General features: G+C 46.1%; 1 protein-coding gene across 1 annotated transcript; it reads left to right on the top strand.

Annotated features, from left to right (window-relative positions):
* Positions 1 to 7301: 7301 nt before the first annotated feature.
* On the top strand, positions 7302 to 78006 carry LOC308641326 (guanine nucleotide-binding protein G(i) subunit alpha-1-like; the record flags this gene model as incomplete). The annotated part of the gene is made up of 4 exons (XM_081279804.1): positions 7302 to 7691; positions 59904 to 59946; positions 60040 to 60181; positions 77848 to 78006. The coding sequence occupies exons 1-4, from the start codon at positions 7574 to 7576 to the stop codon at positions 78004 to 78006; spliced, it is 462 nt and encodes a 153-aa protein (XP_081135930.1). The 5' UTR covers positions 7302 to 7573.
* Positions 78007 to 144179: the final 66173 nt, after the last annotated feature.

Genomic DNA, 144179 nt, shown 5'->3' on the forward strand with positions numbered 1-144179 from the left:
CCTACTGCATATTCAATTACTAAATTCTGGGTTCCTTGAGGAACTAGGAACTAATCAGGCTAACTTCAGTCCTACCCTAGGGACTTTGCCCTTGCACTCTGTCTGTGAGAGAGGTTGAAATCTTTTTCACGCAAAATCTGTTTCCTTCTTGTTATCTAGTTTCAGCTCAAACATGTCATCTCCTTAGAACAACCTCCATGAACATTCAGGTGAAGTTGCCTAACTCTTCCCTCAGAATGACTCCTTACTGTGGCCACTTAGGTGCATATTCAGTTCACTACTTAGGATAGTATAGGTGGCCTACAGGCTCCAAATGCCCATCTTTAGACCCACCACAGAGTTCACAGCTAGGCCAGAGGCCTCACTCCAGGGAGGCTGCCTCCAACCCAAGCCTGCAAGCCAGGGACACTAGACCTTGCCCATTTTATCCATTTCTGCCCAGTGAATAATACTGCCCTTCATGAGCAATATTCATTCAAGATAGGCTGTGCAGACATCCCTATAGGCCTTGCTAAGACCTTCTCAGAGTGGCACCGGGGTCAGAGGCTCTTACTACACAAAATGTGTTTCCTTCTCTCTTGCCCTGGTTTCAAAGCTGTATCCCTGGTTTCAAGGCTGTATTCCCTACTCCTGTGCACTTTCTCCTTTGTGTTTCGTGACCATATCCCCCAGTAAATAAGAATCTCATCAAAATCTGCTTTAACATCCACTTCTCAAAACACTAAACTGTTATACTTTCTTGTGAGTTTTATTATCTTCATAGCATGTAGAACAATTTTTATTTTATCCCATTTAATGAATCTACTTACATGTTTATTCAGTATCTTCCTTGTACACTGCTATCATCTCCATCTCAATTTAATCTTATTCACTCCCTTATTCTCAGTGTTAAGAACACTTCCTGGATCATAATAGGTCTTCAACTAATATTGTTGAGTAAGTGTATTAATAAATTTAGAAAACTAATTTATACTCTAAATCCTGTTCCTCCTCTTTGTTCATGTACTATAAATTTTACTGTTTTAGGCACTGGACACAAAATAGTACACAATGGGAGCAAATCCTCTGACCTTTTGAATTTATACTCAATTAGAAAAGATAGGCAATAAGTAATCACAAAAATAATATGCTTTATGATGAGAGTTATAAAAAATCATAGTGCATAGTAAAGGAATAAAGAAGGATGAGTGGGTGGAGAGACTATACCTCTCTGATAAGGTGACATTTGAACAGAGATCTGAATGAAATAAGGGAGTGAGTCAAGCAAGTATCTGGCTGAGTAGTGTTCTAGGTACGTGGAACTTAAGTGCAAAGGCAAGTTCAAGGAATAGTCTAGGGTCAAAGAGGCTGACCATAGAGAATAAGAGGGAGGGTGATAGTATATAATATGGGTAAAAGGGGTGGGCATGTTGAATCAGGTCAATCCTTTTATGACATCATAAGAACTTTGGGATTTTTTCCAACATGTAAATAAATGAATAACTCTGATATTTTGAAAGGATGACTCTGGTTACTATGTGGAACATAATAAGGGATAAAGGTGGAAACTGAGGGACCTGAAATCAGGCTATTACAGTATTCCATAAATGTCTTGAACTCAGGTATATTAGTCTAGATGGATAAAATTCTGGATATATTTTAAGATGGTGTTGACAGGAGTTTTTGACAGCTTGAATGTATATGCTTTGAAGAAAAGGACACAATCAAAGATGACTTGAAGTTTTTAACCTGAACAAATCAAAGGGTGGAGTTGTTGATTACTGTGTTTTCCTCCAGTGAAACTTAGCTGTATAGGTACAGACACAGATAAGCAAAGAGTAGATTCAAGCAGATTTTAGGTATTTCCTAGTGACTACAGTGGCAGAGATGTTTTGAAGGTATATATAAGGGAATGATTATCCTGATGAAAAAATGGAAGATAAGCTGAATAAGGAGAAAAACTAGCACATGAGAAGGCATAAAGCTCAGGGAAATGACCTATGATCACTAGATGGAAGGTCTCTTGGGATTAAAGAAATAATAGTGATGAGGTAACAGGAGTGAGATGAACAGGTCAGAGGTGGAGGAAGAAAGTGGCATAACTATATTCTTTCCTTTGTACCATAATAATATTTTCTCCACCTGCATGACACTAGAGAAGAGTAGTCATGACAGAAATAGAACAACCCCCAAAACCACCTCCAGACCTACAACCCCATGAGTCTAACACATTCTGTGGTTAAAATTTAGTACCCTTATCAACCTTCTGAATTTTCATTATTTACTTACTACTGAATCTTATATGGGAAGGCTTCTATTCATACAAATGTTTCAGTATATTTGCCAACCATCTTGTCTGGTTGATATGACAACCTCATACAAATTCAGAATTATTGGAACTTTGTTTTGATGATCTAATTCAATACATTCATGTTTATAGATAGGAATATAGCAATTAGAGATTAAAGGACTTCAAAAGACAGATACAGAGTTAAAGACAGAATTCTGAATTGCTATAAGCGTGCCTGATTTCTGGTCTAGAGTTTCTTCCCTATACCACAACCACCATTTCCTTTTCTTTTTGTTTGTTCGTAGTGATCTTCTCTTGATGCATTGGAAACCACATATTTCTTTTTTTTTTAAACTTCTCCCACCTTTACTTATGAGGCCATGTTGCCCTCTCTGCCTCCTGGCCCCATCAACAGTGACTTCAAGACTTATCTGCTTCAGTAGAAAATTAAATCTCTCCAGCCTATTCCCTAGATATTTCTGAGTCCTCCAATGTGGTATCATGTTTACAAGTGCTCATGAACTAGTCTATTGGTTGGTGTCACTGCCTAGTATTTTCCATTTCCCCCTCTTTTACAGTTCTTTTTTTTTTGTGGTAGCCACTGTCTATGAAGCTACTTGAGGGAGACTTGAGTATTGCTGATGGTGTAGGATCCATCAGCAGAATGCAAATGTCCATACTCAGCGTGTTGTCTTTAGATGTTTTCCTTCAGTTCATCAATGCTTGGATGCCTGAGTGGTTATATGTTACATGCAGGGTCAATGGCTACACATGATTTCTCTGCCAATGTGATATATTAACCTGAGTACTCAAAGAATGCTGTTTGTTTTGCAAAGTTGCTCCATGGTTTTTGGCTTTTCAAGCTTTACCTAGAATCTCACAATCTCTCTAATGAAAATGCTTTGAGTTTGGGGCCTTATATCATTCTACAGAAGGTTATAGATGCCATGATGCTCCCTCTATCTTTCTAAATATGCCTAGCTTGTGCCAAAACATTTTTCTCCTTTAGAAAGCAAAAAAACGTCAATGCAGTAATGAAGAGGTGTGAACATGCCACATTGGTTAGCAGTTTAACTAGCCAAAGATATGCAATGCCCTTCTGATCTTGCTTCCCCTCCACCTACCAGGTCATATCCTCTTTCCAGTGTTCCTCTTTATTCTCATGCTAATCCATCAAAAGATCAAACCAAGATATCTCAAACTATCCTTTCCCACTTCTGCGTGTTTATCTGAGGATAGTATGAGTAGGGAAAACACTTGAGGCCAGAGGAGTTTACAAGTAGTACAATCTCAGCCTCTGACACCAGTCTCTTTTGATGTCTGAATAATACAGAATCTCATAGTTGGGAGTCATCCTAAGAGTTCACCCAGCTCTAGATTGTGTCCAATATGAGAGTTTTACATCTTAGTCAAATGTTTTTGAGATTGCCTATTTCACATGTGCACATACACTAGTCTATTGGTTGGTATCACTGCCTAGAAATTGTGTAACATTTTTCCTCACATCAAGATAAAATTTTGCTTGTCATAACTTTCCTTTAGTACTTCTTAAGTCTATGTATGACCTTGAAGCAGGACAGAAAGTGTGTCTTTCCTCTGACTTGTGACATCTTTTCAGTCATTTGGAAATAACTGTCAAGTCACTTGTATCTTCTTGTTCCTTCAATAAATATCCCCAGTTTCTCCAATTATTCCTTATGACACAGTTTGAATTACTTAAAGCCTGATGCTTTCAGCTGAATGTGTTCCAATTTGTCTCTTAACATATGTCTAACTCTCTTAACATATGATGCTCAGTATTATTCAGCAATAAAAAGAAATGAAGTAATGAGACCTGCTCAACATGAATAAACCTTAAACATTTTATGTTGAGTGAAAAAAGTCAATTACAAAAGACTACATCCATATTATCCCTTTTATATAAAATGTCTAGAATATGCAAATACAGAGGCAGAATTTAAATTGGTAGTGTCTAGGACTAGCAGAATGGAAGGATGGGGAATGATAGGGATGGATGCAGGGATTCCTTTGGGGGTGATGAAAATGTTCTACAATTTGGTAGTGGCTCCACAACTGTGAATATACTAAAGCCATTGAACTGTATGCTTTAAATAGGTAAGTTCTATGGTATGTGATTTATGTCTCAATAAAGAGGTTATGATGTTCAGAAGGGAAAACACTATTCTGAAGTAGAATGCTTTAACCTCTTCAATTTAAATTTCTCTCTTTCACTCTCTATAAAATAGATGAGTTATTAATGTCTGCTCCACCTCCTTGAAAAGGTTGTTGAATCATATTTCACAACCTCATAACTATGTAAGTTATTAGTCTGAATGACTCTCTTACCACCCCATGTTTGGATTACTAATACCATGCACTTGTTGGTAACTCATTTGTTTTACACATATGGTAAGAGGGTTTTTATTTTTTATTAAACATCTATTACCCAACTCAGGAGAATGTATGGGACACTTAGTATTCACTGTGTCAAGTCCAACTCTTCACCTTAAGATGTAAAGCTCTCTTTCAATATTGCCCCATATATCTTATCATTCATCATAGCCAAACTACCTTTAAATTGTTAAATAATCACTATTTTTGTGTACTTTGTCATTCCTCTGAAACAAAAATTCACTATTCTGGACTGAATGTGTATGTCTCCCCCAGATTCATATGTTGAAGTCCTAAACCCCAATGTGATAGTAGTTGGAGGGAGAACCTTGGATAGTTGATTTAGTTTAGTGGTCCTGATAATGGAGTATCTATGACAAGATTAGTGACCCTATAAGTAAAGGAATAGAGAGCAAACATGGCTTTTCTCTCCCTTTCCCTTCTTTCCCTCTCTCTCATACCTCCCCAACTTCTTCCTTTCCACCATGTGAGGACACAGAAAGAAGGCAGTCATCTGCAAGCCAGGAAGAGGGGTTTCACAAGAGATCTCAATCAGTTGACACCTTAATCTTTGGCTTACTGACCTCCAGAAACACAAGACATTATTCCCATCCAGTCTATGGTACTTTGTTTTGGCAGATGGTATTGACTAATATATTCTCCTTCAAACTCACCTCTAATATCCTGTTATTACTTCCTTCAGTATTTTTTTTTCAAACTTTTTTCTCCTGGAATTTCCTTCCATACTGATTATTTTATTACTTTGTATCCTCTTAGAAGTTTTGTTTCACATAAGATTAATTTGCAGTTCTTAATTGTCTATGTACTACATATAAGCTACTCAACTACTTGACAAGCTTTTCAAATTGATAGAGATAATGTGTATAATTTCATTACAACTTAATTTCTCCAAAACACAAGTTCTGTAGTGGTTTCTACCAGTACTCAGTCATAATTGATTCCTCTTTGGCTAAAACTGTTGATCCTACACTCCATCTGGCCTGAAGCTTATAGGAAAGACAGTAACAGATCAGCCCAAATGACTAATACGAAAATACTGTGTTGAAAGTTGATTTCATTAAATTTAATTTCAGAGTTCCTGATGGACATGTAATGTGCCAGGAATTATAATGAGGGTAGAAGGTGATTAGGTACCATTGAAGATTGCTCCTTTTTGTTGTTATATTACAAAAGGCCATAGGAAAATTTAGGCAGGTTTTGAAATCATTTCGCAGGTCTGACTTCGGGGAAAACAGGAAAGGGCAGGTCCCATATAGAAGGAATTGACAATTCAACTCGCTCTGATGGTTTGGAGCACAAGCATGGCCAGTGGGGTGTAGAGCAGAACTAGCTTACAGGCCTGGTCTGAATGACCCAACCTAAAGTTATTCTGCCCTCTACCCGTGCCATCAATTCAATCTCAATTTCTTAGAAAAAACTCAAGCCCGGTTTTCTCAAATGATTTTTAGAAAATAAGACTTCTGAATGGAAACCTAAAAGCAATAAAAAAAATAATACATCAAGGAAAACATCTTTCTTTGACACTAGTTTCATCTTTCCATCAGTCAACGTTTTTTTCCTGCGGTGTTTGTAAGGAAAAACCTAGAACAACAGGCATTGAGAAATGAGACCTTAAATCTATCCTCATCCATTTGGTGTTGGGTGGATGAATGCATCATCCCTGCCTGCCGGAGTTGGAAGGAGGAAACAATATCGCACAACTCCTCATTTTCTGTGCAAGGAAGCCATTGCTTCCAAAAAAGAATGGCATGCCCATTGGCACAGGAGTTAGGAACATGGTCATAAATACTGGTTCAAAACTTGGCATGGGAGCTTACATGTGCCCTAGAGGAGATCTGCTACCGCTGTGGAGCAGACTTGTTTGTGTGGGTGTGTTTTATTGCTCTTGTCATTTTTAAATATACTCTTTGATTTTTGGTCTCACATTTTCTAAGGTTATGAAGAAATCCTTAAAATTATAATCTGTTTATGAAAAGGAAGGCGACAAAGGAAGGAAAAAGGGAAAGAAAGAAAAATGGAAGGAAGTTGACCTTGGTGCCCACTACCACCACATCTCCTGACTTCTATTTCCCACTGTCCCCACCTCTGGTCCCACCGCGGCTCCATTTGCAGCTCCCTGTCTTTCCCACCGCCCCGAACGCCGGCCGACACCGTTTTACATTTTAAAACCCTTGTTTGTTTGCGGGCGCTGGGCTTGCTCAAACGCCCTAGACAGGCTTTTCTGGGCTTCCAACTTTGGCATCTCTCCCATCCCCATCGGTAGAGGGACAGGTACGCACACATTCCTTGGTATCAGTAAACCCGGAGAAATTACCCCATTCCCGCCGCGGGCGCAGGGTTAGGGAGCGTATAGGGCCTGAGGCCACAGCCCCTCGGGCAATTACTCGCTCTCTGGCACTTCCAGGGGGCGCGCGGGGGCGCGGGGCCCTCGCGGGGTGCGCGGCCCCGTGGTCGGCGGCCACGCGGGCGCGCGGCCCTTCGGAGGGGGCGCTGTCCGAGGGCACGTGCGCGGGAGCGCGCTCTGGGAGTGGTCGCGGGGTGGCAGGAGAGGCGGGCAGGGGCGGGGCCGCGGCGGCGCGCGGACGCGGAGCTCGCCTGAGTTTTGCGAGGCTGCGGCTCGGCCACCGGCTGGAGGGCGGTAGCCTCTGAAGCCAGAGCCTTCAAACCTGGGTCTCACGGCGCTGAGCGGCGCCAAAAGCGGAGCCGGGCCGGGGAACTAGTCGCCCAGGGCTGTTTGCTCGTTTGCGGAAAGCGTTTCTCTGGACTCCGTTTAGGACGTAGTGGGGGTGGTGTGGCCGGCGTTGGGAGGTATTCGACAGAGAGCTTTCACCTGTGTTCCGAGGCAGCAACCGGGCGCGGAGGGAGCGGCGGCAGGCTCTCGCTCTAGGCACCATGGGCTGTACGCTGAGCGCCGAGGACAAGGCGGCGGTGGAGCGGAGTAAGATGATCGACCGGAACCTCCGCGAGGATGGCGAGAAGGCGGCGCGCGAGGTCAAGCTGCTGCTGCTCGGTGAGGCTGGCCGAAGGGCTAGGTGCCGGGGCGGGCGAATGAGCGAGTGGGCTGGGCGCGGCGGGGGCCGCTGTGGGCCCCTTGGCGTCGGGAAACCGGAGGGAACGCGTGACAGCAGGCGAGGGCGCGTCTGGCAGCGCCCGAGGTTGGTTCGGAGTGCGAGTGTGGCCCTTGCGGTGCGGAACCGAGGCGGGTCCCCTCCTAGGTCCCCAACCGCCCTCCTGCCAGGCGCTGAGATCTCCCCGCGGTAGGGCAGGCATTGCACTGCGCTCTGTGCTTTAATGACTCCACTGGAAGCCAAGCTGCATTTTGAGGCGGCAGATCCCTTGTAAACCCTTTTCTTTGAAGTTTAGCTGAGCCTTACAAATGTGAAGGGGTATTCATGTCAAGAAAATAAAAGACACCCCCCCCCCTTTCCCGGAAAACCTTTCACCCAGAGGGTGGTTTCTCTTTGGGGGTTTTTCTCACACCAGGAGTGCCGCTTTTGGTGAAGTCAGTGCACCTTTCCTGGGGCCTCTGTAGGGTTGAAATGTGTCTTTACTGTCAACTTCCCATGGAGACTCAGTGAGTGTTAAAAAGCACCGATTATGTTTACCCTGCGTAAGGAAATAAGCTATGCTGGATATTTGATTTTTATCACTGTGGGGGTAGGGAAACCACCAAAGTTGGGTTGCGTTTGCTCCAGTAGTAGGTAAGGAAGATACTTCAGTGGTGGAACCACTGTGAAAGGTGCAGAGGGGTCACCAGAACAACAGGATTTTCTCTACTGCCATGGTTTCTGATGAATGAGGTTTGCCAGGTGCACGCCAGGCTTTGATTTGTTCTTAGCCCTGTTCTCTTGCTGAAGTGCGACGTGGAGATCTTTTTCCAATTGTTTGAAGGGGAAGAGAATAATAAGAGTAACCCAGGGACACTTGACTGAGGGAAACATTGTGATAATATTCACAGTTTAAGATCTTTAAATCTCTGAGTTAGGGGTTCCTTTTGTTTGGTTTCTTCCCACACTCTAAGTATTAGATAGATGAAAGATTTCTTGAAATCTTCATTTGCACTTTCAGCTTGTATTTTTTTATATAAGTTATAATAAAAGAAATATTGCCTAAATCCGTTTTCAGTAAGCTCCAGTTTTATTGGTTTAATGACTGCAGGAAAAAATGGTGGGCTTTTTTTTTTCTTTCTCCATTACTAGTAGGCTTAGAAGCAAACTTGGCATGACTAAAAGTAATAATGATCTGAGTCATTTTGCAAGCAAACTGTGAAATAACTTTGCATTTTAAAGACCTGGTGTCTTTTTCACCCTCCGCAGCCTCCAGCATAAATCTTTCTTTGTAAATACTGTTAACCTAAGTTTTTAATTAATAAGGTATATTGTATTTTGAGACGCCAGTGAATTTTCAGAGTATTGGCTATAGAAGACACACAGCTTGATAATGGAACCATGTAAATGCTCCTCTTGTAAAGTGAATCGTTCTAGACAGAAATGAAATGAAAAGATTTAAAAGTTTTTTTCTGCTTTTCTGCTCTGATACATTACCTCTATTTATTTCGGTGTGACTTTTAGTTGGAACCAACCATCCACCAGGTTTAAACCAAATGAAAAATGGGTCTTTGGGTGGTGGTGGTTTAGTCCTTTAATTGACTGTTAGACATGGGCTAGGATAAAGGTCCAAGAAGTAGGTTGTTGCTTGAACTGTATTCAGGAGAGATCAGTGTTTCTTAACCTAGTACTGTTGGCATTTTGAACTTGATAATTCTTTGTGGTCAGGTTATCTTGTGCACTGTAAGGATGTTTAACAGCATCTTTAGCCACCATCCATTAGATGCCAACAGCTGCCCCCCATACCAAACTGTGACCCTTAAAAATGTTGTCATATGTCTCCTGGGGAAAAATGTAACCTTCATTGAGAACTACTGTTCTAGATTAACATATATAGTTTAATACAGTGTAGACCCTAAAGCTGAATTGGTACAGTCATCTATGGTGATTTATGAGGAAGTTGAAGGAGAGTCCTGATTTTCAGAAGAAATTATGGAATTTTTATTTCTTCTTACCAGTGACATTAGAAAGATTCCAAAAATATTTTTTTTAATTAGGTAACTGATTTCCTTCAGTTGTCTAATCTAGCTTGGGCTTTTGCATTTCCCTACATCTCTTCTTTGTATAGGAATCCAGTTACTTCCCTTTCTTGTTGGTCTAACACTCTCATCTGTCTTACCCCACTCCACTCTACCCTTTGCCCAGACTTCCAACACCCTATAAACAGAATGCTGGCTTACTTATTTCATAAATCTTAATTCTTGGAAGGCTTGAAAACATTTTTCCCCCCTAATTTGACTTTAGGAGTGAATTGCGACCTTTGGTTCATTTTTGGATGTTTAAAGGCTATGTGTAAGCAGCTCAATGGAATCATTCCATTTAAAACATAGCAATTGAATCAACTAGAAATTTAAAATGGATTCTAGGTAATCTATAACAATGTCACTTACATTTACATCAGTAGTTCTTCCTCATTAATTATTTTGTTTTTCCTCATTAAAGATTTTTCAAATTTTATTTAAAGTACAATATCTTTAGAGTACCTTTAACATGGTATATTAATAGTTCATTATGTTGTATTTTTTGCTAGAGAATAAATGGTCTTTATATATTGGGTCTGAAAGATTAAAGAATAAGATTTGCACATTATTAGTAAAGATTTGGTGTTGGGATGTCTAATATATATAATTTATATCAGAGGCATTTCACTATCCTAATTAAGCACAGTAAATTAGGGCTTGAAAAAGAGAGGACCTCATCTAATCATTGACCTAAAGGAAATTAGGTCATGGTTTGGGTGATTTAAGGCTTTCAGGTCTAATTTTCAGGTTTCACAGTGTTATAATATAATCCTAAATAGAGAAAAATTAATGAAAGAAATAAAAAGAAAAGTTTCTTTCCATTATATGTGGGTACTTGTTAACAAAGGAAAATATTTTTATTGTTGTATCTTTGAGGATGTAACTTATCATCTTTTTAAGGTCAATATCATTAATCTTCAAATGCTTTTCAGTAAGACTATGGTGTACTACTGATTTTATAAAATTACAATTTTCATGAATTAGCTTATTCCTAAATCACAATATCACTTCAAATGTTTGTACTTCATTATACTAGTCCTTTTCTTGACTCTATATATCTCCACAACCAGACCAGCAAACAAAAATCTATACCTTCATCATCTTCTCGAGCTTAGTTTAATATCCCAGGGTTGGGCAAAAATAAATGAGAAGTTACACCTCTTCTGTTTCCTGCATATTTTTCCATTGCTACCACAAACCAGCTATTTGGGATGCTATGTCATTAATCTTTTCACTCTCTTTGAACTTGCCCTGTGACTTCCCTAGTTGAGAAATTATGGCATTGCAGGACTTATTTCATTGCTTTAGCTTTTTCCTTCCAATTGGCTGAGGATCTTAAGTAGCGCAAACCTATTTCCTTGAACAAATGGATCTGGTATTTAAACATGGGTTGTGTGCTTCTCTCTGCCTGGTTTACCTTGAATTAGTAGATACTTTTGATAGAAGCCACAGGTGGTATAAAATTATGTGCTGAGATTCGAGATTTTTCTGCATCTTCTGTTTTTCATTCTCAAATTCATAGTTCAGGTTCTCTCCTTCTGACAGCCTAATTCCAGTAGGCTCTCCTGCTTCTAGTCTTTCCTTTTAGCCTGTTCTTCTGGTATCATAATACTAGCTTGATCAAAAACTTTCTTTTAGACCTGGCTTTCCTGAGTCTTACACTGTTTTCCTCAGGGTGCTCTCCTCCAAGCAGGAGCAGTTAACATATGTTAAAGCTATTTTGGTCTTGGTTCCTAGCGGTTGAGACTTAGGCCCTGCTTGTTTCACTATTACTGTGAGCATTTTAGCAGTAGAATCTTCATCTTTGTGTTCTTAGCAACACTTCTACTTTGTCATGTGTAAAATGTGCTCTAAATGATGTAAAATTATCTTTCTGCTTTCTGGAATATAAACCACATACTCTGCCATTTTCAGTATTTATCAGAATAAATAACTACTCAAACAGTGTTTAAAAAAAAGAAAAGTAAAGAAAGAAAGAAAAAGGGAATAGAAGAACATGTATGATGACCAAAGTTAACGCATGGCATTTAAAAGCAAATAGAAACAAAATAAAAATAAAAGCAAGCAATTTGGTTTAGTATTTTATTTTCCATATGTAATAGTTTTTCATAGTCATTATATTCTTTGACAAAAAATTAGACAAAATCTCTATTGATGGAGAATCTTCTATGTCTGTTGAAGCTGTGATGTTTTTCCTTAATTTTTTTTTGGGGGGGTGAAGGTACATCTCATTTTCTAGCATTTATTTTGGCCTCTTTTATAAAGAATTTATCAAGGATAGCAAACATAATGCCTACCTTTTAGGATTTAGTGGAAAATAGTAGGAAATATAATTGCTTACAGGATTTAGTAGATGTTATTTAAACATGAAAAAAATTGCTATAATTTTTTAAACCAAAATGAACTATCCAGCCACAATTCTTATTTTGTTACACACTTCTCATTGCCCTGGAAAACTTAAGATAGAGCAAATTCATGTAAGGGGACTTGAGTGTATTGGCTGCATTTCTAGGTCACGTATTTCTTAATCACATGTCCTGGCTTGCATTTTACTCAGTGTGTGACTACCCAGAGTATGACATTGGTGAAGTTCAGATCCCAGATGGCATTTGAGCCTGTGAACTAAAGTTAACAGTACCTAATCTTAGGCTGTTTTCTGGTATAATTTATTAAATGATAATTAAAAACCCTAAGATAAATAGCAAACTAATTTTAAGATGAATATTTATTACTATATGCTTAGCAACTTCTGAAAAAAATATTATTATATAGTTAGAGGTTAGAAATCCACAGAGGGTATGCACAGGGCTAAAAATCAGGGCTTTTCTTCTGCACTTTCTAGGAGACTCCCTTTCCCTTCCCCAGGCTCTGTCAAGGGGCTGCCTGCTTTCATTGGCTCATGATGCCTTTCCCCATCTTCAGAGGCAACTGTGGTTGGTGGTTTTCCTTCTTTGGCTTCCCTCTCCTGCCTTCTGCTTTCATTTATGAGAACCCTTGCAGGATAACAGCCCCACATCGAAATTCTTAATCAATTTATACCTGTAGTATTCTTTTTACCATGTAAGGTAACATATTCACAGGTTTCAGGGATTGGGGGATATGTCTCTCTGGGGTCTATTATAGTGCCTACCATAGTTCACCATCTGGATCCTAAAGATTCAAGTCCATTTTTCATGAAAAATGCATTCACCACCTTCCAACATCTGCAAAAGCTTTAACTCATTATAGAACCTACTCAAATTCCAAAGCTCCGGATGGGTGCAATTTGGGGTCTAATCAGTACTAGGATAAATCCTTTTAATCTGTGAACTGGTGAAACTATAAAACAAGTTATCTTATCCCAGATTATAATGGTGGGACAGTCACAGGTTATCAATTACAGACATTGTCATTTCAAAAGGGAGAAAATGGAAAGGAAAAAAGAATTATCTATCTCAAGTACAGCCAAAACTACGTTAGGTTTCAAGAGCTGGGAATAGACCTCTGTGACTCGACTGCGCCTTTGCCACCCTGGACTCTGCCCTTGGGTGCTTGTCTTTCTAAAGAAGAGTAGGATGTGTACTCAGCTGGTAGTCTGTCAGCCTAGTACTTACTCATAGCAGTTTGGTGGTCTTACAGCATTTCATTTTGTAGTGTCATAATTTTTTTCCCATTTTAATATAACCAGCAAGGAAAAACCACATCTTTAATACCTAACTTGGAAACGTCTTCATTCAGTATCTGGGTTCATGGGTCATAAGGTTTGATTTCACATAATAGCAGGACACAATTTATCTAAGCTTTCTGCGTCTGAATAACAAGTGTTCCCTTACTTCTGGTTTCTAGTAAGATGTCCTTCCTTTCTCACCAGCAGCACATTTAAAGCCTGTGTTTCTTTTCCACAGTCTTTCATTGTAATTTAGGTATTTTCTAGGATGAAATAAATTTCCTCCATCATGCTTCTCACTTCTTTCTGAGTCCTCGCAAGGAGAGGCATTAATATCAGGTCTCTCCTAACAGTTATGGAAACAGCCAAGGCCTTTTCTATCATGTTCCTTAATATTCTTTCAGCCTTTACCTATTTCCCAAATCCAAAGCCATTTCAACATTTTTAAATGTTTGTTATAGCAGTGCCCCCTCTCCCAGGTATCTTTATTGATATCACATGAATTATACTTTAGGGAAAGCATAATGATTATAATTTTATATTCTCTAATCCTTCATACTTTATGTAACTATGGTAACCCTAAAATCACCAGTTTCTGGCATTTAATATTGAACCCCTGGTATTTTACTCAAGTCATAATGTAAAAGAGAAAGGCTTTTGTTTGTCTCCTCTTCAGTGAAGTTTTTCTTGATCATCCAGCCAAAATTACTCTTCCTCGCCCTTCCTGCTTACACCATACTAAAATCATTCTGTGCATTTACTTGTTCTAATCATTTGTCTCTATGGCATCAGCTCCCTTAGAACATGAATCCTGTAGAACTTGTTTATCATCTGATGGAATGGCACATAGTATCAATTTCATAAATAAATGTTGGTTGAATGAATGAATACCATAGTGAACACTAATTTTGTCCTTCAGAAGTAGAGAATTGATTTTTTTTGTACTTTGAGTAATTAAGTGAATTTTGCCACAATATATGCACTTTTAAAACAAAATCTTGGTTGTTAGAGTAACTAAAGCCTATATTATTCCTAACATTCATTCAAAAATTAAGTTAATCAGCATGACAAATTATTGCATGATCAGAAAACAATTGTGATTCAGCTAATTGAAAGTAGGATTTTCATATGTGCCATTTGAGTACTTTGTTTTCTTCAGTATTATTTCATTGCTGCTTCACATTTGAACACTTTCTTAAAATGCCCAATTCTATGTGGCGTGTGCTATGTTCTCACAGCTGTGTATATCACACAGGATGGTGTGATTATTGGTAACCTTGTCTTTCAGGAGCTCATCCCCAGTGTGTTTTATGTCTTGCTAGCCTTTATGTGGTGGAAATCCTTGGCTGCATTTGTAAAGTGTGTTCTGTGCTTTGGGGAGGTCCAGCTATGCCTTAGGCTTACCAGATCATTAAGAGAATGTGCAGTCTACTTAGGGAAGTAAACCAGATGCATGAAAATGATTCATCATAATGGCAAATGGGGAGGTAATAAAATGATAATAGACGCTAAGAGAGATGAGATTCAGTATTGGGTACCTCAGTGTTGGTCCTGTGGGGCAGGGGTAGAGGTGGACATAGAAAGACTCTCAGGAATTATTGTGGTTCTAAATCTGTCAGTTTCCTTCATGTATTTCTGAGCTGCTTCTTTAATTCTAATTGACTTTAAACTCTATATTGTATAGAAATACAATTTAGAAGAGACCCTGCTGTTAGTGAATGGTGAATTTAGTTTTCTTCTATTCTTTCTGCATAAGGAAATTTATCCTCCAAGGTTTATTCAGTTCTGTAGGGAGACTCTCCCGATAGGGGATAAAGCAGTTGACCTATAACTCTAGTGGTAAAATGTTTTTTCTTAGGACCTTGGACAGGTTATCCAAATTATTTAAGCTTCAGTTTTCTTTTCTGTAAGTGTTGGATAATAAATGTATCTACCTCACAGGGCCAGGGACAGAGTAAGCTAATGTACTGACGTACTGAGACTAGAATGTGGCACATAAGTACTTAATAAATATAAGCTGTTATTATAAACATTTTAGAGACTTTGAGATCAGCCCTCCCTGCAGTTTGATCCATTTTTTGTCATAGACGTTAATCCCTTTGTTGGCTTTTCTTAGCAAGGGTGTGTGTATAGCATAGACTTCAAGAAGTACAAAATCAATTTTAATTACTAGTGTCTGTTCCCACCCTAGATTACTTGTGGAATTTGAATTTCTGGTAACAGGCTCCTTATTAGGACTAGACCATGTAAATATCTGTACTATATTAAGAATTATATACAGAGTGAATTTTAAGCAATCAGAAAACTATACAAATCATTTGAAAGTAATTTTCTCTATATTTTATTACTCATTGTTGGAATAAATTCAGTGATTTCTTCTGAACTTTTCATTTGCACTTTCTTGCAAATAAAAGCTATTCGTTTTTTAAATATGAAACATTATTTGAGTTACTTAAAAAGAATGTGCCTTTTCTCAGGCACAAGATTTTAAAATCTCACAAAATTTAAAATCTTACTGAAGCTTTCCATATTGTTGGCTCAGGAGATGCCTAACAAAACTCTAGTTACCATGATTATACTTTTAAGAGAAGTGTCTCTTGAAAAGCGGTACCAACCTTGACTTAGAAACACTGAGGCATTAAATCCATGATAGTGTTTGTACCTTTTAATAAAATTTAAAAGCAGTCCCTTAAGACCTAGCCTTGAGTTGTCCGGGCCTCTTTCTGTTGCCTCATCTTTCTAAGGTACTGTCCAAGAGCTTTTTCTAGTTATTTACTTGTCTAATCCATATTATATTTTTTCTTTCTTGGACACATACCTTTTATATGACAGCCTTTTCTTATGGTTTACTAATGTTGTTCTTCATGGTATTTAAGAGGTATGGAACTTGTCAATAAAGTTGCAGGTAAGTTCAATATTAAGAATTAGAAAAAAATGCTGTTTTTAGGCTGTTTTTCTTTTTTTAAAAAACTTTTTAGTCACTTGAAAAAATGTTTTACTATAAATTATATGTTTTTTTTTATAGACACAGAATAGACTTTAACATGTAGACTTTTTTTATGGAACTAGATGTGTTGAGAAATATAGGGAGACAATCATGTAACCCATACCTGTTTGTATTTATTTAAAGAGGTGACATCTTGAGTCTGTTCTTTCTCCTCTCCTTATGGAATACTTTCGTATGTAGGTTGGGCTTCTTATTTTACCTTCTATTTAACCTCTGTTTTATTTCTTTTTAAACTTCTTTATCTTGTGTGCTATTTCTTATATATCTTCTAGGTTCATTTGTCTCTTTGCTAATAACTTAATCTGCTTTTAACATATTGACCTTTCAATATTAATGGTGACATTTTTATATCTGGAAGCGATTTCTAATCCATCTTTTAACATTCATTTACCATTCTTTCCCCTTATTTTCTAGTTACTTTCGTCTTACTATGCCTCTTATCTAGTTTGAAGAGTGTATCCTTTCAGGTGGTTGTGTTCGGTTGGGTGTCTGGACCTCTCAACGGCAGTATCCTCTTGTAATTCCTCATTGTGAGCCTATGTTAAGCAGTGAATTGTCTGTGTGACCCTGTGCACACTGGGTTGGCTGCAGTTTTCCTATCAGTCCCTTGGGGTAGGGGTGGAAGACAGGTCTATTTCTAACTTACCCTAACACAGCATAAAAGCTGAAAGCATCATTTCTCATCCTTGGGTTAACTACTTTCTCCATGCTTCATCTGTGTTAGTTGACACCCTCCATCCTTGTCATCTCATTTATCTTAACACCCGATAAATCAAAAGCCTCATTTATTCTAAACATTTTACTCATTTTCCTGCCTCACATTTCATGATCCAGTAACACAGAACTGATGGTTTCCTGTGTGTGTTTGAGAGAGAAAGTGCGTGCGTGCCCTGAAGGGTTTCCTAATACTCTTCTGGGTGTCTTGTGGACTTTGATGGTGTGCTTATAAGTCAGCTTATTTCTTACCTGCTGGCATCTGCTCCTGAAGTGTGAGTGTACTTTTTAGCCCATTGTCTCTCATTTTTATCACAGCCAGGACCAAGTCTCTTACTGTCTTGGCACTATTGTGTCTGGTGAGTGCTATGGCCCTCCTAGTCACAATTTTCTCCAGGCAATCCTTTGCTGCAGAGCCACTATGCGGGAGCCAGGCTTTGAGCTATCTTGAGTCCTCTGCCTTCTCAAGTCTTTTCAAGCATGAGGAAAATTCCGCGTTGCATTAGTTGCACAGAGGTGCCAATATGCTAGGGTGAAACGAGCTCAGGAGTTCCTTCTGCTTAGCCAACTTCTCCACCAGGCCCCTGGGAGACTTTCTTACCCCAAATCGGTACCTCTGCCTCTAGCAGTCTCTTCATCTTCCCCAACCTACCATTTACCTCCGGAACTTGGTTCTGCTCAGAGAGGCAATCAAGATAAAGAGTTCTGCATCTCTGCTTCCTTCGGCAGTTGCTGCTTACTGATTGCCCAAGTGCCTCCCAGTTTCTTAGGCTTTGCCAGGGGATCCCTGGGGAAGTAAGTCACTTGTATCCTTCCATTTCTATCTGGATGACACTGATGTGACTTTTCTACCATTATCCATGCAAGTACAAGAGAGCAAAAAGCACATTAGTAGGCTTCCAACTATGTCTCACTTTCCATCTTTGTTGTTTGCTCTGAAGTTATAGTTTTAAAATTTTTTTCTCCCCAGTTGTTTGCCTTGTCTTTGGTTGTCTCACATTTGTGAAGTTTACTTTTTCTAGCGCTGCTCTTCTTTAATGTAAATTTTACTATGCATAGAAATAATTTGGAATTTTTAATATGCAGATTCTTGTTCAGTTGGTCCAGGGCAGGGCCTGAGATTTTGCATGTCTCACAAGCTCCCAGGAGATGAATGTGCTGCTAGTTCACAGTCTAGTCCACACTTTGAGAAGCAACATGGTGGTGATCCTCCTGGCTTTTTTTTTTTTTTTTTTTTTTTTTTTTTGTATTTATCAACTTGTGAGCACTTTTCACTGGTTTTTTAGCCACATTCACGAAACCTCCCATAATCTTACCAAAAAAGTGTTTGAAATGGTGCCTTGCCCGAACTAAGCACTCCTTATGTTTTATACATTCACATATATGCCCTCACACACACGCATGTAATGCCTGTCACACGTGATTTTGTTGCTCTATAGTAAAGCTTCTGATGTTAATCTGGAACCTTGTTTCAGCAGTGCGTTTTGAGAAAAATTTTTCAGTATTATTTTATATGGAAACGTGAACTGCCTGAGGTGTGACCAGAAGCTGTGAGTGATAATGAATCTTCTAGTATTTCTATGTATGCAAGAATTTTGTAAGTGGAGTTCTTTTGATGACAGGATTATTCAGGCCAGGTTGAAAGTGTACCTAAAATAGTGTTTTTGTGACTATTTTTAATCTCCGAATGTTCATGATAAAATTTCTTTGTCAGAAGTAAATAAAGTGTGGTTGCTTGCCATGGACTGAATGTTTCTATCTTCTCCAAAAGTATATGTTAAAATCCTAATCAACCCATCTCCCACACCCCAAAAACCCTAATCCCCAATATGGGGACTTTGGAAGGTAATTAGGGTTGGAATAGATTATGAGGGTTGGGCCTTTGTGATAGGATTGAAATTAATGGTGCTGGCACCCTGATCTTGGATTTCTAGCCTCCAGGACTATGAGAAATAAATGTTTAGTTTTTAAGACACCTGATCTATATATGCCATTTTAGTAGCCCGGACTAAATGAGGTATGTAAAGTGTGAAGATGCTAGAGAGAACCATTTGATAACATTTTATAGTCATTGGACTTGAAATAATTGATCATGTTATTTTATATAACCTCAGCTCTCCTAATCTAAAGCCACATGCAGTGGAATTTCCATTGCCTTTAAAAGGGAATTACAATCTTAGAAAATTCATCTTCCTGTTAATATTTAGTGATAAGTAATCACAAAAATGTTTTGTGATTAAACATGGCCTAAGTGTCCCACAGCTTCTTTCTTTCATTATAGTATCCTTTGCTGGTTGGGCTTACTTGAAGTTAGTCATAACATCTGGTTCTTATGAAACATGTGTAATTCATTCAGCAAATATTTATAGAATGTCAGCTCTATGGACTACATGTTCTAGATATCTGGATATGGAACAGTCTTTGTGACGCTGATATAAATTAAACAAAATATTCTTTAAACATTTGTCATTAGGTACAACAATGTGGTTATTTTGGATTGTTGAGTTATAAATACTAAAAAAAAAAAAAAGGGGGGGTTCTTGTTACTTTCCTATCCCATTTATCTCAGTATGCCTTTGTAGTAGGTTATTTTAACTTTGTTTTGAATGACTGCACTTTGTAGGTCAGGTTAAATTTTATTTCTATTTGCTAAAAGCTACTCCAGGATTCTCGGAATAAAAACTAAGTAGTGACATCTCACAGAAATTTATACTGTGCACATGGTGATACTTAGAATTTCAGAATTTCCTGAAAAAGTTACTAACCAACAAAGATATAGTCCATTTTTGTCGACTTATTGGTGACATCTAAAATAACTTAAGCCCCCGTTTAAAAAGTAATTAATGTAGAGAGTGATTCTGAATAAAATATAAAACTCTTAATGAGATCTCAATAGTGACTTCTTTTGGAGAATAGGATTTATGTTGTATAATTCATTGACTTGTATAGATTTGAATTGTATTTTGCTACTTGTGTACTTTTTTTCTTCATCAGTGAGCAAATGTTATTTTAACATTAAAGCATGAAAATAAGAGCTCATAAAATTCAAACATCTGAATGAGCTAAAAAAACAATATTTTCTGAATATAAGTAAAAAATGCTATGAAGCATTTCTGGAATTGGTTCATATACATAAGCAAATATGTAAGTTGAGAGCTAAACTTTAATATTTTAGAATTATATAGTGCTATTATTCTGTAAACAATTTATTTTTAAGACTTTCCTGTATTTCTGAAAGTTAAGATTGGGTATTTTGATTTATGACAATTTTAGTCCTTAAATACTATGTGGATAATATTTAATATGTGTATGTGTATGTATTATTGTCTGTGTTCCTTATTATTTCCTTAAGTTACTGATTAAAAGTTCTTAAGTGTTTTAAGGCCTACCATGTGTATAAGGAGATCAGGAAGAGGCATCCATTGTACTGTAATGTTTAATTATTAAGCATGTTGCTGGATGCCTAGATCTTTATCATCTTATTTTTCCAGGACAAAAATATTTCATAAACAAACAAAAAATTTATTAATGTAGGCCAGTACATGTCAACTTTGTTATCTTCTTTTCCTGTGCTTTCACATCTAATTATTTCCTAAGCCTCATCATTCTTAATTTAGATTGCCTTGACCATCATCCTCCTTCTTCCATTTTCACGTAAGTCAGTCTGTTGAAATATCCTCCTCCTTGGTCTTCCTACCTACATAGTTTTCCACCCTTCAGTCTATATATGCCTCCTGAATGATAGCTTTGATCTTATCAGTAGTTCCGATTGTAACAGAAGGGCCACCCTGTTCATTAACATGGTGTTTGGGAACCTCTGTGATTTGGCTTCCACCCAGCCTTTCTGTATTTCCCATCATCAGTGCTTCCCTTGGTTTCCCATCTCAGTAACCTTACTCACACTATTCCTTTTTGCTAGGAATGCCTTTCCACCCTTATTTGTCCTCAGTTCTTTCCATGTGTGTCCATGATCAGAGTTTGGGACATTTTTTCTCAAAACTCAATAATATCTGGATCCCACATAAAGCAATTTTTATCAATTCCTAATTTTAAATGTATTTCAGTATCTCTTAAAGGTATAAAATTATGTAAGATATAATTAGACAAGTTTCTCAGCCCTAGTCTCCACTTAGATAACCACAGAGTTCCCCCCAAAATTATATACAAGACCCAAACAAATTCAATTCTCATTAACATTAGTTGTTTTGTGGTCCTTGTGATGCCAGCCAAGTAGAGTGCTTTGCATTGGGCATGTCTACCATTAAATGCCAAAAGATGTCTCATTTCTCCCATCCTCCTGCTCTAATTGCAAAACCATCATTCTTGGAATGGTCCCACCTTCAACAGAATGAATTCTTCCATGAGGCATTATCTTTGGTGTCATGAATCATAAGGCTAATTAGTGTGCCCATTAAGTACCTGCTTTTATATGTGAAAAAAATAAAACAACTGGATTAGAATTAGAATTAGAATTTAGCATTGCCTAAGTTCAGGTAATTGTTCATTAAATATTAAATTATCTTCTGTCTGTCTGCTAAGGCCTGTGTCAAGGATTATATGCATCCAAACATGAATCTAACATGGATCCTGCCCTCAAGAGGCTTCACAGCAAAAGAAAAAAATGAAATATTTATTGGAAGGTTGAATGCTGGGAATGAGATTTGGACTTGCATAGGGAGCAGTGAACTTCAAGTTGAGAGCTGTTAACTATTTAGCCCTTTCAGCTATTAAAGGGCACAATCAAGAATAGGAGATCTGTTTATTTTGAGTTGTCTTTTCTATTTTTATGTTTTGTTCTTCGTTTATTGCCTCTTCTCATTACTTTTTCATAGACTCTATTTCCTTGAGTTGTCTAGAACTAAAGTAAGTAGTATTAATCTCATGTTACAAATCAGGAAATCCAGACTTTGATAAGTAAGTTATTTGCTCAAGGACATACAGTTAGTAAGTGGCAGGCTGGGTCTTCTTCTGCCTCTTGTTGTTTGGTTTCCATTTAACTCTCTTGATTATATTGCCTCTTAGTACTTACTTATACTTGAATCCAAAGAATACTTCTGTCTATTATTTCATGTGGACCTTTGCACCTGTGAAATTAAATAGAGCCTGATAGAATAGACACCAAATAAATATTGTTGAGAATGTGAACAATGATAGGCTCAGATAATAAATTAACTATAACTTATCTTGCCAGCATTATCCATTATACATAATCAGGTGTTTTAACCAAATATTTTTAAAAGTGGGGCTGAATTATACATATATGTTAAAATAGTGTATTTCTATTTTAAAAATTTATTATTTATTTTGGTACCAAGGGGTACTTAAGCACTGAGCCACATCCTCAGATCTATTAAAAAACTTTTATTTTCAAACAGGGTCTTGCTAAGTTGCTTAGGGCCTCACTAAATTGCTGAGACTGGCTTTGAACTTGGAAGTCTCCTGCCTCAACCTTCTAAGTCCTGGGATAACAGCATGAGCCACTGTGCCTGACTTACTATTTTTTTTTTTTTAAGAGTGTAAGATACCAGCTTCCAGATATAATCTGGGATTAGTATAAATTCAGCCTCATCTCTTACATCTACTATGTATAGGCCTGAAATATTTCAAATGGAAAGTGAAATTTATTAAAAGGAGGAAAAAAAAAAACCTGAGGCAATTAGATGTCCTGAATCTTTCAGGGGAGACTTAATTATACTTAATACACTATATTTACTGAAGAAAGGATGTAGATGGTTCTATTTTTACAAAGTTTTTTTTTCCTTTTTAACATCAGTAACTTCCATTAAACAAGCTAACTAAAATATTAAATTTGAGAGGTCTTACCAGAATGTAGAAGAGTCCCTGTCATTGACTTGCCAGCTGCTGCAAGATTATGATAGAATCTCAAAGAAATTTTGTGTCTTTTTTTTCCTTTGACATATCTGTAGCATAGTTTAAAACCCTTTGTTTAAATTTTTCATTCTAAAATGACTATCTTAAAAATTAGTAAACTGAAATTAATGCTTATATTTTTCCAATAGCTTTTTATATGTGTTTGAGCACTGATTTGTCTTGGTTATTAAATAGAAATTAAAAACCATTTCTAACACTACAGGTTAACCAGGAACTTGTTGAGGGTGTTTTTCTGTGATAAGGTAGGAGACAAACAGTAAGGCTATTAATAAATTTAAGTCAGGGTGGCTGGGATAGGATGTTGTTAATCTCCAAATGCTCACTTAGTGTAATTATTACAAAGAAGTGTTCCTGTTCAGTGTATTTTGAGGGGTCATGTTTGTTAATGGCTTTCACATTCTGAATCATGGTCCTGAATGCTTTTCTCCAAAATCCATAAAGAAGAGATATAATCTTTGTTCACAGTGAAGAGAAGGAAAACATTTTAGTGGACAGAAAATAGTACTATTTTTTTTCTTGCAAGTCAGCGATTATGTTGTTTTCTTAATCTTATCTCCTGTCACTTCTATTTTATATTCTTTAGAATTCCTCCTGCAAGTATTTTAGGCAGTCAGGTTACATAAATTTCAGTGGAAATTAGGCTGATATACTTAACAAGTTGATATTTTTTTAAAGAAATAAAATAAGGGCACACATTTATTTCAGTTGTTAGCATCATGGTTAAAATGTCTTGTGTTTAATTGATTCCGGGTTGGAAGCATTTTGTTAAGTGTTTAATTTTAAGTAACTGTGTGGTTTTGTGTTTTCTATAGTTGAGGAAAACTAGGATTGTACTTGGTATCAGGAACTTTAGGAAGAAAGCCCTACACCATTTCCAATTTGTAGAATTTTATGTCCCCTCCCCAAAGAGTGGCAACATGTTTCTGCACACTCTTTGCATATATTAATTTCCAGACCAAAGTTATTTTGCATTCCAGTTTTTATTTGGTGTTTCTTACACAAAAAAACCACTAACATAATTTGTATTCTTTACTAGAATAATTTTATTTAGGTTCATGGTTACCAATAACAAAGCTCAATTTTTATGTCATTTTCAAGGTTTGTTTTTCTTTATCCAGATTGTAGGAAATGAAAAATACATTTGACATTTGAGGAAAAAAATGTAAGATTCACTTGAAAATAGGGTTGTCCCTGAGTTGCAAGAACTTAGAAGGGTTTCGATTATTGTAACTGGAGCTTTGGGATCAGCAATAGCTTTCTGGGCTGTATTCCAGCATTATATGAGGGATATAATTGTGAAAGACTTGGATTTACAGTTTACTAGGTTACAGGTACAATATTTTAAAAAGTAGTTTATTGTTGTATGAAATGTAGTCTCATCTTCAATGAAATGTGTTACTACAGGACAGATACCTTATTACATGCTACAAAAAAAAAATAAAATAATAGATCAGTTATTCCATACTACCTTGCTTTGTAACTTCTTTTTAATTGTGTGGTTTATATTATAAATATTGTATCTCTAAAGTGCAGATTATTAAAAATCATTGATTCAATATGTGGGATTGTACAGTGTTTGAATTATTGAGCTTTTCTTGGAAAAAGAAAGTTTAATGATATTTATAATTATGTTACATGACTAAGAACAAAAAATTTTGAGTTAATATTAAACACATGAATTATTTTATCTTTGGATATTTTAAGCATTGTCAAGTGCTTTTTTCTTACATAAACAAGGAAACAAACTTTCTTTGATACCTTAACACTTTTAAATAGTTTACAATTCTGTATTTCTATTGAACAGTGCAATTATAATGCATAAAATGATTTTTTAGGGTGTGCAAGGTTTATGAAAATTGAAAGTGATTTTAGAGTTTGGTCATTAAAGGTTTTGTTTTTATTTACTCAGGAATCAAATAATTTCATCAGAATTAAGCAAAAACTCCTATGCGCTTACCTTCTTTAAATATTTTATGTAGTCTAGTTTTCAAGACTTTGCACTCGTAGTTATTAAGGTGTCAAAGTCAATGAGTAGGCTGGTGTCTTTATTATTAAAGATCAGTGATTATAATTGAGGTTTTGAAATTTCAAGTAGCAGTGGTATTCCAGGAGGAATGATAGCAGAGCTGTGCCAGTAGATGTTTAACAACAACAACAAAAAAAAAGTGTGTCACTGAACAGACTATTAGGAAATGAATGTACGTGTCAGCAGGTGAGTCTGCCCCTCTTGCTTGTGACATTAAAAACCAAAAACTGTTGGAGAAGGCCTTAGTTGTCTAAGGATGCTGTATTTGTTCCTCACTTAAAAAACTTGTATTCCTTAAGTTTATTGTGCACTTACCATGTGCCCTGTGTCCTGTTATTAGAAGAAGTAAAAGAAAATAAGGAAAGAGAAGATCTGGGACTCTGGATCTAGCAGTGAGAGATTTAAGATATTCTGCAGGGTGGAACAAACTCCCCAAGTGTCTATTATATGTCCTCTTATTTTAAAGGAGAGAGTTTGAGCAGTGTACTGAAATGGAATCATTGCTTTCTAATTCCATCACTTTTTAAAAGAAAAAAAACTTTTTTTTTCCAGAGTACTTTCAGGTTTACATCACCATTGAGCAGAAAATACAGAGTTCCCATTTGTCCCCAACCTACATGTGCAGCTTTATGTATCTTTGGCATTCTCTACTGGAGTGGGACGTTTTTAAAAATGGATGAACCTATATTGACACATCATTGTCATCCTAAGTCCATAGTTTACATTAGGGTTCACTGTTCATATTGTTCATCTTTGGTATTGGTGAGTTTGGACAAATACATAAAGGAAATTTTCCCACCATTATAGACTCATACAGAATAGTCACTACCCTGTACTCCTTCTGTTGTACTTCTGTTGCACCTAACCCCTAAAAATCACTTTTTAACTTGTTTCGTAATTTTGCCTTTTCCTGAATGTCATATGGTTGGCATTGTACAGTATGCACCTTTTCAGGTTGGCTTCATGTTCTAATATGCATTTAAAGTACCTCTGTCTCCTTTACGGCTTGGTGGCTCATTTCTTTTTAAAGCTGAATAATATTTCATTGTCTGAACCTACCACAGTGCGTTCGCTTACCTGCTGAGGTGCATCTTGGTTGCTTCCAGGTTTTGGCAGTTATAAATGTTTGTGATGCAAACATCCATGTGCAGGATGCTGTGCAGATGTGCAATTGCTGGATGGTATGCTAAGAATAGATTTAGTTTTGTAAGGATCTGACAAACTGTTTTCTAAAGTGGCTGTGTCATTTTCCGGTCCCACCAATACTGAATGGGAGTCCCTGTTGCTCTGCATCCTCTCCAGCTTTTGGTGTTGTCAGTGTTTGGGATTTTGGACATTCTGATGCCTGTGGAGTGGAATCTCATGGTGGTTTTAATTTGTATTTCCCTAATGATACACAATGTCTTTTTTAGTTTTAATTTTTATTTGTTTTAATTAGTTATACATGACAGTAGAAGGCATTTATGCACTTTGACATACATAGATAGGATATAATTTCTTTCTTTTCTGAGTGTACATGTTGTAGAATCACATTGGTCATGCAGTCATATATATACATAAGTAGTAATGTCTGTTTCATTTTACCATTCTTCCTATCCCCCCGCTCATCCTCTTCCCTCCTCTCCCTTCACTTCCTTCTACCTAATCTAAGGTAACACTATTCTCTAGTGCCTCCCTTATTGTGAATTAGCATCTGGCCTTTGGGGATTGGCTTATTTTGCTTAGCATGATATTCTCTAGTTCCATCCATTTACTGGCAAATGCCATAATTTCATTCTTCTTTAAAGCTGAGTAATATTCCATTGAATATATATACACCACATTTTCTTTATCCATTCATCTATCGAAGTACACTGAGTTGTGTTCCATGGTTTAGCTATTGTGAATTGAGCTGCTATAAACATTTACATAGCTACATCACAATAGTATGCTGATTTTAAGTCCTGTTGATAAAAACAAAGGAGTGGGATAACTGGGTCAAATGGTGGTTCTATTCCAAGTTTTCTGAGGAATCTCCATACTGCTTTCCAGAGTGATTGTACCAATTTTCTGTCCCAACAGCAATGTATGAGTGTACTTCCCCTGCACCCCAATCCTTGCCAACATTTATTGTTGCCTGTGTTCTTGCTAATCCAACTGGAGTGAGATGAAATCTTAGTGTAGTTTTGATTTGCATTTCTGGAAACTTGCCATCTATCTTCTTTGGTGAGTTATTTGGTGTTACGGTCTCTGGCCTATTTTTTAATTAGTGGTTTATATGTCTATTGTTGAATTTTAAGAGTTCTTTGTATATGTATTTTTTAATTTTTATTTTTTAAATTGACAAAACCCTTGTGTATTTTACATAGTAGTTATTTGTTAGTATATCTTTTGCAAATAATTCTTCTAATTTTGTCTTTTCATTCTCTTGACAGTGTCTCTTGACAGTGTCTTTTAGAGAACAGAAGTTTTTTTTTTTTTTTTTTACCATTCATGAGGTCATTTACCAACTCTTTTATGGATCATGCCTCATGCCTTTGGTGTAGTATATAAAGCATTATCTTAAAACCCGAGATCATCTAGGTTTTCTCCTCTAGAAATTTTGTTATCTTCTAGAAATTTTGTAGTTTTGCATTTTTTTAGGTCTGTATTCTATTCTGAGTTAATTTTTTGAAGGCCTGTGTCTAGATTCTTTTTGTTTTATTTTGCATGGGGATGTCTGGTCGTTCTAGCACCATTTTTGAAGATTGTCTTTTCTCCATTGTATTGCCTTTGCTCCTTTGTCAAAGATCAGTTGACTGTATTTGTGTGGGTCTATTTCTGGACTCCATTTCTGGACCCCATTCTGACCCATTGTTCTGTGTGTTTTTTCACCACTCTTGTCTTGATCATGGGAGCATTATAGTAAGTTTTGAGGACAGGTGATGTCAGACCTCCGACTGTATTCTTTTCCCTATGTCTTCTATTCTGTCTTTTGTCTCTGGGTATAAACTTTAGAATCAATTTTTTGATAGCTGCAAAACAACTTGCCTGCTAATCGCATAACTCTTAATGAGGTGTTTGTATGCTTAAATCGGCATGCTAATGTTTAATAGTGTTTCAATATATTTACTAAAATTCTTTCTTACCAAAAAATGACCTTTAAATAAAAAGTCTCACAGAGACTTTTGTGAAACAGTTCTTTTGAGGTTTACTTGGTGGTTTACTGCAATACTTTCATGCTCAATTCCAATCCAAGTCCAGATGAGTTGGACTGGAATGAGTGAGACCAGGCTCATACCCTTAGTTCTGAGGCTGCTCCTCTGCTTTTGAGTCAGCTGGTATGGACTGGCACTGCCCCTTCCCTAGAGAGGTGTGTATAAAAGTCTCATTCCGAGGTGAGCAAAGCTGAGTGCAATGGCCCAAGGCCGAAGCATGAGAATTGTGAGTTCATGGCCTACCTTAGCAAGCAACTTGGGAAGACCCTGTCTCCAAACAAAACAAAACAAAACAAAAAACCCCACAATAAACCAGTTACAGTGCAAATGGAAAAATACTGTTCTCTCATTTTGCATCAGGCTTACTCATGCTATCCTGGAAATCCATCTCTTTTGAATGCTTTCATCTTGGGTTTGTTAGGGAGGATCTCACAATAGTAATCTTTGACCTCTTGACTTCAATGAACACTCCATCATTTTCACCCCTCTCTCTCACTGTGGCTCACAGTGGCGATCTCTTTTAAAGCTCAAGTTGAGGTTAGAGAATGTTGTAGGTGTTGCTGCCACTGCCCTCCATTGACAAGCTGAGACTGCTGGTGCTTGGGTTGGGTTTGCTGTGTTTGTTTTGTGGCCTCACAAAGCCCCTTGTCATACTCTGCATGTGAAGCCCAGAGTTCTATCCTGGGCCACATGATAAATAAATAAACCCTGTGTTGCTAGAACACATTCTAGTGCCTTGTGCTCCCACAGGCCCACAAAGACTTGTGAAACAGTTCTTTTGGGTTTACTTGTTGTTTATTGTGATACCCTTGTGCTGTATATCAGTCCAAGTCCGGTTGGGCTTGGCTGGGTTGAGTGACACCATGTTCAGAACTGTAGATTTTAGGCTGCTTCTTTGCTTTTGAGTCAGGCTATGTGGATAGACACCCTACCTCTCTTGAAAGATGTCTAAAAAAAACTTAATTCCTAGGTGAACACAGCTCAAGTTCAAGCAAGATGTTTCTATTTAATGTTTTCTCTTTCAGTCATTTGTTAACATAAAACTATTCTTTGTTTTCTCTTTGAAAAGTGGAAAGTGTTTGGTTGTGATTACATCTAAGTAGATGTCTTTTACTTTTTTTGTGCTGAACGAGTCCAGTGTTCAGGCAGGTAGAATTCATTTTGAACTTGAGCGCTCTCATTTTAACTGCTGGTGTGATTGCAGCACTTCTCTAAAATTCTGGGGAACTCAATTTCCTCATCTGTGAAGTTGGCAGGAAACTCCTGTCTCATGGGAATAGTGGGAGGATTAGAGACTAGTGTCTGGTCCAGGGCACATGCTGGGTGCTCATTATGTGGTGCTGATGTTACCTTCTCTAAGTTGGTTGGATCCCTCATTAACCATCAGTAAATAAGTGGGTTACTTCTGCTCCTTTTTTTTTTAATTGATCTGTGCTTATAGGAAGCCCTCCTGCCTTTAATCTGCTTATATGAATTCTCAGAAAGTATAGTATACACTTCAGGGGACTGATAACTTATCCACACAGCACCTGTTGGCATTCTTCATATTAGTGTTCCAAGAATACAGTTGTCAAGAAGTTCCTCATATAGCACTTTGCAGTTTATCAAATAGTGATATATTTTACCTCATTTGATGCTCAAATCCCTGTTTTTGGTGTTGTACTGGTCAGGTATGCAGGCATCTGAGAAATTGTGACTACCTTATGAAAGCACATACTCACTTACTTGGAGATTAGATTGTGCTGAAAAGGGAATTAGATCTTAAATCAGCAGCAGCATGTTGTTTTGAGAAGTATTTGAGAAGTTAATTGAGTACAGCTTTGGTGATTAAAGAGAAATCTGTTAGAGGATGTTGATTTGGAGAATTGAGAGTTTAAGAATGTCAGCTATTTACCACTGGGCATGCTAGTGAAATTTTCCACTCCTTAATTCTGTTTGTAAAAACAAGAAAGAATTTCTTTAGATGTCATATATTTTTAGAATTGCATTATGACTCTGCAATGTAAATGCTCTAGGTTCCTATTGAATTAAATTTAAATATGCATTAATCTATAATGTTATTGTTGCATAAGGCTATGTTTGCTTCTAAAGTGGAAGCTCCACAATCTAAAATACCCTGAATCATGGACTGGTAGCAAACTGAGACCAAAGAGATTTCTGGCATTCCTTGGTTCATTCTCCTATTCAAAAAAAAAAAAAAAAAACTGAAATAATCCTTGAATCTACTGGACCATAGAATTGTATAGCATGATTGAAAATCACTATAAAGGTGCTCAATTGTTCTCTATATTACCGTTTGCCAGACGGTGTCCTAGGGAGTTATAGATATCAGATTCTTTAGTTGACATGAGTATCTGTTCTATAAACTGAATACTTAAATTCGCCAAAATGCTGTTGATGCGTGGACCCACAGTATGGTGGTATTTGAAGTTGGGAACCTTTGGGAAGTAATTGCATTTGGATGATGTCATGGAATGGAGGCCCATGATGGCATTGGTGACCATATCAGGGGATGAAGGGACCAGAACTCTCTCTACCATGAGAGTTAAGTAGCCATCTATAACCAGGAAGAGGGCTCTCACCAGGAACCTGACCATCCTGGTGATCTTATCCAAGACTTCAAGCCTTCAAAACTAGGTGAAATAAATGCTTGCTGTAGAAGCCACCTTATCGGGTGGTGTGTAGCAGCCCCAACTACAACAGCCTGCTAATGTGCCAGGGAGTTTGTCTGGTTCTTTATCTCAGGCATTTTATTTAATACTATAGCAACTGACTAAGGAAGTTTGTATTATACTTTTTCTAGATGAGGAAACATACTTGACTAATCTCATGCTTCCCAAACTGATGGCACACAGCCATATGTTGAGGATAATACAATCAGCAGGAAAAGTACCATCCTACATCTTTATAATTTGTTGAGGCACAGGAAAATTAGCTGCATGCTTTTCAGTTTTATGTTTCAAAGGGGAAGCTCTACTCTCTTAGCTTCTACTTCAGGAGAAACAGAAAATCACCCAGAAAGAAGCCCTTCACGGTCATGAATACTTTGAACAACTCCTTGAGACCGGGTAGGGGGACATATTTGAGACACTTACCTGGGAGAAGTAATAAGCAGTCCTTGTTCAGGCACACAGTAGGACTTCTTGGCTGAGCACAGTGGGTAGGTTTTGAGATACTGTGTGGGAAGAGATTGAAGAGAATTGTGGTGAATTTGGTGGAGAGCAACCATTAGGAAATGTGGATATGTGTGGGTAGTATTGATAGATTTCTGCTCAGCATTGTGTGATGTAAATGTAATTCCTAGTCTCCCAACGAAATCTTTATTATAGATTTGTTTTAAAAAATAATTTGCAAAGCTAGATTTGTTTTAGGGAAGGTGGCCAAAGTCTCCTGCAGCTTCAAGGGAGACTCAGAAGACTCGCCAAGGCCACCTAGGGAGGCTGACATGTCTGCCTTTCACTTGACTTGTGTTTATTTCCCCTGGCACCATACCCCGGCATCAGTTCTCTTTTGCTCTGCATCTGAAAGAGTTTAGATATTAGAAGTACAGAATGGTTCTTATTGCAAAACCTCCTCAATATTTTAAGCTAAATAACTTTAGTTCTATGATCATCCTTATTGCCTTACCCTGGAACCCTCAGTACTGTGCAGGCCCTTCTGTAGGTAGGATCGTATAAAATCCAAATGCATACTGAATAATGGCGAGCATTTTCACCTTGCTTGGTCTCATATAGAGTCCTCTTAGTAATATGGTCTGTTTATAGTAAATTCTCCATTGTTCTGTTTTGTGTTTATCAGGCTCTTCACTGTTGGCACCCTAGCTGTATTCAACTGGAATTTACTTATGTAACTACTTAGTTAAGCCAGTAACACACATTTGAGAGATTGGGCATTTTGAATATGTTTGAGTATGTACTTGAGCATTTGAGTGTATTTTATATTAATTTTAATACATGTAAAGATAGTTTATTTTAGCCAAATAGTACTGATTTTTGAGTAATATTACTGATTAGTCCTCCTTCCATCTTTTGTCTAACTCATAGTCAGAGTATAAATTCTTTAGCACATCATCTATGTGGTGGTATCAGCTCATTAAACCACATTTGTTAAATAAAGTTATCCCACCAGATACAGACTTGCCTGAATGAACTAGTCTCACCTTGTATTCTTATCTAAAATGCAGGAACGTCATGCAAAATATAGGAAAGCCTTGCTGAAGTCAGGCTGCTCTAGCTCTCAGATGCTCTCACACTGTTTCCTCTAAGCATCCTAGCTGATCTGGTCTGATAATTTTTAGTGAACCTATTGCTACTTCCAGTGCTCTCTTTTGAGCACTCAGAATGTGCCTTTTAATGAGGTGTCTTCAAAATTGCCAGAACTTGACTCTAGGCTTTAGCCAGTTTGACCCCTCCCTTTTAATTGGGGGCATTTGTTCATTTTTTTCTTCTGTAATGTGCTCCATGACTTTTCTGATTCCATTTGATGAGTTTACTAAGGGACCAGTCAATTCAAGAAGCAGGAATGATGACTTAATAATAGCTGGTTGACATTTCCGAGCATTAGAGCACCACCTGCTTTTTTATTTGGCCTGGAAACAATAAGGGAGAGACATCAGAGAAAAGCAGTAGTCTCAGAAAATAAAGCTTATGAGAAAAAAGCTCAAGAAGGCATTATTTTTCCCCCAAGGATGGAAAGTTTGAGACTTTAGATGTGAGAATGTAGTGTAGTGTAATGGCCAGCTGTTTTGCACATTCCACAGAGACCAAACAAAAGGAAATGGATTTAAGTTGTATTCAAGGATTTATATTGAATATAAATGGAATTTTGTGATTCTAAATATTGTTCATCTCTGAAGTGACTTTTTGGAGGAAGTTGTGATTTTTCTCCTCTCCAGAGTCTCTAAAAATAACACAAATTTTTATTTCTCAGTAACGTTGGAGTCTTAAGTGCTCCCAGAGGCTAGCAGATACTAGGTGACCTTCACAAGCCCTTCCTGGCTCAGTGATTTTTCTCACAAATCTCCTGCACATCTAGAGCTCTGTTGCATTAGGTTCACTTTTGTTCTTTATCTTCTGCCTTTTAAAGTACTGTTAACATTCTGTCATGAATCTGCTAATGGAAAAGTGACCATGCAGTTTAGTGTGCTGTTTTCAGTGTAAAAATAAAACCCTATTTCGTATGTTTATAGAAAACATAAATACTTCATGCAGTATTGCAGTAATTTAAAAAGCATGAGATACTTGATAAATTATTTTAAAAGACAGTCTTTGCAATTTGCCTTTAGAGTTTTGGCAGAACATTTTTTTCTGTTGTGAAATTGAACATGCCATGCTTTTAAATTTTCTTTTAAACAGTTCATTACTAGTTAATTCTTTTGATTAAAATATTCAGTAGCTAGGGGTTATTTTTTACTGTAATACTTTTAAGTTAGGTTATTACTGAGCATGTCATCCTATCTATCCCAAAAGAAAAATGCTGTTTGAAAATATCATCCCTGAAAGATTCTGATTTGGAAATGAAATGAAAATATAGAGAAAGTATAATATAAAGTATTAAAGTAATTATTTCCATAACAGTTGCTGTGCCATTTGGATTGCATCATCCCATTTCTCTTTACTTTGTACTTTAGTGTGAATTAATGACCAACAATGTAAATTAACATAAAAATTGACTTCTAGATCTCCATTTATAAATGGTGTGGCTTTGGACAACTTGTTTAATCTTTAAGATTCAGTGTTACCATTTATAATACAGTGAAGTAAAGGCAAGATGCTTGTTAAGATTAATGAAAAATAAATGCAAAATACTCAGCACAGTGCTTGCTACATAGTTAGAGCTTAAAGGTAATTATTTTTAGGCATTAATTAAAACAGGTGCATTTTGCTTACTTCTGTTCACTGGGCTTTTTCTGTGAGGGAGCTTTCATGCTTGCATCAGGTGTTTAACTGGAAACTTGTAATTGTGAGGAAGGAAGGAGCATACATAGAACTACAACTTTTCAGAAAGTAGGGTTGGATAATAACTTCATTATTGGGTGAAACAGAACTTCCAAATTGGTTTATTGAAAAAGAGAAGGGTATTTTTTTTAGATTATTTCCCGAGCACAAAATAGATGATACATTGTTCCTATAAGTAATCATAAGGTTAATAGTGGAAATGAAGTTTTCATTTGCTTGAGTATAAATGATTGTACATAGACCATTGTTGGAAGAAGAGGAGAGACTGTCAGCTCCATTGTGAATTTACCTACAGATATTAATTTAATAGTTTTGGTTGACTTTAGGATTAAAGTCTCATACTGAATTTTGATTCTAATTTGTTTCTTTAACTTTATGTTGGATAATTTTATTGTAGTCTCTTTAAATTACACAGATAAATTACTTTTAAATATAGTTTTGACAGTATTATCTGTATTTATAAGGCTATTTTCAGTTTCTTCCTCCCCACAAAATAATCGGAATATTGGGGATGAAATGTTACAAATGAATCCACTCCTATGCACAAGGCTCTATGAATAGTGTAAGCTGTGGTTCCTGAATTGGATTTGTTCTAGTTTTCCAAGCAGGTTCCATGTGCTCTTTACTTTTTAGTGTTCAGGTTTATATGTTAACAAGATCTATAGAGCATCTTCGTCATGGCAGATTTTTTTTTTTTTTTTGTCCTCATAAGGGTATTTTACCTGGGGGTGTCATGTTGCCTGGAGAGCTGATGGGTAGATGGAGCTTTATAAATGATAACCAGTGAGAGTGAGTAGGTTGATTCACAGCTGTTTCCTAGTAGTGTTTCATAACCTGAAGTCATGGAAGAGCCATTGGTGGTTTCATAGATTTCTTGGAGTTGGAAAGAATCCTGAAGTTGACCCTAGTCCAGCCTTGCAGGTAATGTGAGAATGACCTTTGTCATTCTACATCTCTAACTGATGGGCATCCAGCCCCTAAGAGTAATACACATGGATGGATGAGAGAGGAGAAGGCTTTTTTCTTGTAGTGCTTAGCATTCTGTGGAAAACAGGCATTTACAGTGTATTATAATGTATAACAGGAGGCATATGGATTTCATAACTCACTTTTCTGTACTTAGTTGCTGGTAAAGTGAAGATGGAGTCAGATGGCTGGCTAAAGAAAAGATTTGCAGACAGTGGTTCCTTCCCATCCTCGTCAGATCCAGTGTTCCCTTTTGTAACAAATAATTTTAATACCTCCTATAATATTTTGAAACAGAATTTGTAGACAAAAACTTCTCTTTATCCTTTTTTTTTTCTTTTGGTACTGGGGATTAAACCCAGGGGTGCTTAACCACTGAGTTGCATCCCCAGCCCCTGCCCTCCCACTTTAAAAAAATATGTTTTATTTAGAGATAGGGTCTCACTAAGTTGCTTAGGGCTTGCGAAGTTGTTGAGGTTGACTTTGAACTCGTGATCCCCCTGCCTTAGTCTCCCAAGCCGCTGGTATTACAGGCATGAGCCAACACATCTGGCAATAATCTATCTTAATGTTTATTTATAAAAGACAATTGGTATGACATATCCTGACTGCAATTTATATTTTTTAAGCATGTAAGGGTTTTTCAGCCACAACTAATTTGTTTACAAGTCAGACACTTGTTTTCATACTTAGAATCATTTGTAGTTTGTTCACATGCAAGCTTCAGTAGGTTTGCCACTGAGAATATGATTTGAAAACATGGTGCTCAGCTTTTCCAGAAATTCCAGAAGATAAGGGTACTGCTGTCTTATCTCCATTTATGCAGTAGTTTCATTGGTGTATATTAAAGCTATGCAAAATGGTCTTTGTGTTCATATGCAAAGTGGAGTTAGATATTATGAAAATTTTCTTTTTACCAACAGGATATCCAGAGTCATAGGAAAATTGTACAACCTAAGGGCAGTACTTCATTGGTAGGATTGTTTCATATCTTGTCGTAGTTTACCCAGCGACTCCAGTCACCAAAGATTCCCTTGCAAATTTCCACTACATTCACTGCCCTATGCTGACTCTATTAGAGCTCCAAACAGCAACTTGAAGCTATCTCACACCAGAAAATTAACATGAACCTGTATATTTGAAAGGTGGTTTAGAAATCTCCAGACATGCAACATGATTCTATATTTAGAAGACCCCCAAACCTCCACCAAAACACTTCTAGAACTCATAAATGAATTCAGCAAAGTAGCAGTATATAAAATTATCCATAAATCAGTTACATTCCTATACATTAATTAATGAATCAACTGAAAGAGAAATTAGAAAAACTATCCTGTTCACAGTAGCCTCGCAGAAAATAAAATATTTGGCAATCAGTCTAGCAACAGAGGTGAAAGACTTCTACAATGAAAACTACAGAATACTACAAGGAAAACTATGGAATACTTGAGAACTGAAGAAATTGAAGAAGACCTTAGAAGATGGAAAGATCTCCCATGTTTTTGGATAGGAAGAATTAATATTGTCAAAATGGCCTAACTACCCAAAGCACTATAAGACTTAATGTAATTTCTGTTAAGGTTCCAATGATATTCATTGTAGAAATAGAAAAAAGCAGTCGTCAAATGTATTTGGAAAAATAGAGGCCCAGAATAGTTAAAGTAATCCTCAACAAGAAAAGTGAAGCAGAGGCATCACAATACCAGAACTTAAATCATTACTGCAGAACTGTAGTAACAAAAATGGCATGGTATTGGCACCAAAAGCGACATGAAGACCAGGGAGGGGTATGGAATAGAAGACACAGAGACAAACCCATATAAATACAGTTATCTCATACTGTATTAGAGAAAAGATAGCCTCTTCAACAAATAGTGTGGGAAAACTTGAAATCCATATGTAACAAAATGAAATTAGACCCCTATCTCTCACCCTGCCCATAACTCAATTCAAAGTGGATCAAGGACCTAGGCATTAGACCAGAGACCCTGAGCCTAACAGAAGAAAAAGTAGGCCCAATATCCATCATGTTGGCTTAGGAACTGATTTCCTCAACAAGACTCCTAAGGCTCAAGAAGTAAAATTAAGAATGAGTAAATGAGATTGTATCAAACTAAACAGCTTCTTCTCAGCAAAGGAAACAATCAAGAATGTGAAGTGAGAGCCTACAGAATGGGAGAAAAATCTTTACTACATTCACCTACATTAGAGCATTAATCTCCAGGGTATATAAAGAACTCAAACAGCTTAACACCAAACAAACAAACAGACAAACAAAAAACCCCAAATAACTTAATCAGTAAGTGGGCAGCAAAGGAACTGAACACTTCATAGAAAAAGAAATATGAATGGCCAACAAATACACGAAAAAAAGTTCAACATCACTAGCAACTAGAGAAACTCAAATCAACCTACACTGATATTTTATTTCACTCCAGTCATAATGGCAATTATCAAGAATACAAGTAACAATGAATGTTGGCAGGGATATGGAGAAAAAGGTAAACCCATACATTGCTGGTGGGACTGCAGATTGTGTGCAGTCACTCTAGAAAGCACTATGGAGAGTCCTCAGAAAACTTGAAATGGAACCACCATTTGAACCAGCTGTCCCACTCCTTGGTCTATACCCAGAGGACTTAAAATCAGCATATTATAATGAGTGGCAACATCAGTGTTTATAGCAGTTCAATTAACAATAGCTAAGCTATGAAACCAACCTAGATGCCCTTCAGTAGATGAATGGATAAAGAAAATGTGGTACATATATACAATGCAATACTACTTAGCCATAAAGATGAATGAAATTATGGCATTTACCAGTAAATGGATGAAACTGAAGATATCATGCTCAGTAAAATAAGCCAATCCCACAAAGCCCAAGGCCAAATGTTCTCTGATATGCACATGTTGACTCACAGTGGGAAAGAATAGGGAGGGAGTGGAGGTGCACCAGTTTGGATTGGGGGAAATTGGGAGAAAGGAGGAGGATGGGAATGAGAAAGATAATAGAATGAATTGGACATAACTTTTCTGTTTTCATATATGAATATACGACCAGTCTAACTCCATATCGTGAACAACTACAAGAATAGGAAGTTATATTCCATGTTTGTATGATATGTTGAAATATCTACTACTGTCTTGTTTAACTAAAAAGAATAACAAAAATCTCCAGTCATGTATTTGTCCCTCTTTTCAATGATTTATTAGATTTTTTTTTAAGATTACCATGAAATTTTTTAGGAAAAAAGACTATATATACAGAGGCCACACCTGGAAAACCACATTCACTTTTGTGTGCATGTATCACAATATTCATGACATGAAATTTACCATTTTAACTTTTCAAGTGTACTGTCAGGGGAATTAACTATGATTACATTGTTGTTCAGCCAGCAACATTATCTATCTCCAGAACTTATATATCATCCCCAACTGAAACTCTGTACGTATTAAATGATAATTCCCCATTGCCTCTTTCTGATAGTGGACATTCTATATTGTGTTTCTATGAATTTAACTGTTCTGAATGACTTATAACTATTGAAATCATACAAAAACACTTGTCCTTTTGTGTGTAGCTTATTTCACTTAGGGTCAGCAAAGTGTGTCCATTTTGTTGCATGTATCAGAGTTTCCTTGCTTTTGAAGGCCCCCCAAATTCCATTATTTATATACAACACCACATTTGTTTATCCATCCATCCATCAATGTACATTTGGGTAGATTCCAATTTGGAGCTATTGTGAATGTGCTGCAGTGAATATGGATGTGCAGTTGTCTCTGAGATCTTGCTTTTTAATTCTTTTGGGTATATAGCCAGAAATAGAATTGCAGGATCATTTGCTAATTTTATATTTTTATTAATTAATTATATTTATTATTTAAACTGCCACACTGTTTTCCATAGCATCTATACCATTTTACATTTCCACTTACTGTGTACATGGTTTCTATTTTCTTTCTTTCTTTCTTTTTTTTTTTTTTTTTTAGAGAGAGTGAGAGAGGAGAGAGAGAGAGAGAGAGAGAGAGAGAGAGAGAGAGAGAGAGAGAGAATTTTTTTTTAATGTTTATTTCTTAGTTCTCGGCAGACATAACATCTTTGTTGGTATGTGGTGCTGAGGATCGAACCCAGGCCGCACGCATGCCAGGCGAGCGCGCTACCGCTTGAGCCACATTCCCAGCTCGGTTTCTATTTTCTCTACATCCTTGTTTACCAACATATTTTTTTTTTCTTTTAATAGCAACCACCCTAATATATGGGAGGTAATGTCAAATAGTGATTCTGATTTGCATTTTCCTAATGATTACTGATGTGGAGTATCTTTCCATGTGCTTTATTGCTGTTTATATATCTTCTTTGGAGACATGTATATTCAAGTCCCTTGTATATTTTTAAATTAGGTTCTTTGTTGCTTTATTGTTGCTCTACAGGAGTTCTATATGTTTTCTTGAAGTTAATCCCTCATCACATAAAAGATTTGCAAATACCTTCTTCCACTCTTCAGGTTACCTTTTCATTTTCTTTTAATATTCAGGTTTTTATTTTGATATCCAGTATACTATAATTTATTTTATTGCTCGTGCTTTTGGTATCATATCCAAGAAATAGCTGTCAAACCCAATGTTGTGTACATTTTCTCTGTTTTGTAAATTTTATTGCCTATGTTTAGATCTCTGGTCCATTTTAAGTAACTTTTTGCATACAGTATAAGGTAAAGGTTCAGCTTTCTAATTTTTATGTGTGGTTGTCTAACTTACTGGATTTTTAACTTTTTATTTTGAAAGTTGACATTTACAGGCTTAATATCTTACCATTTTAATGTCTTAAACCCTTTGTCATATGTAAATTTTCCTACTTTATCTGTTTTTCTACTTGTTTTTTAATTTGCATTATGCTTCATTTTTTATTGTAAAATATGGACACATTTTATTTGTAAAAATCACTCTAGTTCTTTTAACAAACCTTTTTCAGTCTTCTTCATTTTTAAACACCACATTTCCTAACTCTCTTCACTAGCCCACTAGATATATTACTGACTTTGAATGCTGTTCTTCCATTGTAAGATCACTGCTTTTATTATAAAGTGATATCTGGTAATTATAAAAAGAACTTATGAGAGAAGGTATATAAATTAGAAAATGAAAAACACTATCCCAAGCCTCAGGGGATGACTAGTTGGTATATAGCCTTTCAGAAACTGATGATTGTATATGTATATATTTATACACATACATTTAATCTATTCACATACTTTTATAGCTTGTGTCCTGTACATTTTTCTGTGTTGACTCATGCAGAATTGTCACATTTTTAATGCTTTATAAAAATACACTGCGAGTATATGGCCATATGATAATTTCTTTAATGACTCTCCTATTCTTGGTAACTTAGTTTCTCTTCATATTGTTAAATGCTTTTAGGACCGATTGCTAAAAGGGACCGAACCATTTGGATTTGGAATATTTTTTTAAGGCTTGGAAGTGTATTGTCAGTTGCCTGTGAAGAAAGACTGCAGCAGCTCTGCTCCCAGTAACTTTGTGTGAGCTGCTCCTGCTTCCACACCATTGCCAATAGTTTAACATACTAGTTTGACCAAAGATATTTTACTATGGATTTTTTTGACCATAAATGACATCATCTGTCTCTATGTTTATGGGCCTCGTATCTCATATGTTTCCTCTGTTGCCCATTCTTCCACTTCGTTTTTCCATTTACTGTAGCTTGTTCTGTCTTTATTGCTTTTTGGTTTCATTTTCCAATTTTACATGCAAACATTTTTCTCACCACCCTCTTTTTGTACATTTGTCCTTTATTGATTTGATTCTGTTTTTATCATTCTTTTACAATAAAATGATTTATGATTTTTTTTCCCTTTTAAAATACTGTGGATTTCAAATTAGAGAGCAAGAACCATGACAATTATAAGGAAATCCTACCTCTTAAGCAAGGTTTTGGGGTGGCTTTTCATCCACTGCCTCACAGCAGCTCTCCTGGCTTTCTCTAATAAAAGTTCTGTCATGACTGCTTCATGGCCTAAAACCTTTGAACTTTGGCAAGTCTGGATACTTCAGGCCAAAACATCCTCCCAAGGAAATATTTTACTAATGTAGTGTCATACTGAAGTAATAGAAGTACATTATTCTCTCACATCAAACACCACTCATCTGCTAGTATAAAATCTTTAGACTCCTACTTTATATGAATACTTTTTCAGCATACTATTTGGTCACAAGTGCCACTCAGTAGAAGGAGAGGTAAGCTCAGTCTAGCTTACCTGAGCAAGGAAACAAGTGTGGTCATGTTTCAAGATGATTTTGTCGGAAAGACTAACAGTGAAATAACTATTACTAAGATTTTAAATATCATTCATAGACTATTTTGATAATTATTGATTACTAAAAATTTATTAACATTTTATATTTTTATTTGTTCTTTTTAGTTATACATGACCATAGAGTGTATTTTGACATTTTATACATACTTGGGGTATAACTTCCCATTATTGTGTTTGGTTGTGCATGATGTGGAGTTAATACTGGTTGTGAATATAGGAAAGTTAGGTCTGATTCATTCTACTGTCTTTTCTATTCCCAATCCCTCTCACTTCCCTTCATTCCCCTTTGTCTAATCCAATGAACTTCTATTCCCTCCCTGCCCCATTATGAGTCAGAATATTCAGCCTTTGTTTTTTTGGAATTGTTTTATTTCACCTAGCATTTATTAACTTTTATAGATAGCTACTTTGAAATATAATTCACCAACCATGTAATTTCCCTAAAGTATGCAGTTGTTTTTTTTTTTTGAGTATATTCACAGTGTCATGCAGCCATTGCCATGACCAATTTTAGAATATTTTCATTACCCTGCAAAGAAACCCTATGCCCTCCAGGAGTCACCTCTGATTTCTTCTTAGGCTCCACCCCCCCCCACACACACACACCACTGAGGAACCACTAATCTACTTTGTTTTTCTATGGATTTGACATTTCTGAACATTTTGTTTAAATAAAATCATATATAGTAATATGTAATCTTTGTGTTTAACTATGTCACTTAGCATAATGTTTGTAAGGTCCATCAATGTTCTGCATGGGTCAGTATGTACATTTTTCTTTTATGTGGAATAAAATAATTCCATAATAAAGATTCCATTGTGTGGATAGGCCACATTGTTATTCATCAGTTGGTGGACATCTGGAGTTTTCCATCTTTGGGCTACGTGAATAATGCTGCTGTGGACATTCATGCACAACTTTTTAGATGGGCTTCTGTTTCATTTCTCTTGGGTATAAAGTAGGATTGACAGTGTTGGTTCAAATGGTAACGCTGTGTTTAACTTTCTGAAGAACTGCCAGAATGTTTTCCACAGTAACTGTACTGTTTCACATGCTTGAGGTCAGTATGTGAGGACTCCAACACTTGATTATGAATTCGCCATCCTAGCTGGTATGAAGTAGTATCTGTTTTTTTTTTTTCTTTTTAGATATACATGACAGTAGAGTGCATTTTGACATATATACATCTGTGGAGTGATGCTGGTCATATATGAACATAGGAAAGTTAGGTCCAATTCATTCTACTGTGAAGTAGCATCTTTATTGTGGTGTTGGTATTCATTTCTCTAATGGCGTTAAGTATCTTTTTAGCTGTTATGGTTTGGATGTTTGGTGTACCCCAAAAGCTTATGTTTGAGATGATGCAGAAAGGCTTAGAGGTGAAATAATTGGGTTATGAGAGCCTGTGGGGTTTATATTTTATGGGTGATGAAGGGGGTCTTTCTCTCTCTGCTTCCTGCTGTGATGTCTTGATCTGCTTTCCTCCACACACTCTCCACCATGACATTCTGCTCACCCTGAGCCCTGAGGAATGAAGCCAGTGGTTCATGGACTGAGACGTCTGAAACTGTGAGCTCTAAATAAACTTATCCTCCTTTTAATTGTTCTCATAAGCTCTTTTTGGTCGTGGCAGCGAAAATGCTGAGTAAAATATCGGGTTTATTAACTTTTATTATCTCTTAAAACTTAAGCATACTAAATCCTTAATGGAAGCTCTAACCTCTCATTTAGATTTTAGGATGGATCAAGGGGACATGGTATTTTGTTATTTCTGAGATATAAATTTTTCACATTTACTATTACTGTAATCATCTCAAGTTCATTCTGGCTTTAGTAAAGACATTTTGAAAAAGAAAATCTATTTGATAGTTAAAAGGTTTGTTGCTTCTGGTTTTATAGTGCTAGAGAAACTTGTACAACTAGAAATTAAAATTTTCTCAAATTAGGATCAAATGATTTCTTCTCCTATAGTTAATCAGACTAAAGTAGTTAAATAATTTATGGTGTGAAGTCTCTTTATCTACATAAACCTTTTCTGAGCAGTGGCCAATACCTGCCACTTTAAAAAAAATATATTGTTTCTTAGCCGGTCTGGAGGGATTTGATGCAATATTTATCCTCATTGTATTAAAGAAAGAACTCCCATTTCCTTGTAGTGAAAACTTATGAATTGATTGGTTATTTTGGCTTTTTGATTATATTCTTCTTTATAAGCTTTAGATCTCTGTGTTTATTACCTGAAAGGGAGAATAGGCTAGTTAAAGATACACCATCATCTGTCATTGTTAGTCTCATGCTCCTTGGGTGGAGACAGCTGATGAGAAAGGCTTGTCTTTTATTGATCTTCATTTGGACTTTGACCCTCTGCAGAACTGACTATGGCCAGAACATGAACCCAATAGTCTCATTGATCTCTGAATCTTACATTTTAAAATAACTACATGAAACAGGTTAGACAGTGTTAATGATTTGCAGCAGTGTAATCTAGCAGCATTTTGCTTCCCTTTTCTTTTAAACTTAAATCTTAATGTAAAATGACAACTACAGACACTATGCATATACTCTCTACAATAATGGACTGGGTGGGGGTGGCAGTCCTATTGACAGATGATGTAGTTCTATAGATTCTGGCATAAGATTAATAGGTTGTTTCTTTTCCAAAGCCAGATTTACCTCTGTATAACTGCTGTTATTGATCTTAATTTTAATCTCCTGAGTGTCACATGATACAACTTCCCTTTCTGCATGAGGGCTCGCTAACTATTTATCACACATCTTATTTCCTCCTAGTCATCTTTCCCCCTAAATATTCCTCCCTCCCTCCTTCATATATTTTTCAAATGAAATGGTTTATAGCTTTCTACATCATCTCCTTGATGTAAACTTACTTATCAGTGTCCTTCCTACAAGGATGGTTTTTTAAATGGTGTAAAATATTAGTGGACCAAAGAAAAGTATTGTAGGGCCATAGTTCTTATACTTTGGTATTTTACGTGCTTGCACATGTTTTATTTGTATCAAATTTTGTAATTCTTTACTGTCATTTTCTTGTTTTTCATTAATTTAGTCCTCACGGTGAGTTACTGCGTATATTAATTTGTTGTTGAAATATATTAATAACTAGTGTTGATATATTAAGTAAACCATGCACATGAATTGAGCACTTCCTTTCCTTACCACACAATCTGAAGGGTTTCCTGCCACCTGTTCCTCCCCCACTGAGAGCAGCGACCACAGCTCTTGTTCCCACTAACTCTGTCCTCAGTATCTAATGTTGTGCCTTTCATTTAGTAGATATTTAGTCTAATATTTTGAATGAGGCATTAGATATTGTGATGATTCATTTGCATGTCTCTCTCCTTGTAGTCTGCATTGAACTTCAGAGAGTTAGGGGATCTATATTCTATTCAATATATTTTCTTAACACATTCCTTGACCCAAGTTGCTAAAGTTCTGACTGTGGAGTAGATGAATCATTTGAAAGAATCAGTTGACTGGACAGTTGGGTTGGAGGATGTAAAAAGAGGTGAGGCTGAAAACAGTTGGATTCAAGTCCTAGCATGCTTAGATGCCTTGCAAAGAAGTTTGTGGTAATAGAATTGATAGAGATTTAAACATTTTAGAAAAACACTTCTGAGAGGAAATGGAGGTTAAGTTTTGGACTGAGGCTGGGAGAAGTTTGCTGTATGAAGATGGGATCAGAACTCATCTGTCAACAACAACCTGTCATAGGGGGAAATTCTAAAAAAAAAAAAAATTGTAAATATAACTTGGGATTTTATTTTAGTTGAAAATATGTCCATATACTTTTTTAAAAATACTCTTTAATTTTGTTTCATTTATTTATTTTTTATGTGGTGCTGGAGATTGAACCAGTGCCTCACACATGCTTGGCGAGCACTCTACCACTGAGTCACAACCTCAGCCCCATCCATATATGTTTGTCTAGTAATCTTTTGATGTAGGATCATGGCTTTTTTTTTTTTTTTAGTATTATTCACTAATGACTGTTTGCATATCCAAAATGGACTCCTTATTTCCAGTTAATGTTTCTTTCAAGTGAGTGAAAATATAAGATATTTGCAAAGCAATCCAAACATTCTAAAATTTAAATTTCTTTTAACTCCCTGCATACCATTTTTCTTCACCTTAATTCAATAATTTTGTTTTTAAACAACTTGTCTAATTTGTTCTTTTTCAAAGGCAGAGGGAAACCAAAACAAGTTTTAAAAGCCCTCAGATCTCCAGCTCTTTCATTTACATGTATCAAATTGCATAGTATTTAATTTTTAAAGATTAAAGTAGGACAGTAGGAAAGGAAATTTAATAATAAGCTTATGGAGTACAGCAGAGACTTCTGGTTATCCCCCCAGTATATATTGTCCTTCATTATCTATTTTGTGGGCACATCCCCACATAGCTACTGACACTCCTTCCCAGCCTTACATGTAACCTGTTGAGATGAAAAGACTAGGTTCTGGCCATGGGGGCATGAGTAGAAGCAGTGGGAACTTTTAGGTCTTGTCTTAGGAGGAAAGGGCATCCCTTCAATTCCCTTGCTTGTTCTTTCCCTCCCACTGACTGCAAGACACATGTGCCGGTGGGATCCTAAATGTGCATCTGAGATGGAAGTCATGTCATGAAGATGGCAAAGCAAAAGCACAGTATTTATACCTTTTTCTAAATGTTTTAAAACCAATTAGTTAGGTATTAATAAGGAGGCTTTCAAGAGTGGACTCACACTGTTGCTTGGGTATAGAGGGGTAAAATTATTTTAATTTAGACTAAAATCAGGCTGTCTCCTGCAATCAGTAGGGAAAAACTACAAAATGTTTAAAAAAATTCAAAATGTTTAAAGCTTAGGTCTGATAGTGTAAACAGTCCACTAATGTAGTGTTTAGATTAAAATGCTTTGTCCCTTGCCATGCTCCCCATCTGCTGTTCTTCCTGATCAGTATAGGGGGACAAAGGGCAGGTGGGAGAGGAGGAAAGTGTGGTTTCAGTGAGCCCTTTCTGTCAAGGACAGTCTGGTCCCTTGGATGTGATGTGCTCTGCTTCCTCTGGTCTAGAAGGTGAGGGCTCTCTCCTCGATGCCCCTGGCATCACAGCCAAAATCACCATGCTGCAGCTTGTGATTTGAGCCTGCTTGCCCAAGTGCCCTCTAAGTGACAGCCTCAGATCTCATGTAAGTTTGTGTAGGGCTGTAGTCTTGGTGGTTGTTGGTTGTCACTCCTCCTGCCATACTGGGTCATGTAACAACCTGGTGTCAACTCAGTTACTGTAGTCTCTGAAAACTGGAGGTGACTTGGTTGGGAAAATTGGACCCCCAGAGGTATCCTTGCTTAAACACAGTATGGTCCCCTTTTAGGACCCAAGTTTATAAGTGGCTCAATTTGGGAGAAAGTGCAGGGGAGGAAGGGAGGCAGGGCTGATCCTGAAACTTGAGAGTAAAAGTAAATTGCTATGACTAGAGTGTGAGATTTATGTGCATGAGTGATGCGATGGGAAAGTGGGTAGATGCAAATGAGTTTAAAGAAGATGATTTTATTCAGCTTTAATCATGGGAGAGATGTGACTGAATTTTTCTAAATAAATTACATAATTTTGATTCAGTCTTATTATGTACAATGTAAAAATTTGGAAATTGCAGAAATGTTTGAGGAATAAAATTGCATTACTCAGTTATAAACATCTCTTCAGTGTATTTCTTCCCATGCACTTTTCTTGTGCATGAATATATGTATATTTATAGATAATTTTAAAATTCTGTGCTTTCTTTTTTTTCTGCCTCTATTGGTTGTTTTTGTGGGCTTTTTGCTCTTCTTTCAGAATGTCGCAGGTGCCTAGAATAGTGCCTGGCACACAGTCAATATTGAATAAATATTTGCTAGTGATTAAACTTATCTGGAGCCCTGGAGTGTTCCTGGGAAACAAGTGATACCTACAGCACCCCAGGATTTTTTTTAGTCAACCCCCATATTCATGAATATGATCATTTTTTTTCTTGTGAATTAATGATAGTTCTCATTGTATTAAAGAAATCTGTGCTTGGATACTCATTAATCGTGAATATTTTCCCTAGCCTGTTATCTATAAATGCTGTTAAAATACTTGTACTTTAAAACTAGCCTGTAGTTTTGCCTTTTTACTTTATTCATGGTGTTTTTTAAACATATGTAGGTTTTAGAATTTTTTGTTTGTGTGTGTGTGTGTGTGTGTGTTCATATATTTAAAGTCAGTCACCTTTTAAAAATATTGTCAGCAAAAAACCAAGCTCTGTACCAAAGAAACTTAACTTGATCGAGACCTAAAGAAAACAAATGTTTATTTCTTCCATGTAAGATAGCTAATGTTAAGTAATGCAGGGGTATTCTGCCTCTATGGTCTAGAGACCCAAGTTCCTGTCTTCTTGCTCAGCTATCTCCTGGGCATCGTCCTAATCCACATGTTCACAACAAATCCACAGTGATACCCATTCTCACCTGAAGGGGCAGGAGAGAGAGGGTCCATGGCTGCCCTTTTCTTTTATACACACACACACACACACACACACACACACACACACATCATGTGACTTTGGTGAGAAATGTGGGGATGTGGCTCCACCCAGCAGCAGGGGAGGGTGAGACTTGCTGCTGTCTCTAGAGGGACAGACATGCTCCCAGCCACTGTCTTTTTGTTTTGTGCTGGGCATCACTGGAACCCAGGCCTCACACATGTTAGGAAAGTGCTTACCACGGAGCTACATTCCTGCTCCAGCCACTACTCTTCCATTCAGTAAGTGAAAGAAGAGAAAGTTTTAGTGGACAGTCATAAGTTTCCACCACTCTTTCATTGTTTCATCTGTCTTTTGCCAAAATTAACATTTTCTTATGCTTTGTGGAATACCATGGAATACCTTCCTCCCCCCACCCCCACCCCCACCAGTCTGTTGAGCTCCTGCAATGTGCCAAGTATAGTAGACAATAGGTGTATTCCCTGGGAATACCATGGCTATGAAAACCAAGGGACCTTACTCCTCACCTAGTTTATGTTCAGGTGGGTGAGAAGGACATTAAATCATCAGTGTTTGGAATGACCTACAGACCCTAGGGGCAGTCTAGGGTACCATTTTCTTAATAATAGTAGGATGTTGATGGATTGCCTTTTTCTATTGTGATGTTACTGTACCAGTGGTACCAAAGTACTAATGGGTCAGGATGCTGGCACATTAGCAGGAATAAAGACAGAAACATCAAATTGTACTACTATTACTGTAATTTTTTTCACTACTTCGTACCTGTGGTTTAAAGAAAAATAGCAGAGGCAGGAAAAATTAAGCACACATCTCTTTAGTATTCTGCATGATCAAATAGGAAGTGCACCTGAAGTACTCCTGCTAAATACCGAAGCATGGTAGTTTTCCTGAGGAGAGAGGTTGTATGATGAGTTGTGAACTGGTAATTGTCCTTTTATTAGGAAACTGATTTTACTTGAAAGGATGGCAAGCTGTGGTTAGTCTGACTTGGGGTTTTGGCAGCATTAGCCTTTCACTCTGAAGAAAACAGCTAACAGTAAATGTGTCAGTAGTGAAATAAGCTTTCAAGAAAAAAAAGGGAAAAAAATTAAACACACACACACACACACACACACACACATATACATGAAACCTCTCTGCCACTGGAATCTTGAAGTCTTCCCAAGATTTTAAGCCTTTTCTGATGAGATTTTGGGTAACATTAAAAAGACAACTTAAATATACATATATGTGTGTGTGTATAGTAATATCATGGGCTGTGTCAATATTTAGCTCTGCATAACTCAGTGAATCAATTTCTAAAACAGACATTAACAAAATGTCTATTTCAGTATAAGATAGACCAGTGGATTTAATGTACCGAAGTATGAAAAGTTTATAGAAATGGTTCAGATTTCACATAGCAACACTTTAGGATGGTACCCCCTTTTTCACATTTCGGTATAGAATCAAAGACTATTCATGGTTATCTATAAATGCTGTTAAAATACTTGTACTTTATCTATTATATAATTGTGTGGAAATGAATATTCTTGGTATACAATTTCAGCCAAAGTAATGTACTATGACATATGAAGTGCAGAATTAGATGTGAGAATCCAGATGTCTTTTATTAAGCAGTGTGCAAAAAAAGTAAAATAATGCTACTTGTTAGTTGTATATTTGGGGGTGAAGGAAGAAAAAATCTAATTTTTTAATAAAATAATGTTTTGGTTTTTAATATCTAGTCAGCAACTTAATGAATATATTTTGGTCACTAATAAAAATAGGATGTGGTCCTCAATATTTTTCTTGCCTCAAAATCAGTTGGAGGGATTTTAAGTTACAGATTTCTAGACCCTATTTCCAGAGTTTCTAAGTAAGTTTTGGCTTGTTCTAACAAATTACAGATGCTGTGATACTGCTACCATGCTTTTATAAGAATCCCTATTATATCTGTTTCATTGGATTTGTTAGATTAACCTGCTTTAGATGCCATTTGGAGAAAGAAAAAAAGGATTTGAAATTTCAAAGTAGTACAGTTTTAAAGACAATGGCTAGAAGTGTGCTTAGTTACCAGACATTTGGGAATTAATTAAAAGTGACACAGAACAGTTGGGAACCTGTTAGAATCATGGGTGCTGGTAAAAGATAGAAGATTCCTAGTTCATATGCAAGAAGTACTTCAGTACAGTCATTATAGTCTCCAGAGTCAGCATTTGTGGAGTTGTAACAAGCCTCAGTTCTCTGATGGTGACATGAGAGAACCATGTGATGGCTATACCAGCATTAGGTTGTATTATAGTTGAGGAGTCCTGAACTAGGGAGTTCCTCATTTTCTTTGTATATAATGCACAGTAAGTCAGCCTGACCTTTGTTCTGGAGGATGCATTACATTTATTATACTGGACAGTAAACAAACCTTCCTCTGCTCCAGTGGAACACAGTATCTCTATCTCCCAAGGCTGTTCTCTACACACACACTCTTCTGAGGAAATTGTGAACATAGGCCGCCAGTCCTCTGCTCACACATGTTCACAGATGCAAGAGGCCCATCAAAAAGTGTAATTTGACCTAAGAAAAGCTGGTAGTATATATCTGTGGCTTATTTACCAGTCCTTAATAGTGAATAGCTTAGCAAAAGCAAGAACAGTTAGACTTTGGACAGAGTGATGCATATGCTCCCCAATGAAGTAAATATATCCCTCTTGAGTGATTCTAAATTATTTTCATAAATGTGTAAACTGTCATAGGGAGCAAATTTAAAAAGTAAAAGTAATCTTACAGTTAGCTAAAGTGAATTGCACTTGCAGTGTGAGTCTTTTTTGGCATACCACTTCTACAGTTGACTTCTAATGACTAATTTTCCCACATCTTTCCACTATGTAAACTACTGTAGCTCGGATTTGTGAAGTGTGTAGTGATTATCATTTGATCTTCACTTGGTGCAAATGCATCATTAACCTCTTTTGTTGTTCCCTCATTATCTCAGGATAATTAAAGTAATACTACTTGGCACAGGGTTAGTCCACGACTCTTGGGTCCACAGGACAGAAACAAATTCATATCTGGTTCTCACAAATTGGAAATCAAGGTGGGCTTCTTCCTTGATTATGACTCCAGTCATAGATTTCATGCCTTGCCCATGTCAGTCCTAGAACCTGAACTTAGGGATTCCCAGTTATTTTAATATCTATAATATATAATAAATCTGCCTGACCTCAAAAGTGTCCCAAGCTGGATGGTAATTACATCTTCCCCCAACTGTGATTTCATTGACAGGTGTAAGCAGTGCTGTCCAAAATCTCATCCCAGCTTTCTCATAGCCTCTCAGTGCCACTTTCCTGTTTGGGCCTCATCTTTTAATATTGTTTTCTGTGACATGATAATGCAAAATGGTGTTTGTGGGCCATTTTTCACATCATACTTTTAGCACTGTGATCTTTCTTGATAACTTTCACATAGAGACCAGATAAGGAATCTGGTTGGTTCCTTATTGTCCTTCTTTTCTTGGGAATAGGGGGAGGAATTTGCTGTATCCAAAAGTGATTGGTGTGTGTGTGTGTGTGTGTGTGTGTGTGTGTGTGAGAGAGAGAGAGAGAGAGAGAGAGAGAGAGAGAGAGAGAGAGAGAGAGAAGTTTTACATATCCTAGTTCATAAAATGTATTGTTTAATGGTTGATAAAAGACCCATAAGCATAAGGAATTTCACTCCCAGTGACATGTTCCTGTGGTCCAGCTGGGGATGCAGCTGTTGTTTTCAGTGGTCAAAAGTCAGGTGATTGATAACCAGATCAGACAGAGTTGTGCATAGGAGGGTCCCTAAGGCATACTGTTGACACTTCTTAAGGATCTTAATGTATCCATAAATACACATCAATACATATTTATGTCTATCTATAAATACATATTGATATATATATATATATATATATATATATATATATATATAACATAAGTATCTATAAATACAAACTCAGATATAGATGTTAACATTGTGTGACTGTTGGATATGTGAAGTCATCTAGGTGACTCAGTTTCTCATTTTTATTCCTATACAAATAAAAACACTGAATTAAAAATTGATGCAGAAAACTTTGGACTACCACCATTGTGTTCTCCAGTTCCATTCTTCCTCACCCTCATCTTCTGGGTCTGCAGACCCTAATTGTAGAGAAACATTGGTCTACCAGTTAGGGTTACTGAATCATGACTGTTAAGGCTATCAGGGTGGAGCTTCAAGCGCCACACATTTTTTCTTTATGAAATTGTCCTGTCTTTCTAGGAGTCTTGTGTACACATTTGTTCTTTTTCTTTTCCAAATAATAACCATGTTAACTTTATTCTTCCACAGTTCTGGAGGATAAAGTTCCAAAATTAAGCTGTCAACACACACACATCCTCACACTTTATTTATACACTTATCTGTCTTCAAATATTTAGATTGATTTCATTTTTTAACTATTATAAATGTTCTACAGTAAACATAGTTTTTGAACATTGATTTATTACTTTTGTGTACATTCATTCTTAATATGTATGAAGGTATTATACCTATCTTAGGCATGAATGACTTAGCATGTCATTTTGTGAGGAGTTAAGATTGAGGAAAGTGGATCATCTTGAGGATCTAGATTTTGGGGTTTATGAGTATTGTCAAATTATTCTTATATCCAAGAATTTCAGGTATATCACTCATGCACGTACGTGTATGTGTATACATACATATCCGTATACATGTGTTTATTTAAATATAAGTTTTAAGCTTCTTATAGCTAAATAAAGAAGATCCTAGATTATTCCCCTGCTTGAGCATTACAATTAAAAACAAAATCTTCTCTCATCCTAGAATTCCTCTTCATGAAAGTAATAGAGAATGAAAACATTTATATTATTGAATAAACATTACATCAGAAGGTGGTGTGACTTCTAGGCAACTTGCTAAGAGATTGTAAAGACAGAAAGTAATCTCGCCCGTTGTATAGCCAACCTCGTACCACCTGTTACATACCTGTTGAAAACATGAACAGTAACAGCCCTTAGATAGGAGAACTTGACCCCACCTTTTGTCACACATGCTCGTCCTAAGCGTCCTATACCAGTTGGAGTGACCATCTATGTTAGGCCAACTGGCCTCATCCAGAGGGAAATAAGCTTCTGGTCTTGAGGAAAGGAGGTAATAAGAAATAGACTCCTACCCTCCCATAGTCACTGAGTGATGGGTCCTTGTGTCTTTGAAGTTTATATTTCAAAGAGGATTCCCAGGCCTTGATAAAGATACTCCACAATCATCAAGCTGGCAAAAGGACTGCTTAGTTTTCAAAAGGACACACACACATATACATATTTATATTTCAAAGAGAGGAAAGCTACTCCTAATTATAGTCTTCCTAAAGTAAATGCTCTAAAGAAAAGGAGGGGGGGAATCTTTTTCCTTACTTTTAACTGGAAGAATTAAACCTCTTATTTTTAATTTTTATTTCCTATTATACCCATTATGCCTTTATTTGCTTGTCTCTTAAATAAAAAGAACTTGATATTGCTATTCTTATAGAAGAACTATGATAAATAGAAATGACTTTAAATGTACTTGTAATTTAGCAATCTATTCCATTTAAACTAAATTAAAATTTAGTTTGATTTAGTGTAAACATTTTAAGTTGTTAAAATCTTTATGAATAATTAGAATTTGATGAAGGAAAGTGGTGGTGTCAGGAAAATTCAAATTATTTGACTAAATCACCATGTTAAATGTGATACTAGGCAGAGAATAGGACAAAGGATGTTCTTTAAAAAATTAATGTATTTGTTTTTAAGGTCAGTGTCTTTTGTTGTTGTTGTTGTTGTTGTTTGATTGGTTGGTTTTGTTTTTAACCTTTGCCATCAGTTAAAATGTTAAAGACTCCTATATTGTCTTTTAGTAAAATCAGGGACAGAGACACTCTTTGATAGTCATCTTTATAGTAATAAATTGTATACCTCTATTCAATGAATTGGGATCTAGCTTGATTTGTTTTTCGTTTTCCCTCTCCCTCTGCCTTCCCTTGTCTTCCCTCTCCACATTTCCCTTTTATGGATCCCATTAGTAGGTGGTGCCTCTGGGACCCCAAACTGCAGATGTGTTCCCTCTTGGTGTTACTGTGCTGTCTCCTGTGCCCTTCCAGCATCTGTGCATGCAGTTGTGTTTGTTTTGCTGAGCTCCACTTCACACACCTGCTGGGCTGCACATTTGCTCTCAGAGATGGAATTTTCTCAGCTACTTCCTCCTCCAAGGAGACCTGAGGGAGGGCTCCTTAGTGCTCCCCCTTAGGGCTTTATAGCCACAGACCTGCTAGGAGCAATATGTCCACATTCTCAGCCTCTGGGAGCCTCAGGCCTCCCTTCCCCTCCTCTGAAGGCTACCTCATTCCATAGTGACTAGCTTTATAGGCCATATAGTCACCTTGACTGGTCGGCCCTTATGATCCCAGTGTTCACACACTTTGATCTTTCCTAACTGACACATGCTGTGTAAGGATTTCTTGCTTCTTCTTGAAGTTGCTATTGGTGGGGTGGGAACATTTTTTATGCCGCTCAGGATTTAAGGGAAGAGTATTAGCCTCCTGGCTGAGTACTGAGTACTTTCTGGAAAGAGGTACCCCTTTTACCCTACCCCTGTCCCTATACCATCCCTTCATAGATTTTTTTTTAATTGCTTCCTGCCAGTCATGTGACAGTTCCGACTGTGATTGTGGAAAACAATCTTTTAACTCTTTCCTAAGTGCTCTATGGAAAGCCCATCTGTGTTAAGCATGTTGAACCTTTCACCATGCAGCATTTCTAATTTTTCTGTTAGGAATCTCTCCATATGGAAGTGAGAAAACAAATTACATAAATTGCTAAGCTTGGAGAGGTTTTTGCAGGGTGTCTGCCTCTGGCTATCTATTCCACAGAGTACTTCCTCATTAGTAAAAAAGAAAGTAGGAACCCAGTTAATAAGACTGGTATTTCTTTTCTTTAATGTTAAGCCAATTTCAGAATATTTGAACCACAAGTCACAGACTGGATGCTTGTTGCAACATAAGCTAAGTGTCCCATGTTGTCAGTTATTTTAAAGAGATATAAAGCAAATATGAATTTAAAGGTAATATCTAATCTCAGAAGATTATACTTTTTTCTCAGGTTTAAAACTTATCAGTATACACATAGTTTAACTGGGAACAGTGTAGTTCTTTACAATTTCTGATTTCCCCCGCTGTGTAGCTCAAACCTCTTGAGCTTAAAATTTATCTCAAACATTTCTCTGGGCTTCCAAGTGGTTTCACTAGAAGGATGGACTACTCATTGGGGCTCCTGGTGGCTGTGGAATCGTCACCCTCTGTACGGGTCCTAGGATCTGACGTGCCCCCTCCCAGCATGGCAGCTGCTGACTCAGCATTCAGTACTCCAAAAACTGGTGGCCACTTGAAGACAACCCTACTGGAAACTGCCCGCCCTTGCAGGCTTGGTGGACATTATGTGTGAGCCATAATGCCTGCGATTGTGCTGTGTCCAGAGCCAACTGCACTGTGGTTGATTAATAAATAATGGGTTGTTTATCTTGGAATTGTTTATATTGGCAGATGCTCTGAAAGATTCAAAAGCTGTCTGTAAGTGAAGAATGCCCTTTATTGTTTATTCAGTGCCTAATTTTCTATTTAATGTGAGGGTATCTTGGGTGAATTTCTTGAATACCAGACCACAAGTAAATATTCTGCAGTTTTCGCCTCAAATTTTTCAGAGGCCATGTAACTACAACCTGTGGCTGCAAATCGTCTCCAAGGCCTCTGATGTTTTGTATGTGTGTGTGTGTGTGTGTGTGTGTGTGTGTGTATGTGTGTGTGTGTGTATATATATATATATATATATATATATATATATATATATATAGTGTGTGTGTGTGTGTGTCTGTCTGTCTGTCTGTCTAAATGTATGTTGGCATGTGTGTTTGTGACTCCAGGGAGAAAGGGGGCAAAGGGAAAGAGGAAGCCTGGAGTGTTACCATCTAGTTTTGTCCATCACAAATAGCTGAAATAAACTTAAGAACATTTTTGTTTGGTTGACTGTGTCTAGCACAAGATAGCAGCTGAGAAATCAGATAGGAATGTGTGCACAGTGAAAGGCAGCAAGCATCATGTGTGGAGTGGATCGGAGGATTGACACAGGGGATAGAGGATCACCAGGTGACAAGAGGAAGAGAGAAAGTGTATTTTGTCAGGGGAAACAGTATTTTTGAAGGCTTGTTGCATGGCCAGCAGCAGTGCTCAGTAATGCTCAGCATAAAACACTGTAGGAATGGCTGGGGAAATGGGGCTCAGGTGATGAAAATCCTGAGTTCTGTCCCTCAGACAGTAATAAATTCCTGCAGGGTGTGTACCTGTGGCAACAGGCTCATCCTGTCTTACCTTTGTCGGTCTCTGCTCAGATGTTCTCAATATCCACCAATTGAGAGGTTTGACATATTGGTCTAATTTAATATAAAGATAGCAGTTACTGTTAAGTGGGAAGGAAGGGTATTTAAGAGGACACTGACTTTGTAAGTGGTCATTTCATTAGTAATATTTTCATGTGAGAGTAGTACAATGGGAGGGACTCATCATAAAGAGACCCTGCATGTGTAAAGAGTGAAGGAGTTTTGAGAAAGGCTTTTTGACTTGTGTGAAAGGAAGATGAAAAAACCCGGTGGACTTTTTGTCTAACATACCATTGCATCCCCCAAGTGTTCACTGTGTTAGGTGTTCAGGGGTGCTGGTTGAACATAATTGCATAAGACAGAGCTGTAGTGACATAAGATGTTTTAAACCTTTTAAAAAATTTATTGATTTTAATGAGGTATATATGACAGCAGAATGCATTTTGATTCGTCATACACAATTGCAGCACAACTTTTCATTTCTCTGGTTGTACATGATGTAGCGTTGCACCATATGTGCAGTCATACATGCACCTACGGTAATGATGTCCATCTCATTCCACCATCTTTCCTGCTGCCATGCCCCTTCCCTCTTCTCCCTCCTCTTTGCCCAATCACAATTTCTCCATTTTCCCCATGACCCTTCGCCATTACAGATCAGCACCCACTTATCAGAGAGAACATCTGGCCTTTGGTGTTTCGGGATTGACTTACTTCACTTACCATGATATTCTCCATCTCCATCCATTTACCTGCAAATGCCATGCTTTTATCCTCTTTTAATGCTGAGTCATATTCCATTGGGTATATATACCACAGGTTCTTTATCCATTCATCTATTGAAGGGCATCTAGGTTGATTCCACAGTTTAGCTATTGTGAATTGTGCTGCTATAAACATTGATGTGGCTGTGTCCCTGTAGTATACTGTTTTTAAGTCCTTTGGGTATAGTCTGAAGAGGAGAGGGATAGTGGATCAAATGGTGATTCCATTCCAAGTTTTCTAGGAATCTCCATACTGCTTTCCAGAGTGGTTACACCCATTTGCAGTCCTACCAGCAATGCATGAGTGTGCCTTTTCCCCCTCATCCTCGCCAACCTTATTTGTTGTCTGTATTCTTGATAACTGCCATTCTGACTGGCGTGAGATGAAATCTTATAGTACTTTTGATCTACATTTCTCTAATTACTACAGATGTTGAACATTTTTTCATATATTTGTTGATCAAAAGTATATCTTCTTTTGAGAAGTGTCTGTTCAGCTCTTTACCCCATTTATTGATTGGGTTGTTTGTTTTTTTGATGCTAGTTTTTTTTTAGTTCTTTATATATCCAGGAGATTAGTGCTCTATCTGATATGCCTGTGGCAAAATTTGCTCCCAGAATGTAGGCTCTTTCTTCATCATACTGATTGGTTCTTTTGCTGAGAAGAAGCTTTTTAGTTTGAGTCCATCCCATTTATTAATTGTTGATTTTATTTCTTGTGCTTTAGAAGTCTTGTTAAGAAAGTCAGGGCCTAGGGGCTGGGGATGTGGCTCAAGCGGTAGTGTGCTCACCTGGCGTGCATGCGGCCCGGGTTCGATCCTCAGCACCACATACAAACAAAGATGTTGTATCCGCCAAAAACTGAAAAATAAATATTAAAAAATTCTCCCCCTCCCTCCCTCCCCCCCCCTCTCAAAAAAAAAAAAAAAGTCAGGGCCTAATCTGACATGATGATTTGGGTCTTCTTTTTTCTCTGTTAGGCTCAGGGTCTCTGGAATAATTCCTAGGTCCTTGATCTACTTTGAGTTGAATTTTCTGCATGGTGAGACAGATTTATTTTCATTTTGCTGCATTTGGATTTCCAGTTCTCTCTTACAATTTGTTGAAGAGTCTGTCTTTTATCCAATGTATGTTTTTGGTGCCTTTGTCCTGTATCTCATATAACTGTCCAGTTATCTCATATAACTGTATTTATGTGAATTTGTCTTTGTGTCTTCTGTTCTCTGCCATTGGTCTACATGTCTATTTTGGTGCCAATACCATGCTGTTTTTATTACTAGAGCTTTGTAGTGTATTTTAAGTACTGGTATTGTGATGCCTCCTTCTTCACTCTTGTTGCTGAGGATTGCTTTGGCAATTTTGGTTCTCTTCTTTTTCTAAATGAATTTCATGATTGCTTTCTCTATTTCTATAAGGGATGGTGATGGGATTTTAATTGGAATCACATTGAATCTGTATAGCATTTTGGGTAGTATGGCCATTTTGACAATATTCATTTTGCCTATCCAAGAGCATGAAAGATCTTTCCAACTTCTAAGGTCTTCTTCAATTTCTTTCTTTAATGTTCTGTAGTTTTCATTGTAGAGGTCTTTCATCTCTTTTATTGATTCCCAAGCATTTTATTTATTTATTTATTTTTTGAGGCTCTTGTGAATGGGGTAGTTTTCCTAATTTCTCTTTCAGAGGATTCATCACTGATATATAGAAATGCATTTGATTTATGGGTATTGATTTTATATTCTGCTACTTTACTGAATTCATTAATTAATTCTAAAAGTTTTTTGGTAGAGTTTTTTGGATCCTCTAAATATAGAATCATGTCATCAGCAAATAATGATAATTTGAGTTCTTCTTTTCCTATTTGTGTTTTAAACTTTATATGCACTTTCTCAGTACCGCTGCCATTCTACTTCACAAGAGCCAAAAGTTAAAACCAATTGGCCAAGCAGTGAAAACATCTGCTGATATGGACTAAAACCTAGAACGAAACTCATTTATAGTGCTTCAGTTTTAATACAAGATGGAACTTGTTAGAGCTTTAGAAGATATACACAAACAACAATGAAAGGATTTTTTCAATTGAGTTTATTGAATTTGAGTATATTATGAAGAAAGAGACAATAGGACTTGCATCTGAAAAAGTTTCCATATATTTTGAATTAATAAAGCTCACTTATTTTTTTAAATAAATCTTATTGTATATTTTTAAGGTATACTACATGGCACATAACTAAGTCTCTCAAACACACACACCGAGTCTCAAATGGTTAATACAGTTGAAATTAATATTTCTATCAGCTTATCTAACTATACATTTTTCTCCCATGCCAACAACAGCTATAATTCACTTATTTGACCAAAATTCTCAGTACGGGGATGGGTATTTATAGTGGTTAAAGCGCTTGCTCAACATGCAGAAGGCCCTGACTTGGTCCCCAGCACCACAAAAGCAAAAACAAAACAAATTTCTAATAAAATAGAAAGAAATCCCAAATATTCTACACTATTATGAACTGTAGTACTCATGTTGTATAGTGGGTCTTACACTTGTTCATCCTATGTAGTTGCTGCTTTGTATCTCATTTTCTTAAGAGACCCATAGTGTATATCTGTGTTCTGGGAGTTGGATTTACTTAAGTTGAATGTTGAAATTAGAAATTCTTTATTTTGTTTTTTAGGTGCTGGTGAATCGGGGAAAAGTACAATAGTGAAGCAGATGAAGTAAGTAGATTTAAAACATTGAATTTTTTTTTTAATGTTTTAAGTATACCCTTCATCAAAGAAAGTGCTTTTTCTTTGCTTTCATTTCATTAGAATTATTCATGAAGCTGGCTACTCAGAGGAGGAATGTAAGCAGTACAGAGCAGTGGTCTACAGTAACACTATCCAGTCCATCATTGCCATCATTAGGGCCATGGGGCGGTTGAAGATAGACTTTGGTGACTCGGCTCGGGCGGTAAGTTATTTTATTGTAGTAGGCTTGATAAGTAAAAAGAATAACTTGTTAACTAATCAGGACTCTTTTATACAAGGAGTCAAAAGGATAGACGTGAGTCAGGAACTTTAGAAGTGAGTGAAATGAACATATACAGGATAGTTTATTCTCTCCTTCATGGTTACACTTACCTTATCCATCAGGTAATTGGGATAATTCAATAATTATTATTGATGCAATACTTTCTATATAACATGTATCAGGTACCTCTGTTTTTGTATTCATTGGTTTTCTATTACTGTAAAAAATACCTGGCGTAATCAACTTAAAAGGAGAACATGTCTCTTTTGCCTCACAGTTTCAGAGATTTTAGTCCTTGTATGATTGGCCTGTTGCTTTGGGCCTATAGTGAGGAAATATGTCGTGGTGGTAGCAGGTAGCCAAGGAAGCTACTCACCTCATGGCAGCCAAGAAGTGAAAAGAGAGAGAAGAAAAGATCAGTTTTCCATGATCCTATTTAAGGGCGTGCCTCCAGTAACCTAAGACCTCCCATTAGGCCCTACCTCCCAATTGTTCCACCACCTGACAATAGCCCCATGGGCAGGGTTCCAGGCCTTTAGCACATGTGGCTTTAGGGGACATTTCAGATACAAAGTGTAGCAGTCCCCATAACAATATTTTTGTAGCTTATACATTGTAAACTGCTTACACTAACACAATTTAAAATCTGTTCTTATAATTTAGAATTCTGAAATGACCTACTTATTTGTATTCATGCCCAGACTACAAAGAAATCTAATCTTGAATAATGAAAACAGTGCAAAAGTTTGCTTATCTTTGCAATAGGAAAGTATTGGCTACTAAAAAACATGTATAAAATTTAAGAGCTAAAGGGGACCTTTGAAGACAAGCTAGTTTCACTCCTTTATTTTCCTAGTAAAGAAAAACTGAAACGTAGGAAATATTACAATCTAGAATGATCAAGGCTCTGTGCCTGTGCTTCTTTCTTTGACCCAGTAATTTGTTTTCAGTTTGATTCAAAGCAATACTGTTGGTACTGTCCACAAAACATTGTTTTTCCCCAGCTCCCATTTGATTGTTTGCTATTTGAGTACTTTACTGATTCTTTTTTAATAACTGTTATAAAACTTAATGAAAAACCTTTAACTGAAGCTTAGCTCTTTTTTTGCACAAAGTATGTATATTATTAATAATACTATGCTGCATTTTTATAGTTCTTTTATCTTTTTATGTTGAGTGTGTGCGCACACGAGCACACACATACATCTCCTTACTAATACCATGAAGATTTTCTGCATAGAGACTATAACTTTCTGTCTTTCAGTTTGTTGTTGTTGTTGTTTACTTTTAACATCCAGGGAAATTCATGCTTAATAAGGAAGGAAAATGAATAAAACCCATATTAGGAAATATAGGTTAGAGAAATCTAAAATAAACCGGGCTTGATTATGAGTTACTTTAAAATTTTCTTATAAATTACTGTTTTTCCTTTTAAACAAAAATTTTCAAGGCTTTAGCATGTTAATTAAAATTTTCATGTAGATTTTAAGATCCTTTTTAAGAACAAATTTTATTTTTTGAAATTTATGACATTGTCATTGGATATGTATACATAGTAATATTGGTACTATAATGAAATAAATTAACTTACATATCATCTCACACTGAGTGTGTGTTGGGGAGGCATCTACAATCTTGTTTAACAAAAACCCCTCTTTCAGTTTAATTAGCTATAGTCCTCATGTTGTCAAAAAGAAAGAGATAACAGATTTTGGTGAGGATGTGGAAAAGAGGGAACCCTAGTGCACTCTTGGTAAGAATGCATATTGACTCATCCATTATGAAAACAGTAGGAAGTTTCCAAAGAAATTAAAAATAAAATTATGATCCAGTTATCACTCTTCTGGGTATAAACTAAAAGGAGGCAAAATAACCACTTCATTATGGTATCTGCAGTTCTGTGTTCATTGCATTGTTTATTCAAAATAGCCAAGACAGGGAAACAACCTGTCAGTGGACAAAAAGGTAAAGAGAATGTGATGTGTGTACACATGTGGGGAGACTCGCGCACGCGCGCACACACACACACATACACACACACACATACAATGGAATATTGTTCAGACTTCGAAAAGTTTTTTCCTCAACATGAATGAACCTGAAGGGTATTATTTAGTGAAATAAAGCCGGATACAGATAAAAATTTTGCCTGATTCCATTTACATGTAGAACTAAAACCAAGAAAAGTCATCTGTGCAGAATTAGAGAATAAAATAATGATCACCAGGGGCTGGGTGGTGGGGTGCAAGGGAAGGAGGAGACATAGGTCAAAGGGGACAAAGTAGGAGATGTGTAGGATGAAGGAATCTGGAGATACAATGTACAATAGAGGACTGCGGGTCATTTACAATAATGTATTCATTTATAATTTTTCATTCAACACATGTCCAGTATGTGTTAGTGAACAAATGATAAGTGGATAAATTACAGATTGAGTAGTAGCGCAGTACATTGAATAATGTATCAGTATTCTGGACATATATTTCAAAAAAAATTCAGCAGAATTATGATTTATTAAAATAATCTTAAAATCTTAGAAATGTTAATCACACTTAACTTTTTAATCTTTATGTAAAAGAAGTACATATAAGGACTCTACTCTTAGATTAAGGAGAAAGAATTAATACAATTTATACCAATTCCAGTTCCAATTATGGTATTTAAAACATTTTGTCAATAATGTATGCAGTATTCTGCATTCATATCTTGTATGTGGCTATGAAAAAAAAGATTTGTACCCTTACCCTATAAGGTGGGAGCTAATGAAGGTTCAGTGCAAAGGCACTCTACCACTGAGCTGCATCACCAGTCCTTTTTTCCTTTTTATTTTTTATTTTTTTTGAGACAAGAGTTCTACTAAGTTGCCCAGTTTTGCTTTGGATTTGTAATCCTCTGCCTCAGTTGAGTAGCTGGTTTATAGGTGTGTGCCACTATGCCTGGCTAGTGCAAGCAACTTTGAAAGAGGATTTTTTTTCATATGATTCTCTCAATTCTCTCAAGGAATATTATTTTCTTACACCTCCATCACCTTTTTATAAAGTTAATTTCAGCTTAGTTTCAGGAATGACCAGGAATAATCCCTTACCATACCATAATCCCTCACCATAAGCCTTTTCTTATCTTTTCTTTTTTAGTTGGTTTACCTGAGGTTTTGGAATCTAATATGGCCTGCTTTGCATCTGTTTCTTCCTCCTCTCTTGTGGTCCCTATTAACTCATCCACACAGACACCTATCCTCACACTGTTTGTGATTTGACTCTTCCCTGTTGGGTTGCCTTGCCTTTACACACCTCTGAAGAACCACTAGGCCCTCAAAGTTATGTTCAGGGATGTGTAGATGGATTCACTTTGGACCGGAGGTGGGAAGGGAAGTTTGAGCTGGGTATTGAAACAGGAGTAAATAAGGAAAAAGCATTTAGTAAATAAGAAACAGTTTATTCACAGGCAGTCTGAATATATTCCTGTTTCTGAAGTATCAGTTCCTAAGTTGAAGGATAATCAGATATTGAATTCTGGTCAGTGCCGTAGATTTGCTTTACAACCTTCTGCATTGTAGCAGCTGTTTCTCCTGTTAACCTCTCTTAGTCTTCTTACAGTGTTCTGTTAAATTGCTTGTCCTTTTCAAGTATGTGTGTGTGTGTGTGTGTGTGTGTGTGTGTATGGCAAATATTTTTTCCCGTGTTTTTGAAAAACTTCTTGTTAGAGACCTGGGGTTTTATTTGTTTTTGTTTTTCAATCAATTCTAACTTCTGTGTTCCGTCTTCATAGAAAGATAGTCTTCATGTTACAATTATTTTTAAATTTTCATATTTTTCTAGAATGCCTAGTTTTGTTTTTTATATATATTGTTTTGTACACCTCCATTGGAATTGATTCTTGCCAGTAGCCATTTTGAAAATAATCATCCCATTTAGGTAAAAATGCTGCTTTAACATTTGATTTGAACACCTTTTTTCCCCTACTGATAATTTGTTTTTTATTTACCCATCCAACTACTAGCTAAGTTAATTAACCTCTCTAAGCATGTTTCATTAGAAGAGAAATAATGATAACATCTAATTTGCAGGGTTGTTAGGAACAGACAAAAAGAATATAAAGTGTTTAACACATTCTTTGGTCATAATAGATGCCCAATAAAATGTTTGTTGGTTGTTTTATTATTTACAAGTTTTATACAGTCATTATGGTCAGAATCACATTATTTTGATTTCTGTTGCTTCATAGGGTTAATTGGCAGCTAGCAGGTAAAAATCACCTCATCCTGTTGTTGTTTTTAAGCAGATATGCTTTTAAGCATTTCTCTTCCATGTGAACTTGAGAATGAATTCTCCTCAACTCTCTTGAAAACAAAACATTTTAAAAACCCAGTTGATATTTCTATTGGAATTACATCCTAAATGTAGAGTGATTTGGTGAGAATTGGCTAAAAAGGTGTAAAATTTTAAGAAATAATGATGACTAATGTGCTATGGTTTGCATCATATTTGGCAGTTAGTAGATTTGCAAAGCAGATTATACATTAGTTATTTAAAATGAGAGAAAACAGTTTTTCAAGGCTGGCATAGAGCAATCAAATTTTATACCCAATGTCTTTTTAAAATTTTCTTGAAATGAGGGTGGTTCATTTGTGAATGATAACATATTGACAACATAGTCTGTTATATTTCTAATAATGTTAAGCTGGAGGGTCATTAGTGTGCCTCAGGTACTGGTTACTTAGAACACTATTGCACAAAATGTGGTCAATGGACCAGTGCCTGTCCCAAGAATGTGTATAAAATGAGGACAGAGTAAGGATAAGTATGTATATGGATTTATGGAAACTGACAGTTATATATAATATAGATCTATATATAAATAATATATAAATAGCATTCAAATATAAATAAACATACAAAATATAAAAATGTATATAGATTTCTTTAATTATAGTTTTCTAGTAGTATTAGTTACAAAATAAATTAGAAACAGTATAAACCAAAATACATGCCTTGTCCTTCATAACAGCTGGAAAAGCACTTGGAATACCTTATTCTGTAAGGAATAGAAACTTTTCCTTGACTCCACTTAAACAACATCCATTTCTGCCTCAATTCTTAGTGTTCTCTTGAATAATGCTCACTTCTCTGTAATAAATTTGTAATTTATTTTCCTTATTGAGTTGGTTTGTGTATGTCTGTTTGCCAGATTGCCTTTGAGAAAGGTTGTTATCAGTTTACCTTCCAAGCAACGGCCTATGAGGTACCTTTTCTTAAAGTACTTGGGGTAGCCAAAATTTAGGAGTCTTATATTAAACAAAACAAAATAAAACAAACTTTGCTAATTTGCTTTTTGTAAATCTTACATTGATTTAATTTGAATTTTCAATTTTAATATAATTATGTCGCTTTCTATATCTTCATTGACTAGATTTTATTTCTCTGTGGCTTGTGTTTTATATATATTTACCCACTGGAGTCTTGGTGTTTTGGTTACCATATTTGCTTGTTTGCACATACATATGTGTTGACCCTTGTCTGTGATAGAAATTTCTTTCATAATTTGCTTATTGCCTTCAATCTTATGGATACATATATAATTTTTCCTCACATTTTTATTGGTACATTATACTTGTACATACTGATAGGATTTGTTAATACATATTTGTACATGCATGCAGTAGGCAATATAACAATATAATTTGGCCAGTATAACCTCTCCTATTATTTCTTGTATTATGCTTCAATTTAGAACATCCTCTGTCAACCAGAGATTTGATATTTTTAAAGTGTTTTAGGGTAGTGAGTTTTAATATTTTTTTGTGTGTTTGTTTTTTAATCCCTTTGAAACTTGTATTTGTTCTGTGCATTGAATAAGATTCAACATTATTTTTCTTTTTATATAACTGATTTTGAATAATCATATTCTTTCCAATTGATTTGTCTTGCTGCCTTATCATAAAAGTGAATTCAGATTTGGAATTGTTTCTCCTATTGACCTATATTAATTCCAGACTGTTCTACATATTATAGGCTTTTAATATCCAATAATATCAGCCCTCTTTCTCCAGTCTTCTTTTTCAAAATGTCTCTAGTTATTTTTAATTTGTTTTTTCTTGATTAATATTTGAGTCATTTATTACAGCTCCTGATTTATATTTGAGACATAAAATGAAGGAACTTATACTTTTATATTTTTTTCGTTTTGAGAAATATCAATATATGCAAAAATGATAGTTACTTGAAAAATAATGTGTGCTTCTAGCACTTCATATTTCTACCTTCCTCATTTCACTTCTTACCACATTCTTCTGTATCTCCATTGACAACAGTTTCTGTTATTCATATAAAGAACATATAAGTATCAATATTTCTTTATTTTATATTTTGAAAATATGTATACATATATAATATTCATGAATAGGCATTAAAATTATATTTGTGTCACACATTTTATCAGTAATTTTCCTTCTTGATATAATGAAGCTTATGCTTCATACTAAATTCACTGCAATTTAGTTAAAATTTTTGCTCTCTGCAATTTAGTTAAAATTAACTTATTTTATTTTTAGGCTTTTTCCCCTTTTAAACAATCTTATGGAAAAAAAGAATAATGACTGCCTATTTTCTTGCCTCAAGTCTTTTTTACTTAGATTTGTGTTTTTACAGAAAATGTGTGTTTGACACATACTTGTTTCTTAAAGCAACCCTTTAACATCTTATAATGGGCACCATGAGCCATGGTGTGATGAACACATTGAAGTTCTTAAGATTTCCTTAAGGATACAATAAAACAGTATAGTTGTTTTAAATTTATTGGAGTAAAATGGTATGCTATATAAGTATGGTAGATTAAATAATGAGAAGTTTTTATCCTATGTGGTTTAAGATAAGCCACTGAATCAAGACATTCATTTATAAGTCAACCTTGACATTAATCTCTTATTCCTATGACTCAAAATTTATAGATATCACTATTTTTTAATATTATTTAGCCTATACATTAGAATGTCTTTTTTGATATTTTTTTATGTAAACTCAATCTCCTCCATAAGTTTTGTCTGCTGTGTTATCTAGCTTCTGTTTAAATCCCCCGACCTCTGCATTACCTGGTGCAGTGGCACATGCCTGTAATCCCAGCTACTTGGGAGGTTGAGGCAGGAGGAATGCACATTTGAGGTCAGCCTGGGCAATTTGGTGAGACCTTCTGTACAAATTAAAAAACAAACAAACAAAAGTCTGGGAATAGTTCAGTGTCAAATTCCCCTGGATTAAATCTCTAGAACTGAAAGGGGCAAAAAGAAAAAAGGAAAAAATTTCTGTCCATTTTTTTTATTCTTATTAGGTTGCTGTGATTATTAAAGTGTGTTCCCAATATTCAATTGAAAGCTTATATCTTTTGTCTTAAGAATGCTCCTTTTTCTGCTCTAAGCTCAACAGGAAGTTTATTCCTTCTTACCTTTTATGATCTTTAGTATGTCAGAGGATAGCCATTTTGGTCCCTCAGCATCTCCCCTGCCCCATCCTGAACAGACTCTTGTGGATTTTGAAGCCAGATTTAAAGTTAGGTAGTCAGTGTAGTTAGGTAAATCGGGTCTAATACCGAGTGAAATCTAAAATGGAGGCCATGCTGGGAATGACTCAGGGAAAACACAGGACAATTCATGGAATGATGACGAAGTCCCGAAAAGGCCCTAGGCCAAAGTCCACCTCAAAGAAGTGTTAATGAACAGCCCCCAGCAAACTTAAAGATAGCCCATCACAAAGAAGTGTCCCACCCCTCGGGCCTTTCAACCTACATTCCATCACCAAAACTATAAAAAGGGGAGACAACAGCCCTTCCTCGGATTCCACCTCTTGGGTCCCCTTCTTCCTCCGGGAGAAGTCTTTTCTGCTGTCCTTTAATAAACTTCTAATTTCTACTCTGACCTTGCCTCGGCGTGCTTCTTTGGTGTTATTCTTCAACATCGGGGAAGCAAGGACTCGTCACCGGTCAACAGCGGTATCATATTGGAGGTCCCACCGAGACACCGAGGTAAGCGCCTCTCTACGCACCCCATGTCTGTTTGAGGTGCATCTTTCTCTTTCTTTCTGGAGGTAAGGTGGGCACCCGACGGCTACTTAAACGCAATTAGTGCAGCCGCCACTCTACAAGACTCGGGTGAGAGGTTTCCCGGCCTAAGCAGCTCTCAATCACCTGTTCGGTACAGAGCAGGCATGTTGGGTTCTGTCAAAGCCGCTTCCAACTTTTCTGTCTGGGCCCGGAGAGCAATTGGCGTGAGTACACAGTGTCCCTAATCCCGGTCTGCCTCGGATGCGTGGAGGTGGAGGAAGGAGTTTGGAACAACTGCGGAATTCCGGTCTGGGCTACTCTCAGAGGATTCTTAAGGTTCCTTTCTCTTGAGCCCCCTTCCGACAGCCCTCAGGGGTATCTAGGGTGATCGGTAGATGAATGGCACTGAGGGAAAGCCCCAATCACATTTGCCTCCGTATGGGCTACGCGCAACACCCCCAACTCCGCATCCATTCCTCCTGGATGCTTCCCTTCCTTCGCAGGTCAGAAATGTTAGCAATTCAGGTTGCAGGACTGAGAAAGGCATGAGATAATTAGTAAAATCTGCCCAGGTTCCCTAAGATGCATAGGTAACTTTTACTAGTCTGTTTTACCGTCCAATGTTTAAAATGTTCTGTGTTCCTTAAGCTACTAGAGAGGCATTTTTTGAATCAACTCCTTAATTTTATCAACTCCTCCAGTAATCTGCTACCTTACAACCAGTAGATATCCCTTAACACTTAGGCGGCTCCTTTAGTCTACAGAGCAAAGACAACAAAAGAGCACACGATTCTCTTTTGCAATGGTTTTTTAGTGGTCGGGAGGAAAGCAGTAAGGCCCTTAAGTCTGAATCCTCCCAGGGTCTCTGGCACAGGGCAAACTGAGACCCTAGCAATTTGCTAAAGGGGACCAGAAACCCCTTGGCAAAGCAAGGTGAGAGACGGGTTTTCTGGACCGTTTAGGAAGCTCAAACTTAGGGAGACGTCCCTCATGAGAACAGTTTTCTCTGGCGCAGCGTGGGCGCCTGAATCCTGTTTTCTTCTCACTCAGACGGGAGCTTCTCTCTCTCCAATACACCAGGTGAACCACTAGCCTGCGTATTGAAAAATTGGGATAGATTTGAACCTCAGGTGCTCAAAAAAAAAAAAAAAGTGCCTCATTTTCTTAGCCTGGCCTCAAATATGAGAAACCTGGCCACCAGAGGGAAATATCAATTTTAATGCAATTTTACAGTTTGATAAAATTTACAAAAAAGGAAATGGTGTGAGGTGCCGTATGTTCAGATTTTCTTTGCTCTCAGGGAAAATCCTAAATTATGCCAACAGTGTAAAGTAGACTTAGCTATGATATCTGCCATGAAGAGAAAAAATCTTGGACTCACTGAGGAAAAAGAATCAAGAATCAAGAGAAAAATTTGGGCCGATCAAAGTACATACCCCCTTCCCCCTTCAAGACCTAAGGCAGATAAAAACTGACTCTACTGGAAAGTTAGGAGATATGCCAGATTGCCTAGGATTGGATCTATCCAAAGGAGCTAATCTTGCAAGTGAAAGGGAAACTGAGGAATTCCCAGCAGCTGCCAGAGCCATTTTCGCTTTGGGGAAAATTTCCTCATAATTTCCCTGCACTTAAGGATTACTCCACCTAAATGCAGTAAAGTCAGTCACACTGAGACCCTTGATTTTACACCTATAGTTGCCCTTATGTGAGAACATCTGGTCCACTCATGGGGAAATCTAAGGTGCCACTGATAAGAGTCATAATTAAATGGAAGTTCAAAACCTGGAGAGATTTTTTTTTCTTATCTGGTCTGTTTTAAAGGTTATTATAGATTATTTCTTGGGGATAATCTAGGCTAAATGTGTCTAAAAGATGTTTCATTGTAACATCTGGTATCTAAATGAGTTTGAAGCATTGTGTAATCTTACAGTTAAAAGTTAGGGTTAGATAATTGATTAGTTTGATTTCAGATAACTCATGCCAGAGAAATTAAATACTTAGGATAGAAAATTAAAAGAACTCTACTTCCAAGTTGGCAAGTAACTCCCAATCATTCAGTTTTATTTTTTCATCAATTTTTAAACTGGGTAGCCTAAGGAGATTTCACTAGGTATACAGTGCATTGATTTGGGCAAGGATAGTAAATTATAATTTGGTATGTTTCTCTCAGTGTGTAAGATTTAGGAAAAAGTGTTGAATTAAAACGTTGGTCTGGCTTATTGAAATGACATTAATTAGCAACAGTCTTGGGAATTTTCAAAGCTTAATTTTAGATATACATGGTAGTGTGTGGATTTTTTCCAGGTGATTTAATGTAACTTAATACTACTTTAGGAACTTCAGAACAAAGAAAGTAGCTTAATGATCCTGAAGGAACTTCTTCTGATGGTGGCTTTTATACTATCAAGAAAGATCCTATTTTCAGTTTTGTGTGAGCAAGTTTTTCTAGTGTAGGAAGATATAAAGATGATCTTAAACTTTTACCATATTTTCAACTTCCAAACCTGAAAATTGTGACTTATGGTTAAAATGCCTTAGACATGAAGTTTCTGCTCAAAATTCCAGTTTTCCCAGTTCCTTCCAGACCTCAGCCAGGACTTAAGTTGATATGCAAATAGAAGAAGCCTGGAGCACCAGTAGGAGACAGATCTGAGGCCCAAAGGAAAAAAAAAAAGTAAAGGTGTCTTACCTGAACTCAAACTAGATTAAACCAAAGAGTAAATTGTATGGCATTTACTAATTACTGGCAGGTCAATTTCTTTCTAGGACTTTTGCCTTTTCTTAGATTCTATGTTTTTATTTTTGAGCTCATGATTTTTATTCTACAGACAAGCTAATGTTTTTCTGATAAGTTCTATTTTTGATCAACTGGAGTTTTTTTAAACATTGCAATGAGATTTCACCTGAGAAAGCTGCAAAGGCCTTTTGTGTTATGTGTTACACTTGTGTTGTATGTCGGTATGTGTGTGTGTATGTCCATATATCATGCAGTGATATGACAATTGACAGATGAGGAGCGCTCATGAAAAATCAAAAATGGATCCAAATATCTTTGATTCACGTGATTCAAATGGCTCAATTTAAGTTGGGTAAACAGATGAAAGTAAAGATGTCTTTAAAACTAAGCTTATAAGTTTTTCTAGGTGTTCAAAAAGACCTTAATAAAATGTTAAATCTGCTTAAATTCAAAAATTTACAAGTATTGTTTCAAAATGTGAACAGAAGGAGGTTAACAGATAAAAAAGGAGAAACTAAAAGGTTCTAGATTTCTGGATAAGAGTCTATATGATTAAGTAATTAAGAGGGTTTAAATAAATGATATAAAAAAGGTCTGTGCAAGTTGGTTATAAGTGTAAGTTTTTGAGCAAGTAATCTTAAAGAAATTAAACAGCTGGTTAAACAAGTGCTGTTGTTTTAGAAAATTGTGCTATGTTATTTCTTTAAAAGCTAAACTTGGTTAATATAAAAACATCAATGTAATTGGTGCCATTAATGTGTTCATATCTTCCAGGTATACAAGTCTGTAAGGTAGAAGCTTTAGAAAGAGCATTATATCAAGCTGGTATTCTAAAAGTGTATGGTAATTTTAGGCTTAAAAGAAAAACATGTTGGAAATTTATTTATCACTTGTGTTCTATAACTGTACTTATTATCAATAAGTTATGTAAAGTTCCATGTTACTTTTTACACTGAGATACAATTTAAATGTATTTTTAAGTCAATGAGAGCCTAATCTGGGTGAAGGTTTTATTGTGAGACACAGAAATACTTTGCTAATTTCCAACAAGAGGTTAGAAGCTTCCAGCCTTCCTTTAATTCATGTTTTAGATGTGATATTATGTTGTGTTAGCTAATATTCATGTGAACTTAAACAACAATTTATGTAGGCTTTGTAAAATGATGTTTTAAAAAAAAAACAAAGATCAGCTTCAGAACTATAGTATTTAAGATTTATGAAGAGCCCCACCTTACTTGAGATAAGGCTCTATGTCCCATCTCATGTGAAAGTGACTATGAAAGAAGTAGGCTAGATTTCAGTACACTTAAAGTTGTGTCCAAAAGTTGGTTTTTGTCACGATTGCCAGGATCTCAAACAGGAGATATACTCCACCAAAATTCAAGGTAGCTATTATATGAACTAGATGTTTTTACTCTTGATAATTTTATCTTGTAGTTTTCTTATAAATGATTTAAGATTGCCTGTTAATGTTTTGCAGAGGTACTGATTTAAGAGCTCACTACCTGGGTTAATTTAAGACAAGAAGTTATCACCTACAGGATAGAGAGATAGACATTAAAGTCCAATACTCTTAGTATAAGGCTGTTGAAACTTATTTGCTGGATGTTTAAGATTAAGTTTTAAAATTAAAAATTTGGCTCTTGCCCTCTGAGTCAGTCTGAATCAGGGAATAGGGGACTTCTCCAAAGGGCTCTGCAACTCTAGGCCACATAACCTCCTGATCAGGGAGATTAATGAGACCAGTGGAGGACAGGAAGCCAGTCGGTGCATTTGCTGTGAAGAGGAGGATCATCAAAAAGGGAGACATCCCTGATGCTTCCGAGGGAAGCCACATGGTCAAGCAAGGCCTGGACCCATCCTAGCGCAAATGGCACTAGCAGAACTGAGAAGCTGCTGTGAAGTTCCCGAAGACTCCCATAACTCAGCTGACTGTTAACAATAGATTGAAACAAAAGTCAGTTTGACTTGCTTCATCTTAAACACTTAGCAAAGACAGTCAAAGCCAAGACACAGCTATTCCTGGACACTTTAATAATAATGATAGTTAAATGAAACTTCCATAAATAAGTAAACTGAAGGCTACAAAAGAGATTCTTAGACAGAAATGCCTGATAACTGTCAAAGGGACTGCTAGAGTAGTTTTAGTCTAAGGCCTTTATTTCTAACCAACGCAGGTAGGCTTGATGTTTGCTAGTATGGTTATCCAGCCCTGTGTAGCAGAATTAAAGATTTTTCTATTAGACACAGAGGTCATACTAGTAAAAGGATTTTGCAGGATCAGATGGCATTAAATTATTAGACTATATCTTAAAGGAAAAGACATCTGTAACCCTAAATGTTGTGTTGACATCCCTGACATTTCTGGCAATGTGACAAATATCCTTAAAGATTTACATGCTCAGATAGAAGCCATGTCCTCAGCAATATTGTCGTGGAAACAGTATCTTAACTCTTAGTTCCTGGTACTGCCTGATAGAAAACATTGTTGATCTTTGTCTTGGCCATTATACTCATTGACATATTTCTGTGCTGTGGCATTTCTTGCTGTATCAATCTGGTTCCAGTACTAATGAACTCTTGTTTCTCTTATAGACCACCTATCACTCGAATGGCCCTCCAGCCTATTACTTCTCAATTGGACTTTTAGCATGGACCACTCGATAGACCCGATATTTTTAAAGGGGGACTCCAAACTGCTTGCCCCAACATCGCCCCTTTTGTCAGCCTGAAGAAGCCAGAAAGATCTTCTTCGCCCCCTTTCCTTACAGCAGTAAGGAGTTCCCAAATTAGAGGGGGGAATGAAGCCAGATTTAAAGTTAGGTAGTCAGTGTAGTTAGGTAAATTGGGTCTAATACCGAGTGAAATCTAAAATGGAGGCCATGCTGGGAATGACTCAGGGAAAACACAGGACAATTCATGGAATGATGATGACGAAGTCCCGAAAAGGCCCTAGGCCAAAGTCCACCTCAAAGAAGTGTTAATGAACAGCCCCCAGCAAACTTAAAGATAGCCCATCACAAAGAAGTGTCCCACCCCTCGGGCCTTTCAACCTACATTCCATCACCAAAACTATAAAAAGGGGAGACAACAGCCCTTCCTCGGATTCCACCTCTTGGGTCCCCTTCTTCCTCCGGGAGAAGTCTTTTCTGCTGTCCTTTAATAAACTTCTAATTTCTACTCTGACCTTGCCTCGGCGTGCTTCTTTGGTGTTATTCTTCAACATCGGGGAAGCAAGGACTCGTCACCGGTCAACAGCGGTATCAATTTGATCAAGTGGATGATAGCTGCACATATAATGCACATCACTAAACAGCAAGAAAGTACTGCATACTAGGTGTTACCTGATTTTCACGGAAAAAGACTGGTTACTTCTCTCTAGACACAATAACATATTGTAGCTTCTTTTGAGTTTTCAAAGCAGAGTTATATGTATATGTTATATGAAATTTGCATTCTCTGAACCATCTTATTTTCATTTAGTCCTTAGTAATTTAAAAACATTTTAACTTGGCTACATCCAAGAATTTCTTTTCCCCTTGCTACTCTCAAATAATTGCTTGGCAAATAACATTCCTTTTTCTTTACATTTTTATTTATATTTTTTAGAGGGGAATGCTGTGAATTGAACAAGGGCCTTGCACAAGCCAAGTGTTCTCTGCCACTGAGCCACACCCCTGCTAGGTGCTCTTTTTTTTTTTTTTTAAATTACCACAAAAAAGTTTCTGTATACTGATTTACTAGCCTTTGTGCCTCCTAATCAAACTTCAATCTTGTTTTCAGTAATACCTGCCCTTTTCCTACTGTGTACCACACCCTTTTGGTACCCTCATGTTTGTGTTTATAAATGTTCTTAATTAATTTTAATACAAACCTATGAAGACCTCATTCCTTGTCAAGATAAAATCAGTGCCTCCATTCTACAGTTTTGAAATTTGTCCTATTTTAGACAATTGCTACTGAGCAATTGTTGACTTACCAATTTAAATGACCATTGGGTGACTTTTTAGCTGTGAAACTTTAAGCAGATTGTCTAACTTCTCTGTGCCCTTGGGCTCTTTTTGTACAAAACAAAAGATTACATAGAATGATTTCTACAGTGCCTTCCAGCTCAAATTCAGCATCTGAACATTCAGCTACTGACACGGAGGTGAATGTTTTAGTTATTTTTCCAGTAGAAGCTATTTTGCATTTTAATACTGTCTATTTTTGAGGTTTAGAATTTGACCTTATGGGATACATATGGATAGTAAAATGGTTACTATTCTGAAGCAAATTAACGTATCCCTCATTTCAAATAGTTACATTTTTTTTTTGTGACAAGAGCAGCTAAAATATACTTAACAAAAATTTCTGATGCAATACTTTTTTGTTTATTTATAGTTCGCATGTTATAATTTCTTTGGACTTGATCATCCTACATGTCTGTTCCTTTGACCTTTGAACTACATCTCTTCATTTCCTTTCTCACTTCCTATGTCCCACTGCTGTTGAAGTCTTTCTGTATATTTGACATTCGTTCATTCATTTGAATGTGGAGGAAGTTATGCTAAGTGAAATGAGCCAGACACAGAAAGAAAAATATTGCATGATCCCACTTGTATGTTGAATCTAAAAAAAGGAAGAGACATTTTTGAATGCCACAGAAAGTGCAGTTTATAAATAGAGCTTCCAAAGTTTCTTCTGCGTTTTCTTTAGGCTTCTTCCTAGAAAGTTAGAGGCAAGAATGATCTCCTGACCTATCCTGGAAGGCATTGGTCTTTCCCTTTCAAAAATTTATTGAAATTGAATAAAGATACTATAACCAAAATGCATTTAAAAGCATACTTAAGTGAAAAGCATTTTTTCCAAAACAGAGAAATTATTTGATGTAGTTTAATAAATAAAAATGATCAAATGTAGAAATTTCTCACGTATGAGTAAATATTTAGAAAAATTGAATAGTCTTTTAATGGAATTGGGTTAGTGGTTTTCAGAATGACTTGAAACCATGATATATGGGGTTTATTAAGGATATTATGCACATGTTGCTTGCTTGCCCATATTTCTCTTGTGATTTACTAAAAAGGGGAACATATGCTTGAATAATATGTTCCCATGCTGAGACTTAATTATTTTTCATGATGAGTTCCAGCCCAAAAGGAAATGCTTCACAAATTGGCAGCAGGATGAATTTACATTGTCAGCTATGAGCTGTGTCACCAACTGCATCTTTTCTTATGTATATCATATCGTAATGCGTTCCTCCTCTTTATAAGCATTTAGTACCATACATTTATTCTTCCGTATCTGTGGGGGATTGGTTCCAGGACCATCATTAGATACTGAAATCCAAAGATTCTGAAGTGTCTTACACAATGGCACAATATTTGCATATAATCTATGCATATCTTTCCATACACTTTAAATTATCTCTAGAATACTTATAATACCTAATACAATGTAGATGTCTTATAAATAGTTGTTATATAGTATTGTTTAGGGATTAAGGAAAAAAGTTTGTACAGATGCAATTATTTTTTCAAATATCTTCAATCTGAAGTTTGTTAGATCTGCGGTACAGAAACCATAGAAAACTGAAGGCCATCTGTATCTGGAAGAATGCCCCTTGATAATAATATTTTCCACCCAGTTAACATGTCTCAGGTTAATGAAAACCTCTATGAAGATAGCAGCTTCTCCCTTCTTCCATCCACTTTGAATTAGCTGTGTTATTACCTGGAGGCTAGAGTGATATTATCAAGTATGGTAGGTAGCTTCTACATACATATACCATTGAGTGAATAAAATGTGTCTATTCTGAATTGACATGTGCTGTATGTGTAAAATACACACCACATTTTGAAGACAATATGTATAAAAATTTGAATTATCTCATAAACTTAATTGTTTACATGTTGAGTTATAATATTTTTGTATATAGATTAAACAAAACATATTATTAAAATTATTTTCATATGACCTTTTTTGCTTTTGATTCTTTTAAGTGGTGGTTAGAAAATTTAGATCCCATTATTGCTTACATTACATTTTTTTTCTTTGACAGCACTGGTCATGAGTGGTTGATTACTTGTAGAACAGACTTAATATTAGTAGCCTCATATTTAAGCACAATTTAGCTAACTTTATAGACAGTATTCTCACTTAGAATTTTTTTTGTCTGTTCTCTGTGTGTGTCTTGAATATTTCTATTCCCAAGATGTGCTTATTTTGTTCTCCTTGCCTGAGTTGGCAAACACCTGCTCCCAACTGCTTCCTCCTTGGTTTTAATGTATATACATTTTAAAATCTCCTGTGAATCTACAGACCATTTTTTTTGTGAAACCTTTCTTGCTTACTCCACATTGATTTTTTCCTTTCTCTTAACATATTTTGCATCTATAAATTATATCAGAAAGCTCACACCTAAATGGATTCTATTTAATGTAATCATTCATGGTGTTTTATGTTTCTTAGATTGAAAACATCTTGAGCAAGAAGCAGCAAGACAAGACTCTTCCTCTATTTTCTCAAAAATGATCATATCTAGTACACAGAAAAGTGTAGATAGTTAACTCAGGTCCCCTTCATGTACCATAACTGAAGAAATTCTGGCAGCTTCCTGGTGCCTTGGCGAATATTGCTAATACCATAAAACATAAGCTCCTGATTTATGATTATACTCTCTTGGTTAAGCCAATTTCTTAAGGGTGTTTTAGAGAGAGAGAAGCTAGGACACTTCTATCAAAATATAAGGAAATTCAATATTGCATTTTTATCTCTAATCTCTCCATTTGTACTTTTTAATCTCTAATGTCTCTCTTTTTACTCTCTAAAAAATGGGTTGTTGAATGTTCAGGATGACGCCCGCCAACTCTTTGTGCTTGCTGGAGCTGCTGAAGAAGGCTTTATGACTGTAGAACTTGCTGGAGTTATAAAGAGATTGTGGAAAGATAGTGGTGTACAAGCCTGTTTCAACAGATCCCGAGAGTACCAGCTTAATGATTCTGCAGCATAGTAAGTAATCATAACTTCTGAACTGCACTATCATGAATAATTACTTGTGAGTCAAATATACCTCCAAGTCAATTTTATTGCAGAATTGGTTGACATATTCTTGTACAACTCAGGATATTCAGGATGACAATATTTTAAAACTTTCTCTTTTTTGTATGTTTATGGATGGGGATGTTTTTATTTCCTGTGTGTTCAGTGGTACCTTAAGAGATTCTTGCTTATATAAACTTTAATTGAAGCATGCATAATGGGAATGTATCTTGTATATTTCCAAGAAAATAATTGGAATTTCCAAAAGTTCACGGTGCATTTGAGTATATGTCTAATTTACTTGAAGCTAGCCAAATGAGAGGGTAAGTGATGTGGGTGCTTTTCATAATACTAATGATGCCTAAGAAGTGTACTTGTTCAGTGACAGGCACCTAAACTAGGGATCTTTTGAAGTACTGGATGGTGTTCCCAAGATATTTTTTCACTAAGTAAAATACCACTACACCTGAAGGTTGTTTGCTGTATGTGTCCTGACACATGAGCTACTGTTTGCAAATACTTATTTTATATATATATATATATATATATATATATATATATATATATATATATATATATTTTTTTTTTTTTTTATTTAGAGACAGGGTCTCACTGAGTTTCTTAGTTCCTCACCATTGCGATCCTCCTGCTTCAGCCTCCCCATCTGCTGGGATTACAGGCATGCACCACCACACCTAGCCTTACAGATACTTACATATAAGTTCTTTAGGAAAAAAAGGCTGCCCTAATTTTCCAGGTGGTGAACCCTGAAAGTTTGCAAAGCAAGTTGTGATAAAACCCAGCCAACTTCCTATTTTGTGATATAGCACACACAAAAAGTGATATAAAAACAAGAAAACACCAAGTGATTGTTCCATAGTTTGGGTCACATACCCAGAAATGTGAGATATTACACAAGTAGCATTAATTGGTTTCTAAAATATGTATTATGTACTCTTTACTTTCTGATAGTGTTCTGTTTTGCTGAAAGAGTTGTGTTGGCTGTTAGGAACCAAAGTAAGGATTAGCTAGATGAGAACAAGTGTTGAGGCTCTTGGTAAATGGCATGCATGTGGTTACAGTGAGCAACAGACTAATGGGGTGTGGATCCGAGTGTCTTATCACGTGTTGTTGGACATCTGAGTTTGCCCCATGTGTCCTGTGATTTAATGTGAATTAATAACATGCATCACATCACCCACAGCAATCTTTGTAACCCTGTTTCTTAATTTATACTTTAACTTTCATACTTGCGCGAACACCTTGTTACCTGTGTGGCTTATTGAATATGAGCCCACCTTTCTCACTGGTGTCATCACTTCCACAAGAAAACACTCTTTGGTGCTCTGAGAAGATCCTTGCTCCACTGTTAGGTACTTGTAATACTCTGTACTTTTCCTTCAGAATTACAAATATTTTGAGTTTATTTTATTTTCTTGTTATGTTGTGACTATTTAATCGTTTACTGTCTCTGCCACTACACTGAATTCAGTAATGTCTCTTTTTGCCTAACATATCACCATAGCCTGACAGGTTATTACACATGTATTACTTTATTCTGATTCCACATTTAGAAATCAATTTTTAACTAAAACTCATCATAGTCCTCTCCAACATTGGTGTTCTTTTACCCTCTCCAAAACAAATTTGGAGTCTTAAAGGCAGTTTCCAGGACTTGGGTTCTGTTCCCTCTAAGGCGAGGGAAAGACGGGTCCTTGTGAATCAGGATGATCTTGACAAACCACACTGAGGCCTTCATGTGGCTTAGTATACTTGCAAGTTCATCCTACAGGTGTATGTTTGCGACCACCACAATGTGCATTCCTTTTAAATGACTGAACAACACTTGTACACAACACTATCCATAGACTCAAACCCAAGGCCACATTCCAAGGAATCTTAGCAATCTGTACTTTCTATCTGATCTACCCCAAGCATGAATTGCTGATTTAATAAGAAATAAAACAAGAAATAAAGACTGTGTTTACCTTTGTTAGTAGAAAATAAAGAGTTTGGCCAACCTCAGACCCCAGGACCACTCAGGTATGACCCACATTTGGTCACCCTGTCCATCAATGCAGTCAGTACCCTGACTCCAGAGGCAGGCAAGATCTAGGAGGGTGTCCATTTTTCCTCCCTATGCAGCAGGAAATGGTGACAGAAAGAGGAAACTGAGAATTTCCCAGCCTGTAAGCCTGTGGGGAGGCCTATGGTGGAGGACATAAACCCATCTTCCAGCCATTTTCTCAAAAGCACTATGATTTCATGACACTGGGGAAGTGAAGGAGCTTCTGGTTCTGGCCACTCCAGAGGAAAGTTCAAGATAAGTGCCAATTCAGCTGTGTGGCATGAGGAAGGACCTATAGACTGAGCCCCAGGACCATGTTCTTGGCAACCCAACTCCAACTTTGTCACCCACTGCATGTCTGTGCTGCACTGGCCCATCAGGTGATTCCATTACTTCCAGGACCCTGATTCCCAATGCAGCCTACTGGGCAGCACCTCGAACTGGGTTCAGAAGGATACCATGCCAGGAATTATCCCATCAGGAGAGATGAGCACTGCCACAACCTCACCCAGCAGCCTTCACTGATTACTGAAGGTCCAGTGGACCCAGAAAAGGCCATGGGCAATGCAAGGGGCCCAAGGAGCACCCACTTGGGACAACAGTCCCAGGTGAGGCTCCCTCCAACCTCACTCCTCCGGGTCCCCACTCACTGATATTTTGCCCAGTTCAGAAGCAAGCCCAGAACTCCACCAGTGAGGAGGAGGAGGGACAGTTCTTAATAGCTGAGCATGGAGGAGCATGCAGGGCTGCTTAGTGGGTTGTGGGAAGCTTGAGCTTGAAACCTCACAGCTAACCCTGGCAGGGTGCCCTTCCATCCAGGAAAAGCCAAGACCCATGACAACTGGAACCTCCAAAGAGTGAATGCTGAGTGGATCTCTGGGTCTGTAGGTGTCTGTGTTGGATTGGACTGGTGAAAGGTAACATATCTTACACTGTAGGAACAGTAGGAGGCCTAGTATTGTCCCCAGAACAGCTAAGCAATGAAGACAGTCAAACAATTGGAGAGCTGGGGTTGTGGCTCATTTGCAGAGTGCTTGCCTAGCACGTGGGAGGCACTGGGTTCAGCACTGCACAGAAATGAATAAAGGCCTGTTGACAACTAAAAAAAATAAATTAAAAAATGGGAGAATCTTGATAACCAAAATTCAAAGGAAGCAACCCAAATATGAATAAAACTCGATTTTGTGAGCACACAGCTGGGTTTTTCTGTTTTCCACACAAAGAGAAAGGACCATATGTCAAGAGCTTTGTAACGTTGTGAACAACCAATAAAAAAAAAAAAAATTCTCTCTCTCTTTTAAAAAAATAAAGTGGCTGAAGTGGTGTTAAACTCTGAAAAAAAAAAAAAAAGAGAAAGGACCGTGCACAGAGGGTAGCATTCCCTCCCAGCCTGCCCTGCTGAACCCCTCAGCCAGACTCTGGGGGATGCCTTAAATGCATTCTCAGCAGCTGTTCCCTCCACTGTTCCCAGAGGAAGTGCAGGAAGACACACAGGCCATGATCCCAAAGCTGCCACCACCTGCAAATGCTGCTCAGCCAGGACACTTGCCCCCCAGCAGTTCCCCTTCTGACTGGCCAGGCCCAGGCAGGACAGCAGACAGAAGTCTGACAGCTCAGGGGCGGGGCATGGGCTGAGGGATTCCTGCCATTGCAAGAGCTCCTGGCTGTCAAACTAAGCCCCGCCCACCCTCACCAGAGCAAGGCTAGATACAAACCCTAGCTCACACCTTCAAGGGAGGACAAGGTGTCCTTGCCCAGCCCCAGCAAGCGAGATCCTGGAGATGCCACCACCACTTGCTCCCCTGCTGGTGCACCGCCTATCTAATGACATTGCTTTCATCCCTTCCGAGATGACCCGGAAACCTCACTGGGTCAGGAGGTGGACCAGCGGGATCTGAATCACCTCCCAGTGTCAGCACTCAACAGTCCCCCCAGGACCCACGCACCCACCAGGCACGCAGTTCCCTTGCCTATTTCTTCCGCATCTGATGCACGCACCTGGACTTTGCACGTGCATGCAGACTTTGCACAGGCACGCGGAATTTGCAGGCGCACGTCCGTTCCTGGCGCAAGCCTGCCTCTTTTCCAGTATTGAGGGTTTTCCTCACATGCTGGCCTGTTCTCCACTCATTCCTTCCTCAGCTGCGCCCTTTCAACAGTCTGACAGCTCAGGGGCGGGGCATGGGCTGAGGGATTCCTGCCATTGCAAGAGCTCCTGGCTGTCAAACTAAGCCCCGCCCACCCTCACCAGAGCAAGGCTAGATACAAACCCTAGCTCACACCTTCAAGGGAGGACAAGGTGTCCTTGCCCAGCCCCAGCAAGCGAGATCCTGGAGATGCCACCACCACTTGCTCCCCTGCTGGTGCACCGCCTATCTAATGACATTGCTTTCATCCCTTCCGAGATGACCCGGAAACCTCACTGGGTCAGGAGGTGGACCAGCGGGATCTGAATCACCTCCCAGTGTCAGCACTCAACAGTCCCCCCAGGACCCACGCACCCACCAGGCACGCAGTTCCCTTGCCTATTTCTTCCGCATCTGATGCACGCACCTGGACTTTGCACGTGCATGCAGACTTTGCACAGGCACGGGGAATTTGCACGCGCGCGTCCATTCCTGGAGCAAGCCTGCCTCTTTTCCAGTATTGAGGGTTTTCCTCACACGCTGGCCTGTTCTCCACTCATTCCTTCCTCAGCTGTGCCCTTTCAACAGTCTGACAGCTCAGGGGCGGGGCATGGGCTGAGGGATTCCTGCCATTGCAAGAGCTCCTGGCTGTCAAACTAAGCCCCGCCCACCCTCACCAGAGCAAGGCTAGATACAAACCCTAGCTCACACCTTCAAGGGAGGACAAGGTGTCCTTGCCCAGCCCCAGCAAGCGAGATCCTGGAGATGCCACCACCACTTGCTCCCCTGCTGGTGCACCGCCTATCTAATGACATTGCTTTCATCCCTTCCGAGATGACCCGGAAACCTCACTGGGTCAGGAGGTGGACCAGCGGGATCTGAATCTCCTCCCAGTGTCAGCACTCAACAGTCCCCCCAGGACCCACGCACCCACCAGGCACGCAGTTCCCTTGCCTATTTCTTCCGCATCTGATGCACGCACCTGGACTTTGCAGGTGCATGCAGACTTTGCACAGGCACGCGGAATTTGCACGCGCGCGTCCGTTCCTGGCGCAAGCCTGCCTCTTTTCCAGTATTGAGGGTTTTCCTCACAGGCTCGCGTGTTCTCCACTCATTCCTTCCTCAGCTGTGCCCTTTCAACAGTCTGACAGCTCAGGGGCGGGGCATGGGCTGAGGGATTCCTGCCATTGCAAGAGCTCCTGGCTGTCAAACTAAGCCCCGCCCACCCTCACCAGAGCAAGGCTAGATACAAACCCTAGCTCACACCTTCAAGGGAGGACAAGGTGTCCTTGCCCAGCCCCAGCAAGCGAGATCCTGGAGATGCCACCACCACTTGCTCCCCTGCTGGTGCACCGCCTATCTAATGACATTGCTTTCATCCCTTCCGAGATGACCCGGAAACCTCACTGGGTCAGGAGGTGGACCAGCGGGATCTGAATCACCTCCCAGTGTCAGCACTCAACAGTCCCCCCAGGACCCACGCACCCACCAGGCACGCAGTTCCCTTGCCTATTTCTTCCGCATCTGATGCACGCACCTGGACTTTGCAGGTGCATGCAGACTTTGCACAGGCACGCGGAATTTGCACGCGCGCGTCCGTTCCTGGCGCAAGCCTGCCTCTTTTCCAGTATTGAGGGTTTTCCTCACAGGCTCGCGTGTTCTCCACTCATTCCTTCCTCAGCTGTGCCCTTTCAACAGTCTGACAGCTCAGGGGCGGGGCATGGGCTGAGGGATTCCTGCCATTGCAAGAGCTCCTGGCTGTCAAACTAAGCCCCGCCCACCCTCACCAGAGCAAGGCTAGATACAAACCCTAGCTCACACCTTCAAGGGAGGACAAGGTGTCCTTGCCCAGCCCCAGCAAGCGAGATCCTGGAGATGCCACCACCACTTGCTCCCCTGCTGGTGCACCGCCTATCTAATGACATTGCTTTCATCCCTTCCGAGATGACCCGGAAACCTCACTGGGTCAGGAGGTGGACCAGCGGGATCTGAATCTCCTCCCAGTGTCAGCACTCAACAGTCCCCCCAGGACCCACGCACCCACCAGGCACGCAGTTCCCTTGCCTATTTCTTCCGCATCTGATGCACGCACCTGGACTTTGCAGGTGCATGCAGACTTTGCACAGGCACGCGGAATTTGCACGCGCGCGTCCGTTCCTGGCGCAAGCCTGCCTCTTTTCCAGTATTGAGGGTTTTCCTCACAGGCTCGCGTGTTCTCCACTCATTCCTTCCTCAGCTGTGCCCTTTCAACAGTCTGACAGCTCAGGGGCGGGGCATGGGCTGAGGGATTCCTGCCATTGCAAGAGCTCCTGGCTGTCAAACTAAGCCCCGCCCACCCTCACCAGAGCAAGGCTAGATACAAACCCTAGCTCACACCTTCAAGGGAGGACAAGGTGTCCTTGCCCAGCCCCAGCAAGCGAGATCCTGGAGATGCCACCACCACTTGCTCCCCTGCTGGTGCACCGCCTATCTAATGACATTGCTTTCATCCCTTCCGAGATGACCCGGAAACCTCACTGGGTCAGGAGGTGGACCAGCGGGATCTGAATCACCTCCCAGTGTCAGCACTCAACAGTCCCCCCAGGACCCACGCACCCACCAGGCACGCAGTTCCCTTGCCTATTTCTTCCGCATCTGATGCACGCACCTGGACTTTGCAGGTGCATGCAGACTTTGCACAGGCACGCGGAATTTGCACGCGCGCGTCCGTTCCTGGCGCAAGCCTGCCTCTTTTCCAGTATTGAGGGTTTTCCTCACAGGCTCCCGTGTTCTCCACTCATTCCTTCCTCAGCTGTGCCCTTTCAACAGTCTGACAGCTCAGGGGCGGGGCATGGGCTGAGGGATTCCTGCCATTGCAAGAGCTCCTGGCTGTCAAACTAAGCCCCGCCCACCCTCACCAGAGCAAGGCTAGATACAAACCCTAGCTCACACCTTCAAGGGAGGACAAGGTGTCCTTGCCCAGCCCCAGCAAGCGAGATCCTGGAGATGCCACCACCACTTGCTCCCCTGCTGGTGCACCGCCTATCTAATGACATTGCTTTCATCCCTTCCGAGATGACCCGGAAACCTCACTGGGTCAGGAGGTGGACCAGCGGGATCTGAATCACCTCCCAGTGTCAGCACTCAACAGTCCCCCCAGGACCCACGCACCCACCAGGCACGCAGTTCCCTTGCCTATTTCTTCCGCATCTGATGCACGCACCTGGACTTTGCACGTGCATGCAGACTTTGCACAGGCACGCGGAATTTGCAGGCGCACGTCCGTTCCTGGCGCAAGCCTGCCTCTTTTCCAGTATTGAGGGTTTTCCTCACATGCTGGCCTGTTCTCCACTCATTCCTTCCTCAGCTGCGCCCTTTCAACAGTCTGACAGCTCAGGGGCGGGGCATGGGCTGAGGGATTCCTGCCATTGCAAGAGCTCCTGGCTGTCAAACTAAGCCCCGCCCACCCTCACCAGAGCAAGGCTAGATACAAACCCTAGCTCACACCTTCAAGGGAGGACAAGGTGTCCTTGCCCAGCCCCAGCAAGCGAGATCCTGGAGATGCCACCACCACTTGCTCCCCTGCTGGTGCACCGCCTATCTAATGACATTGCTTTCATCCCTTCCGAGATGACCCGGAAACCTCACTGGGTCAGGAGGTGGACCAGCGGGATCTGAATCACCTCCCAGTGTCAGCACTCAACAGTCCCCCCAGGACCCACGCACCCACCAGGCACGCAGTTCCCTTGCCTATTTCTTCCGCATCTGATGCACGCACCTGGACTTTGCACGTGCATGCAGACTTTGCACAGGCACGGGGAATTTGCACGCGCGCGTCCATTCCTGGAGCAAGCCTGCCTCTTTTCCAGTATTGAGGGTTTTCCTCACACGCTGGCCTGTTCTCCACTCATTCCTTCCTCAGCTGTGCCCTTTCAACAGTCTGACAGCTCAGGGGCGGGGCATGGGCTGAGGGATTCCTGCCATTGCAAGAGCTCCTGGCTGTCAAACTAAGCCCCGCCCACCCTCACCAGAGCAAGGCTAGATACAAACCCTAGCTCACACCTTCAAGGGAGGACAAGGTGTCCTTGCCCAGCCCCAGCAAGCGAGATCCTGGAGATGCCACCACCACTTGCTCCCCTGCTGGTGCACCGCCTATCTAATGACATTGCTTTCATCCCTTCCGAGATGACCCGGAAACCTCACTGGGTCAGGAGGTGGACCAGCGGGATCTGAATCTCCTCCCAGTGTCAGCACTCAACAGTCCCCCCAGGACCCACGCACCCACCAGGCACGCAGTTCCCTTGCCTATTTCTTCCGCATCTGATGCACGCACCTGGACTTTGCAGGTGCATGCAGACTTTGCACAGGCACGCGGAATTTGCACGCGCGCGTCCGTTCCTGGCGCAAGCCTGCCTCTTTTCCAGTATTGAGGGTTTTCCTCACAGGCTCGCGTGTTCTCCACTCATTCCTTCCTCAGCTGTGCCCTTTCAACAGTCTGACAGCTCAGGGGCGGGGCATGGGCTGAGGGATTCCTGCCATTGCAAGAGCTCCTGGCTGTCAAACTAAGCCCCGCCCACCCTCACCAGAGCAAGGCTAGATACAAACCCTAGCTCACACCTTCAAGGGAGGACAAGGTGTCCTTGCCCAGCCCCAGCAAGCGAGATCCTGGAGATGCCACCACCACTTGCTCCCCTGCTGGTGCACCGCCTATCTAATGACATTGCTTTCATCCCTTCCGAGATGACCCGGAAACCTCACTGGGTCAGGAGGTGGACCAGCGGGATCTGAATCACCTCCCAGTGTCAGCACTCAACAGTCCCCCCAGGACCCACGCACCCACCAGGCACGCAGTTCCCTTGCCTATTTCTTCCGCATCTGATGCACGCACCTGGACTTTGCAGGTGCATGCAGACTTTGCACAGGCACGCGGAATTTGCACGCGCGCGTCCGTTCCTGGCGCAAGCCTGCCTCTTTTCCAGTATTGAGGGTTTTCCTCACAGGCTCGCGTGTTCTCCACTCATTCCTTCCTCAGCTGTGCCCTTTCAACAGTCTGACAGCTCAGGGGCGGGGCATGGGCTGAGGGATTCCTGCCATTGCAAGAGCTCCTGGCTGTCAAACTAAGCCCCGCCCACCCTCACCAGAGCAAGGCTAGATACAAACCCTAGCTCACACCTTCAAGGGAGGACAAGGTGTCCTTGCCCAGCCCCAGCAAGCGAGATCCTGGAGATGCCACCACCACTTGCTCCCCTGCTGGTGCACCGCCTATCTAATGACATTGCTTTCATCCCTTCCGAGATGACCCGGAAACCTCACTGGGTCAGGAGGTGGACCAGCGGGATCTGAATCTCCTCCCAGTGTCAGCACTCAACAGTCCCCCCAGGACCCACGCACCCACCAGGCACGCAGTTCCCTTGCCTATTTCTTCCGCATCTGATGCACGCACCTGGACTTTGCAGGTGCATGCAGACTTTGCACAGGCACGCGGAATTTGCACGCGCGCGTCCGTTCCTGGCGCAAGCCTGCCTCTTTTCCAGTATTGAGGGTTTTCCTCACAGGCTCGCGTGTTCTCCACTCATTCCTTCCTCAGCTGTGCCCTTTCAACAGTCTGACAGCTCAGGGGCGGGGCATGGGCTGAGGGATTCCTGCCATTGCAAGAGCTCCTGGCTGTCAAACTAAGCCCCGCCCACCCTCACCAGAGCAAGGCTAGATACAAACCCTAGCTCACACCTTCAAGGGAGGACAAGGTGTCCTTGCCCAGCCCCAGCAAGCGAGATCCTGGAGATGCCACCACCACTTGCTCCCCTGCTGGTGCACCGCCTATCTAATGACATTGCTTTCATCCCTTCCGAGATGACCCGGAAACCTCACTGGGTCAGGAGGTGGACCAGCGGGATCTGAATCACCTCCCAGTGTCAGCACTCAACAGTCCCCCCAGGACCCACGCACCCACCAGGCACGCAGTTCCCTTGCCTATTTCTTCCGCATCTGATGCACGCACCTGGACTTTGCAGGTGCATGCAGACTTTGCACAGGCACGCGGAATTTGCACGCGCGCGTCCGTTCCTGGCGCAAGCCTGCCTCTTTTCCAGTATTGAGGGTTTTCCTCACAGGCTCGCGTGTTCTCCACTCATTCCTTCCTCAGCTGTGCCCTTTCAACAGTCTGACAGCTCAGGGGCGGGGCATGGGCTGAGGGATTCCTGCCATTGCAAGAGCTCCTGGCTGTCAAACTAAGCCCCGCCCACCCTCACCAGAGCAAGGCTAGATACAAACCCTAGCTCACACCTTCAAGGGAGGACAAGGTGTCCTTGCCCAGCCCCAGCAAGCGAGATCCTGGAGATGCCACCACCACTTGCTCCCCTGCTGGTGCACCGCCTATCTAATGACATTGCTTTCATCCCTTCCGAGATGACCCGGAAACCTCACTGGGTCAGGAGGTGGACCAGCGGGATCTGAATCACCTCCCAGTGTCAGCACTCAACAGTCCCCCCAGGACCCACGCACCCACCAGGCACGCAGTTCCCTTGCCTATTTCTTCCGCATCTGATGCACGCACCTGGACTTTGCAGGTGCATGCAGACTTTGCACAGGCACGCGGAATTTGCACGCGCGCGTCCGTTCCTGGCGCAAGCCTGCCTCTTTTCCAGTATTGAGGGTTTTCCTCACAGGCTCGCGTTTTCTCCACTCATTCCTTCCTCAGCTGCGCCCTTTCAACAGTCTGAAATCTCAGGGGCGGGGCATGGGCTGAGGGATTCCTGCCATTGCAAGAGCTCCTGGCTGTCAAACTAAGCCCCGCCCACCCTCACCAGAGCAAGGCTAGATACAAACCCTAGCTCACACCTTCAAGGGAGGACAAGGTGTCCTTGCCCAGCCCCAGCAAGCGAGATCCTGGAGATGCCACCACCACTTGCTCCCCTGCTGGTGCACCGCCTATCTAATGACATTGCTTTCATCCCTTCCGAGATGACCCGGAAACCTCACTGGGTCAGGAGGTGGACCAGCGGGATCTGAATCACCTCCCAATGTCAGCACTCAACAGTCCCCCCAGGACCCACGCACCCACCAGGCACGCAGTTCCCTTGCCTATTTCTTCCGCATCTGATGCACGCACCTGGACTTTGCAGGTGCATGCAGACTTTGCACAGGCACGCGGAATTTGCAGGCGCGCGTCCCTTCCTGGCGCAAGCCTGCCTCTTTTCCAGTATTGAGGGTTTTCCTCACATGCTGGCCTGTTCTCCACTCATTCCTTCCTCAGCTGCGCCCTTTCAACAGTCTGACAGCTCAGGGGCGGGGCATGGGCTGAGGGATTCCTGCCATTGCAAGAGCTCCTGGCTGTCAAACTAAGCCCCGCCCACCCTCACCAGAGCAAGGCTAGATACAAACCCTAGCTCACACCTTCAAGGGAGGACAAGGTGTCCTTGCCCAGCCCCAGCAAGCGAGATCCTGGAGATGCCACCACCACTTGCTCCCCTGCTGGTGCACCGCCTATCTAATGACATTGCTTTCATCCCTTCCGAGATGACCCGGAAACCTCACTGGGTCAGGAGGTGGACCAGCGGGATCTGAATCACCTCCCAGTGTCAGCACTCAACAGTCCCCCCAGGACCCACGCACCCACCAGGCACGCAGTTCCCTTGCCTATTTCTTCCGCATCTGATGCACGCACCTGGACTTTGCAGGTGCATGCAGACTTTGCACAGGCACGCGGAATTTGCACGCGCGCGTCCATTCCTGGCGCAAGCCTGCCTCTTTTCCAGTATTGAGGGTTTTCCTCACACGCTGGCCTGTTCTCCACTCATTCCTTCCTCAGCTGTGCCCTTTCAACAGTCTGACAGCTCAGGGGCGGGGCATGGGCTGAGGGATTCCTGCCATTGCAAGAGCTCCTGGCTGTCAAACTAAGCCCCGCCCACCCTCACCAGAGCAAGGCTAGATACAAACCCTAGCTCACACCTTCAAGGGAGGACAAGGTGTCCTTGCCCAGCCCCAGCAAGCGAGATCCTGGAGATGCCACCACCACTTGCTCCCCTGCTGGTGCACCGCCTATCTAATGACATTGCTTTCATCCCTTCCGAGATGACCCGGAAACCTCACTGGGTCAGGAGGTGGACCAGCGGGATCTGAATCACCTCCCAGTGTCAGCACTCAACAGTCCCCCCAGGACCCACGCACCCACCAGGCACGCAGTTCCCTTGCCTATTTCTTCCGCATCTGATGCACGCACCTGGACTTTGCAGGTGCATGCAGACTTTGCACAGGCACGCGGAATTTGCAGGCGCGCGTCCCTTCCTGGCGCAAGCCTGCCTCTTTTCCAGTATTGAGGGTTTTCCTCACACGCTGGCCTGTTCTCCACTCATTCCTTCCTCAGCTGCGCCCTTTCAACAGTCTGACAGCTCAGGGGCGGGGCATGGGCTGAGGGATTCCTGCCATTGCAAGAGCTCCTGGCTGTCAAACTAAGCCCCGCCCACCCTCACCAGAGCAAGGCTAGATACAAACCCTAGCTCACACCTTCAAGGGAGGACAAGGTGTCCTTGCCCAGCCCCAGCAAGCGAGATCCTGGAGATGCCACCACCACTTGCTCCCCTGCTGGTGCACCGCCTATCTAATGACATTGCTTTCATCCCTTCCGAGATGACCCGGAAACCTCACTGGGTCAGGAGGTGGACCAGCGGGATCTGAATCACCTCCCAGTGTCAGCACTCAACAGTCCCCCCAGGACCCACGCACCCACCAGGCACGCAGTTCCCTTGCCTATTTCTTCCGCATCTGATGCACGCACCTGGACTTTGCAGGTGCATGCAGACTTTGCACAGGCACGCGGAATTTGCACGCGCGCGTCCGTTCCTGGCGCAAGCCTGCCTCTTTTCCAGTATTGAGGGTTTTCCTCACAGGCTCGCGTTTTCTCCACTCATTCCTTCCTCAGCTGCGCCCTTTCAACAGTCTGAAATCTCAGGGGCGGGGCATGGGCTGAGGGATTCCTGCCATTGCAAGAGCTCCTGGCTGTCAAACTAAGCCCCGCCCACCCTCACCAGAGCAAGGCTAGATACAAACCCTAGCTCACACCTTCAAGGGAGGACAAGGTGTCCTTGCCCAGCCCCAGCAAGCGAGATCCTGGAGATGCCACCACCACTTGCTCCCCTGCTGGTGCACCGCCTATCTAATGACATTGCTTTCATCCCTTCCGAGATGACCCGGAAACCTCACTGGGTCAGGAGGTGGACCAGCGGGATCTGAATCACCTCCCAGTGTCAGCACTCAACAGTCCCCCCAGGACCCACGCACCCACCAGGCACGCAGTTCCCTTGCCTATTTCTTCCGCATCTGATGCACGCACCTGGACTTTGCAGGTGCATGCAGACTTTGCACAGGCACGCGGAATTTGCACGCGCGCGTCCGTTCCTGGCGCAAGCCTGCCTCTTTTCCAGTATTGAGGGTTTTCCTCACAGGCTCGCGTGTTCTCCACTCATTCCTTCCTCAGCTGTGCCCTTTCAACAGTCTGAAATCTCAGGGGCGGGGCATGGGCTGAGGGATTCCTGCCATTGCAAGAGCTCCTGGCTGTCAAACTAAGCCCCGCCCACCCTCACCAGAGCAAGGCTAGATACAAACCCTAGCTCACACCTTCAAGGGAGGACAAGGTGTCCTTGCCCAGCCCCAGCAAGCGAGATCCTGGAGATGCCACCACCACTTGCTCCCCTGCTGGTGCACCGCCTATCTAATGACATTGCTTTCATCCCTTCCGAGATGACCCGGAAACCTCACTGGGTCAGGAGGTGGACCAGCGGGATCTGAATCACCTCCCAGTGTCAGCACTCAACAGTCCCCCCAGGACCCACGCACCCACCAGGCACGCAGTTCCCTTGCCTATTTCTTCCGCATCTGATGCACGCACCTGGACTTTGCAGGTGCATGCAGACTTTGCACAGGCACGCGGAATTTGCACGCGCGCGTCCGTTCCTGGCGCAAGCCTGCCTCTTTTCCAGTATTGAGGGTTTTCCTCACAGGCTCGCGTGTTCTCCACTCATTCCTTCCTCAGCTGTGCCCTTTCAACAGTCTGACAGCTCAGGGGCGGGGCATGGGCTGAGGGATTCCTGCCATTGCAAGAGCTCCTGGCTGTCAAACTAAGCCCCGCCCACCCTCACCAGAGCAAGGCTAGATACAAACCCTAGCTCACACCTTCAAGGGAGGACAAGGTGTCCTTGCCCATCCCCAGCAAGCGAGATCCTGGAGATGCCACCACCACTTGCTCCCCTGCTGGTGCACCGCCTATCTAATGACATTGCTTTCATCCCTTCCGAGATGACCCGGAAACCTCACTGGGTCAGGAGGTGGACCAGCGGGATCTGAATCACCTCCCAGTGTCAGCACTCAACAGTCCCCCCAGGACCCACGCACCCACCAGGCACGCAGTTCCCTTGCCTATTTCTTCCGCATCTGATGCACGCACCTGGACTTTGCAGGTGCATGCAGACTTTGCACAGGCACGCGGAATTTGCACGCGCGCGTCCGTTCCTGGCGCAAGCCTGCCTCTTTTCCAGTATTGAGGGTTTTCCTCACAGGCTCGCGTGTTCTCCACTCATTCCTTCCTCAGCTGTGCCCTTTCAACAGTCTGACAGCTCAGGGGCGGGGCATGGGCTGAGGGATTCCTGCCATTGCAAGAGCTCCTGGCTGTCAAACTAAGCCCCGCCCACCCTCACCAGAGCAAGGCTAGATACAAACCCTAGCTCACACCTTCAAGGGAGGACAAGGTGTCCTTGCCCATCCCCAGCAAGCGAGATCCTGGAGATGCCACCACCACTTGCTCCCCTGCTGGTGCACCGCCTATCTAATGACATTGCTTTCATCCCTTCCGAGATGACCCGGAAACCTCACTGGGTCAGGAGGTGGACCAGCGGGATCTGAATCACCTCCCAGTGTCAGCACTCAACAGTCCCCCCAGGACCCACGCACCCACCAGGCACGCAGTTCCCTTGCCTATTTCTTCCGCATCTGATGCACGCACCTGGACTTTGCAGGTGCATGCAGACTTTGCACAGGCACGCGGAATTTGCACGCGCGCGTCCGTTCCTGGCGCAAGCCTGCCTCTTTTCCAGTATTGAGGGTTTTCCTCACAGGCTCGCGTTTTCTCCACTCATTCCTTCCTCAGCTGCGCCCTTTCAACAGTCTGAAATCTCAGGGGCGGGGCATGGGCTGAGGGATTCCTGCCATTGCAAGAGCTCCTGGCTGTCAAACTAAGCCCCGCCCACCCTCACCAGAGCAAGGCTAGATACAAACCCTAGCTCACACCTTCAAGGGAGGACAAGGTGTCCTTGCCCAGCCCCAGCAAGCGAGATCCTGGAGATGCCACCACCACTTGCTCCCCTGCTGGTGCACCGCCTATCTAATGACATTGCTTTCATCCCTTCCGAGATGACCCGGAAACCTCACTGGGTCAGGAGGTGGACCAGCGGGATCTGAATCACCTCCCAATGTCAGCACTCAACAGTCCCCCCAGGACCCACGCACCCACCAGGCACACAGTTCCCTTGCCTATTTCTTCCGCATCTGATGCACGCACCTGGACTTTGCAGGTGCATGCAGACTTTGCACAGGCACTTGTAATTTGCACTCGCGCGTCCGTTCCTGGCGCAAGCCTGCCTCTTTTCCAGTATTGAGGGTTTTCCTCACACGCTGGCCTGTTCTCCACTCATTCCTTCCTCAGCTGCGCCCTTTCAACAGTCTGACAGCTCAGGGGCGGGGCATGGGCTGAGGGATTCCTGCCATTGCAAGAGCTCCTGGCTGTCAAACTAAGCCCCGCCCACCCTCACCAGAGCAAGGCTAGATACAAACCCTAGCTCACACCTTCAAGGGAGGACAAGGTGTCCTTGCCCAGCCCCAGCAAGCGAGATCCTGGAGATGCCACCACCACTTGCTCCCCTGCTGGTGCACCGCCTATCTAATGACATTGCTTTCATCCCTTCCGAGATGACCCGGAAACCTCACTGGGTCAGGAGGTGGACCAGCGGGATCTGAATCACCTCCCAGTGTCAGCACTCAACAGTCCCCCCAGGACCCACGCACCCACCAGGCACGCAGTTCCCTTGCCTATTTCTTCCGCATCTGATGCACGCACCTGGACTTTGCAGGTGCATGCAGACTTTGCACAGGCACGCGGAATTTGCAGGCGCGCGTCCCTTCCTGGCCCAAGCCTGCCTCTTTTCCAGTATTGAGGGTTTTCCTCACATGCTGGCGTGTTCTCCACTCATTCCTTCCTCAGCTGCGCCCTTTCAACAGTCTGACAGCTCAGGGGCGGGGCATGGGCTGAGGGATTCCTGCCATTGCAAGAGCTCCTGGCTGTCAAACTAAGCCCCGCCCACCCTCACCAGAGCAAGGCTAGATACAAACCCTAGCTCACACCTTCAAGGGAGGACAAGGTGTCCTTGCCCAGCCCCAGCAAGCGAGATCCTGGAGATGCCACCACCACTTGCTCCCCTGCTGGTGCACCGCCTATCTAATGACATTGCTTTCATCCCTTCCGAGATGACCCGGAAACCTCACTGGGTCAGGAGGTGGACCAGCGGGATCTGAATCTCCTCCCAGTGTCAGCACTCAACAGTCCCCCCAGGACCCACGCACCCACCAGGCACGCAGTTCCCTTGCCTATTTCTTCCGCATCTGATGCACGCACCTGGACTTTGCAGGTGCATGCAGACTTTGCACAGGCACGCGGAATTTGCACGCGCGCGTCCATTCCTGGCGCAAGCCTGCCTCTTTTCCAGTATTGAGGGTTTTCCTCACACGCTGGCCTGTTCTCCACTCATTCCTTCCTCAGCTGTGCCCTTTCAACAGTCTGAAAGCTCAGGGGCGGGGCATGGGCTGAGGGATTCCTGCCATTGCAAGAGCTCCTGGCTGTCAAACTAAGCCCCGCCCACCCTCACCAGAGCAAGGCTAGATACAAACCCTAGCTCACACCTTCAAGGGAGGACAAGGTGTCCTTGCCCAGCCCCAGCAAGCGAGATCCTGGAGATGCCACCACCACTTGCTCCCCTGCTGGTGCACCGCCTATCTAATGACATTGCTTTCATCCCTTCCGAGATGACCCGGAAACCTCACTGGGTCAGGAGGTGGACCAGCGGGATCTGAATCACCTCCCAGTGTCAGCACTCAACAGTCCCCCCAGGACCCACGCACCCACCAGGCACGCAGTTCCCTTGCCTATTTCTTCCGCATCTGATGCACGCACCTGGACTTTGCAGGTGCATGCAGACTTTGCACAGGCACGCGGAATTTGCAGGCGCGCGTCCCTTCCTGGCGCAAGCCTGCCTCTTTTCCAGTATTGAGGGTTTTCCTCACATGCTGGCCTGTTCTCCACTCATTCCTTCCTCAGCTGCGCCCTTTCAACAGTCTGACAGCTCAGGGGCGGGGCATGGGCTGAGGGATTCCTGCCATTGCAAGAGCTCCTGGCTGTCAAACTAAGCCCCGCCCACCCTCACCAGAGCAAGGCTAGATACAAACCCTAGCTCACACCTTCAAGGGAGGACAAGGTGTCCTTGCCCAGCCCCAGCAAGCAAGATCCTGGAGATGCCACCACCACTTGCTCCCCTGCTGGTGCACCGCCTATCTAATGACATTGCTTTCATCCCTTCCGAGATGACCCGGAAACCTCACTGGGTCAGGAGGTGGACCAGCGGGATCTGAATCACCTCCCAGTGTCAGCACTCAACAGTCCCCCCAGGACCCACGCACCCACCAGGCACGCAGTTCCCTTGCCTATTTCTTCCGCATCTGATGCACGCACCTGGACTTTGCAGGTGCATGCAGACTTTGCACAGGCACGCGGAATTTGCACGCGCGCGTCCATTCCTGGCGCAAGCCTGCCTCTTTTCCAGTATTGAGGGTTTTCCTCACACGCTGGCCTGTTCTCCACTCATTCCTTCCTCAGCTGCGCCCTTTCAACAGTCTGACAGCTCAGGGGCGGGGCATGGGCTGAGGGATTCCTGCCATTGCAAGAGCTCCTGGCTGTCAAACTAAGCCCCGCCCACCCTCACCAGAGCAAGGCTAGATACAAACCCTAGCTCACACCTTCAAGGGAGGACAAGGTGTCCTTGCCCAGCCCCAGCAAGCGAGATCCTGGAGATGCCACCACCACTTGCTCCCCTGCTGGTGCACCGCCTATCTAATGACATTGCTTTCATCCCTTCCGAGATGACCCGGAAACCTCACTGGGTCAGGAGGTGGACCAGCGGGATCTGAATCACCTCCCAGTGTCAGCACTCAACAGTCCCCCCAGGACCCACGCACCCACCAGGCACGCAGTTCCCTTGCCTATTTCTTCCGCATCTGATGCACGCACCTGGACTTTGCAGGTGCATGCAGACTTTGCACAGGCAGGCGGAATTTGCACGCGCGCGTCCGTTCCTGGCGCAAGCCTGCCTCTTTTCCAGTATTGAGGGTTTTCCTCACACGCTGGCCTGTTCTCCACTCATTCCTTCCTCAGCTGTGCCCTTTCAACAGTCTGACAGCTCAGGGGCGGGGCATGGGCTGAGGGATTCCTGCCATTGCAAGAGCTCCTGGCTGTCAAACTAAGCCCCGCCCACCCTCACCAGAGCAAGGCTAGATACAAACCCTAGCTCACACCTTCAAGGGAGGACAAGGTGTCCTTGCCCAGCCCCAGCAAGCGAGATCCTGGAGATGCCACCACCACTTGCTCCCCTGCTGGTGCACCGCCTATCTAATGACATTGCTTTCATCCCTTCCGAGATGACCCGGAAACCTCACTGGGTCAGGAGGTGGACCAGCGGGATCTGAATCACCTCCCAGTGTCAGCACTCAACAGTCCCCCCAGGACCCACGCACCCACCAGGCACGCAGTTCCCTTGCCTATTTCTTCCGCATCTGATGCACGCACCTGGACTTTGCAGGTGCATGCAGACTTTGCACAGGCACGCGGAATTTGCACGCGCGCGTCCATTCCTGGCGCAAGCCTGCCTCTTTTCCAGTATTGAGGGTTTTCCTCACACGCTGGCCTGTTCTCCACTCATTCCTTCCTCAGCTGTGCCCTTTCAACAGTCTGACAGCTCAGGGGCGGGGCATGGGCTGAGGGATTCCTGCCATTGCAAGAGCTCCTGGCTGTCAAACTAAGCCCCGCCCACCCTCACCAGAGCAAGGCTAGATACAAACCCTAGCTCACACCTTCAAGGGAGGACAAGGTGTCCTTGCCCAGCCCCAGCAAGCGAGATCCTGGAGATGCCACCACCACTTGCTCCCCTGCTGGTGCACCGCCTATCTAATGACATTGCTTTCATCCCTTCCGAGATGACCCGGAAACCTCACTGGGTCAGGAGGTGGACCAGCGGGATCTGAATCACCTCCCAGTGTCAGCACTCAACAGTCCCCCCAGGACCCACGCACCCACCAGGCACGCAGTTCCCTTGCCTATTTCTTCCGCATCTGATGCACGCACCTGGACTTTGCAGGTGCATGCAGACTTTGCACAGGCACGCGGAATTTGCAGGCGCGCGTCCCTTCCTGGCGCAAGCCTGCCTCTTTTCCAGTATTGAGGGTTTTCCTCACACGCTGGCCTGTTCTCCACTCATTCCTTCCTCAGCTGCGCCCTTTCAACAGTCTGACAGCTCAGGGGCGGGGCATGGGCTGAGGGATTCCTGCCATTGCAAGAGCTCCTGGCTGTCAAACTAAGCCCCGCCCACCCTCACCAGAGCAAGGCTAGATACAAACCCTAGCTCACACCTTCAAGGGAGGACAAGGTGTCCTTGCCCAGCCCCAGCAAGCGAGATCCTGGAGATGCCACCACCACTTGCTCCCCTGCTGGTGCACCGCCTATCTAATGACATTGCTTTCATCCCTTCCGAGATGACCCGGAAACCTCACTGGGTCAGGAGGTGGACCAGCGGGATCTGAATCACCTCCCAGTGTCAGCACTCAACAGTCCCCCCAGGACCCACGCACCCACCAGGCACGCAGTTCCCTTGCCTATTTCTTCCGCATCTGATGCACGCACCTGGACTTTGCAGGTGCATGCAGACTTTGCACAGGCACGCGGAATTTGCACGCGCGCGTCCGTTCCTGGCGAAAGCCTGCCTCTTTTCCAGTATTGAGGGTTTTCCTCACAGGCTCGCGTTTTCTCCACTCATTCCTTCCTCAGCTGCGCCCTTTCAACAGTCTGAAATCTCAGGGGCGGGGCATGGGCTGAGGGATTCCTGCCATTGCAAGAGCTCCTGGCTGTCAAACTAAGCCCCGCCCACCCTCACCAGAGCAAGGCTAGATACAAACCCTAGCTCACACCTTCAAGGGAGGACAAGGTGTCCTTGCCCAGCCCCAGCAAGCGAGATCCTGGAGATGCCACCACCACTTGCTCCCCTGCTGGTGCACCGCCTATCTAATGACATTGCTTTCATCCCTTCCGAGATGACCCGGAAACCTCACTGGGTCAGGAGGTGGACCAGCGGGATCTGAATCACCTCCCAGTGTCAGCACTCAACAGTCCCCCCAGGACCCACGCACCCACCAGGCACGCAGTTCCCTTGCCTATTTCTTCCGCATCTGATGCACGCACCTGGACTTTGCAGGTGCATGCAGACTTTGCACAGGCACGCGGAATTTGCACGCGCGCGTCCGTTCCTGGCGCAAGCCTGCCTCTTTTCCAGTATTGAGGGTTTTCCTCACAGGCTCGCGTGTTCTCCACTCATTCCTTCCTCAGCTGTGCCCTTTCAACAGTCTGAAATCTCAGGGGCGGGGCATGGGCTGAGGGATTCCTGCCATTGCAAGAGCTCCTGGCTGTCAAACTAAGCCCCGCCCACCCTCACCAGAGCAAGGCTAGATACAAACCCTAGCTCACACCTTCAAGGGAGGACAAGGTGTCCTTGCCCAGCCCCAGCAAGCGAGATCCTGGAGATGCCACCACCACTTGCTCCCCTGCTGGTGCACCGCCTATCTAATGACATTGCTTTCATCCCTTCCGAGATGACCCGGAAACCTCACTGGGTCAGGAGGTGGACCAGCGGGATCTGAATCACCTCCCAGTGTCAGCACTCAACAGTCCCCCCAGGACCCACGCACCCACCAGGCACGCAGTTCCCTTGCCTATTTCTTCCGCATCTGATGCACGCACCTGGACTTTGCAGGTGCATGCAGACTTTGCACAGGCACGCGGAATTTGCACGCGCGCGTCCGTTCCTGGCGCAAGCCTGCCTCTTTTCCAGTATTGAGGGTTTTCCTCACAGGCTCGCGTGTTCTCCACTCATTCCTTCCTCAGCTGTGCCCTTTCAACAGTCTGACAGCTCAGGGGCGGGGCATGGGCTGAGGGATTCCTGCCATTGCAAGAGCTCCTGGCTGTCAAACTAAGCCCCGCCCACCCTCACCAGAGCAAGGCTAGATACAAACCCTAGCTCACACCTTCAAGGGAGGACAAGGTGTCCTTGCCCATCCCCAGCAAGCGAGATCCTGGAGATGCCACCACCACTTGCTCCCCTGCTGGTGCACCGCCTATCTAATGACATTGCTTTCATCCCTTCCGAGATGACCCGGAAACCTCACTGGGTCAGGAGGTGGACCAGCGGGATCTGAATCACCTCCCAGTGTCAGCACTCAACAGTCCCCCCAGGACCCACGCACCCACCAGGCACGCAGTTCCCTTGCCTATTTCTTCCGCATCTGATGCACGCACCTGGACTTTGCAGGTGCATGCAGACTTTGCACAGGCACGCGGAATTTGCACGCGCGCGTCCGTTCCTGGCGCAAGCCTGCCTCTTTTCCAGTATTGAGGGTTTTCCTCACAGGCTCGCGTTTTCTCCACTCATTCCTTCCTCAGCTGCGCCCTTTCAACAGTCTGAAATCTCAGGGGCGGGGCATGGGCTGAGGGATTCCTGCCATTGCAAGAGCTCCTGGCTGTCAAACTAAGCCCCGCCCACCCTCACCAGAGCAAGGCTAGATACAAACCCTAGCTCACACCTTCAAGGGAGGACAAGGTGTCCTTGCCCAGCCCCAGCAAGCGAGATCCTGGAGATGCCACCACCACTTGCTCCCCTGCTGGTGCACCGCCTATCTAATGACATTGCTTTCATCCCTTCCGAGATGACCCGGAAACCTCACTGGGTCAGGAGGTGGACCAGCGGGATCTGAATCACCTCCCAATGTCAGCACTCAACAGTCCCCCCAGGACCCACGCACCCACCAGGCACACAGTTCCCTTGCCTATTTCTTCCGCATCTGATGCACGCACCTGGACTTTGCAGGTGCATGCAGACTTTGCACAGGCACTTGTAATTTGCACTCGCGCGTCCGTTCCTGGCGCAAGCCTGCCTCTTTTCCAGTATTGAGGGTTTTCCTCACACGCTGGCCTGTTCTCCACTCATTCCTTCCTCAGCTGCGCCCTTTCAACAGTCTGACAGCTCAGGGGCGGGGCATGGGCTGAGGGATTCCTGCCATTGCAAGAGCTCCTGGCTGTCAAACTAAGCCCCGCCCACCCTCACCAGAGCAAGGCTAGATACAAACCCTAGCTCACACCTTCAAGGGAGGACAAGGTGTCCTTGCCCAGCCCCAGCAAGCGAGATCCTGGAGATGCCACCACCACTTGCTCCCCTGCTGGTGCACCGCCTATCTAATGACATTGCTTTCATCCCTTCCGAGATGACCCGGAAACCTCACTGGGTCAGGAGGTGGACCAGCGGGATCTGAATCACCTCCCAGTGTCAGCACTCAACAGTCCCCCCAGGACCCACGCACCCACCAGGCACGCAGTTCCCTTGCCTATTTCTTCCGCATCTGATGCACGCACCTGGACTTTGCAGGTGCATGCAGACTTTGCACAGGCACGCGGAATTTGCAGGCGCGCGTCCCTTCCTGGCCCAAGCCTGCCTCTTTTCCAGTATTGAGGGTTTTCCTCACATGCTGGCGTGTTCTCCACTCATTCCTTCCTCAGCTGCGCCCTTTCAACAGTCTGACAGCTCAGGGGCGGGGCATGGGCTGAGGGATTCCTGCCATTGCAAGAGCTCCTGGCTGTCAAACTAAGCCCCGCCCACCCTCACCAGAGCAAGGCTAGATACAAACCCTAGCTCACACCTTCAAGGGAGGACAAGGTGTCCTTGCCCAGCCCCAGCAAGCGAGATCCTGGAGATGCCACCACCACTTGCTCCCCTGCTGGTGCACCGCCTATCTAATGACATTGCTTTCATCCCTTCCGAGATGACCCGGAAACCTCACTGGGTCAGGAGGTGGACCAGCGGGATCTGAATCTCCTCCCAGTGTCAGCACTCAACAGTCCCCCCAGGACCCACGCACCCACCAGGCACGCAGTTCCCTTGCCTATTTCTTCCGCATCTGATGCACGCACCTGGACTTTGCAGGTGCATGCAGACTTTGCACAGGCACGCGGAATTTGCACGCGCGCGTCCATTCCTGGCGCAAGCCTGCCTCTTTTCCAGTATTGAGGGTTTTCCTCACACGCTGGCCTGTTCTCCACTCATTCCTTCCTCAGCTGTGCCCTTTCAACAGTCTGAAAGCTCAGGGGCGGGGCATGGGCTGAGGGATTCCTGCCATTGCAAGAGCTCCTGGCTGTCAAACTAAGCCCCGCCCACCCTCACCAGAGCAAGGCTAGATACAAACCCTAGCTCACACCTTCAAGGGAGGACAAGGTGTCCTTGCCCAGCCCCAGCAAGCGAGATCCTGGAGATGCCACCACCACTTGCTCCCCTGCTGGTGCACCGCCTATCTAATGACATTGCTTTCATCCCTTCCGAGATGACCCGGAAACCTCACTGGGTCAGGAGGTGGACCAGCGGGATCTGAATCACCTCCCAGTGTCAGCACTCAACAGTCCCCCCAGGACCCACGCACCCACCAGGCACGCAGTTCCCTTGCCTATTTCTTCCGCATCTGATGCACGCACCTGGACTTTGCACGTGCATGCAGACTTTGCACAGGCACGCGGAATTTGAACGCGCGCGTCCGTTCCTGGCACAAGCCTGCCTCTTTTCCAGTATTGAGGGTTTTCCTCACAGGCTCATGTGTTCTCCACTCATTCCTTCCTCAGCTGCGCCCTTTCAACAGTCTGAAATCTCAGGGGCGGGGCATGGGCTGAGGGATTCCTGCCATTGCAAGAGCTCCTGGCTGTCAAACTAAGCCCCGCCCACCCTCACCAGAGGAAGGCTAGATACAAACCCTAGCTCACACCTTCAAGGGAGGACAAGGTGTCCTTGCCCAGCCCCAGCAAGCGAGATCCTGGAGATGCCACCACCACTTGCTCCCCTGCTGGTGCACCGCCTATCTAATGACATTGCTTTCATCCCTTCCGAGATGACCCGGAAACCTCACTGGGTCAGGAGGTGGACCAGCGGGATCTGAATCACCTCCCAGTGTCAGCACTCAACAGTCCCCCCAGGACCCACGCACCCACCAGGCACGCAGTTCCCTTGCCTATTTCTTCCGCATCTGATGCACGCACCTGGACTTTGCAGGTGCATGCAGACTTTGCACAGGCACGCGGAATTTGCAGGCGCGCGTCCCTTCCTGGCGCAAGCCTGCCTCTTTTCCAGTATTGAGGGTTTTCCTCACATGCTGGCCTGTTCTCCACTCATTCCTTCCTCAGCTGCGCCCTTTCAACAGTCTGACAGCTCAGGGGCGGGGCATGGGCTGAGGGATTCCTGCCATTGCAAGAGCTCCTGGCTGTCAAACTAAGCCCCGCCCACCCTCACCAGAGCAAGGCTAGATACAAACCCTAGCTCACACCTTCAAGGGAGGACAAGGTGTCCTTGCCCAGCCCCAGCAAGCAAGATCCTGGAGATGCCACCACCACTTGCTCCCCTGCTGGTGCACCGCCTATCTAATGACATTGCTTTCATCCCTTCCGAGATGACCCGGAAACCTCACTGGGTCAGGAGGTGGACCAGCGGGATCTGAATCACCTCCCAGTGTCAGCACTCAACAGTCCCCCCAGGACCCACGCACCCACCAGGCACGCAGTTCCCTTGCCTATTTCTTCCGCATCTGATGCACGCACCTGGACTTTGCAGGTGCATGCAGACTTTGCACAGGCACGCGGAATTTGCACGCGCGCGTCCATTCCTGGCGCAAGCCTGCCTCTTTTCCAGTATTGAGGGTTTTCCTCACACGCTGGCCTGTTCTCCACTCATTCCTTCCTCAGCTGCGCCCTTTCAACAGTCTGACAGCTCAGGGGCGGGGCATGGGCTGAGGGATTCCTGCCATTGCAAGAGCTCCTGGCTGTCAAACTAAGCCCCGCCCACCCTCACCAGAGCAAGGCTAGATACAAACCCTAGCTCACACCTTCAAGGGAGGACAAGGTGTCCTTGCCCAGCCCCAGCAAGCGAGATCCTGGAGATGCCACCACCACTTGCTCCCCTGCTGGTGCACCGCCTATCTAATGACATTGCTTTCATCCCTTCCGAGATGACCCGGAAACCTCACTGGGTCAGGAGGTGGACCAGCGGGATCTGAATCACCTCCCAGTGTCAGCACTCAACAGTCCCCCCAGGACCCACGCACCCACCAGGCACGCAGTTCCCTTGCCTATTTCTTCCGCATCTGATGCACGCACCTGGACTTTGCAGGTGCATGCAGACTTTGCACAGGCAGGCGGAATTTGCACGCGCGCGTCCGTTCCTGGCGCAAGCCTGCCTCTTTTCCAGTATTGAGGGTTTTCCTCACACGCTGGCCTGTTCTCCACTCATTCCTTCCTCAGCTGCGCCCTTTCAACAGTCTGACAGCTCAGGGGCGGGGCATGGGCTGAGGGATTCCTGTGATTGCAAGAGCTCCTGGCTGTCAAACTAAGCCCCGCCCACCCTCACCAGAGCAAGGCTAGATACAAACCCTAGCTCACACCTTCAAGGGAGGACAAGGTGTCCTTGCCCAGCCCCAGCAAGCGAGATCCTGGAGATGCCACCACCACTTGCTCCCCTGCTGGTGCACCGCCTATCTAATGACATTGCTTTCATCCCTTCCGAGATGACCCGGAAACCTCACTGGGTCAGGAGGTGGACCAGCGGGATCTGAATCACCTCCCAGTGTCAGCACTCAACAGTCCCCCCAGGACCCACGCACCCACCAGGCACGCAGTTCCCTTGCCTATTTCTTCCGCATCTGATGCACGCACCTGGACTTTGCAGGTGCATGCAGACTTTGCACAGGCACGCGGAATTTGCAGGCGCGAGTCCCTTCCTGGCGCAAGCCTGCCTCTTTTCCAGTATTGAGGGTTTTCCTCACATGCTGGCCTGTTCTCCACTCATTCCTTCCTCAGCTGCGCCCTTTCAACAGTCTGACAGCTCAGGGGCGGGGCATGGGCTGAGGGATTCCTGCCATTGCAAGAGCTCCTGGCTGTCAAACTAAGCCCCGCCCACCCTCACCAGAGCAAGGCTAGATACAAACCCTAGCTCACACCTTCAAGGGAGGACAAGGTGTCCTTGCCCAGCCCCAGCAAGCGAGATCCTGGAGATGCCACCACCACTTGCTCCCCTGCTGGTGCACCGCCTATCTAATGACATTGCTTTCATCCCTTCCGAGATGACCCGGAAACCTCACTGGGTCAGGAGGTGGACCAGCGGGATCTGAATCACCTCCCAGTGTCAGCACTCAACAGTCCCCCCAGGACCCACGCACCCACCAGGCACGCAGTTCCCTTGCCTATTTCTTCCGCATCTGATGCACGCACCTGGACTTTGCAGGTGCATGCAGACTTTGCACAGGCACGCGGAATTTGCACGCGCGCGTCCATTCCTGGCGCAAGCCTGCCTCTTTTCCAGTATTGAGGGTTTTCCTCACATGCTGGCCTGTTCTCCACTCATTCCTTCCTCAGCTGCGCCCTTTCAACAGTCTGACAGCTCAGGGGCGGGGCATGGGCTGAGGGATTCCTGCCATTGCAAGAGCTCCTGGCTGTCAAACTAAGCCCCACCCACCCTCACCAGAGCAAGGCTAGATACAAACCCTAGCTCACACCTTCAAGGGAGGACAAGGTGTCCTTGCCCAGCCCCAGCAAGCGAGATCCTGGAGATGCCACCACCACTTGCTCCCCTGCTGGTGCACCGCCTATCTAATGACATTGCTTTCATCCCTTCCGAGATGACCCGGAAACCTCACTGGGTCAGGAGGTGGACCAGCGGGATCTGAATCACCTCCCAGTGTCAGCACTCAACAGTCCCCCCAGGACCCACGCACCCACCAGGCACGCAGTTCCCTTGCCTATTTCTTCCGCATCTGATGCACGCACCTGGACTTTGCAGGTGCATGCAGACTTTGCACAGGCACGCGGAATTTGCACGCGTGCGTCCGTTCCTGGCGCAAGCCTGCCTCTTTTCCAGTATTGAGGGTTTTCCTCACACGCTGGCCTGTTCTCCACTCATTCCTTCCTCAGCTGCGCCCTTTCAACAGTCTGACAGCTCAGGGGCGGGGCATGGGCTGAGGGATTCCTGCCATTGCAAGAGCTCCTGGCTGTCAAACTAAGCCCCGCCCACCCTCACCAGAGCAAGGCTAGATACAAACCCTAGCTCACACCTTCAAGGGAGGACAAGGTGTCCTTGCCCAGCCCCAGCAAGCGAGATCCTGGAGATGCCACCACCACTTGCTCCCCTGCTGGTGCACCGCCTATCTAATGACATTGCTTTCATCCCTTCCGAGATGACCCGGAAACCTCACTGGGTCAGGAGGTGGACCAGCGGGATCTGAATCACCTCCCAGTGTCAGCACTCAACAGTCCCCCCAGGACCCACGCACCCACCAGGCACGCAGTTCCCTTGCCTATTTCTTCCGCATCTGATGCACGCACCTGGACTTTGCAGGTGCATGCAGACTTTGCACAGGCACGCGGAATTTGCACGCGCGCGTCCGTTCCTGGCGCAAGCCTGCCTCTTTTCCAGTATTGAGGGTTTTCCTCACAGGCTCGCGTGTTCTCCACTCATTCCTTCCTCAGCTGTGCCCTTTCAACAGTCTGACAGCTCAGGGGCGGGGCATGGGCTGAGGGATTCCTGCCATTGCAAGAGCTCCTGGCTGTCAAACTAAGCCCCGCCCACCCTCACCAGAGCAAGGCTAGCTACAAACCCTAGCTCACACCTTCAAGGGAGGACAAGGTGTCCTTGCCCAGCCCCAGCAAGCGAGATCCTGGAGATGCCACCACCACTTGCTCCCCTGCTGGTGCACCGCCTATCTAATGACATTGCTTTCATCCCTTCCGAGATGACCCAGAAACCTCACTGGGTCAGGAGGTGGACCAGCGGGATCTGAATCACCTCCCAGTGTCAGCACTCAACAGTCCCCCCAGGACCCACGCACCCACCAGGCACGCAGTTCCCTTGCCTATTTCTTCCGCATCTGATGCACGCACCTGGACTTTGCACGTGCATGCAGACTTTGCACAGGCACGCGGAATTTGAACGCGCGCGTCCGTTCCTGGCACAAGCCTGCCTCTTTTCCAGTATTGAGGGTTTTCCTCACAGGCTCATGTGTTCTCCACTCATTCCTTCCTCAGCTGCGCCCTTTCAACAGTCTGAAATCTCAGGGGCGGGGCATGGGCTGAGGGATTCCTGCCATTGCAAGAGCTCCTGGCTGTCAAACTAAGCCCCGCCCACCCTCACCAGAGCAAGGCTAGATACAAACCCTAGCTCACACCTTCAAGGGAGGACAAGGTGTCCTTGCCCAGCCCCAGCAAGCGAGATCCTGGAGATGCCACCACCACTTGCTCCCCTGCTGGTGCACCGCCTATCTAATGACATTGCTTTCATCCCTTCCGAGATGACCCAGAAACCTCACTGGGTCAGGAGGTGGACCAGCGGGATCTGAATCACCTCCCAGTGTCAGCACTCAACAGTCCCCCCAGGACCCACGCACCCACCAGGCACGCAGTTCCCTTGCCTATTTCTTCCGCATCTGATGCACGCACCTGGACTTTGCACGTGCATGCAGACTTTGCACAGGCAGGCGGAATTTGCACGCGCGCGTCCGTTCCTGGCGCAAGCCTGCCTCTTTTCCAGTATTGAGGGTTTTCCTCACACGCTGGCCTGTTCTCCACTCATTCCTTCCTCAGCTGTGCCCTTTCAACAGTCTGACAGCTCAGGGGCGGGGCATGGGCTGAGGGATTCCTGCCATTGCAAGAGCTCCTGGCTGTCAAACTAAGCCCCGCCCACCCTCACCAGAGCAAGGCTAGATACAAACCCTAGCTCACACCTTCAAGGGAGGACAAGGTGTCCTTGCCCAGCCCCAGCAAGCGAGATCCTGGAGATGCCACCACCACTTGCTCCCCTGCTGGTGCACCGCCTATCTAATGACATTGCTTTCATCCCTTCCGAGATGACCCGGAAACCTCACTGGGTCAGGAGGTGGACCAGCGGGATCTGAATCACCTCCCAGTGTCAGCACTCAACAGTCCCCCCAGGACCCACGCACCCACCAGGCACGCAGTTCCCTTGCCTATTTCTTCCGCATCTGATGCACGCACCTGGACTTTGCACGTGCATGCAGACTTTGCACAGGCACGCGGAATTTGCACGCGCGCGTCCGTTCCTGGCGCAAGCCTGCCTCTTTTCCAGTATTGAGGGTTTTCCTCACATGCTGGCCTGTTCTCCACTCATTCCTTCCTCAGCTGCGCCCTTTCAACAGTCTGACAGCTCAGGGGCGGGGCATGGGCTGAGGGATTCCTGCCATTGCAAGAGCTCCTGGCTGTCAAACTAAGCCCCGCCCACCCTCACCAGAGCAAGGCTAGATACAAACCCTAGCTCACACCTTCAAGGGAGGACAAGGTGTCCTTGCCCAGCCCCAGCAAGCGAGATCCTGGAGATGCCACCACCACTTGCTCCCCTGCTGGTGCACCGCCTATCTAATGACATTGCTTTCATCCCTTCCGAGATGACCCGGAAACCTCACTGGGTCAGGAGGTGGACCAGCGGGATCTGAATCACCTCCCAGTGTCAGCACTCAACAGTCCCCCCAGGACCCACGCACCCACCAGGCACGCAGTTCCCTTGCCTATTTCTTCCGCATCTGATGCACGCACCTGGACTTTGCAGGTGCATGCAGACTTTGCACAGGCACGCGGAATTTGCACGCGCGCGTCCATTCCTGGCGCAAGCCTGCCTCTTTTCCAGTATTGAGGGTTTTCCTCACACGCTGGCCTGTTCTCCACTCATTCCTTCCTCAGCTGCGCCCTTTCAACAGTCTGACAGCTCAGGGGCGGGGCATGGGCTGAGGGATTCCTGCCATTGCAAGAGCTCCTGGCTGTCAAACTAAGCCCCACCCACCCTAACCAGAGCAAGGCTAGATACAAACCCTAGCTCACACCTTCAAGGGAGGACAAGGTGTCCTTGCCCAGCCCCAGCAAGCGAGATCCTGGAGATGCCACCACCACTTGCTCCCCTGCTGGTGCACCGCCTATCTAATGACATTGCTTTCATCCCTTCCGAGATGACCTGGAAACCTCACTGGGTCAGGAGGTGGACCAGCGGGATCTGAATCACCTCCCAGTGTCAGCACTCAACAGTCCCCCCAGGACCCACGCACCCACCAGGCACGCAGTTCCCTTGCCTATTTCTTCCGCATCTGATGCACGCACCTGGACTTTGCAGGTGCATGCAGACTTTGCACAGGCACGCGGAATTTGCACGCGTGCGTCCGTTCCTGGCGCAAGCCTGCCTCTTTTCCAGTATTGAGGGTTTTCCTCACACGCTGGCCTGTTCTCCACTCATTCCTTCCTCAGCCGCGCCCTTTCAACAGTCTGACAGCTCAGGGGCGGGGCATGGGCTGAGGGATTCCTGTGATTGCAAGAGCTCCTGGCTGTCAAACTAAGCCCCGCCCACCCTCACCAGAGCAAGGCTAGATACAAACCCTAGCTCACACCTTCAAGGGAGGACAAGGTGTCCTTGCCCAGCCCCAGCAAGCGAGATCCTGGAGATGCCACCACCACTTGCTCCCCTGCTGGTGCACCGCCTATCTAATGACATTGCTTTCATCCCTTCCGAGATGACCCGGAAACCTCACTGGGTCAGGAGGTGGACCAGCGGGATCTGAATCACCTCCCAGTGTCAGCACTCAACAGTCCCCCCAGGACCCACGCACCCACCAGGCACGCAGTTCCCTTGCCTATTTCTTCCGCATCTGATGCACGCACCTGGACTTTGCAGGTGCATGCAGACTTTGCACAGGCACGCGGAATTTGCACGCGCGCGTCCGTTCCTGGCGCAAGCCTGCCTCTTTTCCAGTATTGAGGGTTTTCCTCACAGGCTCGCGTGTTCTCCACTCATTCCTTCCTCAGCTGTGCCCTTTCAACAGTCTGACAGCTCAGGGGCGGGGCATGGGCTGAGGGATTCCTGCCATTGCAAGAGCTCCTGGCTGTCAAACTAAGCCCCGCCCACCCTCACCAGAGCAAGGCTAGCTACAAACCCTAGCTCACACCTTCAAGGGAGGACAAGGTGTCCTTGCCCAGCCCCAGCAAGCGAGATCCTGGAGATGCCACCACCACTTGCTCCCCTGCTGGTGCACCGCCTATCTAATGACATTGCTTTCATCCCTTCCGAGATGACCCAGAAACCTCACTGGGTCAGGAGGTGGACCAGCGGGATCTGAATCACCTCCCAGTGTCAGCACTCAACAGTCCCCCCAGGACCCACGCACCCACCAGGCACGCAGTTCCCTTGCCTATTTCTTCCGCATCTGATGCACGCACCTGGACTTTGCACGTGCATGCAGACTTTGCACAGGCACGCGGAATTTGAACGCGCGCGTCCGTTCCTGGCACAAGCCTGCCTCTTTTCCAGTATTGAGGGTTTTCCTCACAGGCTCGCGTGTTCTCCACTCATTCCTTCCTCAGCTGCGCCCTTTCAACAGTCTGAAATCTCAGGGGCGGGGCATGGGCTGAGGGATTCCTGCCATTGCAAGAGCTCCTGGCTGTCAAACTAAGCCCCGCCCACCCTCACCAGAGGAAGGCTAGATACAAACCCTAGCTCACACCTTCAAGGGAGGACAAGGTGTCCTTGCCCAGCCCCAGCAAGCGAGATCCTGGAGATGCCACCACCACTTGCTCCCCTGCTGGTGCACCGCCTATCTAATGACATTGCTTTCATCCCTTCCGAGATGACCCGGAAACCTCACTGGGTCAGGAGGTGGACCAGCGGGATCTGAATCACCTCCCAGTGTCAGCACTCAACAGTCCCCCCAGGACCCACGCACCCACCAGGCACGCAGTTCCCTTGCCTATTTCTTCCGCATCTGATGCACGCACCTGGACTTTGCACGTGCATGCAGACTTTGCACAGGCAGGCGGAATTTGCACGCGTGCGTCCGTTCCTGGCGCAAGCCTGCCTCTTTTCCAGTATTGAGGGTTTTCCTCACACGCTGGCCTGTTCTCCACTCATTCCTTCCTCAGCTGCGCCCTTTCAACAGTCTGACAGCTCAGGGGCGGGGCATGGGCTGAGGGATTCCTGTGATTGCAAGAGCTCCTGGCTGTCAAACTAAGCCCCGCCCACCCTCACCAGAGCAAGGCTAGATACAAACCCTAGCTCACACCTTCAAGGGAGGACAAGGTGTCCTTGCCCAGCCCCAGCAAGCGAGATCCTGGAGATGCCACCACCACTTGCTCCCCTGCTGGTGCACCGCCTATCTAATGACATTGCTTTCATCCCTTCCGAGATGACCCAGAAACCTCACTGGGTCAGGAGGTGGACCAGCGGGATCTGAATCACCTCCCAGTGTCAGCACTCAACAGTCCCCCCAGGACCCACGCACCCACCAGGCACGCAGTTCCCTTGCCTATTTCTTCCGCATCTGATGCACGCACCTGGACTTTGCACGTGCATGCAGACTTTGCACAGGCACGCGGAATTTGCACGCGCGCGTCCGTTCCTGGCGCAAGCCTGCCTCTTTTCCAGTATTGAGGGTTTTCCTCACAGGCTCGCGTGTTCTCCACTCATTCCTTCCTCAGCTGCGCCCTTTCAACAGTCTGAAATCTCAGGGGCGGGGCATGGGCTGAGGGATTCCTGCCATTGCAAGAGCTCCTGGCTGTCAAACTAAGCCCCGCCCACCCTCACCAGAGCAAGGCTAGATACAAACCCTAGCTCACACCTTCAAGGGAGGACAAGGTGTCCTTGCCCAGCCCCAGCAAGCGAGATCCTGGAGATGCCACCACCACTTGCTCCCCTGCTGGTGCACCGCCTATCTAATGACATTGCTTTCATCCCTTCCGAGATGACCCGGAAACCTCACTGGGTCAGGAGGTGGACCAGCGGGATCTGAATCACCTCCCAGTGTCAGCACTCAACAGTCCCCCCAGGACCCACGCACCCACCAGGCACGCAGTTCCCTTGCCTATTTCTTCCGCATCTGATGCACGCACCTGGACTTTGCACGTGCATGCAGACTTTGCACAGGCACGCGGAATTTGCACGCGCGCGTCCGTTCCTGGCGCAAGCCTGCCTCTTTTCCAGTATTGAGGGTTTTCCTCACACGCTGGCCTGTTCTCCACTCATTCCTTCCTCAGCTGTGCCCTTTCAACAGTCTGACAGCTCAGGGGCGGGGCATGGGCTGAGGGATTCCTGCCATTGCAAGAGCTCCTGGCTGTCAAACTAAGCCCCGCCCACCCTCACCAGAGCAAGGCTAGATACAAACCCTAGGTCACACCTTCAAGGGAGGACAAGGTGTCCTTGCCCAGCCCCAGCAAGCGAGATCCTGGAGATGCCACCACCACTTGCTCCCCTGCTGGTGCACCGCCTATCTAATGACATTGCTTTCATCCCTTCCGAGATGACCCGGAAACCTCACTGGGTCAGGAGGTGGACCAGCGGGATCTGAATCACCTCCCAGTGTCAGCACTCAACAGTCCCCCCAGGACCCACGCACCCACCAGGCACGCAGTTCCCTTGCCTATTTCTTCCGCATCTGATGCACGCACCTGGAGTTTGCAGGTGCATGCAGACTTTGCACAGGCAGGCGGAATTTGCACGCGCGCGTCCGTTCCTGGCGCAAGCCTGCCTCTTTTCCAGTATTGAGGGTTTTCCTCACACGCTGGCCTGTTCTCCACTCATTCCTTCCTCAGCCGCGCCCTTTCAACAGTCTGACAGCTCAGGGGCGGGGCATGGGCTGAGGGATTCCTGTGATTGCAAGAGCTCCTGGCTGTCAAACTAAGCCCCGCCCACCCTCACCAGAGCAAGGCTAGATACAAACCCTAGCTCACACCTTCAAGGGAGGACAAGGTGTCCTTGCCCAGCCCCAGCAAGCGAGATCCTGGAGATGCCACCACCACTTGCTCCCCTGCTGGTGCACCGCCTATCTAATGACATTGCTTTCATCCCTTCCGAGATGACCCGGAAACCTCACTGGGTCAGGAGGTGGACCAGCGGGATCTGAATCACCTCCCAGTGTCAGCACTCAACAGTCCCCCCAGGACCCACGCACCCACCAGGCACGCAGTTCCCTTGCCTATTTCTTCCGCATCTGATGCACGCACCTGGACTTTGCAGGTGCATGCAGACTTTGCACAGGTACGCGGAATTTGCAGGCGCACGTCCGTTCCTGGCGCAAGCCTGCCTCTTTTCCAGTATTGAGGGTTTTCCTCACAGGCTGGCCTGTTCTCCACTCATTCCTTCCTCAGCTGCGCCCTTTCAACAGTCTGACAGCTCAGGGGCGGGGCATGGGCTGAGGGATTCCTGCCATTGCAAGAGCTCCTGGCTGTCAAACTAAGCCCCGCCCACCCTCACCAGAGCAAGGCTAGATACAAACCCTAGCTCACACCTTCAAGGGAGGACAAGGTGTCCTTGCCCAGCCCCAGCAAGCGAGATCCTGGAGATGCCACCACCACTTGCTCCCCTGCTGGTGCACCGCCTATCTAATGACATTGCTTTCATCCCTTCCGAGATGACCCGGAAACCTCACTGGGTCAGGAGGTGGACCAGCGGGATCTGAATCACCTCCCAGTGTCAGCACTCAACAGTCCCCCCAGGACCCACGCACCCACCAGGCACGCAGTTCCCTTGCCTATTTCTTCCGCATCTGATGCACGCACCTGGACTTTGCACGTGCATGCAGACTTTGCACAGGCACGCGGAATTTGCACACGCGCGTCCGTTCCTGGCGCAAGCCTGCCTCTTTTCCAGTATTGAGGGTTTTCCTCACACGCTGGCCTGTTCTCCACTCATTCCTTCCTCAGCTGCGCCCTTTCAACAGTCTGACAGCTCAGGGGCGGGGCATGGGCTGAGGGATTCCTGCCATTGCAAGAGCTCCTGGCTGTCAAACTAAGCCCCGCCCACCCTCACCAGAGCAAGGCTAGATACAAACCCTAGCTCACACCTTCAAGGGAGGACAAGGTGTCCTTGCCCAGCCCCAGCAAGCGAGATCCTGGAGATGCCACCACCACTTGCTCCCCTGCTGGTGCACCGCCTATCTAATGACATTGCTTCATCCCTTCCGAGATGACCCGGAAACCTCACTGGGTCAGGAGGTGGACCAGCGGGATCTGAATCACCTCCCAGTGTCAGCACTCAACAGTCCCCCCAGGACCCACGCACCCACCAGGCACGCAGTTCCCTTGCCTATTTCTTCCGCATCTGATGCATGCACCTGGACTTTGCACGTGCATGCAGACTTTGCACAGGCAGGCGGAATTTGCACGCGCGCGTCCGTTCCTGGCGCAAGCCTGCCTCATTTCCAGTATTGAGGGTTTTCCTTACACGCTGGCCTGTTCTCCACTCATTCCTTCCTCAGCTGTGCCCTTTCAACAGTCTGACAGCTCAGGGGCGGGGCATGGGCTGAGGGATTCCTGCCATTGCAAGAGCTCCTGGCTGTCAAACTAAGCCCCGCCCACCCTCACCAGAGCAAGGCTAGATACAAACCCTAGCTCACACCTTCAAGGGAGGACAAGGTGTCCTTGCCCAGCCCCAGCAAGCGAGATCCTGGAGATGCCACCACCACTTGCTCCCCTGCTGGTGCACCGCCTATCTAATGACATTGCTTTCATCCCTTCCGAGATGACCCGGAAACCTCACTGGGTCAGGAGGTGGACCAGCGGGATCTGAATCACCTCCCAGTGTCAGCACTCAACAGTCCCCCCAGGACCCACGCACCCACCAGGCACGCAGTTCCCTTGCCTATTTCTTCCGCATCTGATGCATGCACCTGGACTTTGCACGTGCATGCAGACTTTGCACAGGCAGGCGGAATTTGCACGCGCGCGTCCGTTCCTGGCGCAAGCCTGCCTCTTTTCCAGTATTGAGGGTTTTCCTTACACGCTGGCCTGTTCTCCACTCATTCCTTCCTCAGCTGTGCCCTTTCAACAGTCTGACAGCTCAGGGGCGGGGCATGGGCTGAGGGATTCCTGCCATTGCAAGAGCTCCTGGCTGTCAAACTAAGCCCCGCCCACCCTCACCAGAGCAAGGCTAGATACAAACCCTAGCTCACACCTTCAAGGGAGGACAAGGTGTCCTTGCCCAGCCCCAGCAAGCGAGATCCTGGAGATGCCACCACCACTTGCTCCCCTGCTGGTGCACCGCCTATCTAATGACATTGCTTTCATCCCTTCCGAGATGACCCGGAAACCTCACTGGGTCAGGAGGTGGACCAGCGGGATCTGAATCACCTCCCAGTGTCAGCACTCAACAGTCCCCCCAGGACCCACGCACCCACCAGGCACGCAGTTCCCTTGCCTATTTCTTCCGCATCTGATGCATGCACCTGGACTTTGCACGTGCATGCAGACTTTGCACAGGCACGCGGAATTTGCACGCGCGCGTCCGTTCCTGGCACAAGCCTGCCTCTTTTCCAGTATTGAGGGTTTTCCTCACAGGCTCGCGTGTTCTCCACTCATTCCTTCCTCAGCTGTGCGCTTTCAACAGTCTGACAGCTCAGGGGCGGGGCATGGGCTGAGGGATTCCTGCCATTGCAAGAGCTCCTGGCTGTCAAACTAAGCCCCGCCCACCCTCACCAGAGCAAGGCTAGATACAAACCCTAGCTCACACCTTCAAGGGAGGACAAGGTGTCCTTGCCCAGCCCCAGCAAGCGAGATCCTGGAGATGCCACCACCACTTGCTCCCCTGCTGGTGCACCGCCTATCTAATGACATTGCTTTCATCCCTTCCGAGATGACCCGGAAACCTCACTGGGTCAGGAGGTGGACCAGCGGGATCTGAATCACCTCCCAGTGTCAGCACTCAACAGTCCCCCCAGGACCCACGCACCCACCAGGCACGCAGTTCCCTTGCCTATTTCTTCCGCATCTGATGCACGCACCTGGACTTTGCAGGTGCATGCAGACTTTGCACAGGCACGCGGAATTTGCACGCGCGCGTCCGTTCCTGGCGCAAGCCTGCCTCTTTTCCAGTATTGAGGGTTTTCCTCACACGCTGGCCTGTTCTCCACTCATTCCTTCCTCAGCTGCGCCCTTTCAACAGTCTGACAGCTCAGGGGCGGGGCATGGGCTGAGGGATTCCTGCCATTGCAAGAGCTCCTGGCTGTCAAACTAAGCCCCGCCCACCCTCACCAGAGCAAGGCTAGATACAAACCCTAGCTCACACCTTCAAGGGAGGACAAGGTGTCCTTGCCCAGCCCCAGCAAGCGAGATCCTGGAGATGCCACCACCACTTGCTCCCCTGCTGGTGCACCGCCTATCTAATGACATTGCTTCATCCCTTCCGAGATGACCCGGAAACCTCACTGGGTCAGGAGGTGGACCAGCGGGATCTGAATCACCTCCCAGTGTCAGCACTCAACAGTCCCCCCAGGACCCACGCACCCACCAGGCACGCGGTTCCCTTGCCTATTTCTTCCGCATCTGATGCATGCACCTGGACTTTGCACGTGCATGCAGACTTTGCACAGGCACGTGGAATTTGCAGGCGCGCGTCCGTTCCTGGCACAAGCCTGCCTCTTTTCCAGTATTGAGGGTTTTCCTCACACGCTGGCCTGTTCTCCACTCATTCCTTCCTCAGCTGTGCCCTTTCAACAGTCTGACAGCTCAGGGGCGGGGCATGGGCTGAGGGATTCCTGCCATTGCAAGAGCTCCTGGCTGTCAAACTAAGCCCCGCCCACCCTCACCAGAGCAAGGCTAGATACAAACCCTAGCTCACACCTTCAAGGGAGGACAAGGTGTCCTTGCCCAGCCCCAGCAAGCGAGATCCTGGAGATGCCACCACCACTTGCTCCCCTGCTGGTGCACCGCCTATCTAATGACATTGCTTTCATCCCTTCCGAGATGACCCGGAAACCTCACTGGGTCAGGAGGTGGACCAGCGGGATCTGAATCACCTCCCAGTGTCAGCACTCAACAGTCCCCCCAGGACCCACGCACCCACCAGGCACGCAGTTCCCTTGCCTATTTCTTCCGCATCTGATGCACGCACCTGGACTTTGCAGGTGCATGCAGACTTTGCACAGGCAGGCGGAATTTGCACGCGCGCGTCCGTTCCTGGCGCAAGCCTGCCTCTTTTCCAGTATTGAGGGTTTTCCTCACACGCTGGCCTGTTCTCCACTCATTCCTTCCTCAGCCGCGCCCTTTCAACAGTCTGACAGCTCAGGGGCGGGGCATGGGCTGAGGGATTCCTGCCATTGCAAGAGCTCCTGGCTGTCAAACTAAGCCCCGCCCACCCTCACCAGAGCAAGGCTAGATACAAACCCTAGCTCACACCTTCAAGGGAGGACAAGGTGTCCTTGCCCAGCCCCAGCAAGCGAGATCCTGGAGATGCCACCACCACTTGCTCCCCTGCTGGTGCACCGCCTATCTAATGACATTGCTTTCATCCCTTCCGAGATGACCCGGAAACCTCACTGGGTCAGGAGGTGGACCAGCGGGATCTGAATCACCTCCCAGTGTCAGCACTCAACAGTCCCCCCAGGACCCACGCACCCACCAGGCACGCAGTTCCCTTGCCTATTTCTTCCGCATCTGATGCACGCACCTGGACTTTGCAGGTGCATGCAGACTTTGCACAGGTACGCGGAATTTGCAGGCGCACGTCCGTTCCTGGCGCAAGCCTGCCTCTTTTCCAGTATTGAGGGTTTTCCTCACAGGCTGGCCTGTTCTCCACTCATTCCTTCCTCAGCTTCGCCCTTTCAACAGTCTGACAGCTCAGGGGCGGGGCATGGGCTGAGGGATTCCTGCCATTGCAAGAGCTCCTGGCTGTCAAACTAAGCCCCGCCCACCCTCACCAGAGCAAGGCTAGATACAAACCCTAGCTCACACCTTCAAGGGAGGACAAGGTGTCCTTGCCCAGCCCCAGCAAGTTAGATCCTGGAGATGCCACCACCACTTGCTCCCCTGCTGGTGCACCGCCTATCTAATGACATTGCTTTCATCCCTTCCGAGATGACCCGGAAACCTCACTGGGTCAGGAGGTGGACCAGCGGGATCTGAATCACCTCCCAGTGTCAGCACTCAACAGTCCCCCCAGGACCCACGCACCCACCAGGCACGCAGTTCCCTTGCCTATTTCTTCCGCATCTGATGCACGCACCTGGACTTTGCACGTGCATGCAGACTTTGCACAGGCACGCGGAATTTGCACACGCGCGTCCGTTCCTGGCGCAAGCCTGCCTCTTTTCCAGTATTGAGGGTTTTCCTCACACGCTGGCCTGTTCTCCACTCATTCCTTCCTCAGCTGCGCCCTTTCAACAGTCTGACAGCTCAGGGGCGGGGCATGGGCTGAGGGATTCCTGCCATTGCAAGAGCTCCTGGCTGTCAAACTAAGCCCCGCCCACCCTCACCAGAGCAAGGCTAGATACAAACCCTAGCTCACACCTTCAAGGGAGGACAAGGTGTCCTTGCCCAGCCCCAGCAAGCGAGATCCTGGAGATGCCACCACCACTTGCTCCCCTGCTGGTGCACCGCCTATCTAATGACATTGCTTTCATCCCTTCCGAGATGACCCGGAAACCTCACTGGGTCAGGAGGTGGACCAGCGGGATCTGAATCACCTCCCAGTGTCAGCACTCAACAGTCCCCCCAGGACCCACGCACCCACCAGGCACGCAGTTCCCTTGCCTATTTCTTCCGCATCTGATGCACGCACCTGGACTTTGCAGGTGCATGCAGACTTTGCACAGGCAGGCGGAATTTGCACGCGCGCGTCCGTTCCTGGCGCAAGCCTGCCTCTTTTCCAGTATTGAGGGTTTTCCTCACACGCTGGCCTGTTCTCCACTCATTCCTTCCTCAGCTGCGCCCTTTCAACAGTCTGACAGCTCAGGGGCGGGGCATGGGCTGAGGGATTCCTGCCATTGCAAGAGCTCCTGGCTGTCAAACTAAGCCCCGCCCACCCTCACCAGAGCAAGGCTAGATACAAACCCTAGCTCACACCTTCAAGGGAGGACAAGGTGTCCTTGCCCAGCCCCAGCAAGCGAGATCCTGGAGATGCCACCACCACTTGCTCCCCTGCTGGTGCACCGCCTATCTAATGACATTGCTTTCATCCCTTCCGAGATGACCCGGAAACCTCACTGGGTCAGGAGGTGGACCAGCGGGATCTGAATCACCTCCCAGTGTCAGCACTCAACAGTCCCCCCAGGACCCACGCACCCACCAGGCACGCAGTTCCCTTGCCTATTTCTTCCGCATCTGATGCACGCACCTGGACTTTGCACGTTAATGCAGACTTTGCACAGGCAGGCGGAATTTGCACGCGTGCGTCCGTTCCTGGCGCAAGCCTGCCTCTTTTCCAGTATTGAGGGTTTTCCTCACACGCTGGCCTGTTCTCCACTCATTCCTTCCTCAGCTGCGCCCTTTCAACAGTCTGACAGCTCAGGGGCGGGGCATGGGCTGAGGGATTCCTGTGATTGCAAGAGCTCCTGGCTGTCAAACTAAGCCCCGCCCACCCTCACCAGAGCAAGGCTAGATACAAACCCTAGCTCACACCTTCAAGGGAGGACAAGGTGTCCTTGCCCAGCCCCAGCAAGCGAGATCCTGGAGATGCCACCACCACTTGCTCCCCTGCTGGTGCACCGCCTATCTAATGACATTGCTTTCATCCCTTCCGAGATGACCCAGAAACCTCACTGGGTCAGGAGGTGGACCAGCGGGATCTGAATCACCTCCCAGTGTCAGCACTCAACAGTCCCCCCAGGACCCACGCACCCACCAGGCACGCAGTTCCCTTGCCTATTTCTTCCGCATCTGATGCACGCACCTGGACTTTGCACGTGCATGCAGACTTTGCACAGGCACGCGGAATTTGCACGCGCGCGTCCGTTCCTGGCGCAAGCCTGCCTCTTTTCCAGTATTGAGGGTTTTCCTCACAGGCTCGCGTGTTCTCCACTCATTCCTTCCTCAGCTGCGCCCTTTCAACAGTCTGAAATCTCAGGGGCGGGGCATGGGCTGAGGGATTCCTGCCATTGCAAGAGCTCCTGGCTGTCAAACTAAGCCCCACCCACCCTCACCAGAGCAAGGCTAGATACAAACCCTAGCTCACACCTTCAAGGGAGGACAAGGTGTCCTTGCCCAGCCCCAGCAAGCGAGATCCTGGAGATGCCACCACCACTTGCTCCCCTGCTGGTGCACCGCCTATCTAATGACATTGCTTTCATCCCTTCCGAGATGACCCGGAAACCTCACTGGGTCAGGAGGTGGACCAGCGGGATCTGAATCACCTCCCAGTGTCAGCACTCAACAGTCCCCCCAGGACCCACGCACCCACCAGGCACGCAGTTCCCTTGCCTATTTCTTCCGCATCTGATGCACGCACCTGGACTTTGCACGTGCATGCAGACTTTGCACAGGCACGCGGAATTTGCACGCGCGCGTCCGTTCCTGGCGCAAGCCTGCCTCTTTTCCAGTATTGAGGGTTTTCCTCACACGCTGGCCTGTTCTCCACTCATTCCTTCCTCAGCTGTGCCCTTTCAACAGTCTGACAGCTCAGGGGCGGGGCATGGGCTGAGGGATTCCTGCCATTGCAAGAGCTCCTGGCTGTCAAACTAAGCCCCGCCCACCCTCACCAGAGCAAGGCTAGATACAAACCCTAGCTCACACCTTCAAGGGAGGACAAGGTGTCCTTGCCCAGCCCCAGCAAGCGAGATCCTGGAGATGCCACCACCACTTGCTCCCCTGCTGGTGCACCGCCTATCTAATGACATTGCTTCATCCCTTCCGAGATGACCCGGAAACCTCACTGGGTCAGGAGGTGGACCAGCGGGATCTGAATCACCTCCCAGTGTCAGCACTCAACAGTCCCCCCAGGACCCACGCACCCACCAGGCACGCGGTTCCCTTGCCTATTTCTTCCGCATCTGATGCATGCACCTGGACTTTGCACGTGCATGCAGACTTTGCACAGGCACGTGGAATTTGCAGGCGCGCGTCCGTTCCTGGCACAAGCCTGCCTCTTTTCCAGTATTGAGGGTTTTCCTCACACGCTGGCCTGTTCTCCACTCATTCCTTCCTCAGCTGTGCCCTTTCAACAGTCTGACAGCTCAGGGGCGGGGCATGGGCTGAGGGATTCCTGCCATTGCAAGAGCTCCTGGCTGTCAAACTAAGCCCCGCCCACCCTCACCAGAGCAAGGCTAGATACAAACCCTAGCTCACACCTTCAAGGGAGGACAAGGTGTCCTTGCCCAGCCCCAGCAAGCGAGATCCTGGAGATGCCACCACCACTTGCTCCCCTGCTGGTGCACCGCCTATCTAATGACATTGCTTTCATCCCTTCCGAGATGACCCGGAAACCTCACTGGGTCAGGAGGTGGACCAGCGGGATCTGAATCACCTCCCAGTGTCAGCACTCAACAGTCCCCCCAGGACCCACGCACCCACCAGGCACGCAGTTCCCTTGCCTATTTCTTCCGCATCTGATGCACGCACCTGGACTTTGCAGGTGCATGCAGACTTTGCACAGGCAGGCGGAATTTGCACGCGCGCGTCCGTTCCTGGCGCAAGCCTGCCTCTTTTCCAGTATTGAGGGTTTTCCTCACACGCTGGCCTGTTCTCCACTCATTCCTTCCTCAGCCGCGCCCTTTCAACAGTCTGACAGCTCAGGGGCGGGGCATGGGCTGAGGGATTCCTGCCATTGCAAGAGCTCCTGGCTGTCAAACTAAGCCCCGCCCACCCTCACCAGAGCAAGGCTAGATACAAACCCTAGCTCACACCTTCAAGGGAGGACAAGGTGTCCTTGCCCAGCCCCAGCAAGCGAGATCCTGGAGATGCCACCACCACTTGCTCCCCTGCTGGTGCACCGCCTATCTAATGACATTGCTTTCATCCCTTCCGAGATGACCCGGAAACCTCACTGGGTCAGGAGGTGGACCAGCGGGATCTGAATCACCTCCCAGTGTCAGCACTCAACAGTCCCCCCAGGACCCACGCACCCACCAGGCACGCAGTTCCCTTGCCTATTTCTTCCGCATCTGATGCATGCACCTGGACTTTGCACGTGCATGCAGACTTTGCACAGGCAGGCGGAATTTGCACGCGCGCGTCCGTTCCTGGCGCAAGCCTGCCTCTTTTCCAGTATTGAGGGTTTTCCTCACACGCTGGCCTGTTCTCCACTCATTCCTTCCTCAGCTGTGCCCTTTCAACAGTCTGACAGCTCAGGGGCGGGGCATGGGCTGAGGGATTCCTGCCATTGCAAGAGCTCCTGGCTGTCAAACTAAGCCCCGCCCACCCTCACCAGAGCAAGGCTAGATACAAACCCTAGCTCACACCTTCAAGGGAGGACAAGGTGTCCTTGCCCAGCCCCAGCAAGCGAGATCCTGGAGATGCCACCACCACTTGCTCCCCTGCTGGTGCACCGCCTATCTAATGACATTGCTTTCATCCCTTCCGAGATGACCCGGAAACCTCACTGGGTCAGGAGGTGGACCAGCGGGATCTGAATCACCTCCCAGTGTCAGCACTCAACAGTCCCCCCAGGACCCACGCACCCACCAGGCACGCAGTTCCCTTGCCTATTTCTTCCGCATCTGATGCACGCACCTGGACTTTGCACGTGCATGCAGACTTTGCACAGGCACGCGGAATTTGCACGCGCGCGTCCGTTCCTGGCACAAGCCTGCCTCTTTTCCAGTATTGAGGGTTTTCCTCACAGGCTCGCGTGTTCTCCACTCATTCCTTCCTCAGCTGTGCGCTTTCAACAGTCTGACAGCTCAGGGGCGGGGCATGGGCTGAGGGATTCCTGCCATTGCAAGAGCTCCTGGCTGTCAAACTAAGCCCCGCCCACCCTCACCAGAGCAAGGCTAGATACAAACCCTAGCTCACACCTTCAAGGGAGGACAAGGTGTCCTTGCCCAGCCCCAGCAAGCGAGATCCTGGAGATGCCACCACCACTTGCTCCCCTGCTGGTGCACCGCCTATCTAATGACATTGCTTTCATCCCTTCCGAGATGACCCGGAAACCTCACTGGGTCAGGAGGTGGACCAGCGGGATCTGAATCACCTCCCAGTGTCAGCACTCAACAGTCCCCCCAGGACCCACGCACCCACCAGGCACGCAGTTCCCTTGCCTATTTCTTCCGCATCTGATGCACGCACCTGGACTTTGCAGGTGCATGCAGACTTTGCACAGGCAGGCGGAATTTGCACGCGCGCGTCCGTTCCTGGCGCAAGCCTGACTCTTTTCCAGTATTGAGGGTTTTCCTCACACGCTGGCCTGTTCTCCACTCATTCCTTCCTCAGCTGCGCCCTTTCAACAGTCTGACAGCTCAGGGGCGGGGCATGGGCTGAGGGATTCCTGCCATTGCAAGAGCTCCTGGCTGTCAAACTAAGCCCCGCCCACCCTCACCAGAGCAAGGCTAGATACAAACCCTAGCTCACACCTTCAAGGGAGGACAAGGTGTCCTTGCCCAGCCCCAGCAAGCGAGATCCTGGAGATGCCACCACCACTTGCTCCCCTGCTGGTGCACCGCCTATCTAATGACATTGCTTCATCCCTTCCGAGATGACCCGGAAACCTCACTGGGTCAGGAGGTGGACCAGCGGGATCTGAATCACCTCCCAGTGTCAGCACTCAACAGTCCCCCCAGGACCCACGCACCCACCAGGCACGCGGTTCCCTTGCCTATTTCTTCCGCATCTGATGCATGCACCTGGACTTTGCACGTGCATGCAGACTTTGCACAGGCACGTGGAATTTGCAGGCGCGCGTCCGTTCCTGGCACAAGCCTGCCTCTTTTCCAGTATTGAGGGTTTTCCTCACACGCTGGCCTGTTCTCCACTCATTCCTTCCTCAGCTGTGCCCTTTCAACAGTCTGACAGCTCAGGGGCGGGGCATGGGCTGAGGGATTCCTGCCATTGCAAGAGCTCCTGGCTGTCAAACTAAGCCCCGCCCACCCTCACCAGAGCAAGGCTAGATACAAACCCTAGCTCACACCTTCAAGGGAGGACAAGGTGTCCTTGCCCAGCCCCAGCAAGCGAGATCCTGGAGATGCCACCACCACTTGCTCCCCTGCTGGTGCACCGCCTATCTAATGACATTGCTTTCATCCCTTCCGAGATGACCCGGAAACCTCACTGGGTCAGGAGGTGGACCAGCGGGATCTGAATCACCTCCCAGTGTCAGCACTCAACAGTCCCCCCAGGACCCACGCACCCACCAGGCACGCAGTTCCCTTGCCTATTTCTTCCGCATCTGATGCACGCACCTGGACTTTGCAGGTGCATGCAGACTTTGCACAGGCAGGCGGAATTTGCACGCGCGCGTCCGTTCCTGGCGCAAGCCTGCCTCTTTTCCAGTATTGAGGGTTTTCCTCACACGCTGGCCTGTTCTCCACTCATTCCTTCCTCAGCCGCGCCCTTTCAACAGTCTGACAGCTCAGGGGCGGGGCATGGGCTGAGGGATTCCTGCCATTGCAAGAGCTCCTGGCTGTCAAACTAAGCCCCGCCCACCCTCACCAGAGCAAGGCTAGATACAAACCCTAGCTCACACCTTCAAGGGAGGACAAGGTGTCCTTGCCCAGCCCCAGCAAGCGAGATCCTGGAGATGCCACCACCACTTGCTCCCCTGCTGGTGCACCGCCTATCTAATGACATTGCTTTCATCCCTTCCGAGATGACCCGGAAACCTCACTGGGTCAGGAGGTGGACCAGCGGGATCTGAATCACCTCCCAGTGTCAGCACTCAACAGTCCCCCCAGGACCCACGCACCCACCAGGCACGCAGTTCCCTTGCCTATTTCTTCCGCATCTGATGCACGCACCTGGACTTTGCACGTGCATGCAGACTTTGCACAGGCACGCGGAATTTGCACACGCGCGTCCGTTCCTGGCGCAAGCCTGCCTCTTTTCCAGTATTGAGGGTTTTCCTCACACGCTGGCCTGTTCTCCACTCATTCCTTCCTCAGCTGCGCCCTTTCAACAGTCTGACAGCTCAGGGGCGGGGCATGGGCTGAGGGATTCCTGCCATTGCAAGAGCTCCTGGCTGTCAAACTAAGCCCCGCCCACCCTCACCAGAGCAAGGCTAGATACAAACCCTAGCTCACACCTTCAAGGGAGGACAAGGTGTCCTTGCCCAGCCCCAGCAAGCGAGATCCTGGAGATGCCACCACCACTTGCTCCCCTGCTGGTGCACCGCCTATCTAATGACATTGCTTTCATCCCTTCCGAGATGACCCGGAAACCTCACTGGGTCAGGAGGTGGACCAGCGGGATCTGAATCACCTCCCAGTGTCAGCACTCAACAGTCCCCCCAGGACCCACGCACCCACCAGGCACGCAGTTCCCTTGCCTATTTCTTCCGCATCTGATGCACGCACCTGGACTTTGCAGGTGCATGCAGACTTTGCACAGGCAGGCGGAATTTGCACGCGCGCGTCCGTTCCTGGCGCAAGCCTGCCTCTTTTCCAGTATTGAGGGTTTTCCTCACACGCTGGCCTGTTCTCCACTCATTCCTTCCTCAGCTGCGCCCTTTCAACAGTCTGACAGCTCAGGGGCGGGGCATGGGCTGAGGGATTCCTGCCATTGCAAGAGCTCCTGGCTGTCAAACTAAGCCCCGCCCACCCTCACCAGAGCAAGGCTAGATACAAACCCTAGCTCACACCTTCAAGGGAGGACAAGGTGTCCTTGCCCAGCCCCAGCAAGCGAGATCCTGGAGATGCCACCACCACTTGCTCCCCTGCTGGTGCACCGCCTATCTAATGACATTGCTTTCATCCCTTCCGAGATGACCCGGAAACCTCACTGGGTCAGGAGGTGGACCAGCGGGATCTGAATCACCTCCCAGTGTCAGCACTCAACAGTCCCCCCAGGACCCACGCACCCACCAGGCACGCAGTTCCCTTGCCTATTTCTTCCGCATCTGATGCACGCACCTGGACTTTGCACGTGCATGCAGACTTTGCACAGGCAGGCGGAATTTGCACGCGTGCGTCCGTTCCTGGCGCAAGCCTGCCTCTTTTCCAGTATTGACGGTTTTCCTCACACGCTGGCCTGTTCTCCACTCATTCCTTCCTCAGCTGCGCCCTTTCAACAGTCTGACAGCTCAGGGGCGGGGCATGGGCTGAGGGATTCCTGTGATTGCAAGAGCTCCTGGCTGTCAAACTAAGCCCCGCCCACCATCACCAGAGCAAGGCTAGATACAAACCCTAGCTCACACCTTCAAGGGAGGACAAGGTGTCCTTGCCCAGCCCCAGCAAGCGAGATCCTGGAGATGCCACCACCACTTGCTCCCCTGCTGGTGCACCGCCTATCTAATGACATTGCTTTCATCCCTTCCGAGATGACCCAGAAACCTCACTGGGTCAGGAGGTGGACCAGCGGGATCTGAATCACCTCCCAGTGTCAGCACTCAACAGTCCCCCCAGGACCCACGCACCCACCAGGCACGCAGTTCCCTTGCCTATTTCTTCCGCATCTGATGCACGCACCTGGACTTTGCACGTGCATGCAGACTTTGCACAGGCACGCGGAATTTGCACGCGCGCGTCCGTTCCTGGCGCAAGCCTGCCTCTTTTCCAGTATTGAGGGTTTTCCTCACAGGCTCGCGTGTTCTCCACTCATTCCTTCCTCAGCTGCGCCCTTTCAACAGTCTGAAATCTCAGGGGCGGGGCATGGGCTGAGGGATTCCTGCCATTGCAAGAGCTCCTGGCTGTCAAACTAAGCCCCGCCCACCCTCACCAGAGCAAGGCTAGATACAAACCCTAGCTCACACCTTCAAGGGAGGACAAGGTGTCCTTGCCCAGCCCCAGCAAGCGAGATCCTGGAGATGCCACCACCACTTGCTCCCCTGCTGGTGCACCGCCTATCTAATGACATTGCTTTCATCCCTTCCGAGATGACCCGGAAACCTCACTGGGTCAGGAGGTGGACCAGCGGGATCTGAATCACCTCCCAGTGTCAGCACTCAACAGTCCCCCCAGGACCCACGCACCCACCAGGCACGCAGTTCCCTTGCCTATTTCTTCCGCATCTGATGCACGCACCTGGACTTTGCAGGTGCATGCAGACTTTGCACAGGCAGGCGGAATTTGCACGCGCGCGTCCGTTCCTGGCGCAAGCCTGCCTCTTTTCCAGTATTGAGGGTTTTCCTCACACGCTGGCCTGTTCTCCACTCATTCCTTCCTCAGCTGCGCCCTTTCAACAGTCTGACAGCTCAGGGGCGGGGCATGGGCTGAGGGATTCCTGCCATTGCAAGAGCTCCTGGCTGTCAAACTAAGCCCCGCCCACCCTCACCAGAGCAAGGCTAGATACAAACCCTAGCTCACACCTTCAAGGGAGGACAAGGTGTCCTTGCCCAGCCCCAGCAAGCGAGATCCTGGAGATGCCACCACCACTTGCTCCCCTGCTGGTGCACCGCCTATCTAATGACATTGCTTTCATCCCTTCCGAGATGACCCGGAAACCTCACTGGGTCAGGAGGTGGACCAGCGGGATCTGAATCACCTCCCAGTGTCAGCACTCAACAGTCCCCCCAGGACCCACGCACCCACCAGGCACGCAGTTCCCTTGCCTATTTCTTCCGCATCTGATGCACGCACCTGGACTTTGCACGTGCATGCAGACTTTGCACAGGCACGCGGAATTTGCACGCGCGCGTCCGTTCCTGGCACAAGCCTGCCTCTTTTCCAGTATTGAGGGTTTTCCTCACACGCTGGCCTGTTCTCCACTCATTCCTTCCTCAGCTGTGCCCTTTCAACAGTCTGACAGCTCAGGGGCGGGGCATGGGCTGAGGGATTCCTGCCATTGCAAGAGCTCCTGGCTGTCAAACTAAGCCCCGCCCACCCTCACCAGAGCAAGGCTAGATACAAACCCTAGCTCACACCTTCAAGGGAGGACAAGGTGTCCTTGCCCAGCCCCAGCAAGCGAGATCCTGGAGATGCCACCACCACTTGCTCCCCTGCTGGTGCACCGCCTATCTAATGACATTGCTTTCATCCCTTCCGAGATGACCCGGAAACCTCACTGGGTCAGGAGGTGGACCAGCGGGATCTGAATCACCTCCCAGTGTCAGCACTCAACAGTCCCCCCAGGACCCACGCACCCACCAGGCACGCAGTTCCCTTGCCTATTTCTTCCGCATCTGATGCACGCACCTGGACTTTGCAGGTGCATGCAGACTTTGCACAGGCAGGCGGAATTTGCACGCGCGCGTCCGTTCCTGGCGCAAGCCTGCCTCTTTTCCAGTATTGAGGGTTTTCCTCACACGCTGGCCTGTTCTCCACTCATTCCTTCCTCAGCCGCGCCCTTTCAACAGTCTGACAGCTCAGGGGCGGGGCATGGGCTGAGGGATTCCTGTGATTGCAAGAGCTCCTGGCTGTCAAACTAAGCCCCGCCCACCCTCACCAGAGCAAGGCTAGATACAAACCCTAGCTCACACCTTCAAGGGAGGACAAGGTGTCCTTGCCCAGCCCCAGCAAGCGAGATCCTGGAGATGCCACCACCACTTGCTCCCCTGCTGGTGCACCGCCTATCTAATGACATTGCTTTCATCCCTTCCGAGATGACCCGGAAACCTCACTGGGTCAGGAGGTGGACCAGCGGGATCTGAATCACCTCCCAGTGTCAGCACTCAACAGTCCCCCCAGGACCCACGCACCCACCAGGCACGCAGTTCCCTTGCCTATTTCTTCCGCATCTGATGCACGCACCTGGACTTTGCAGGTGCAAGCAGACTTTGCACAGGTACGCGGAATTTGCAGGCGCACGTCCGTTCCTGGCGCAAGCCTGCCTCTTTTCCAGTATTGAGGGTTTTCCTCACAGGCTGGCCTGTTCTCCACTCATTCCTTCCTCAGCTGCGCCCTTTCAACAGTCTGACAGCTCAGGGGCGGGGCATGGGCTGAGGGATTCCTGCCATTGCAAGAGCTCCTGGCTGTCAAACTAAGCCCCGCCCACCCTCACCAGAGCAAGGCTAGATACAAACCCTAGCTCACACCTTCAAGGGAGGACAAGGTGTCCTTGCCCAGCCCCAGCAAGCGAGATCCTGGAGATGCCACCACCACTTGCTCCCCTGCTGGTGCACCGCCTATCTAATGACATTGCTTTCATCCCTTCCGAGATGACCCGGAAACCTCACTGGGTCAGGAGGTGGACCAGCGGGATCTGAATCACCTCCCAGTGTCAGCACTCAACAGTCCCCCCAGGACCCACGCACCCACCAGGCACGCAGTTCCCTTGCCTATTTCTTCCGCATCTGATGCACGCACCTGGACTTTGCACGTGCATGCAGACTTTGCACAGGCACGCGGAATTTGCACACGCGCGTCCGTTCCTGGCGCAAGCCTGCCTCTTTTCCAGTATTGAGGGTTTTCCTCACACGCTGGCCTGTTCTCCACTCATTCCTTCCTCAGCTGCGCCCTTTCAACAGTCTGACAGCTCAGGGGCGGGGCATGGGCTGAGGGATTCCTGCCATTGCAAGAGCTCCTGGCTGTCAAACTAAGCCCCGCCCACCCTCACCAGAGCAAGGCTAGATACAAACCCTAGCTCACACCTTCAAGGGAGGACAAGGTGTCCTTGCCCAGCCCCAGCAAGCGAGATCCTGGAGATGCCACCACCACTTGCTCCCCTGCTGGTGCACCGCCTATCTAATGACATTGCTTCATCCCTTCCGAGATGACCCGGAAACCTCACTGGGTCAGGAGGTGGACCAGCGGGATCTGAATCACCTCCCAGTGTCAGCACTCAACAGTCCCCCCAGGACCCACGCACCCACCAGGCACGCAGTTCCCTTGCCTATTTCTTCCGCATCTGATGCATGCACCTGGACTTTGCACGTGCATGCAGACTTTGCACAGGCAGGCGGAATTTGCACGCGCGCGTCCGTTCCTGGCGCAAGCCTGCCTCTTTTCCAGTATTGAGGGTTTTCCTCACACGCTGGCCTGTTCTCCACTCATTCCTTCCTCAGCTGTGCCCTTTCAACAGTCTGACAGCTCAGGGGCGGGGCATGGGCTGAGGGATTCCTGCCATTGCAAGAGCTCCTGGCTGTCAAACTAAGCCCCGCCCACCCTCACCAGAGCAAGGCTAGATACAAACCCTAGCTCACACCTTCAAGGGAGGACAAGGTGTCCTTGCCCAGCCCCAGCAAGCGAGATCCTGGAGATGCCACCACCACTTGCTCCCCTGCTGGTGCACCGCCTATCTAATGACATTGCTTTCATCCCTTCCGAGATGACCCGGAAACCTCACTGGGTCAGGAGGTGGACCAGCGGGATCTGAATCACCTCCCAGTGTCAGCACTCAACAGTCCCCCCAGGACCCACGCACCCACCAGGCACGCAGTTCCCTTGCCTATTTCTTCCGCATCTGATGCACGCACCTGGACTTTGCACGTGCATGCAGACTTTGCACAGGCACGCGGAATTTGCACGCGCGCGTCCGTTCCTGGCACAAGCCTGCCTCTTTTCCAGTATTGAGGGTTTTCCTCACAGGCTCGCGTGTTCTCCACTCATTCCTTCCTCAGCTGTGCCCTTTCAACAGTCTGACAGCTCAGGGGCGGGGCATGGGCTGAGGGATTCCTGCCATTGCAAGAGCTCCTGGCTGTCAAACTAAGCCCCGCCCACCCTCACCAGAGCAAGGCTAGATACAAACCCTAGCTCACACCTTCAAGGGAGGACAAGGTGTCCTTGCCCAGCCCCAGCAAGCGAGATCCTGGAGATGCCACCACCACTTGCTCCCCTGCTGGTGCACCGCCTATCTAATGACATTGCTTTCATCCCTTCCGAGATGACCCGGAAACCTCACTGGGTCAGGAGGTGGACCAGCGGGATCTGAATCACCTCCCAGTGTCAGCACTCAACAGTCCCCCCAGGACCCACGCACCCACCAGGCACGCAGTTCCCTTGCCTATTTCTTCCGCATCTGATGCACGCACCTGGACTTTGCACGTGCATGCAGACTTTGCACAGGCACGCGGAATTTGCACACGCGCGTCCGTTCCTGGCACAAGCCTGCCTCTTTTCCAGTATTGAGGGTTTTCCTCACACGCTGGCCTGTTCTCCACTCATTCCTTCCTCAGCTGCGCCCTTTCAACAGTCTGACAGCTCAGGGGCGGGGCATGGGCTGAGGGATTCCTGCCATTGCAAGAGCTCCTGGCTGTCAAACTAAGCCCCGCCCACCCTCACCAGAGCAAGGCTAGATACAAACCCTAGCTCACACCTTCAAGGGAGGACAAGGTGTCCTTGCCCAGCCCCAGCAAGCGAGATCCTGGAGATGCCACCACCACTTGCTCCCCTGCTGGTGCACCGCCTATCTAATGACATTGCTTCATCCCTTCCGAGATGACCCGGAAACCTCACTGGGTCAGGAGGTGGACCAGCGGGATCTGAATCACCTCCCAGTGTCAGCACTCAACAGTCCCCCCAGGACCCACGCACCCACCAGGCACGCGGTTCCCTTGCCTATTTCTTCCGCATCTGATGCATGCACCTGGACTTTGCACGTGCATGCAGACTTTGCACAGGCACGTGGAATTTGCAGGCGCGCGTCCGTTCCTGGCACAAGCCTGCCTCTTTTCCAGTATTGAGGGTTTTCCTCACACGCTGGCCTGTTCTCCACTCATTCCTTCCTCAGCTGTGCCCTTTCAACAGTCTGACAGCTCAGGGGCGGGGCATGGGCTGAGGGATTCCTGCCATTGCAAGAGCTCCTGGCTGTCAAACTAAGCCCCGCCCACCCTCACCAGAGCAAGGCTAGATACAAACCCTAGCTCACACCTTCAAGGGAGGACAAGGTGTCCTTGCCCAGCCCCAGCAAGCGAGATCCTGGAGATGCCACCACCACTTGCTCCCCTGCTGGTGCACCGCCTATCTAATGACATTGCTTTCATCCCTTCCGAGATGACCCGGAAACCTCACTGGGTCAGGAGGTGGACCAGCGGGATCTGAATCACCTCCCAGTGTCAGCACTCAACAGTCCCCCCAGGACCCACGCACCCACCAGGCACGCAGTTCCCTTGCCTATTTCTTCCGCATCTGATGCACGCACCTGGACTTTGCAGGTGCATGCAGACTTTGCACAGGCAGGCGGAATTTGCACGCGCGCGTCCGTTCCTGGCGCAAGCCTGCCTCTTTTCCAGTATTGAGGGTTTTCCTCACACGCTGGCCTGTTCTCCACTCATTCCTTCCTCAGCCGCGCCCTTTCAACAGTCTGACAGCTCAGGGGCGGGGCATGGGCTGAGGGATTCCTGTGATTGCAAGAGCTCCTGGATGTCAAACTAAGCCCCGCCCACCCTCACCAGAGCAAGGCTAGATACAAACCCTAGCTCACACCTTCAAGGGAGGACAAGGTGTCCTTGCCCAGCCCCAGCAAGCGAGATCCTGGAGATGCCACCACCACTTGCTCCCCTGCTGGTGCACCGCCTATCTAATGACATTGCTTTCATCCCTTCCGAGATGACCCGGAAACCTCACTGGGTCAGGAGGTGGACCAGCGGGATCTGAATCACCTCCCAGTGTCAGCACTCAACAGTCCCCCCAGGACCCACGCACCCACCAGGCACGCAGTTCCCTTGCCTATTTCTTCCGCATCTGATGCACGCACCTGGACTTTGCACGTGCATGCAGACTTTGCACAGGTACGCGGAATTTGCAGGCGCACGTCCGTTCCTGGCGCAAGCCTGCCTCTTTTCCAGTATTGAGGGTTTTCCTCACAGGCTGGCCTGTTCTCCACTCATTCCTTCCTCAGCTGCGCCCTTTCAACAGTCTGACAGCTCAGGGGCGGGGCATGGGCTGAGGGATTCCTGCCATTGCAAGAGCTCCTGGCTGTCAAACTAAGCCCCGCCCACCCTCACCAGAGCAAGGCTAGATACAAACCCTAGCTCACACCTTCAAGGGAGGACAAGGTGTCCTTGCCCAGCCCCAGCAAGCGAGATCCTGGAGATGCCACCACCACTTGCTCCCCTGCTGGTGCACCGCCTATCTAATGACATTGCTTTCATCCCTTCCGAGATGACCCGGAAACCTCACTGGGTCAGGAGGTGGACCAGCGGGATCTGAATCACCTCCCAGTGTCAGCACTCAACAGTCCCCCCAGGACCCACGCACCCACCAGGCACGCAGTTCCCTTGCCTATTTCTTCCGCATCTGATGCACGCACCTGGACTTTGCAGGTGCATGCAGACTTTGCACAGGCACGCGGAATTTGCACACGCGCGTCCGTTCCTGGCGCAAGCCTGCCTCTTTTCCAGTATTGAGGGTTTTCCTCACACGCTGGCCTGTTCTCCACTCATTCCTTCCTCAGCTGCGCCCTTTCAACAGTCTGACAGCTCAGGGGCGGGGCATGGGCTGAGGGATTCCTGCCATTGCAAGAGCTCCTGGCTGTCAAACTAAGCCCCGCCCACCCTCACCAGAGCAAGGCTAGATACAAACCCTAGCTCACACCTTCAAGGGAGGACAAGGTGCCCTTGCCCAGCCCCAGCAAGCGAGATCCTGGAGATGCCACCACCACTTGCTCCCCTGCTGGTGCACCGCCTATCTAATGACATTGCTTCATCCCTTCCGAGATGACCCGGAAACCTCACTGGGTCAGGAGGTGGACCAGCGGGATCTGAATCACCTCCCAGTGTCAGCACTCAACAGTCCCCCCAGGACCCACGCACCCACCAGGCACGCAGTTCCCTTGCCTATTTCTTCCGCATCTGATGCACGCACCTGGACTTTGCACGTGCATGCAGACTTTGCACAGGCACGCGGAATTTGCACGCGCGCGTCCGTTCCTGGCGCAAGCCTGCCTCTTTTCCAGTATTGAGGGTTTTCCTCACACGCTGGCCTGTTCTCCACTCATTCCTTCCTCAGCTGCGCCCTTTCAACAGTCTGACAGCTCAGGGGCGGGGCATGGGCTGAGGGATTCCTGCCATTGCAAGAGCTCCTGGCTGTCAAACTAAGCCCCACCCACCCTCACCAGAGCAAGGCTAGATACAAACCCTAGCTCACACCTTCAAGGGAGGACAAGGTGTCCTTGCCCAGCCCCAGCAAGCGAGATCCTGGAGATGCCACCACCACTTGCTCCCCTGCTGGTGCACCGCCTATCTAATGACATTGCTTTCATCCCTTCCGAGATGACCCGGAAACCTCACTGGGTCAGGAGGTGGACCAGCGGGATCTGAATCACCTCCCAGTGTCAGCACTCAACAGTCCCCCCAGGACCCACGCACCCACCAGGCACGCAGTTCCCTTGCCTATTTCTTCCGCATCTGATGCACGCACCTGGACTTTGCAGGTGCATGCAGACTTTGCACAGGCACGCGGAATTTGCACGCGTGCGTCCGTTCCTGGCGCAAGCCTGCCTCTTTTCCAGTATTGAGGGTTTTCCTCACACGCTGGCCTGTTCTCCACTCATTCCTTCCTCAGCTGCGCCCTTTCAACAGTCTGACAGCTCAGGGGCGGGGCATGGGCTGAGGGATTCCTGCCATTGCAAGAGCTCCTGGCTGTCAAACTAAGCCCCGCCCACCCTCACCAGAGCAAGGCTAGATACAAACCCTAGCTCACACCTTCAAGGGAGGACAAGGTGTCCTTGCCCAGCCCCAGCAAGCGAGATCCTGGAGATGCCACCACCACTTGCTCCCCTGCTGGTGCACCGCCTATCTAATGACATTGCTTTCATCCCTTCCGAGATGACCCGGAAACCTCACTGGGTCAGGAGGTGGACCAGCGGGATCTGAATCACCTCCCAGTGTCAGCACTCAACAGTCCCCCCAGGACCCACGCACCCACCAGGCACGCAGTTCCCTTGCCTATTTCTTCCGCATCTGATGCACGCACCTGGACTTTGCAGGTGCATGCAGACTTTGCACAGGCACGCGGAATTTGCACGCGCGCGTCCGTTCCTGGCGCAAGCCTGCCTCTTTTCCAGTATTGAGGGTTTTCCTCACAGGCTCGCGTGTTCTCCACTCATTCCTTCCTCAGCTGTGCCCTTTCAACAGTCTGACAGCTCAGGGGCGGGGCATGGGCTGAGAGATTCCTGCCATTGCAAGAGCTCCTGGCTGTCAAACTAAGCCCCGCCCACCCTCACCAGAGCAAGGCTAGCTACAAACCCTAGCTCACACCTTCAAGGGAGGACAAGGTGTCCTTGCCCAGCCCCAGCAAGCGAGATCCTGGAGATGCCACCACCACTTGCTCCCCTGCTGGTGCACCGCCTATCTAATGACATTGCTTTCATCCCTTCCGAGATGACCCAGAAACCTCACTGGGTCAGGAGGTGGACCAGCGGGATCTGAATCACCTCCCAGTGTCAGCACTCAACAGTCCCCCCAGGACCCACGCACCCACCAGGCACGCAGTTCCCTTGCCTATTTCTTCCGCATCTGATGCACGCACCTGGACTTTGCACGTGCATGCAGACTTTGCACAGGCACGCGGAATTTGAACGCGCGCGTCCGTTCCTGGCGCAAGCCTGCCTCTTTTCCAGTATTGAGGGTTTTCCTCACAGGCTCGCGTGTTCTCCACTCATTCCTTCCTCAGCTGCGCCCTTTCAACAGTCTGAAATCTCAGGGGCGGGGCATGGGCTGAGGGATTCCTGCCATTGCAAGAGCTCCTGGCTGTCAAACTAAGCCCCGCCCACCCTCACCAGAGCAAGGCTAGATACAAACCCTAGCTCACACCTTCAAGGGAGGACAAGGTGTCCTTGCCCAGCCCCAGCAAGCGAGATCCTGGAGATGCCACCACCACTTGCTCCCCTGCTGGTGCACCGCCTATCTAATGACATTGCTTTCATCCCTTCCGAGATGACCCGGAAACCTCACTGGGTCAGGAGGTGGACCAGCGGGATCTGAATCACCTCCCAGTGTCAGCACTCAACAGTCCCCCCAGGACCCACGCACCCACCAGGCACGCAGTTCCCTTGCCTATTTCTTCCGCATCTGATGCACGCACCTGGACTTTGCACGTGCATGCAGACTTTGCACAGGCAGGCGGAATTTGCACGCGCGCGTCCGTTCCTGGCGCAAGCCTGCCTCTTTTCCAGTATTGAGGGTTTTCCTCACACGCTGGCCTGTTCTCCACTCATTCCTTCCTCAGCTGCGCCCTTTCAACAGTCTGACAGCTCAGGGGCGGGGCATGGGCTGAGGGATTCCTGTGATTGCAAGAGCTCCTGGCTGTCAAACTAAGCCCCGCCCACCCTCACCAGAGCAAGGCTAGATACAAACCCTAGCTCACACCTTCAAGGGAGGACAAGGTGTCCTTGCCCAGCCCCAGCAAGCGAGATCCTGGAGATGCCACCACCACTTGCTCCCCTGCTGGTGCACCGCCTATCTAATGACATTGCTTTCATCCCTTCCGAGATGACCCAGAAACCTCACTGGGTCAGGAGGTGGACCAGCGGGATCTGAATCACCTCCCAGTGTCAGCACTCAACAGTCCCCCCAGGACCCACGCACCCACCAGGCACGCAGTTCCCTTGCCTATTTCTTCCGCATCTGATGCACGCACCTGGACTTTGCACGTGCATGCAGACTTTGCACAGGCACGCGGAATTTGCACGCGCGCGTCCGTTCCTGGCGCAAGCCTGCCTCTTTTCCAGTATTGAGGGTTTTCCTCACAGGCTCGCGTGTTCTCCACTCATTCCTTCCTCAGCTGCGCCCTTTCAACAGTCTGAAATCTCAGGGGCGGGGCATGGGCTGAGGGATTCCTGCCATTGCAAGAGCTCCTGGCTGTCAAACTAAGCCCCGCCCACCCTCACCAGAGCAAGGCTAGATACAAACCCTAGCTCACACCTTCAAGGGAGGACAAGGTGTCCTTGCCCAGCCCCAGCAAGCGAGATCCTGGAGATGCCACCACCACTTGCTCCCCTGCTGGTGCACCGCCTATCTAATGACATTGCTTTCATCCCTTCCGAGATGACCCGGAAACCTCACTGGGTCAGGAGGTGGACCAGCGGGATCTGAATCACCTCCCAGTGTCAGCACTCAACAGTCCCCCCAGGACCCACGCACCCACCAGGCACGCAGTTCCCTTGCCTATTTCTTCCGCATCTGATGCACGCACCTGGACTTTGCACGTGCATGCAGACTTTGCACAGGCACGGGGAATTTGCAGGCGCGCGTCCGTTCCTGGCACAAGCCTGCCTCTTTTCCAGTATTGAGGGTTTTCCTCACACGCTGGCCTGTTCTCCACTCATTCCTTCCTCAGCTGCGCCCTTTCAACAGTCTGACAGCTCAGGGGCGGGGCATGGGCTGAGGGATTCCTGCCATTGCAAGAGCTCCTGGCTGTCAAACTAAGCCCCGCCCACCCTCACCAGAGCAAGGCTAGATACAAACCCTAGCTCACACCTTCAAGGGAGGACAAGGTGTCCTTGCCCAGCCCCAGCAAGCGAGATCCTGGAGATGCCACCACCACTTGCTCCCCTGCTGGTGCACCGCCTATCTAATGACATTGCTTTCATCCCTTCCGAGATGACCCGGAAACCTCACTGGGTCAGGAGGTGGACCAGCGGGATCTGAATCACCTCCCAGTGTCAGCACTCAACAGTCCCCCCAGGACCCACGCACCCACCAGGCACGCAGTTCCCTTGCCTATTTCTTCCGCATCTGATGCACGCACCTGGACTTTGCAGGTGCATGCAGACTTTGCACAGGCAGGCGGAATTTGCACGCGCGCGTCCGTTCCTGGCGCAAGCCTGCCTCTTTTCCAGTATTGAGGGTTTTCCTCACACGCTGGCCTGTTCTCCACTCATTCCTTCCTCAGCTGCGCCCTTTCAACAGTCTGACAGCTCAGGGGCGGGGCATGGGCTGAGGGATTCCTGCCATTGCAAGAGCTCCTGGCTGTCAAACTAAGCCCCGCCCACCCTCACCAGAGCAAGGCTAGATACAAACCCTAGCTCACACCTTCAAGGGAGGACAAGGTGTCCTTGCCCAGCCCCAGCAAGCGAGATCCTGGAGATGCCACCACCACTTGCTCCCCTGCTGGTGCACCGCCTATCTAATGACATTGCTTCATCCCTTCCGAGATGACCCGGAAACCTCACTGGGTCAGGAGGTGGACCAGCGGGATCTGAATCACCTCCCAGTGTCAGCACTCAACAGTCCCCCCAGGACCCACGCACCCACCAGGCACGCAGTTCCCTTGCCTATTTCTTCTGCATCTGATGCACGCACCTGGACTTTGCACGTGCATGCAGACTTTGCACAGGCAGGCGGAATTTGCACACGCGCGTCCGTTCCTGGCGCAAGCCTGCCTCTTTTCCAGTATTGAGGGTTTTCCTCACACGCTGGCCTGTTCTCCACTCATTCCTTCCTCAGCTGCGCCCTTTCAACAGTCTGACAGCTCAGGGGCGGGGCATGGGCTGAGGGATTCCTGCCATTGCAAGAGCTCCTGGCTGTCAAACTAAGCCCCGCCCACCCTCACCAGAGCAAGGCTAGATACAAACCCTAGCTCACACCTTCAAGGGAGGACAAGGTGTCCTTGCCCAGCCCCAGCAAGCGAGATCCTGGAGATGCCACCACCACTTGCTCCCCTGCTGGTGCACCGCCTATCTAATGACATTGCTTTCATCCCTTCCGAGATGACCCGGAAACCTCACTGGGTCAGGAGGTGGACCAGCGGGATCTGAATCACCTCCCAGTGTCAGCACTCAACAGTCCCCCCAGGACCCACGCACCCACCAGGCACGCAGTTCCCTTGCCTATTTCTTCCGCATCTGATGCACGCACCTGGACTTTGCAGGTGCATGCAGACTTTGCACAGGTACGCGGAATTTGCAGGCGCACGTCCGTTCCTGGCGCAAGCCTGCCTCTTTTCCAGTATTGAGGGTTTTCCTCACAGGCTGGCCTGTTCTCCACTCATTCCTTCCTCAGCTGCGCCCTTTCAACAGTCTGACAGCTCAGGGGCGGGGCATGGGCTGAGGGATTCCTGCCATTGCAAGAGCTCCTGGCTGTCAAACTAAGCCCCGCCCACCCTCACCAGAGCAAGGCTAGATACAAACCCTAGCTCACACCTTCAAGGGAGGACAAGGTGTCCTTGCCCAGCCCCAGCAAGCGAGATCCTGGAGATGCCACCACCACTTGCTCCCCTGCTGGTGCACCGCCTATCTAATGACATTGCTTTCATCCCTTCCGAGATGACCCGGAAACCTCACTGGGTCAGGAGGTGGACCAGCGGGATCTGAATCACCTCCCAGTGTCAGCACTCAACAGTCCCCCCAGGACCCACGCACCCACCAGGCACGCAGTTCCCTTGCCTATTTCTTCCGCATCTGATGCACGCACCTGGACTTTGCACGTGCATGCAGACTTTGCACAGGCACGCGGAATTTGCACACGCGCGTCCGTTCCTGGCGCAAGCCTGCCTCTTTTCCAGTATTGAGGGTTTTCCTCACACGCTGGCCTGTTCTCCACTCATTCCTTCCTCAGCTGCGCCCTTTCAACAGTCTGACAGCTCAGGGGCGGGGCATGGGCTGAGGGATTCCTGCCATTGCAAGAGCTCCTGGCTGTCAAACTAAGCCCCGCCCACCCTCACCAGAGCAAGGCTAGATACAAACCCTAGCTCACACCTTCAAGGGAGGACAAGGTGTCCTTGCCCAGCCCCAGCAAGCGAGATCCTGGAGATGCCACCACCACTTGCTCCCCTGCTGGTGCACCGCCTATCTAATGACATTGCTTCATCCCTTCCGAGATGACCCGGAAACCTCACTGGGTCAGGAGGTGGACCAGCGGGATCTGAATCAGCTCCCAGTGTCAGCACTCAACAGTCCCCCCAGGACCCACGCACCCACCAGGCACGCAGTTCCCTTGCCTATTTCTTCCGCATCTGATGCATGCACCTGGACTTTGCACGTGCATGCAGACTTTGCACAGGCACGTGGAATTTGCAGGCGCGCGTCCGTTCCTGGCACAAGCCTGCCTCTTTTCCAGTATTGAGGGTTTTCCTCACACGCTGGCCTGTTCTCCACTCATTCCTTCCTCAGCTGTGCCCTTTCAACAGTCTGACAGCTCAGGGGCGGGGCATGGGCTGAGGGATTCCTGCCATTGCAAGAGCTCCTGGCTGTCAAACTAAGCCCCGCCCACCCTCACCAGAGCAAGGCTAGATACAAACCCTAGCTCACACCTTCAAGGGAGGACAAGGTGTCCTTGCCCAGCCCCAGCAAGCGAGATCCTGGAGATGCCACCACCACTTGCTCCCCTGCTGGTGCACCGCCTATCTAATGACATTGCTTTCATCCCTTCCGAGATGACCCGGAAACCTCACTGGGTCAGGAGGTGGACCAGCGGGATCTGAATCACCTCCCAGTGTCAGCACTCAACAGTCCCCCCAGGACCCACGCACCCACCAGGCACGCAGTTCCCTTGCCTATTTCTTCCGCATCTGATGCACGCACCTGGACTTTGCAGGTGCATGCAGACTTTGCACAGGTACGCGGAATTTGCAGGCGCACGTCCGTTCCTGGCGCAAGCCTGCCTCTTTTCCAGTATTGAGGGTTTTCCTCACAGGCTGGCCTGTTCTCCACTCATTCCTTCCTCAGCTGCGCCCTTTCAACAGTCTGACAGCTCAGGGGCGGGGCATGGGCTGAGGGATTCCTGCCATTGCAAGAGCTCCTGGCTGTCAAACTAAGCCCCGCCCACCCTCACCAGAGCAAGGCTAGATACAAACCCTAGCTCACACCTTCAAGGGAGGACAAGGTGTCCTTGCCCAGCCCCAGCAAGCGAGATCCTGGAGATGCCACCACCACTTGCTCCCCTGCTGGTGCACCGCCTATCTAATGACATTGCTTTCATCCCTTCCGAGATGACCCGGAAACCTCACTGGGTCAGGAGGTGGACCAGCGGGATCTGAATCACCTCCCAGTGTCAGCACTCAACAGTCCCCCCAGGACCCACGCACCCACCAGGCACGCAGTTCCCTTGCCTATTTCTTCCGCATCTGATGCACGCACCTGGACTTTGCACGTGCATGCAGACTTTGCACAGGCACGCGGAATTTGCACACGCGCGTCCGTTCCTGGCGCAAGCCTGCCTCTTTTCCAGTATTGAGGGTTTTCCTCACACGCTGGCCTGTTCTCCACTCATTCCTTCCTCAGCTGCGCCCTTTCAACAGTCTGACAGCTCAGGGGCGGGGCATGGGCTGAGGGATTCCTGCCATTGCAAGAGCTCCTGGCTGTCAAACTAAGCCCCGCCCACCCTCACCAGAGCAAGGCTAGATACAAACCCTAGCTCACACCTTCAAGGGAGGACAAGGTGTCCTTGCCCAGCCCCAGCAAGCGAGATCCTGGAGATGCCACCACCACTTGCTCCCCTGCTGGTGCACCGCCTATCTAATGACATTGCTTCATCCCTTCCGAGATGACCCGGAAACCTCACTGGGTCAGGAGGTGGACCAGCGGGATCTGAATCAGCTCCCAGTGTCAGCACTCAACAGTCCCCCCAGGACCCACGCACCCACCAGGCACGCAGTTCCCTTGCCTATTTCTTCCGCATCTGATGCATGCACCTGGACTTTGCACGTGCATGCAGACTTTGCACAGGCACGTGGAATTTGCAGGCGCGCGTCCGTTCCTGGCACAAGCCTGCCTCTTTTCCAGTATTGAGGGTTTTCCTCACACGCTGGCCTGTTCTCCACTCATTCCTTCCTCAGCTGTGCCCTTTCAACAGTCTGACAGCTCAGGGGCGGGGCATGGGCTGAGGGATTCCTGCCATTGCAAGAGCTCCTGGCTGTCAAACTAAGCCCCGCCCACCCTCACCAGAGCAAGGCTAGATACAAACCCTAGCTCACACCTTCAAGGGAGGACAAGGTGTCCTTGCCCAGCCCCAGCAAGCGAGATCCTGGAGATGCCACCACCACTTGCTCCCCTGCTGGTGCACCGCCTATCTAATGACATTGCTTTCATCCCTTCCGAGATGACCCGGAAACCTCACTGGGTCAGGAGGTGGACCAGCGGGATCTGAATCACCTCCCAGTGTCAGCACTCAACAGTCCCCCCAGGACCCACGCACCCACCAGGCACGCAGTTCCCTTGCCTATTTCTTCCGCATCTGATGCACGCACCTGGACTTTGCAGGTGCATGCAGACTTTGCACAGGCACGCGGAATTTGCACGCGCGCGTCCGTTCCTGGCGCAAGCCTGCCTCTTTTCCAGTATTGAGGGTTTTCCTCACACGCTGGCCTGTTCTCCACTCATTCCTTCCTCAGCCGCGCCCTTTCAACAGTCTGACAGCTCAGGGGCGGGGCATGGGCTGAGGGATTCCTGTGATTGCAAGAGCTCCTGGCTGTCAAACTAAGCCCCGCCCACCCTCACCAGAGCAAGGCTAGATACAAACCCTAGCTCACACCTTCAAGGGAGGACAAGGTGTCCTTGCCCAGCCCCAGCAAGCGAGATCCTGGAGATGCCACCACCACTTGCTCCCCTGCTGGTGCACCGCCTATCTAATGACATTGCTTTCATCCCTTCCGAGATGACCCGGAAACCTCACTGGGTCAGGAGGTGGACCAGCGGGATCTGAATCACCTCCCAGTGTCAGCACTCAACAGTCCCCCCAGGACCCACGCACCCACCAGGCACGCAGTTCCCTTGCCTATTTCTTCCGCATCTGATGCACGCACCTGGACTTTGCAGGTGCATGCAGACTTTGCACAGGTACGCGGAATTTGCAGGCGCACGTCCGTTCCTGGCGCAAGCCTGCCTCTTTTCCAGTATTGAGGGTTTTCCTCACAGGCTCGCGTGTTCTCCACTCATTCCTTCCTCAGCTGCGCCCTTTCAACAGTCTGAAATCTCAGGGGCGGGGCATGGGCTGAGGGATTCCTGCCATTGCAAGAGCTCCTGGCTGTCAAACTAAGCCCCGCCCACCCTCACCAGAGCAAGGCTAGATACAAACCCTAGCTCACACCTTCAAGGGAGGACAAGGTGTCCTTGCCCAGCCCCAGCAAGCGAGATCCTGGAGATGCCACCACCACTTGCTCCCCTGCTGGTGCACCGCCTATCTAATGACATTGCTTTCATCCCTTCCGAGATGACCCGGAAACCTCACTGGGTCAGGAGGTGGACCAGCGGGATCTGAATCACCTCCCAGTGTCAGCACTCAACAGTCCCCCCAGGACCCACGCACCCACCAGGCACGCAGTTCCCTTGCCTATTTCTTCAGCATCTGATGCACGCACCTGGACTTTGCAGGTGCATGCAGACTTTGCACAGGCACGCGGAATTTGCACGCGTGCGTCCCTTCCTGGCGCAAGCCTGCCTCTTTTCCAGTATTGAGGGTTTTCCTCAAACGCTGGCCTGTTCTCCACTCATTCCTTCCTCAGCTGCGCCCTTTCAACAGTCTGACAGCTCAGGGGCGGGAATGGGCTGAGGGATTCCTGTGATTGCAAGAGCTCCTGGCTGTCAAACTAAGCCCCGCCCACCCTCACCAGAGCAAGGCTAGATACAAACCCTAGCTCACACCTTCAAGGGAGGACAAGGTGTCCTTGCCCAGCCCCAGCAAGCGAGATCCTGGAGATGCCACCACCACTTGCTCCCCTGCTGGTGCACCGCCTATCTAATGACATTGCTTTCATCCCTTCCGAGATGACCCGGAAACCTCACTGGGTCAGGAGGTGGACCAGCGGGATCTGAATCACCTCCCAGTGTCAGCACTCAACAGTCCCCCCAGGACCCACGCACCCACCAGGCACGCAGTTCCCTTGCCTATTTCTTCCGCATCTGATGCACGCACCTGGACTTTGCAGGTGCATGCAGACTTTGCACAGGCACGCGGAATTTGCACGCGCGCGTCCGTTCCTGGCGCAAGCCTGCCTCTTTTCCAGTATTGAGGGTTTTCCTCACAGGCTCGCGTGTTCTCCACTCATTCCTTCCTCAGCTGCGCCCTTTCAACAGTCTGACAGCTCAGGGGCGGGGCATGGGCTGAGGGATTCCTGCGATTGCAAGAGCTCCTGGCTGTCAAACTAAGCCCCGCCCACCCTCACCAGAGCAAGGCTAGATACAAACCCTAGCTCACACCTTCAAGGGAGGACAAGGTGTCCTTGCCCAGCCCCAGCAAGCGAGATCCTGGAGATGCCACCACCACTTGCTCCCCTGCTGGTGCACCGCCTATCTAATGACATTGCTTTCATCCCTTCCGAGATGACCCGGAAACCTCACTGGGTCAGGAGGTGGACCAGCGGGATCTGAATCACCTCCCAGTGTCAGCACTCAACAGTCCCCCCAGGACCCACGCACCCACCAGGCACGCAGTTCCCTTGCCTATTTCTTCCGCATCTGATGCACGCACCTGGACTTTGCACGTGCATGCAGACTTTGCACAGGCACGCGGAATTTGCACACGCGCGTCCGTTCCTGGCGCAAGCCTGCCTCTTTTCCAGTATTGAGGGTTTTCCTCACACGCTGGCCTGTTCTCCACTCATTCCTTCCTCAGCTGCGCCCTTTCAACAGTCTGACAGCTCAGGGGCGGGGCATGGGCTGAGGGATTCCTGCCATTGCAAGAGCTCCTGGCTGTCAAACTAAGCCCCGCCCACCCTCACCAGAGCAAGGCTAGATACAAACCCTAGCTCACACCTTCAAGGGAGGACAAGGTGTCCTTGCCCAGCCACAGCAAGCGAGATCCTGGAGATGCCACCACCACTTGCTCCCCTGCTGGTGCACCGCCTATCTAATGACATTGCTTCATCCCTTCCGAGATGACCCGGAAACCTCACTGGGTCAGGAGGTGGACCAGCGGGATCTGAATCACCTCCCAGTGTCAGCACTCAACAGTC

The sequence above is a fragment of the Spermophilus citellus genome, assembly GCF_964194105.1.
Source record: "Spermophilus citellus genome assembly, chromosome: 2".
Classification (NCBI taxonomy): Eukaryota; Metazoa; Chordata; class Mammalia; order Rodentia; family Sciuridae; genus Spermophilus; species Spermophilus citellus.